A 144,179-nucleotide genomic window follows, 5' to 3' on the forward strand; every position below is an offset into this window, starting at 1 on the left:
GACAGAAACTGGAATTATGGCCTCGGTACCCGCAGCAATAACAAACAGCGCGAGCTGGGCGCCAAGTAGGGTAGTATGTCCGCTCCGCGACAGAATGGTACATTGCGGCGACATTAGCAGTGGTATGCGCCGGTGGTGTAGACGCTCCAAGTGCAGCTGGCAAGGACGTGACCTGGGCGTACGTTGGCACATGACAGGTGGTAGGAGCGACCGGTGTTGAGGGGATGAAGTAATTGAGGCCAGCTCTTCTTTGACAATGTTACGCAGGCCGGCACTTGAAGGATGTTGGTCAGATGCAGGGCGGCACAAATTACCTTGAGCCAGGAGCTCCTCACGAATTAATCCGCGAATAAGCGCACTGAGGTCAGAGTCGGCAGTGGAACAAAAAGTCAGGCTGCAGGCATATTGACTGTAGTTCGTCAAAGCGTTGACAGGTCGATATAATGGCGTCGATGGTGGTAGGATTCTACACGGCCAGGGCGTTAAAGGCGAGTGGCCCATACCTTTAAGGACGTGCCGAACCCGCTCGGCCTCTGGCATGATGTAATGTATGCGCCGGCAAAGTGCAAGAACGTCTTCTGCGTAAGAAGTATATGTGTCATTGGACCGCTGAAAACAGGCTTCTTGATTCAATTTGGCGGAGTCCGTGCGAACAGTAGGAGCGCAGAACATCTCGCATAACTTTTGTTTACAGTTCGCCCAGTCCGGAATCGTCGATTCATGGCTTAGGAAGGACGATTTGTCCACATCCGTCAAATAAAGGACACATTAATTCGATTTAGAGAATCGTCCCACCGGTTCAAAGCACTGACCCGGTCGTTGCAGCCAGACATGAGCGTCGTCACCGCGGAGGTCGGCGAACATCTGCGGGTCGCGCTGAAGGGTGCTTACAGGCCAAGTGGCAAGGGGAGCTGGGGTGGAATTGGAAGAACCCAGAACAGCAGAGTGGCCCTCTTGGGTCATGAAGATGGTGTTCAAGGTCAAATGGCGACCAGAACGGATCTCCAGATAGATGCAGGTAACGCAGCAGTGTGGTAATCAAGGCGCACCTACACCACATGTAAGGAAACGCGACGGTCGGGCTTGGCGAATCAGGTTTTATTGCAGACCTGATGCCCTGGTCGCACACTTTAGCGAACCACACTCTGCGATTACGATGCGTATCTACAACAGTCATAACAGTCATTCTTGTTCGAGAAATATGTACAAGAAAAGGTAGGGGTGCAAGAGCAAAAATAACTTTCTTTTCGACGTTTCGGTCGGGGCCCAACCTGTTTTAGCAATTCATTAGTCGAGTACAACGGCATATTTTCACGAATGCGGGGCCCCGGCCTAAACGTCAACAAAAAATTCTTATTTTGTTCGTGCGCCCCTACCGCTTCTTATATATTGTCACGTAGTAGTGACAAGGCCGTTGACAAAAAAAAAAGAAGACACAGGCTTGATGGTACTGAAATTAACTCTTTATTGGGCTGACTTGCGCCCGCAAAAGAGCTAAGCAACTCAGCGGCGGTGATAGCTCGTCGAACAAAGAATACCCGTCACACTCGTCAACACTCAATTTATAGGCTGCTCAGAACAATCTAGATAACGTCGTAAACTGCTACTAGTGCAATCTGGAACATTGTAGAAACATACGCAAGTGATCAGAATCTTCGATACAGACCTCGGCGCATAGTTCGCCACAAAGAAAATGATAACGCGTCGTATCGCGGCAAAGAGCATGAACAAACACAGGATATAAAACTGAAACGCGATCCGGAATCAGTGTTAAGGCCGCATGCCGGCGGCTGTTAAAAAACAACAAATACAGTTTTAAAGGTTTCGCGGCATTACTCCCCCGTTAAAAAAAAAACATCCGCCTCGATGTTCCAAAATAAAGCATCTTAAACCTAAACCCTACAAAGTTCAAACACCACAGCTTCTTTAACGCACGTAATATGGCTTCAGTCGTACCAAATGTACAATTTCTGGGCGTGCGCGTCGCCGTTGTGATGCTGACGTTCCGTCGGGAATGACTTCATAGTCCAGTGATCCGACGCGGCGAATGATTATGTACGGCCCAAAGGTTCGACGCAACAACATTTCACTTAGTCCGCGACGGTGAATTGGTGTCCAAGCCCACACTTGGTCTCATGGGTTGTACTCTGCGTGGCATCGTGTAAGTTGTATCGTCGGCTGTCGTTGCGCTGTTGTTCTTTATTACGCAACCATGCGAGTCATCGGGCTTCCTCTGCACGCTGCAGGTAGGCGGCGACGTCAAGGTTGTCCTCATTGGTTACGTGCGGCAGCATTGCGTCGATCGTCGTCGTGGGCTCCCTGCCGTACACAAGCTTGAACGGGGGCGCTCTGGTCGTCTCCTGGACTGCCGTGCTATACGCAAAGATCACGTAGGACAGGATGGCGTCCGAGGTCTTGTGTTCAGCGTCGACGTACATAGCGATCATGTCCGCGATCATTTTGTTCAGGCGCTCCATAAGGCCATTGTTCTGGGGATGGTACGCAGTTGTTCGTCGATGGATTGTATGACTGTATTCCAGGATGGCTTGCGTCAACTCTGCCGTAAACTCCGTTCCCCTGTCCGTGATGAGCCCTTCTGGGGCACCGTGTCACAAGAGAATTTGTTCGACAAAACATTTGGCGACTTCTGCCGCGGTACCATTGGGTAGTGCTTTTGCTTCGGCGTAACGGGTAAGGTATTAAGTGGTCACGATGATTCACTTGTTAACTATAGACGAAGATGGAAAGGGGCCGAGGAGGTCTGATCGGCGGCGTCTTGCGTGGTTGGCATTCAGGACACGTCTTCACGTAGTGAGTAACTTCGGCAGGCAATCGCGGCCAGTAGTACTACTGGATTCGACGCAGAGTGCGCGCAAATCCTAGATGGCCTGCTGTTGGTTCATCATGCAACGCCTGCAGAGATTCCTGCCGGAGGTTTTTCGGCACTGCAAGAAGTTGCGCGGTCCTGTTCAGTGCGAAGTTCTTCACGAGGAGGCCATTGTTAAACGCGAACGATGATATATGCTGCTTGAACACAGCTGGAGGGGAAGCGCTCTTTCCTTCTACGTAATTGGCTAGCACTTTTAGCTCAGGGTCTGATCGCTGTTCTGAGAAACTGCTGGCGCTTACCGGTCCCAAAAAGGCGTCGTCGTCCTTCGGGGGAGCGCAGACGGGAGCGCGGGATAAGCAGTCTGCGTTGGAATGCTTCCGGCCCGACTTATAAACTACAGTCAAGTCAAATTCTTGAAGTCGTAGGCTCCACCTGGCCAGGCGGCCGGAGGGATCTTTCAAATTAGCCAGCCAGCAGAGCGCGTGATGGTTTCTTACCACCTTGAATGGACGGCCGTATAGATATGGACGAAACTTAGAAGTGGCCCAGATGATCGCGAGGCACTCTTTCTCGGTCGTCGACTAATTGACTTCGGCCTTTGTTAGGGACCTGCTAGCGTAGGCGATTACCTTCTCCAGTCCGCCACTCTTCTGGACGAGAATGGCTCTCATGCCTAAACTGCTTGTGTCGGTGTGAATTTCGGTCTCGGCGTTTTCATCAAAGTGGCAAGGAAAGGAGGGGACTGCAGGCGGTGCTTACGTTCGTCGAAGACTGCTCCTTGTAGAGCTTCCCATTTAAAAGGTAAGTGAGCCTTTGTAAACGGTGTCAACTGTTCTGCGATGCGCGAAAAATGCCTGACACATCGTGGATAATAGGCGCAGAGCGCAAGGAATTTGAGCACGGCTTTTTTGTCAGCAGGCGGTGGAAATTGTGCAATTGCAGCGGTTTCCTCTGGGTCTAACGATGTGACCTAGGAACCGCAGTTCCTTGTAGGCGAAGTGGCACTTCTCTGGTATTAATGTCAGCCCCAATGATTTGATGGCTTCCAACACTGCCTGCAGCCGTTCCAGGCGGCCTTCAAATTTGACAAGAAGACCACGACATCATCCAAGTATACCAGGCAAATCTGCCGCTTCAAGCCCGCCAGCACAGTGTCCATTACTCGTTGAAATGTGGCTGGAGCGGAGCGAGGCCGAATGGCATTGCCTTGAACTCAAAAGGACCGTCCGGTGTAATGAATGCGGTCTTCTCGCAATCTCTTTCGTCGACCTCAATTTGCCAATATCCGCTCTTCAAGTCCATCGATGAGAAGTACGTTGAATTGCAGAGCCGGTCCAGTGTGTCGTCGATGCGGGGAAGTGGGCAGACATCCTTCTTAGTTATGCTATTCAAGCGGAGGTAATCCACGCAGAAGGGAAGTGTGCCGTCTTTCTTCACCAAAACGACTGGAGCCGCCCAGGGGCTGTTGGATGGCTGGATCACGTCATCACGCAGCATTTCCTCAACTTGATCGCGTATGGCCTGGCGTTCACGTGGCGATACACGGTAGGGGCTTTGACGTAGCGGTCGAGTGTTTTCGCATGTGATGATGCGATGCTTTGCCAACGGAGTTTGCCGCACCTTCAAAGCTGAGGAAGAGAACTCGCTGTAGTTTTCAAGAAAGTGCGAATCCGGTCTTGTCTGTCTCGGGGAAGCGCTGGGTTAATGTAGAAATTGGGCTGATTGGCTCGGTAGGGTGCGTAGTTTTCAAGTTGGCTGGGAAGGGCGAAGACTTCTCGGGTTTCCGCTAGCTCGTCAAGGAAATCAATCCTTATACCCTTGTTCAGGTGCAGGTATTCGTCGGTAAAGTTCATGACGAGCACATCAGCTTGTCTATGACGGAAACGGACGATGCCTCTTGCGATGCCAAGTCCTCTATCCAGAAACAACTGAGTGTTTCCTTCGACATTCCCGTTCGTGATTCGAACTTCTGTTGTAACCACAGGGACAATGACGCTTGATCGAGGCGGTACGGTCAACTGTCAGTCGAGGACACTGAGAGAGATGTGATGCGGCAAAGTTCTATTAGCAGGTATGGCTTTGTCGGTCGAGAGGTTGATTAATATAGATTGGAGGTCGATGATCGCTCGATGTTCGTTCAGAAAATCTATGCCCAGATTCACATCGCGGGAACAATGCTGTAGGGCGACGAAGCTGGTAGGGTAAATACGTCCATTTACTGTAACCTTTGCGGTGCATCGCCCCGACGGTGTAATGAGGTTACCACCAGCGGTGTGGATTGGCGGGCCGTCCCAAGTGGTCGTCACTTTCTTGAGCTGGGCGACAAAAGCTCCACTAATGACACAGTAGTCGGCACCAGTGTCAATTAGGGCGGTAACCTTGTTTCCGTCGACAGCAATTTCAAGGTCGCTTATTCGCGTCCTAGTATTGCACGTTGGCTTCGGTGTTCGATATCTGCTTCATCTTGTGCTGAGTTCGCGGACTGAGCACACTGTTGTATCGTCACTGGGGGGCGATGTCAACTTGAAGTCTGGTCGTGATCTCGTCGACGTTGTCGTCTTGTGGATCGGCGATTTATTGGCTGCGTCGTCGTCACTCGTCGTCGCCGACGGAGGATCTTCGTGTTTTTGCCGTGAAGCAACCTCGCCTCCAAAGGTTGCTCTGTTCAGTTTCCCCTGCGCGGGCTTGGGGATCTTCCGCGGACACTCTCATATTAGTTACGGCCTGGCGACGCAAAGCGGGCCCTGCATGGCGATGGAGACCTGAATTGACAGCTTGGTGGCGCAATATCACCACTACGCAGATAGTTGTCAATTTCTTGTGGTCGTTCACCTGGGCGGGGTCGTGGAGCGTCGACTGCAAATCCGCGGAGACCGATTCGTCGGTACGGGCAGTGGTGCAGAATGTGGCCGGCCTCAATGTAGTGGAAGCATAATGGCCGGTGGTTCGCTGTCCTCCGGGCGTCGCACTTCCTGGGGTTTGGGGGTCGTTGGTAAGCTTGGCGGGCGGGGGCCAAGGGGCGGCTTTCAGGAACAGGACGGTAGCGGTAATTGCTTGGAAAGTCATCCCGTCGGGACGACGGGCGAGGTAATGCAGCAGCGTAGTTCATCGCTGTTGCCTGTTGTGCTAGAGCTGTCGCAGCCGTCGCTTTAGGAACGCCCAGCGCCTGGTGGACTTCTTCACGGACGACGTCCGCGAGCTTCGCCACCTGGGGTTGTTGCGATGATGGCAGCAATCGGCGGAGCTCCTCTCGCACAATCGCCCGGATGAGGTCCCGAAGGTTCTCTCCGCTTGCAGATGCGCTGGGGTAGTGGCTTGAGTAGTCCGGTTGAAGTGGTCACTCGTAGTGACGCATCCGGATGTCCAACGTCTTCTCGTTGGTAGACGCTTCTGTTTTAAATTCCGCCATTGTTTTTGGTGGATTTCGGAGAAGACCTGCACAAAGCGATTCTTTAACGCCTCGCATTAAAAATTTGACTCTCTCACCTTCGGTCATGTAAGGGTCGGCGCGGCGAAAGAGGCGCTTCATCTCCTCAACGTACACCAGGACAGGCTCGTTAGGGAGCTGAAGTCTTGACTGAAGGAGGGCCTGGGCTCTTTCCTTTTGGACGACGCTTGAAAAGGCAGTCAGAAACGCTTCTTTCAAAATCTCCCAATCCTTCGTAGCTGCCTCATTATTTTCGAACCAAACTCGGGCATGTCCTTTAAGAACAAGTAGACTTGCCTGAGTTTCGCAGCGTTGTTCCAGCCGTTGAATTCTGCCACACGGTCGATAAGGTCCATGGAAGCAGAATGCTCACTGGGTCGGACGAAAACAATCGGTGCTGTAGGCTGGGCCATTGTCAGCGTCGATGCCTATCGAGGTAGAATGGGGTTTGGCAGCAGACCATGTTCAGGTTGGAGCCCTTGAAGCCGGCGACTAGTTCGGTGGCTTGTTGGCTGTTCCTCCAGGGTAACAGGAACAAGGTTGGGGTCTTTGCTTGAAGGATCAAAGGCAGGACCTCCACCATAAGTCACGTAGTGTTGACAAGGCCGTTGACACCAAAAAAAGACACAGGCTTGATGGGGTACTGAAATTAACTCTTTATTGGGCTGACTTGCGCCCGCAAAAGAACTAAGCAACTCATCGGCGGTGATAGCAACAAATGTTCTCGTCGATATTCGAACAAAGAATGCCCGTAGCACTCGTCAACGCTCATTTTAAAGGCTGCTTAGAACAATCTAGATAACGTCGTAAACAGCTACTTGTGCAACCTGGAACATTGTAGAAACATACGCACGTGATCGGAATCTTCAAAACAGATCTCGGCGCATCGATGCTCAAACACAGGATACAAAACTGATACGCGATACGGAATCAGAGTGGTAAGGCAGCACGCCGGCGGCTTTTAAGAAACAACAAATACAGTTTCGAAGGTTTCGCGGCAATATATATATATATATATATATATATATATATATATATATATATATATATATATATACATATATTGTCGTTTTCTAAAACGTCTTCTGTTTGCTCTTGCTTCTTTTCTCTTACAATACCCACTTGCAAAGACTCACTCTTGGCGATTAGGCGGAAGCCACTATTTCAGGATCATAGTATGATTTGAGGCAGTCAAAGGGGAGAACTTCTCGTCCTCGACGGTGGTGATCGGTTGAAGGCATGAGGTGCTCGATGAGGTAATTAACCGGGGAAGTTGGTAATAGCACACGATATGGTCCCTTGTATTGATTCAGATTCATAAGCTTGGGCGACTGACTAATATAGAAGAGGCCACCCATAGTCACAACAAAGAATCGAGACGGTGATCAGGCGGCAGACATGTGGAACCGGCGCGTTGTTTTTCTAGTGGTACTGGCTTTGAGTGGTGATTTGACGTGTACAGAACCATGACGGACAAATGACGGAATGATTGGTGGCTACTCCTAGCCATACAGAGCTGGGAATAGGGGGCCCCCGCGGGGGCTCGCCTGCCACCGATGATTGCACCTGTTGTGAGCCGTCATTGCACCCGCCGTCGATTTGATTGATTTATAGGAAGGGAAAGTCGCAGTAACTGTCTCATTTGTTTTCTGTGGACACCTAAACCACGCCGTAAGGGAAGGGAGGAAGGCGGGAGTGAAAGTGGAAAGAGAGAAAGAGGATCCGTAGTGAAGTTAATAACAATAATAGTTGGTTCACAGGAAGGGAAAGGCACAGTATCTGTCGCACTTGTTTCTGTGGACACCTGAACCGCACCGTAAGGGTAGGGAGGGAGGTGGCAGTGAAAGTGGAAAGAGAGAACGAGGAGCCGTAGTGGAGGGCTACGGAGTAATTTGGACCACCTGGGGATCTTTAACGTGCGCTCACATCGCACAGCACACGGACGCCACTTCGTTTCGCCTCCATTGAAACGCAGCCGCCGAGGTCGGGTTCGAAGCCGGGCACTTCGGACAGTAGTCGAGCGTCTTACCACTGCACCACCCCGGCGGGGCCGTAGTGAAGGGCTGCGGAGTAATGCGGAGTAATTTGGGCTGCGGAGTAATTTCGACCACCTGGGGATCTTTAACGTGCGCTGACATCGCACAGCACACGCCGTCGATTAGGTGGCACCCGATGGCTGTTGCGGCGAGAGTCTTTCTCTCTCCTTCTCTTTTATTTCTAATTTGTCCTCTGAACATCCAAGGCAGCGGATGTGGCTCAGGTGCATAGCCATTAGCAGGCACGCGAATTTTCTTTTCCTTCTTTTTACAGTCGCAACAAAAACAATCACAGAAAAATGAAGTAAAAATCTAGCCGTTAAATGCATTCGTGCTATAAAACAACTCTTCTGTTTAAATCCAGCATGTTCTATTGAAACAATTATCATTTAACATAAAAGGACAGATAAAGTCGCTATTTAGCATTGTCATCGCAATGGGGCAACTTGAAAGCGTCTGGTTTCAAATAAATAAGTGATGTAACTTATCTGAAACCGGCGGCATTTACGTGGAACGAAATTAGGTTTACAGAGAGGATCCCTGCAAGATTCTTCTAAAAGCACTGGTTTTAGCCTGCTCAATGGATTAATGAAGATCTGCTTAATCTTCCGGCTTCCCCTAGGAATAAAAATGTTTTCGACTCTAGATTTCTCTGCCCAGTAATATTGAATTACAGTCGTTAGACCAACAGATTTCTAAGTTATTTGAGATAGTATATTCTCTGTCGCCTAAATACCTGTCTGTAGAGATAAATACTTATTCTATTTGTGGGGCTGACCAATTTAACGTTTTTTTTTAAATGAAACTACTCTTTATGTCTCATCAAAGACGCCTGCCCGCCTCCCTCTATGCGATGACACAAGGTACTTCTGAATCCAGAATACAGTCCCTTTGTTGCTTTTTCCTGGTGTAATACGGTTTTCGCGGCTCTAATTCAATTGTTATGAGTCTAGCTGTCACACTCACGAAGCTCTGATCCGATGATTAAATTAACTTAAGCATCATTTTACTATCTCTATGTCTACATTCCTTTAATAAATTAGGCATGATGATGCATCGAGGGGAGGCAGTTTTTGTTAGGAGTCTTTTATTACTTCCAAAATCCTATAGCATTTAAAAGCTTATGTGGCGCCGACCAAATAGGCAATTGTAAAAAAACGACGTTTGGTCTTCCATACGGAAGCCTTATTCACTGGATGGAAAGTTCAAAGCACAAAGCACTTTCTTTGAGATGTTTACTCCCTAGTATCCACTTCGAACAGCCTGTTGTCAGCTTCGCAAATGAGCGAAATAAAAACTCCGTTAGTTGAAACCTCCAACAATGTCTGAGTTGTTTCGCTTAAATGTCTTTCATCATTTTAAATCTCGTATTTCTTTTCTTTCTTTCAGCAATTTAACCAATGAGCGCTTTAAGAATGTCGCCACGCCACAGAAAAAACAATTAGCACTCTTCCTATAAATTTCGGAGACGCTTACGCTACAATTTAAACTGCTTAATACTTAGCAATTCACTATGATAACTAGCGGCCTTTTTGCTCTCATTCTTGCTCCGTGTTTTTACAGTATTGAGTAAGTGCACTCTCTTCAATTCACGGAATATCAAGATGATTTTTTCAAACAGCATGTTTTGTGGGTAGTTGCAACATTTATTGAAAATACTTTTTTTTATTGGCATGAGTACAAGCTGCCTGAACGGGTGATTTTTGCTATTAGTAAGATAAAGAAGGCAGATCTATCAGCTGTTCAGCATGAAGAACACCTAATTAGGACATTTAATGTAGTCGTATCATAGGAGATGAAGACACGTTCAGAAGCGCAATGCAAAATATTATCATCATAGCATCTTAAGAACTCCGGAAATTATATGGTGCGTAATTTACCGGCTTATAGAACTTGTTAATGTGCAGTACAGTTCTCACTAGGGTCCTAGCGATAACAACTTCACCTAGCTAGGAGTATACTGGAGTGCCGAGACGCGTTTGAAGGTAACCTTGCAATTGTACCTGGATCTGAGAAAGGCTTTTGAAAATGTTTCCAACGAAATTCATTTCAGTTGTTTAAAGCTCAGTCATTTTAGGGTAGTTCAAATCGCCCATGCAAATTTGGTTTGGTTTGGCTTTGGGGTTTAACGTCCCAAAGCGACTCAGGCTTGAAAGACGCCGTAGTGGAGGACTCCGGAAATTTCGACCACCAGGGGTTCTTTAACGTTCACTAAGATCGCATAGCTTACAGGCGCCTAGCTTTTCGCCGCCATCGAAAAGCGGCCGCCGAGGCCGGGATTCGATCCCGCGTCCTTAGGCACAGTAGTCGGGCGCCCCAACCCCTGCGGCAACCCGGCGGGCCCCATGCAAATTGTATCCCTAGCATCATCATAAGTGATCAAGTCACAGAAGGCTTTCGCATAAGATCCTTATTCAACACATGTGTCCTCTTTTTCCTGCTTTATTCGGTATCCACTTGGAGCCATTTTTATAGTTGTTTCATATTTAAAACATCCCACGATATAAAGCTTTGGAAAGCGAAGAACACATGGTACTGATAGGAATAATTAGTCATATGCTGACAACATACCTGTTTACTGACATGTTACAGAAGGCGTTTCAGATATCATCGATGGCGTTATTCTATATTGAAACGGTTGATCAGCGAAATCAACTGACAGGAAGGTTGATGTTTCGCATGGAGTCAACTACTACACAGCGTTACTTCTTTAAAATATATTTTGGTCTCTTTTATTTGTATGGTGCCTCCTAATACCGTTTGAACAGTAGATGGAATGAAAGATCACGCAAATGTCGAACGCGAACATGTGCCGTAGAAAGAAATGAAGTGGGGTGGCCCTTATCATCAATTTTGTGCGTTAAACTGTGTGGAATTTTTTTGTCATTTGTAGAATTTGTTGCAGGCGTTATTAATAACATTCATGCCCAGTATCGATTTTTGTCCTGTGTTTGCAGTTGGAAAAATCAAATTTCTTTCACTGTATCCCAACTAGAGGACCTGACCTGACTCATTTATTTTTGATACACATAGTGTCAAGGTTTATCTTCCAGCGACCAAAGTAATAATTCATTGCATAATTTTTGCTTTAATTTTTGACTGCAACCCCCACCTCCCCCCCCCCCCCCCCCCCGTAATAACGTACCGAAATATTTCGGTCGTCGCTATAGCTGGGTGCTTTCTTGAGAGAAGCTGTGGCTTATTTAAACACGGTAAAAGTGTGATTCTAACAGGAATACCTACGGAAAGGAATAACTAGGGTGGTATCAATTTGCCACTGTGTATTTTTGTCGTCTTGCTGGAGATGAGAAAGATACGAATGCATTAAAAAAGCTAAAATAAGGTGATGTGATCGTTAGAAAAGGATCTTTGTTTTATGCACAGCGGTAAATTACCCGCTAAATTGTGGATAAGGGAAAAAGGCATCGTCGTCCTATGAGTATGGAAGTGCATGATTTACAATAATCTGAAAATCATATATAATATTTTTTGCATTACTGCGATGTGCAGCGCCTCTTTCGAACGTTTGCAGGGAACTTTAAATTATGATCTGGTATTTAAGCTATATTGTATACGGTGTTCGGGAAGGAACAGCAGTTTACATTAGGTAGCGAAATACTGGAAGTAGTAGGCGAATATGTCTACTTAGGACAGGTAGTAACCGCAGACCCGGACCATGAAAAGGAAATAACAAGAAGAATAAGATTGGGATGGAGCGCTTTTGGCAAGCACTCGCAGATTATGACTAGCAGCTTACCGGTATCGCTCAAGAGGAAAGTATACAACAGTTGCATCTTTCCTGTACTCACCTATGGGGCTGAAACGTGGAGGCTAACCAAGCAAGTTCTACTTAAGTTGAGGACAACCCAGAGGGCTATGGAACGAAAAATGGTAGAGGTAACATTAAGAGATAGAAAGCGTGCAGAGTGGGTCAGAGAAATAACTCAAGTTACCGACATTCTAGTGGAAATTAAGAAGAAGAAATGGACATGGGCAGGACATGTAGTGCGAAGAGAGGATAACCGATGGTCGCTGAGGGTAACAAACTGGATTCCAACGGAAGGAAAGCGTAGCAGGGGGCGGCAGAAAGTTAGGTGGGCGGATGAGATTAAGAAGCTCGCAGGGGTCAAGTGGATGCAGCTAGCACAGAACCGGGTTAAGTGGAGAATTATGGGAGAGGCCTTCGCCCTGTAGTGGGTATAATCAGGCTGATGATGATGATGATGATGTATACGGGTCGTGCCTGTCTACTATCTAGACGGTGCAGCATCCATCCTATTAATGTTGATTTCCTACTCTCTGTGGGAAAATGAGAACGGCGGTGATATATGCTTACTGCAGATGCTCTATCATCGAGGAAGTATTAAATTGAAAGTATGTGGTACCGAAAGCAGTGAACAATTATCTAAGGAGAAACGTGAGTGGGTGTCAATTATCGATCTGGCTAAATGAGTAGTGTTACCATACTAACTCTTATATAGCGCGAAACAGCTGCAGGAGAAATAAAAACACTAGTCATCCAGAAGTATTTTGTTTCACGAGCGCAGAAAGAAAGGGAGTGCCTGTTGGCATAGCAAAAACACGCTACAGACTGCACAGAGTGTCGGTTTAGCAAGTGAGAGTGACGAACTCTTTTGAACTGGAGTGAGAAACCAATAAGACAGCTTGCAATTAGCAAAGCGGAAGACAAGCACCAAATTAGATCTTAGGAACAAATTTCTCCTGCCACTTTAGGTAGGCAGACGCTTAAATTTTATGCCAGAAATGCCGATAATAATAGTTGACCAATGTGCCCAACTCCCACACAACAGGTATCCAAGGCCTGTATTAAAGGATACGAGTACAAGCTGTTAGGAGGTCCAGCTGATCACATATAAAGCCAAAGTGTAATATATTCCGTGCTAAGTTGATGTGTTATCTGACCTTTAGTTAACTGCCACACTGAGCTCGACAGCTTCACAGGAGGATTGAAACGTTCCACATACAATATTTGCTCATCCTGAGTTGTTCCTTCCAAAATGTTGTCCTTCCTAGCAATTTCCCCCTTATCACAATTCTGAACAGCCCTTTTCGCGCTCCCACACTGGTAGAAAAGAGCTGCCACTCCAGCTGCATATGCACAAAGTGACCACCATGTGCGACAAATCACGAAATTTATAGAGCCCACAAAGTACCAGGCGTAACTTCAGCCTCGTGGACGGTGGAATGCTATCGCGTCCGATTTTTCCTTGTCAGTTTGTTTTCACCGAAAACTACTGCGATGTTAGAAATACCCTGTAGAATAACATATATAGACACATTGTCCTTATTCACGGAAACACTTTATATCAAATCATGTGGCTATTATATGCGAGAATTTTTCTGAAATCATAAAGCAATACTGCAAGCCGCAAACCAACAGATACGATTTGCCGCAACTCCTGTCAACATTTCGCAAGAGACAAGGAGGAAAAAGAGTGCCGAACTAAAATGCGAAAAGAATACATGCAATTGTTCCCCTTAATTAAAACTAATACCACGGCATCACGGCAGTGATGGGTACTCTGTACCTAAACGGTATGTGTAGCAGTTGTTAGACAGGAGAATAGAAAGCAAAATTCAGCAGAAGTACTGCAGCGGCTGCAAGGACGAGCATACACTTTTACACCTCTACCACATGCTCTATTCTATACCTAGCAGACGTGTAATATTTGATAAGGCTTAATGGGTAAAATAAAGATCATTACTACCTTGTGGTCAAAGCATAAAGTTTATAACAAAAATCATTTCACATTTTAAACCGACATTTTCTACTATTTGAAAATTCAAAAGAACTCTGCAGCATCATTCTCAATTATTTGTTCTCAATATGCACAGAAGTGCATCATGGATAAATGCACAGCTGGCGAGAATTGGAAGATGTGACCCTTCTGCTTCGCTGGCCGCTGCATACGAGACATTTAACTGCCCGTTCTCGAAATGTTTGTTGGAGCAGACAGACGTATAACTATAGCAAACCATATCTACTTACTCCACTACGGCGTCTCTCATAGCCTGAGTTGCTTTGGGACGTTAAACCCCACAAACCAACCAACCATATCAACTTACTTGCCATCGACTTCTATAGTAACACGGAAATTTCCAGCGGTTAAGTTACATGTTTATATTACAAGCGTGCACCACATCCGGAATATTTATTATTAGTATAAAATCAGTTACTTCATATAGTTGTGTTCGACAAATGCATCGATCTTTATGATAGAGAGAAAGTTCTAGTTTAAATCATATTGCTGACAGCCAGGGGTGACGTTATGCCAGACATGAGATTTCTTACGGGGCGACACCAACTTGCGGGCATCGTATTGTTTTCATTTTTGCGTGCCTTTTAGCGCTTTGCCGATTACGTTTTATCACTGGTATATGTAATAATGAAGCTGACACACGTGAACTCGCCCCATACGGAAGGGCGTCACAAAAATTAATGCCACAGGGTGAGAGTACGAGGATGTGATTAGCAGCAAGGCGATGTGCTTCCAAGTAGCAACAGTAGAAACTACAGTCCACTTAGCGTTCGGCGCATCTGGGGAAAATTGTCGCAATAATGAAGCAGAGGAGCACAGTCCCAGAAAACGCGTGCCACGCCGGTTGTACTTGCAACCAGTGACTATAAGTAAGTGCAGCGAGTCTAGCGCTCTCTTGGCGACATCATAGGTACATCAATTGCGAACCTTGCCTTACAAATTTTGTTTCCATATTGGTAAATTTTGGATCACAATTTGAGTATTTGGGTATATGATGACACCCATGGTCATTAATGTAACAGTGCTCGTGCTAAAAAAATCAATATACTGATAAACACGCTATCGTTCAGTAGCAAAATCAGGTGCAGAAGGTGCAAAACCTGCAATGCACATTATCCAACCGATAAATTCAACTCCAACAAAAGCTCAAGAATAGATTGTGTTACAAGAGGGGACATTGGACGATAGCGTTCTCGATATCTTGTTGTTACACTCCTTAAACACCTGAAAAATGGCTATAAATCTAGTTGCTTCTTACAGTAGAGTTTTTCAACTCGCAACTAATAGCTGAACTCTCAAGTAAATAGAACTAGGGACAATATTTGAATATATAGCCGTTTTGTGTGCGTGATAGTCTCCTATAAAAAAAGAGGTACTCCATTCTCGGCCAGCGATACCTACTCGTGTTTGTCAGAGACGCTTTGCACTGGCGTATTGCGTGCCGTGCAAGATGATCCAACTTCTGGGCATGTGGGATTGGTTCAAAGCTTGAACCCTGCGCGCTCAAGAATTTACTGGCCATAAATATGTTCGAGGATTGACCAATAAGCTGCCAGTTGCAAACTCTATCAATGCAACAAATATCCCACCACTGCTCCATTTGACTTTCTACAAACTGTGACAGCCCCGACCTTCGTTCGATCAAGAAGACATTGACATTGACATGATCGTTTCTGAAGTCCATGGATGGAAAGCGCTGGAATGTAGTCTGCGCGGACTACTTAACACGATACTGTGAAACTATAGAATCTGCTACGACTCTCAAGTGTCACTTTTCCTGCTGGACTCAGTAATCTTACGACTCAGGCCGCCACGATATGTCATCAGAGCTCGGGGCCCTCAATTCAACGCAGGTGGCGTTGAACCGTTCATGAGTTTGTGCGCCGTAACTTCCCAGCAGTTGACGTCATACTATCCCCCATAGTAGGAAAGAGCCCGCTTGACCGCATTGTGTTATCGGTCTTCGAAAAACGGACTCTGACACATGGCCCGTTTGCTACCATGTCAGCCTCGCACGACTCATGAACACGACCAGAGGGCTTTGGCTGAGTGGAGGGAAAATGTAACGGCACTGACAAAAACTATGACATTGTGTGGCAGAAGAGAAGAAAGGGGTAGACGTGCCTGGAGCTAGTAGGCCTCACCTTGTCCCGCTTCCATAAGAACTGTAAACAAACATCATTTCGTTATTTCACAATAATATATATATATATATATATATATATATATATATATATATATATATATATATATATATATATATATATATTGTGAGCGCAACGCGTGAACTTTCACCTCTTTCATTTATATAGATCCATCATCATTATCATCATCATCATCATCGCTGACTGCTGCTCAGAGCGTCGCGTGCTGTGTGCCAGCTGGTTATCGATGAGAACACGTGCTGTGCATTGGCCGGTGGGTTTCATAAGAGTTCAGTTAGCTCCACGAAGTGGCGGACCGATGTATGGCGTTATAATTTTGCGCAGATGAGAACACAGAGAGGAAACATGACGGAATAAGCGGCGCCGGTGTCGATGAGGGCCTCAACGTACAATCCTTCAACAATCACTACTAACATATTCGATGGTCGCCCAGGAGGAATTTTAGATTTTGAACTCGAAGCAGCTTTCCCTCCAAAAACTGCTTCGGTTAGTTTTCCGTTATAGGTTGGAAGGGTTGCGAGGCAGGACGAAGCGGTGACGTGCGGCGAAAAGGCGAAGGGGATCGGCGTCGGGAAGGACGCGAGGGCCGTGAAACATTGGTGAAATTCGGAGGAGAGGAAGAACTCCGGTAAAAGTCTGAGTAGGGCAGTGCAGAATCATCAGGCTGGCGCACGCGGGCACGTTCAAAGGGAGCATAACCCCGTTGATCGTCTTGTTGGCGGCGGCGACAGACACGGGCAATGTGGCCACGTATCCCACAATAGTAGCACACAGGGCGGGAGGGGCGCCAGGCTGTAACAGGACGATGCACTGTAGGATATGGTGCCATGGCAGCGACGTGACCGCACACGGGTGCCGAACAAGTCGGGGAAGGCGGATTGGGTTGCCGTGAAGTAATCTCGGCATAGGTTGGCAAGGAATGTTGGGTTGCGTTGGGAAGCGGCGAAGGAGGTTGGGAGGCAATGGGAAGTGGGGCAGGTGCCACAGTGCAGTTGAAATTCGTCAGTTCATCTTTGATGATGCTGCACAAATTCACCGTTGCTGGCGGAAGAGTTGGAGATACTGCAGAGGGGTTGGTGAGGCCGTAGAGCTCTTCCCGGATCACGGTGCGGATTAGGGACCGCAAATTTCCATCTATGAGGGAGCCACCATCACTGGGGTCTTGCACGAGGCGGCAGGACTGTAGCTGTCCAGACGTTGACATGTGGATGTGATGTCAGATACGGACGACGGGTTTTTAAACACGAAGGCATTGATAGCAGCAGTGTTGATGCCCTTAATGAAGTGGCGAACACGCTCAGATTCAGGCATAGCAGCGTCGACACGGCGACAAAGGGCCAGAACGTCCTCGATATACGACGTATAGGACTCGCCGGGCTGCTGGAGACGAGCTTCAAGTTTTTTCTTTGCCTGCTCTGAGCGACCAGCCGGAGTGCCGAAAATTTTCTTTAGCTGGTCCGTGAATGTAGGCCAGTCAGCGATGTCATCCTCGTGATTGAGGAACCAGGTTTTGGCGACGTCAGCCAAGTAGAAGACGACGTTTAGCAGTTTATGAGGGTCATCCCAGCGGTTAAATGCACTGACCCTGCTGTAGTTGTCGAGCCAGTCGTCGACATCTTCACCTCGAAGGCCAGCAAAGATTTGAGGATCGCGCTGGCGGCTGGTGACAGTCCAGGAAGGGGCAGCCGCGGTAGGAGGAGGAGATGCCGGGGGTGAGCGAGCACCGTTGCCCTCATCCATAGCACAGGACCGTGGACGCAAGCGAAGGCCTGAACGGAGCTCCAGGGAGAACGGTAGGCGGGTCTAAAGCGAGAGGTGGGGAATACGAATCGCACCTCCGCCACTTGTGAGACAGCACTTGCACAAAACGTCTGTTCTATTCCAGAACCAGCTGGCACACAGCGCGCGACACTCCAAGCAGCAGTCAGCGATGATGATGATAATGATGATGGATCTATATAAATGAAAGAGGTGAAAGTTCACGCGTTGCGCTCACACAAATCCCCCGGCAAGGAAGTGGCCACCCTGGTCGCTGCCTAAATGGAAGCGGGTCGGCGGGTGTACGGCTTCGTGCGCGAAACATAAACAACTGAGCGCCGACGCCGATCGGCGATGGTATGCGAAGGGACAACGCGGTAGTTCACGGGAAAGGTTTGCTAGGGCACGGTGTAAGGACCAATATATCGATGGAGGAACTTCTCGCACAATCCAGGCGTGCGGATCGGCGTCCACGGTAGCACTTCATCACAGGTTAAGAAGGAGGCAGTGCGGTGATGCTGATCATAGCTGTGCTTCCGTTCTTGCTGGGCGGCTTCACTGTTGAGGCGAACAATTTGCCTGTAAGGGGCCATACGTGTAGAAAACTGGTCGGCCAACCACGCAGATGGGGAGGCAGGAGCAGAAAAGAAGGTGGTGTCGAATAGACTTGTTGGTTGACGGCGATAAACAAAGAAGAATTGGCTGTAGCCAGTAGTGCGTTGAACGGCGGAATTATAGGCATAGGCAACGAAAGGCAAAATGGTGTCCCAGTTCTTATGGTCAGGACTGACGTATATGGATATCATGTCAGACAAGGTGCGGTGAAAGCGTTAGATGAGGCCGTTGGTCTCAGGATGATAACTAGTAGGTGACTTGTGGACGGTGTTGGCAGCGTGGAGTACTATCGCCAGGACTTGGGAAAGAAATGTCTCCCCACGGTCGCTAATCAAGATACGAGGATCAGCATGACGCAAAACGATCACTCGCAGGAAAAACTCGGCAACTTCAGAAGCTGCACCGGAGCTAAGAGGGGCTGTTTCAGCGTAGCGCGTCAGATGGTCAATGACAGTTACAACCGATCGAAGACCGGCGGCCGTGAGAGGTAGGGGGCCGATAAGTCAATGGCGACAGAATGGCGACGGGTGGGCAAGGAAGGGGTTGCGATGGCCTGCAGGAAGAGATGTTGACTGCTTACAATGTTGGCAAGGCGCACATGATAATATATTTGGCGACGCTGGTAGAAAGCCCGGGCCAAAAGTAGCGGCTTTTTATACTGTAGTACGACTTGTGGTGTCCTTAATGACAGGCAGTGGCATCGTCATGGTAAGCCTCGAACACTCGATGATGGAGTGAGCGAGGAACAACGGGAACCAACCGATGGCCAGTCGTGTGGTATACAGAGCGGTAAAGCGTTTCCTGTTGAACCCGGAAAAGGCGAAGCTGACGACGCAAGCGACTGTTGAGTGCCGGTGATTGACCGCGGAGGCGAGCGATAATTGTGCTGCAATAAGGATAGACCTGCCGCAATGCAGGGAAGTTTCTTCTTAGGTCCAGCGGAGAGGCCATGATGGGTGCAACATCTAGACTATCACCGGAAGGCTGACGTGAGGGGCAGAGTGTAGTGGCCACATGGGAGTTGGTTGGAGTAGAAGACAGCGGGCAACGAGAGAGGGCGTCAGCATCTAGGTGTTTTCTGCCGGATTTGTAAGTGATGATAAAGGTATACTCTTGTAAAAATAGCACCCAGTGGCCGAGCCGTCCGAATAAGTTCTTTAACGACGACAGCCAACAGAACGCATGATGGTCGCTGACGATTGTAAAGTGGCGGGCGTAAAAATAAGGTCCAAATTTTAAACGGACTAAACAACGGCAAGCCATTCTTGTTCCGTAATGCTGTAGCTACGCTCGGCTGCTGTGAGAGAATGGCTAGCGTGTACCACAACCTGCTCTTCGCACGCAGCATCGCGTTGCAAAAGAACGGCGCCGATGCCTTGTCCACTGGTGTCAGTATGAAGAATGGTGGGAGCTGTCTCATCAAAATGTCGAAGTCAGTGCTTGCTTGAGGGTTTCGAAAGCCTGTTGACATTCATTGGACCTTAAGAAAAGCCCGTCAGAGTTCAGGAGGTTATGTAAATGGGCCGAAATAGAAACAAAGTTTCTGATGAAACGCCGGAAGTACGACGTCAACCCGAGTAAGCTGCGAATTTCTTTCTGGCGTTTGAGCTGAGAAAAATTATTTACAGCTACAATTTTGGCGGCACCGGGCTGTATGCCCGCCTTGCTAACGACATGGCCGAGGACTTTGATGGTTTTGCTGGCGAAGTGGCATTTTTTTAGTTCTGAGCTGGAGACCGGCTCGTGCTAGACATGTGAGAACTTCCGTGAGACGGTGCAAGTGCTCGGCGAAGTCTGATGAAACGATGATAATACGTCTACATAGCACAAGCACGTCTTTCATTTCAATACTCGAAGCAATGTGTCGATAATGCGCTCGAAGGTGGCAGGTGCATTATATAAACCGAAAGGCATCATATTGAATTCATAAAGACCATCGGTAGTAGCAAATGCAGTATTGTCCTTGTAGGATTCATGCATGGGAATCTGCCATTATCCCAAGCGCAAGTCGCGACTAGAGAAATACTCTGCTGTTGAAGGTAGTCCAGTGCGTCATAAATGCGTGGTAGCGGGTATACATCTTTGCGGGTTATCTATTTAATTGCCCGGTATTCCACGCAAAACTGCACAGAACGATCTTTTTTCCTGACGAGAACATCAGGAGAGGACCAGGGGCTACTAGATGGCCAGATGATGTTTCGCGCGAGCATGTCGGCAACTTGGTCCTCAATGATTTTGTGTTCTGTGGAGAAAGCGCGATATGGGCGGCGACGTACGATGGTTGATCCCTCAGTCCCTATGCAGTGGGGGGTTACATATGTGTGGCCTAAATTTGAAGTATACACATCAAAGGAGTCTTTGCGTTTCAAAAGGACTGTGAGCAATGTCGCCGACTGTTGAGAAGTTGGGTCAGTGCTGATGGTTGCCGCGAGTGCCGAGGAAGGTCGCTGAGGTAGAGGATCAGAAGTGGAGAAACACAGGAAAACATGGCGAGAGGAATAGGATCTCCTTCAAAAAAAAATCCAACAGTTCCTCCTTTCGGTAAAAATAAAGGGTACGATGTGTTCATCGCCTCGACAACCACGCAACCGCGGTTGAAACAGGTGAGGCAGGAGGCAAGCGCTATGCCGTCGGAGGTCCAATATGGTGCTGGCACCACTAAAGCATTGCTGTCAAGTGCATAATCCAGGTTAACAACGATGAGGTGTTCACGGCCGGGGCTCAAAACGTATGCATGGGCAGCCAGTACACGTAGTGGCTAGGAGGCAGATTCTGGTTCGAACTCAGGGTCCGCTATCTGAATGAGGCGGTCAAGGCAGGAGATAAAGGCAGACGCCGACGATAAAAAGTCCCAGTCTAAAATTTGTTCCTGAACGCATGACGGAATCACCACAAAATCAATATAATGCCTCTCGTCATCAAAGAGAACGCGCGCTGTGCATTGCCCTGTAGGTGTGATGGTAGTACCGTTGGCTCCGCGGAGAGGTGGACCGATGTGCAGAGTTTTACTTTGCGGAGCCGATAACACAAGTTGCTAATAACGACGGAATAAGCGGCACCCGTATGGATGAGGGCTTCAATGTATACTCCTTCGATCAGTACTTTCAGCATGTTAGACGGGTATTTGAGAGGAATTCTAGAGTTTGTGAAGCAGCTTTGCCTCCAAAAACTGCTTCTGTTAGTTTTCCGCGCTAGGAAGGAACGATTGGGAGAACTGTCGAAGTGGGGACGGGTGGAGAAAAGGCGACGCTGAGCGGCGTTGGGTGAAAATAGAGGCTCGGGAATTATCCTAGGAATCCTGCGGCGAAGGAGAACGACGGAAGGAATCGGTGTATTAGATCGTAGAAGCTTCAAGCTGGCGCAGGCGGGCATTCTCAAATGGAGCATACCTATGCTGTTCGTCTTGCTGGCGCCGGCGACAGACGCGGGAGATGTGGCCGCTGATTCCGCCGTAATAGCTGACGGGGCGGGGAGGACGCCGGGATTGTCGATAACGGGACGGTTGAGAGGATGGGACTACTGGAGCCACATGACCACACAGAGGAGCAGGACAAGAAGAATAGACTGGGGCAAGTGGCTTTGAAGCCATTTCAGCGTACGTGGGGAAGCGGCAGGTGGTAGTTGACGTGGCTGGTGTCCCGGCGCAGGTGAAGGCGACGCTTTGCAAATGTTCTTGACGACGCTGCGCAAATCTGAAGTGGCTGGCGGGAGGTTTGAGCTTCCAGGAAATAAGCTTGCTTGATTGGCGAACTCCTCTCGTATAGTGGCACGGATAATGGTGCGCAGGTTGCCATCAACAAAAACGCCGTCATTGATGTTGTCTTGCTGCAGGCGGCGCGACTGAAGTTCGTCCAGGCGTTGGCAGTAGTAGTAGTAGTACTACTAGTAGTAGTAGTAGTAGTAGTAGTAGTAGTAGTAGTAAAAGACTATTGAGGCGCAACACTTAGACGCCTAATACATCGATGGCCTGCTGTACGAGCAGGTGCTGTTCTTCTTCACCCTCAGCACCAAGCCAGTCCACCAAGGTCCAAATACTATGGGAGGAAGTGGGAAAGAATTTCGATTGCAATGCAATCGGACATGAAAATAGGCGGTGTGAAAAGTTGGCCTAAGGGGAAAGGCAGTTGAGGCATGATGGATCACGACAGAATTTGTAGAGATATAGCTGTGCAGGGGTTATGAGTGTGTTCCACTGTATTTACCGAAGGATATGAGCCTCCCGAACGGAAAGAGTAGGATGAGGATCGGAGTAGAGCTTGCGGTCTAAGCGAGCAGCATTGTAATATTCGCTTATGGTGGCACGAAGAGACAGTCTCGACCCGCCCTCCAAGGATCTTGGCCAGGGGATGAACGGTGCCGGGTTACGAGTTTCACGGGCGAGCTGGTTCGCCAGCTCATTGCCGTCAATCCCCGAGTGTCTGGGGATCCATCGGAGGAAGACGGGGCCGGGCTGTAGGGCAACAAGTGCAACCTCGAGCTCCGTGGACAGATGACGCATTAGACTTTTAGATTGACTGGCACGGATAGCAGCCTGGGAGTCGGTGTATATAATATACTGAGGCACAGGTGGGAGAGAATGGAAACTTTGAATGGCATGAATGATGGAGAGGACCTCAAGCGAAATAATATCCGTAGGGTGGAGAAATGAGCCGCTAGTGTGTGTGACAGGGGTCGATGGACGAGGATGAAAGAGGACCTGGCTTCCGGACCCGCGAGGCGCCGCATAAGAATCATCCGCGTAAGCGACTCCATGGGTATTGAAGGGCGGACTATGAGAGGCAGCAGCATGTCGGCGGCCAGCATGCAGGACCGCGACATATTGGCAGGAAGAGAAAGTATACGGAGGTTTGTGGCCTCTGGAGGGGAAGGAGTTGGCAGAGGGACTGACTGGATGGGGGAAATGTTAGCCTGGCTTAGAACAGCGCCCATAACCTGTGCCGAAGAAGCAAGCTATCTGTCGGCCACGGTGAAGGGAAAGGAGACTGCGAAGAGGATGAAAACGTCCGGTGGCACTAAGATTATCGGTGGAAGTGGTTATGGGAAGACAAAGAGCAGCTTTATAAAGGCCGTGAAGAGCTGTTGCAAGTGTATCCAGCTGGCCCTGGGAGAATGAAAGATATGGTATACAGTAAAGGAATTTGTTAAAAATCAGCGTCTGAGCCAGTCGACAGGCGTGAGCTTCCCTCAGGCCAGAGGACCGTCTCACAACTCAGCGAAGTAAATGGGTGACGGACTGACAGGTAGCAACGGCCGCATGTAGAGCCCAGACATTTTTGGCGGCATGCACAGGCATGCCAAGAACGCGGCATTGAGAAACTTTCGGGATTGGGGAGCCACCCAAGATAAGGGATATCAGTGAGCTGTGAGCTCGTTGATAAGCACAGTGAGTCAAAAGTAGAAGTTCTTACTTCTCGGGCGCGGGAGACAGGCCTGCATGTTCAAGAAAGCAAGAAATGATATTCAATCCCTGCTGAATGGTGTCTTGAACGTGACCAGGAGATCCGCGCGAGCACCAAAGAGTGATGTCGTCGGCGTAAAATAAAGTGCTGAAGATCGGGAATAGACAACAACTGTACCGCGAGGGGAGCATTGACGATAATTAAAAGGATGGCTGAAAGAACGGCACCCTGCGGGGTACCACGGGTGAGACGGTGAGGTGTAGAAGTGAGGTTCAGTGCTCGGAAACGGGCCTCGCGATTAGAAAGAAAAGCTCAAATGTAGTTATATATGCGGGAGCAGCAGCCGGTGCTGGAAAAGTAGGTAAGACTATGGTCGTGGGATACGCAATCGAATGCCTTGCGGACATTGACTCTGACTAGGGCGTGAAGCTGAGAGCTACCACAGGCTAAGAAAGTATGCTGAAGTATAAGGAAAAGGTCCTGTGCAGATACGCGGGAACAAAAACCAATGAGGGTATGAGGGAGGGAGTTTGAAACCTCCAAATGCCTATTAAGCCTAGTGTGCACCATTCTTTCCATCGTCTTGCCGACACAGGATGTCAGAGAAATAGGCTGAAGATTTGAAAGGGCTGGAGGCTTACCAGGTTTAGGAGTGAAAAAAATAAGCGAGGAAGTCCAGGACGATGGCAGAGAGCCTTCTTCCCGGGCGCTGTTATAGAGATTGAGAAGGTGCTCTTTTGCGTTATCGGGAAGATTGTGAAGAGCAGAGTGATTCCATCTTCACCGGGAGCCGACCGAGCGGCGTTACAAGAAGTGCAGCTTCAAGCTCGTGGAGTGTAAAACGGGTATCGAGGTCATTGCTTGCACAGCCTGTGTATTCAGGGTTACAGGGGGACAAAGGGGGTGGGATATAAAGATCTTCAAGGGTTTCGAAAACCTCATCGGGAGACTTTGTGGCTAGAGCATTAGCAAGAGTCGGGGCAGAGGCAGGGGTGGCACCAAAAAGGGTTTGAAAAAGAGTTCAGGTTGACGTTTTATGGAGCGCCGTGTCAAGCTTGTTGCATAGGGTATTCCAACTAGAATCTTCAAGCGTAGCACAATATGTCACGATATCGTCTCGTAACTTTGAAAGCATGGTCTGCAGTTGGATGTTGCGGGGTTGTAGTCTGGCTGTTCGGGGAAGCTTTTGGCGATGCTTCCATAGCCTGATGAAATGGAGGTCGGGGTGAGAAGTGGGATATGCAGCGGTCTCGGTGAGAGTAGAGGATGAAGCCGCTTGGAGAAGGGCATTTGTCCATACCTCATAGGACGTGAAGGACGTAGAAGAGAGGACACAGCGAAATGCCTGCCAGTCAGTATGTCGAATACACTGCTTGCGGGTGGGTGTCCGAAGAGGGACGGAGATGAAAATATAGTGATCACTAAGAAGGGCATCGGAGAGTGGCTGACCATTGAGGTCATATGTGTTGAGGAGAGTGAGGTGAGCTTGCTTGGCCATGGAGTGGAGTAGGCACCCGCACAAAAGGTCTGCGGATAACCCCATAGTGTATGCGGGGCATTAAAATTACCGCAGAGAAGTATAGCTGTATGAGAGTGCAATGTGTTAAGAAATCTGTTCCGTGAAATCTGTGGCGTGAGTGGGGGGGTTAAAGAAGGACACAAGTGCCAGGCTGAGGTGAGCCTGAGGAAGATTGTAAAGGGTACCCACTATGGGATTGGAGCGATGAAGGAATTTCAAGGGCTGCTACTGAGATGTCACGGCGAACGTAGATAGAAGAGAGAGTGTTAGTAGGTATAGAGTGAAATTCCCGGCAGCCAGGGACGTTAGTGGAGCATTAAGTTTCCTGGAAGAGAAGGAAGTGGGACAAAGAGGGGAGAGTAAGAAGATACTGGTGTAATGGAGTGCGGTTAGTATTGATATTGCGATAGTTCCACTGAATTATATTCAAGTCCTCCATGTTGACGTCTAATTTGACTGCGCTGTGGCGTGCCATAGCGCTTCTTTGGGGGAGGTGGAAGAGAATCCGTGAAGGTTTGCAGTGAAGTCTGAAAGGTGGAGGTCAAATTAAGGATGCGTTCGAACTGAACATTGACGTGAGTATTGAGGCTATTGAATTTGGAATCAATTTGGGTGATAGCTTCCACATGCTGTTGTAGGTGGCGCTCAAGGTCAGACTGCTATTTGAGGCAGACAGCGACGGCATTATCTGTTTGAGAATTTGGAATATATTGTGGTGGGCAGCTCATCCATGCGAGCCTCAAGAGCATCTAGTCGGCAATCGATGCTGTTGAGATCTTGTTTGAGGGGGCGAATGTACACTTCCAAACTAGCCACACGGAGCTCGAGGGTATGAAACGCGTTCTTCAATAAAGGACGGAGGAGGGGGCGAGTAGGAAACGAGTGAGTGTGAAGATGATTGGAGAGAGTACCGAGGCTTGGGAATCGGAAGCGTCGGATATTGACGAGATGAAGAGTACCCGAGCTGAAGCTGGAAAGGTGCCTGTGTTATTGCTGTGTAGGAACCTGGAGGGGAATAAATGCATGCTCTGGAAGAGGAGGATAGCCATAGTTTATAGGGGGCTGCGGAGGAGCCGGCAGAGTGGCCTGGTGAAGTTTGACCTGCTGTTGGTAGGCTTCCTTGGCACACTCCTTTTTTATCTGCTTATAGTAGGGGCACGTAGGGGCGACATCTCAAGGCAGGTGGCGGTTATGTCCGACACAGTGGAGGGGTTCTGAACCAGAAAGGCATCCCTTACGGAAATCCCATATCTGCTCCAGATATGGAAAATATGCGGCCAGATACGAATATATAAGGCAGCAAATACGACCTTATCTGCGCAAAATGTTGCCCTTATGTGGCTCAGATTTGGCCATATCATGCAACATATAATCCATATCTGAATGGGTGACGGCACCTTATATGGCTTGATCAGGGGCATATATGGTATACTCGCGACCTTATGTGGCCTGATAAAAAGCATATATGGTATCATCATGACCTTATATAGACAGACCAGGGCCATATGCCTGGCATCAACAGGACTTTATATAACCTCATCGGGGCCTTAATTATGTACGCGCCATAGTGATTGTATATTAGCAATATATGGCTTTCGTCTACCTTCTCCAAATATTAAATATTGGCATCATGTGGCCGGGTTTAATTTTTTAACAGTCAGCATGGCCTGCATGTTTAGTGTTAATTGTATACAATTTAGAAAATAGCTACGACTCCTAATATTTCAAATATTCTGCAGATTTCGCTGCACTATAATTATTACACCATGTGTTCCTTAATCCAGGAGGACGCTGGGTTATGGCTACATGCTCCTCTTTCTGTCTACTAACTAGCATTTTCATTTAAAATGCGGCGGCAGTCCGGTGCACAAGCGCATGGTCGGTTAAGTTGAGCGATTCAAAATATCAAGAAAATGATGGCAGTTCAGTATACGGCCCCCTCCAAGCTGTCTAGACGGTGACTCACCCTGAGAGACAGCTGGCGGTGGCTGCGTGGAGGGCCGCACTGGCTAGACAGTGACTCCTCCTCTCCCGCGCTCCCCTCTTCCCTCCTAAACAGCGGCGGCCACTGCGTCGCTGGCTCGCATTTCATCTCTCCTCCTCGCTGCCACGCTCTATACCGCGTAGGCCGCGAGCTCTCCGTTTTGTGTGTGCTTGCTTCTTTCCCCTCCCCCTTTCAACTCCGGCGCTAAGCACTTGTCTCGTTCCTTTCGCGGTGGCAAACATCGGAGTTCGGTGCGGCTGGCGAGCCTGCTGCATGTTGTGTATGCTGGTGTGTGTGTGCCTGTTCGCTATTAGCTGTGTGCATGTAACAGAAATGCGACAGCAAACCTACAAAAGCTTCAGTCTGACTGTCGGCGCAGAGGAAATTATTGTGTCCCACTGCGGGTGGAAGCTGCCTCCCCAGCCTTGGCAGCGAACCTGATGGCCGATTGAGCTTTTCGAGGCTTCTGTCCTGGGTGGCCCAGCCAAATCTTCACCATTGCGTCGGATCGCATGCTCATGTGCCACCTCATCTTCACGCCCGATCACCAAACCGTGAGCGTGAGACTTCTTTTCGGGAACTAGCACTTGCCAGCCTCAGGATATTGTTCACTTTATTATTTTGATGGAAAAATTTTCCAATCAGTAAATTGGATGGTAATTACCAGTATGTGATATTTTTCCATACATTTCGTTGCTAATTTGTCTTTCGCTCCGGCAATTTTAACAAATTTCATTGGGTGGATAGGGTCCTTCGTTGTTTATTATTATTATTATTTGCTCTACCTAAGTAGCTTTTATGCTTGATTTGGTTTAGGGGCAGAGCTGTCGCTGTCATGACAAATGCCATCGTACATGCTTTTTTCTTTGTTTTCTCTCTTAATTTCAAAAGCTACCACGAGTTAGGCGCGTTCGTTCATTTTGCACTGCAGTCTCTGCTTAAGGTAACACCAGTACTTCCTGACAGCCTATATGTACTTTGCAAAGGTTTAGGTATTATCAGCAGTCCCAGCAGTGTGTGTTTTATCGCCCTGTGGTTTAGCGGTACCTTTTCCGGTTATCGACAAACCTTTAAATTCCCTTTCAATAGTCTAGTTCTATTATTAGTCGTTTATTTTATTTAACTTTGCAAGTGAACCAGCTCAAACTAAAAGCATTTACTGGGTAAAGCTCTGTGTGTAAGAGTAGAATAAAAATGTAATATCTAATTTAATAGGTCTTTCACTTTAGCTTCTCGTGTAAAATTATTCTGTTCAGATATCCCATTAGTTTGTTATAATATCGCGCCTAAATGAGCAGAATCTCAATATTTACTAACGGATGAGCATGTCTTTGACCCTCCGTATACACACGTAATTCTGGCCTGTCTTTGAGCGATTCCATAGGCAGGGAAAAAAGAAAACCTGTGGTTTCAAAGCTATTTTACTGTAAGGTTTGAAATAAAAGGGGAAATTCAGGTTTCCCTTGGCAAACTTGATTGAGCGTGCATTTAGCTGGAATACTGAAATTGTCTTGTGTGTGTTGTATAAAGTGTTATGTTGATATATAGATATATAGACCTATAGTTCAAAACCTACATGCAACGCGGGCTAGATCTTTAAATCAGGAATTGGGTTGTTAAGGCATATCTGACCAGATATGCCTTATCTGGTACTCGATATCAGGAATTGGGCAGATCAGGCAAATACAACCAGATATGCCTTATCTGGTTCTCGAAATCAGGAATTGGGCAGATATGCCTTATCTGGCCTAGATCTGTCCTAATATACCATATCTGCCTAATTCCTGATATACCTGATCTGGATTTTTTTTATAAGTTCAGATATGGCATTTCCTTAAGGGTTGAAACGCTGGTGAGTTCCCAGCTGCGGCATCACCACAGTATGGCCCTCTTATATATTCTTATATATATATATATATTCTTACGCCACGTAGCGGCGCACTGAGAAGCAGAAGAGGCAGAGGAAGCGAGGCGCGCGCAGTCTGATCCGGGTTTTCTGAGCCGTATGCGTCCGTATATCATACGAAGTTCTCCCGTGTTAAAACTATTTCATCCGTTACATTTAGTGCTAGGAGCTGGGTAAAAATGTTCTGGAAACGCCAGTACCTCGTCGCAGCTGTCGTGTATCAGATTTGCCACATTTACCTCCTCAACAGTACCTTTCAATATCTACCAACCGCACGACGTTGACTCATGAACAGCGACCTGAAGAGACGATGACCTTTCCCCACAAACGAGAGCCGCGTACGTTCCACGGTGAGCCCGAAGAAGACGTTTAGAAAAGGCACCAACATTACGAAACATGCAGCAAGTACAACCACTGGAACTCAATCGCACGTCTGTACAATGCTGTTTTCTTCCTGGCTTGTACGGCTCTGACTTGGTTTGATAATCCCAAAGAAATTCTGAAGACCTGGGACCGATTTGTTGAAGAAATTACGAAGTCCTTTGGGAATACCCTTGCGAAGGAGGAACGCGCTGAGCATCAGCTTTCCCAGAGAGCCCAGCTTCCCTGTGAGACATCACACGTTACATCGAGGAAATATTGAAACTGTCGCATTGTAAACCGGCAGATGTCAGAAGAAGACAAGGTAGGGCACCTTCTCAAGGGAATTGCTGAGGATGTGTACAATATCCTTATTTCGCGGGACATCCTTGCCACAGTAGCAGATGTCATCAAGAAGTGCCGGACAATTGAGGTGTTAAGGCACGTCCGTTAGCGCCCAAATTTGGCCGTCTTTCTAATATGACAACTGTTGCCGGTATCGACATTCCGGAGGTGCAGACATCGCTTCTATGGTCAGGAGGATTATACGCGAGGAGCTGAATATTCAGCGGCAACCTGTAAATTTCGATGTACCTTACCACCCGACATCGTGGTCCGTATCACCATGGAGACAGCGCACGCCTTGGGATGCACAAAATAACAGCGAACCATCTTACAACGGCGTGGAGCGGACCCTGCAACCAACATCGCACCCTTATTTTCGGCAGCGTCCAGCCCATCAGGATGAAATGCCTCGTAGAGCTCCTCGTCGCGGTTCTGTCGCCCCATCTCGGCCTCCAAGGGATCCTGAAGTGAACTACCAGTGCCGCCAGCCACCCGTATGTTACGGCTGTGGGGGCAGCGGACATATCTTCCGCTTTTTTGCCCGCGTCTTCGTCGTAAAATTACCCGAACCCCTGTGCAACGAGCACTGCGGCTCACGAATGGTGCCCAGTGGGAGCAGCAGCCACCCGCTACATTCTATCAGCATTCTTCCCCTCAACGCCACGCACGAAATGACTGCCCTGTGTCCGATCGCAGCGTCACTCCTCCGCCGCAGCGATAACCCCGTTCGCCATTCCCACGTCGCCGCTTTGTTTCTCCACCGCTGATAAACTAGGTGGTGCGACCGATGGAGGTAAGGTCGTCGGATGATCAATTTCGCGCCTACCTCCACCTATCGGCATGCTAAAGACCAAAGACCAAGATCCTTCATGGGTAAACATGCAATAGTTATCGAGCCAGATGTCTCGAGTGGAGCGACTAACAATATTTTGGTGCCACGCTCCGGGGGGAGGGGGGGGGGGTCGTGGAGGCGAATGATGGTCGCGCATACCTCGGGGCTGTGAACGTGTCAGAAGAGCCTGTTCGTCTTCCTTCTGGTTTGACACTCGCGAGATTTGAAAATTATGTGACTCATACCGATGGAATTATTTCCGATTTCAGAGGAACCGCGAAAGACAAGTCTGCATATTGTGCTGAGTTTGAGGGCATGGCCAACAAATCGCTCCAATCTAGTGAACGTCGTGTTCTGCTGACATTTTGACAGCTCATGCCCAAATGTTCGACTTTGCCTCAAACGCATCGGGTAGCCATTTCCCAGCTTCTCGACTACAGCACAAAATTAACACAGGAAGCGCACCCCTATGCGCCAAAACCTTTAAAGTCTCCAGGCAGAGCGCAAGATAATTCAAGAACAGGTGGACAAAAGGCTGCAGAAAGGAATCATCCAAGAAACGTCCAGTTCGTGGGCCGCACCTGTGATCCTGGTGCGAAAAAAAGACGAATCTTGGCGATTTTGTGTAGACTACCGTCGTTTGAATGCGGTAACAAAGAAAGACGTATACCCGTTACCTCGCATTGATGACGCTGTCGGCTGTCTACATTCGGCGTCATATTTCTCCGCTGTTGATTTGCGATCTGTCTATTGGCAAATTTTTCTAAATCCATCCGACCGTAAGAAGACTGCTTTTGTAACACCAGATGGTTTATACAAATTTAATCTAATGCCCTCTGTAATATGCAACGCTCCCGCGACGTTCGAGCGTATGGACACTACCTTAGTGGCCTGAAATGGGAAATATGCATGTGTTACCTCGATCATTTTTTGAATGTGTTACCTTGATGCATGCATACCTTGCATTTGTTACCTTGATGTGTTACCTTGATCATTTTTGGAAAGCCCTTCCAAGAGCACAATGAGAAGCTCCATAAAGTTTTTGAATGCAGTGGCAAAATGGGCCTCATTTTGAATTCGAAGACGTGCCATTTTGGAGAGCGACAAACTTTAGTTCTCGAGTTCCTCGTCAAACGAGGATGGTATCAGGCCGGATCCGCAGACGATTGCTGCAGGACGCGACTTCGAAACTCCACGCACCCTGAAAAGTCTTCGGAGCTTTGTTGGCCTCTCCTCTTATTTTCGTCGCTTCATTGCTGGTTTTGCGTACCTTTCCCACTCCCTTACGTCTCTACTGCACAAGGAGTCTCAATTTACGTGGACCCCAGAGTGACAATCCTCTTTCAATCTGCTCAAGTCTTCGCTAACTTCAGCACCACTGCTGCGCCACGTCGATCCTTATGCTGTGACGGAGGTTCACACTGACCGACAGTGGCGTCGGTCCTGGGGCGATACTTATGCAGCTGCATAGTGGGGCTGATCACGTTGTTGCATATGCCAGCCGCACATTGACAAAATGTGAACGGAACTACACAGCTACCGAATTGGGGTGCCTCGCAGTTGTGTTCGCTGTGCACAAGTTCCGACCCTACCTATATGGACTCTGCTTCACCATATTTAATGACCAACATTCGCTATGCTGGCTCACCGGACTTCGCGATCCATCTGGTCGTCTGACGCGCTGGGCATTACGCCTACAAGAATACAACTTTAGTGTCGCGTACAAGAGTGGGCGACATCACAGTGATGCAGACTGCTTGTAACGGCGCCCATTGCCGATTTCCGTTAACGATGAATACGGCTTCAACGGCTGTTTAGCCTCAATCGCGTCAACGTTTCCTAGTATGGCAACCTTTAGGCGAGAACAGCGCAACGACCGGTCACTACAGCCTTCTATACAAAAAGCAGAAGGAAGAGCAGAATCAAAGCAGTTTACTATCGAAGACGGTGTTTTGTTCAAGAAGAGCTACTCAGTTGACGGTGCTGCTCTTCTTTTGGTCGTCCTAAAAATTCTCGTTGCACAAGTTTTGCTTGCCATGCACGATAATAGTACCTCTGGACATCTAGGGTTTTGTCGTACCCTGCATCGAGTTCGACAGCGTTTTTATTGGCCACAAATGTATAAGACAACCAAGAAATACGTTGTGACATGTGAACAATGCCAACAAATTAAGGCACGCACCACCACGCTGGCCGGACCTGTACAACCCGCCGAGCCACTTACCTCACCTTTTGAAAAGATGGGAATTGACCTGCTTGGTCCTTTTCCAAAGACTGTGCTGGGCTGCCGCTGGGTTATGGTCTGCGTTGACTATCTTACCAGATAAGCAGAGACACTGCTCTCGCTACCGCAAAGGCTGTTGATGCTTCGTCATTTCGTTTGCATTCCGTTATTCTTCGCCATGGCGCACCCCATGTGATCGTGGTCGGCAATTCACTGCTGATGTCGTGGAAGAAATGCTCCGACTTTGTGGTTCACAATACCGACACTCCATACCGTATCATCCGCAGACCAACGGTCTCACCAAGCGCACCAACCGCACCTTGACAATCATGCTGTCCATGTACGTCTCGTGTGACCATCGCAACTGGGATGCAGTGCTACCGTATGTGACGTACGCTTATAACACTGCAAATCATAAAGTTACCGGCTATTCGCCTTTCACTTTGCTCTATGCAAGACCTCCCCACGTTTTCTTAGACACCATCTTCCCATTTTCCCCCAACGATAATGCGTCTGTTAGATACAATGCCATGCCGAAGAATTAGGCCCGTCGTATAGCCCGCTTACGTACACTGGCTTCTCAAAGCCACTCGAAGGCACACTACGATCTGTATCATCCTGCAGTTCCGTACTCCCCTGGAGACTACGTCTGGCTTTGGACGCTTATTCGCAAACGAGGATTATATGAGAAATGTCTCTGCAAGTACGATGGCCCCTTCGTCATGTTGGACCAACGGAATGACGTGAATTACGTCATCGCCAAAGTCGCAACGGATAACCGCCGATCCCGCAAGACACAAGTTGTTCACGTGGCTCGCCTGAAGCGCTGCCATCTTTGATCTGCCTAATTTTCTCGAGGAGGAGAATCGTTTTCCCGGGGGGAATTGCTAAGCCGCGTAGCGGCGCACTGAGAAGCAGGAGGAGCAGAAGAAGAAGCAGAGGAAGCGAGGCGCGCGTAGGTTGATCCGGGTTTTCTGAGCCGTGTGCGTCCGTCCTTCATACGAAGTTCGCCTGTGTTCAAGCCATTTCATCCGTTACAATATATATTGTAGTGTTACACCAACGCTCGGTGACTGCCGACGGTTACAAAGACGAAGAGCGTATGTCAAAAAGGCGCGTGCTACGAAGAATACGGGAGGCAAAGAAGAAGCAACAGACTGACGCGCTAAATAAACGTTCGACCAGAACACCGACCTCATACTGAACGTACTCTTACACTTGGTGGAGGCTGCTCTTCATTCCCTCCTCTCACGCTGGAGCTTCACAGCCGCACACTCGCTCCGCCATTCGCTATGCCTGAGGCAACAAGCCAGACCGCCACTCCATGCTCGACTGCTCCCACCGCTCCCCCTACCATCCCGTGCTCTGGTCGGCTTCGCCAGCGTGACCCCAGCTTCTTCAGAGGCGCAGATGACCAGGATGTGGATGATTGGCTATCCTCCTACGAACGAGTAAGCGCCTACATGAAGTGTGACAATACCACCAAGTTGGCCAACGTCCTCTTTTACCTCACCGATGTAGCCAATCTATGGTTCCGAAACCACGAACCCGACCTGCCCACCTGGTCGGCCTTCGAAACGAGCTTTTCCGAGGTGTTCGGCCACCCCGCTGTGCGCAAACTGCGTGCCGAACAACGCCTCGAAGCCCGCGCTCAGCATCCTGAGGAAACATTCACCAGTTACTTAGAGGACATTGTGGATCTTTGCAAACGAGTTGATCCTTCAATGTCCGAAACTGACAAGATCACCAAAATCTTGAAGGGAATCACCGACGATGTTTTTCATATGTTGACGGCCAGAAACCCGACAACCATCGTCGAAGTGGTTCGGCCCTGTCACAGTTACGACGTCCTCAAGAGGCAACGAGCTTCTACTTGGCGTTCTGTCGTGAACGATAGATTATTCGCGCATTCGACAGTATGCGGTCGCACTTGTGAACCACTTTCCCTCCTTTCCAAGATCAAGGCCTTTATACGGGAGGAAGTGACTTGCCAACTGTCGCTCCTCCCTACTTCTGCCGCTACCACCAATAGCTAGATCCTGAACTTCGACGCACCATCCAGGAGCAAGTTGCAGAAGTTTTACCGCCAAGCTCTCAAATTACACCTGTGACAGCTCCGCTAACGTACGCCGCTGTCGCCGCGAGACCACTACCATGCCCTGTCGCGTATGCTGCGCCGTTACCACCGCCACCATCTCCACACCGCCCTTATCTGCCTCCTCGACGTCGGGTCAACAATCCATGGCGGACCTCTGACAACCGCCCAACCTGTTATTCATGTGGCTTTCCTGGCCACATCGCTCGGTTTTGTTGCCAGCGTGCGCAGTCGTACCGCAATGGCCCCCACCTGTACAGTTCCAATTACAGTTCAAGCTATGAACCTTCCCCATCCCCTGTCGCTGTTGGTACCTCTACGGACTTATTTTATCCTGACCGCACCTCCCACTCCTCTCGTCGATCGCCGTCTCACCGCCGTCGTTCTCTCTCGCCGCTGCACCGTCGCTCTCCTGCTTGTCCGGAGGAAAACTAACAGTCACAGTTCCGGAGGCAATAACTGCGTCTTCTTCCACTTGTGCAAGTCCTCTGTCTTCCCCGGCCAACGTTATCGAAGTGTTTGTTGACGGCGTCGCAGTTCTCGTGCTTATGGACACTGGCGCCGCTGTGTCTGTTATAAGTGCCAACCTTTGCCGCCGACTTCGTAAAGTTACGACGCCTGTTTCCAAATTTTTTCACCAAATTGCCAGCTGGCATCGTATTCAACTTCTTGCTTAGCGCAAAGCTCGAATTGTTATTCAGGGTGTTTTTTACGTCGCCGAATTTCTTGTGCTGTCTCACTGCTCTCCCGAACTGCTTCTGGTTTGCGACTTTCTCACCTGTCATCATGCGATTATTGATTGTGCCCGAGCCAGGATCGAATTGTCTCCGCTTTTACCTGCCGCCTCGCCCAACACACCGCTCCACGTCGATAAGGTAACCGTGGCCGAAGATATTGACATCCCCGCCTGCTCCACCGTCCTCGTGTCCGTTTCCTGCGCCTGCTTTTCTGATTCCACTGTTCTTTTCACTCCGACTCAAGCCGCTAATCGTCGCCATTGCTTAGTCTTGCCTTTCGCCCTTCTGACCTTCTGTGGTGGCTGCAGCGCCATGTACGTCTCTAACCCGTTGCCTTGTCCGTCAACGTTTCTTCGCGGAGAACATCTTGGTCATGTCGAGTCCTTTGATGACGCTATGACATATCCCGTGTCAGAAGACCCATCCCCACTTCAGCTCGATACTATTGACTTGCTTGCTTCTGTACACAACGACAACTCCACTGCAGTTTTTTCTGGTTGTCTTGATGGCAGCCTTCCAGCAGATAAATGTGTCCAGTTTGTCAGATTACTTCGGCGCTCCCGTTCCTCATTCGACTTTCCTCAGATATCTTTGGGGCGTACATCCCTTGTCACTCATTGCATCGACACCGGTACGCACGCACCGGTACGCCAGCGCCTTTATCAAGTATCGGCTGCAGAACGTCAAGTTATCACTGAGAACGTTATAGACAGTCTTCCACGTGGCGTCATCCAGCCTTCGAACAGCCCTTGGGCTTCTCCAGTTGTTCTCGTGAGGAAAACGGATGGCTTTATCCGGTTCTGCGTTGATTACAGGCGATTGAACAAGATAACGCGGAAAGACGTGTAGCCCCTTCCACGTATTGATGACGCTCTCGATTGCCTTCAAGATGCCGAGTTCTTTTCATCTCTGGACCTGCGTTCGGGCTACTGGCAGGTACCCATGGCAGCTGTCATTCGACCAAAAACCGATTTTGTGAAACCTCACGGTCTCTATGAATTTAACGTCATGCCGTTTGGATTCTGCAACGCGCCGGCCACTTTCGAGCACATGATGGACACAATTCTGTGCGGACTAAAGTGGCATGACTGCCTTTGTTACCTGGACGATGTTGTGTTTACAAAAGATTTTACGTCACATTTGGACCGTCTCGAGCGTGTGCTGAAGTGTTTGACTGATGCCGGCCTGCAACTAAATTTGAAAAAGTGCTGCTTCGGGGCTCGGCAGCTTCCTCTATTGGGACACGTTGTTTCGAAAGACAGTGTTCGTCGAGATCCTGCTAAACTCCGTGCAGTAGCTGAGTTTCCACGCCCAACTTCCTTAAAGAAGCTGCATAGTTTTATCGGGCTGTGCTCGTATCTTTGTCTCTTCATCCACAATTTCGCTTTGATCATCTCTGCGCTGACTGAGCTCCTTGCCGGTGACGCCATTCTTTCGTCTTGGATGTCCGACTGTGATGTGGCCTTTTCGACGCTTTGGCGCCCTCTAGTATCACCTCCGATTCTCCGCATTTTGACTCTGCAGCGCCTACCGAAGTTCACACTGATGCCAGCGGTGTAGGTCTCGGTGCTGTCCTTGCACAAATAAAGCCCGGCTACCCAGAGTACGTTGCTGCTTATGCCAGCCACACCTTAACAAAGGCCAAAAAAAAGTTTTTCTGTAACCGAAAAGGAGTGCTTGGCTATCATTTGGGCGATTGTAAAGTTCCGCCGATATCTCTACGGTCGTCCCTTTTCGGTTGCTACGGACCATCACCCACTTTGCTGGTTCTCCACCCTTAAGGACCCATCCGGCCGTCTTGCTCGTAGGGCCCTCCGCTTACAATAGTACGACATTTAGGTCACCTACCGGTCTGGCCGTAAGCATTCTGATGCCGACGCCCAGTCTAGGTCACATCTTCAAAGCGGCTCTATTCCCTTGTTGACTCATCTTCACTAGAAATTGCCGATATGCTCAATGAACAAAAGCAAGACTCTTGTATCGCTTCTCTTCTCACGCTTCTATCTACACCTTCTCTGCGCCCAGCCTCTCGAAGCTTCGCCGCCAAGATCGTCATTTTGCCATCCGCGACGGCATGCTTGCTTTACCGCCGAAATTACATTTCCGACGGACGCAAGTGGCTTCTTGCCATTCCTCGGCACCTCCGTTCGGAAGTATGCGCCGCTTTTCGCACCGATCCTCAGTGTGCCCACGCCGGAGTGTTGAAAACTTACACTCGTCTTCGCCTCCGCTGTTACTAGCAGGGTATGTACCGCTTCGTGCGTCATTACGTCCGCGCATGCCAGGAATGCCAACACCGCAAAAACCCTCCACATCACTCCACCATTCCGGCGCAGCCCTTGCCCTGCCCCAGCCGGCCATTCGATCGTGTGGGTATTAATCTTTACGGGCCCCTACCAGTCACTCCAGGTGGTAACCGTTGGGTCATAGTGGCTGTTGACCACCTTACCCGCTACGCAGAAACATCTTCTTTACCTTCTGCGTCAGCCCCAGACGTTGTGTCTTTCGTCCTGCACCATCTCGTTCTTCGCCACGGTTATCCTAAAAAATGGCTCAGTGACCGTGGCCGTGTTTTTCGTTCCGAGACCTTTGAAGCCCTTCTTCAGCGTTGCCGCATGGTTCACCATTCTACCTCGGCCTACCATCCGCAGACAAATGGCATGACGGAACGTTTTAACCGCACCTTGAGTGACATGCTGGGCATGTATATCGCGTCACACCACTCAAACTGACACCGGATTCTCCCTTTCGTCACGTACGCTTATAATCCTGCCATACAAAGCACGACCGGCTTCTCTGTCTTTTTCCTTCTATACGGCTTTGAACTCACCTCAACTATGGACACGGTACTGCCTTAATGCCTTGACACCTCTGAATCGATCACCGTCTTTCAAGCGGCAGCATATGCAGAAGAATGTCGCCAGTTGGCCCGATCATTTACAACCCGGAACCAAGGTCACCAGTAGTTCCTTCGCGCACCGTCTTGTCCAGCTCCTTCATACAGCACAGACTCCCTCGTGTGGCTTTGGGTTCCTGCCGCCCCCTCCGGCCTCTCTGACAAACTTGCTTCCAAATATCATATTTCCCAGACCTCGTCGGTGAACAATGTTATAGAACCACTTGCACCGATACCGGATATGCGTCGCCGCGGGCGTGAAACAGTGCACGTTGACCGCCTCAAACCCTGTTATGACCCGTTTGTTGTGTCGAAGCCATGAGTCGGCAGGATGCTTCCTTTTTCTCCCTGGGATAATTGTAGTGTCCCATCAATGCTCGGTGACTGTCGACGGTGACAAAGACGACGAGCATATGTCGAAAAGGCGCGTGCTACGAAGACGGCAGACAAAGAAGACGCAAAAGAAGAGGCTGACGCGCTAATTCAACGTTCGACCAGAACACCGACCTCAGACTGAACGTACTCTTACAATATATATATATATATATATATATATATATATATATATATATATATATATATATTGGCAGAAGTACGCACCAGCAAATTCATCTTTCTATTTCAGATAAGCCGAAGCAGCAGCTACCGACTAGTCACATCAACACTTCGTCCCGAGACTCGATGCCCGGTGCTGATTAAGCTCTGATGAAGATGACGTTCACTCAGAATGCTTACAACATTCCCCCTTTCGGACGAAAGCGACCATCTTGGACGCAAAGTATATCTCAAGATCGGCGGTTAAAGTGTTTCAATCGCGACACATGCACAATCTCGGTGCCGTGACACCGACGATCACAAACAGGCGATGCAAATACGATGAGATAGTTTACAGCGAAAGTTTGTTCTAAAACAGTGTACGGGCCAATACAACGTTTTAGAAACGCTTTGCGGGCCGGGAATACGCATAGGTGTCCAGAGTGGCACTTCGTGTCCAGGTGGGAAAGACACTGAGCCATGGGTGGTATTATACACTTTTTGCCTGGAAGCTTAAGTGGCTTCTGTTTGAAGGCTGGCACGATCATGGCAGTGGGCGACACGAGACATGAACTGTGCGTGGGAAGGTGTGGCAGAAGGAGTGGAAGTTGAGAAGAAAGATGGCTCGAATGAGAAGGTAGGGTGGCGGCCATAAACAAGTTCGTTGCCGGGTAGTGTTGTAGGTGAAGGACACAAAGGGGAGTAAAGAGTCACAATTGTTGTGCAGAGGGTGGATGAACGTGGATCGCATAATAGAAAGGGTGCGATGAAAGTGTTCTGTGAGGCCATTCACCTGAGGGTGGTAAGGAGATGTACTTTTGTGCACCGTGCCTGAAACATGAAGCACTGCGGCGAGAGAGGTGGAGAGGAAGGACTTGCCACGATCGCTAAGGAGGAGGCAAGGGGTGCCATGGCGAAGAAGTATGGTGTGGAGGAAGCAGTTGGAGATTTCTGAGCGGAGCAGGAAGTCCTGCAGTTTCAGCGCATCGATTGAGGTGGTCAACGGCAGTAACGACCCAGCGGTTGCCAGCTGGAGTCAAGGGCAGGGCTCCATACATATCTATTCCGACAACTTCGAAAGGCGTGAAAGAACATTGGAGAGGTTGCAAGAGGCCAGCAAGAGGCGACATAGACCGCTTGTGTCGTTGATAAGGTATGAAATATGCTACATATTTCAATACTGAGTTTGAAAGGCCAGGCCAGAAGAAACGACTTCTGATGCGATCGTAGGTTTTAGTATACAAGGTGACCTGCGGTGGGGTCGTCGTGAAAGACTTGTAGAATTTGAGGACACAGGAAAAATGGAATTACGGGAATCTAGGTGTGGCCTAATGGGCTTTAGTTGGCCAAAATAATGTGCCATCCTGTTTTTGAAATTGTTAAGCCCACGACGGAGACGGGCATTTGGAGGTCTAATAGCACCTGTGAGACTATCAATCTGCTTTTGATAGTAAGAGTCAGCACTGGGTGAGGTCAGCAAGGGTAGTGAGGAAGATTACAGTCTTTTTCTGGCGTGGAAGCAATAGAGGCGGCGCTCAAATACTGGATAACTTTAGGGTTTAAATGGCGTGAGTCCGTTGGGACAGGTGAGGAATTCGAGGACATGTGTTACGATGGCGAAGCAATAGGACAACGAGAGAGAGCATCCGTGTCCTTTAGCTTCCTGCCCGATTTGTAAGTGACAATGAAGTCGTACTATTGAAGGCGGAGGATCTTCCGCCCGAGACGACCAGACAAATTTTTCAAAGAGGATAGCCAGCATAGGGCGTGGTGGTCAGTGACGACCGTGAAGTGATGGCTGTACAGGTAAGGACGAAACTTCTGAACAGCCCAGACGACGGCGAAGAGGAGTGACAGGCTGGGTGGGAGCAACTGATGTAACAGTAGAGCCGCGGCGCGGAAGAATGGGCTCAGACATGTGGTGTTGAAGGCGGCGAGGCCAGAAGAACCACTGGAGAAGCCGAGAAGGAGCACGATGGTAATATGTCTTCACAGGAGATGAGGTGTGCGTGTAATAAGGACGTCGCCATCAGTGATGGCGTCTGAAGTGACAGAAAAAAATATCTTCGTTGCCCGTATAGAGGATGGGATCAGCAACCATGACTGATCGGGAGGAAGGTGGCTCTCTATTGGCAACAATGTTGCATTCAGTGACCTCAAGAATGGCAGGGGAACACGCAATGAGTGCTGAGGTGTTTTAGAGGAAATCCCAGCCGACGATGAGTTGATGGACACAGGAGGATAGGATAGCAAACTCAATGAATGGCAAGATGCCATCAATGGCGACTCGGGTTGTACACACTCCACAAGGGTTAATATTCTCTCCATTTGCAATCCTAAAGCTGGACAGGTGTAAGGAGTGTGCATTTTTCGGAGTTTCAAACACAAGGTAAGCTGCATATTGGAAATAGTGATGCCGGTATCAATTAAAGTTTTAATACATTTCCTTCAACGAATACAGTCAACATGTTGAATGGAAGCAGAGGAGGAATTGGAGCAATGGCAGGCGGCGCAGTTTTACCTACAGAAACTGCTCAGGTTATTTTTCCCTGTGGTTGGCAAAAGCTGATGATGGAGGGCTAAGTAGCGACAAATCCGGAGAAAGGGAGATGGGCAGTGGCGACGCGATAGCCGTGCTGTTATAGACAGATCAGGGGATGTCGACGGAGAGACGGATGTCATTGTTGGTGTCATTCTGGCGAGGAGGAAGCTTGTACCCGTCGTGATGGAGATTGTACCGATATCTCGCACGCTCATCTCGCAGTCGTCGGCGACAGACGCGTGTAAAATGGGAAATATAAAAATTGTTGCGAGGTTGAACAAGGTTCAACACAGGATGTTCAGGTGGGGTCGTCAATGCAGAGTTACCTCTAGGCGCAGCATTGGATAGTTCTTCGAACAAGAACCGGAGGAACGGGGTACGATGAAAGGTGAGGTTAGGGCCAGCGGGAAGACAGGCTTGGGAAGGTGGCAAGTGGCTAGAGGTGCGCGGGGCCACGAAATTGTTCCCGGGAGGGGGTGTCACGAAGAGAGCTTGTATGAGGGCCATAATCGTCTCTGCGATGATGGTAGTAGCGAGCTCGACGTGGCGGTACCCAACGGCTGCGGCAATAGCGAGATTCATTACCGCCACGGGGGCAGATAAAACAAATACAGCGGAAGTCTATGTGCGCCATTCTGTTCGCTGGCGGTAGCGGTCGTCGTGTTAGCCCAGGAAGGGGGGGCGCAGCCAACCCGCGCCGGAACGCTGCCCGAGAAAGCAGTCCAGACACCGCGCTCCCAAGCGACAAAAAATGACCCCCGTTTATTATCGCACTCCGCTTTTATACACTTGCGCCACAGATCCACTATCGCAGTCGCAGCTGCCAGCCAAGCCAAGCCAAGCCGAAACAAATGATAACAGCACATTCCCCTTTTGAAGCACTATTAACTTTACATGCATACACTTCAAAATAACATTGGAACACACCCAAGAAAACAAGACAGAACACAGTCACTCCAAGCATCAGTCGTCCACGCCCAGCCTTATGGGTTTTGCGAACAACTCTGCCAAATCTGGTCGTAGTTACAATCCTAGCTTGAGAATTGCCACCGTCAGTCTCCGTCTGAGTTAGAGGCACCAAAGCTTCCGGAGCTTCGTCAAATTGGTTGTCTACTCCAGTTACCAATCCGGCCCTGCTGGGCTGTTCCTGACTATCCGGAAACTCGTAGTTCCCGCTATCTACCCGGTCTTTTGGGAGACGGTTAAGCATTCTCCTGTTTCGACGGACTTCAACCCCGCTTTTCGTTTGAACGCGGTATGAATGCGGCTGTGGTGCTGCTCCGAGCACTGTACCTTTGGTACGGAGATCAGTCACCCGCACCATATCACCTGCTTCCAGCTTAGGAGATTTTTAGACCGGTGACGTCGGTGGAAGTGGCGGCTTTGCTCCTTTCTGACTTTACGGTCCTTGGATGCCGCTTCTTGCAGACAGCATGGTCCCGAATTGCGGTGCGAAGGCAGCATTGGGACTCTCGTCCTAAGCCTCCCACCTATCAGTATCTCCGCTGGGCTAACGTTCAAAACACCAGGCGTGGCCCTATAAGCCAGGAAGGCTAAGTAAGGGTCGTCCGATTTTAGAATGAGATTCTTAACCGTCTTTACCAAATGTTCGACTTCCCCGTTTTCTTGGGGGTGCCTCGGACTCGAGGTGACATGACGGAAGCCATACAGTTTTGCAAATTTCTCGAACTCGGCACTGACAAATTCGGGACCATTGTCGGTCACGACACACTCGGGAATGCCATGTCTCGCAAAAATGCTTTTCATTCGGCTTATCACAGTAGCAGACTTTGTTGACGGAAGAATGGCGATCTCTGGGTATCGCGAAAGATAGTCTACTACGACAAGATATTGCCGTCCCTGAATTTGAAACAGAGCGACCCCTATTCTCTCCCAAGGAAAAGAGAGCGTTGGCGATGCAATCATCGGTTCGATCTGTTGTGGCGCACTGTTTCATGAATGACGCTATCTCAGTGCTAAGTCCCAGCCACCAGACAGAACCTTTAGCCACACTGCGGCATCGCGAGATGCCTTGGTGACCGTCATGCAGTTTGCTTAGCGCTTCCTTGAGAACGGTCTGAGGAATAAGCCTCATACCTTTGAGCAGAAACCCGTTCACCAATGTAATGCATGCACGTTCCTGCCAGTATGGCAGAAGATAACATACAACATTTTGTTTCCTGGGCCACCCTTTTTTGCACACTGTGCGCAAGCTTCGACACACTTCGTCTTTTGCTTGACCTTCTTTCTCTTTCCAAGAAATCGTCGCCTGTTTCTAAACCCAGTAAACAAGCTTTCGAGTAAGCGGTTACCTCTGAGACAAACATCTTTACACTTTTGTACGAGCTAACGGCGAACGTGAAAGAGTGTCAGCAGTGGTTAGCAATTTGCCTGGTACATATAATACAGAAAAACTGTATCGCATCAGGCGCTGACGAAAACATTGAATTCTTGGCGGCATAGCGTCGATTGCCATGTGACCCAACAGCGACCAATGGCTTGTGGTCAGTTTCAAAAAGAACTTCCAGACCACGTATATACTCATCAAACCTTTCCGCTGCCCACGTCAACGCCAGCGCTTCCTTTTCGATCTGGGAGTACCGTTGCTAGGTTTTAGTGAGCGAACGAGAAGCGAATGCAACTGGTCTACGCTGCCCGTCTTTTTGCTTTTGAAACAAAACTGCTCCCAGACCGGAAGACGATGCATCAGCTGAAAGAGTGTTTGTAGCGAAGCGTCGTACAAAGCAATGCATTGCGCTGAACAAATGAGCTCTTTGAGTTCTTGGAACACTTTTTCCTGATTTCTGTCCCAGACCCAGTCCCTATCCTTGTGCAAAAGAACACGCATGGGAGCAGTCACTTGGGCTAAATGTGGCAGGAAGCGGCCCAAATGATTCGCAATGCCCAAAATGCTTCTAAGCTCAGTAACGTTTCTGGGTGCTCTCAAATCCTTTATAGCACTGACTTTCGCTGGATATAAATGAATACCTTCTTCATTCAGAATGTGACCCAAAAACGCACTTGCCTAACCCCGAATATGCATTTCTCTTTGTTTAATGTCACATTTGCCCTTGCTAGGCGTGTGATCACGTTTCTTAAACGCTCATCGTGTTGAGCTTTGCTTTCGCCAAACGCTAGGACATCGTCTATGAGATTAACGACCCCCGGCAGGCCACCTAGTGTCTCAGACATTCTCTTTTGGAAGTACTCCGAAGCGGAGGTAATTCCAAAGGGTAGTGCGTGAAACAGTATCTACTGAAGGGTGTTAAGAACGTGGTTAGCTCTTCCGAGTCTTTACTGAGTCGCACCTGGTGGAAGCCTGAGTTGGCATCGAGCTTTGAAAACCATTTCGCTCCCGACAGTCACCCTAGAGCTTGATCCACAGTTGGTAGCGTAAATCGCTCTCGAACTACGCATTTGTTCAATTTAGTGAGGTCTACGCAAACTCTCAGATCTCCTGAGGGCTTCACTACCGGAACTATTCCGGCGCACCATTCGGTGGGTTCATCCACTTTTCTGATTATGCCTAAACGCTCCATTTTATCTATTTCGCGCTTCAGGGACTCCCTCAGGGGAATTGGTACCCTGCGTGGAGCGCTTATGGCATGCGGGATAGCGCCAGCTTGTAGCCTGATGGTGTACTGCCCTGGCATCGTACCTAGACCGCGGAACATTTCTGGAAAACGCGTCTCATATTGCAGGTTTCCCGACTCGACCGCGTCTGCAAATTTCACGATACCTAAGACCTCAAGTGCAGGTAATCCTAGAAGGACGTCGCGTAACGGACTGACAAGGTAGCATGTTTGATACACTGTTTTCTCTTTCCACGCGATCTCTGCTACAAATTTGCCTAGTACGTTAAGCTTACTGCCTCCTGCACCTTGCAAGATTTCATCGGTCTTTACCAGTCGGGACGGTAATCCCGGAAACTTTGATGGTAATACTGACACTTCAGCACCTGAGTCAACCTTTGCAAAAATGGGCACAGAATTTATGCGCACCTGAACAAATCGCGCTTTTCTGCATCCATCTATTGATCCCACGAAAGTCTCTCCAGTTTCCTGGTTGACCGCTGAGACGCGTAGCTCTCCAGTTTCCTGGTTGACCGCTGACACACGTACCTTTCATTGAGCGGAACCCGTTGCTTTCTTCAAGCAGGCCTTTGAGAAATGTCCCTTATTGCCACAGTGCAGACACTTGGCAGCTCAGGCTGGGCGCATTGTCTTGGGGTGGGCGTCGCCACTGCAGAAAGGACACCGCACCTCCGGCGTTCGTTGCCCATGCTGCCGGACCTCCGGCGTTCGTTGCCCATACTGCCGCACCTCCGGCGTTCGTTGCCCATGCAGACGTCCCTTGTGCCTCTGTTGAACCACCGTGTCCACATTGGGATCCTGGTCACGAATTTCCGATGACTGATGGCTGTGTTGTCCTCGTAGAGTACTTTGCTGCTGTTGGACGCTTTCCTTTAAGCGAGCCATCGACAGCGCCGAAGCCAGCGTGAGCTGATAATCCATTTGCAAAGCTTCCGAGAGCTTTGCGTCGCGGAGTCCGACAACCAGTCTGTCTCGGATCATCCGTTCTTTTAGTTCACTAGAGTTGCAACGTTCCGCCAAGCCATGTAGCGCAGTGACGAACTGGTCTACCGACTCTCCTGGCATTTGTACGCGTCTGTGAAAACATGCGCTTTAGTACACGATGTTCCTCTCTTTTACAAAGTGCCCGTCGAACTTTTTCTTTACGGTTTCATAGTTCTTGGCGTCTTCGTCAGATAGTGAAAACGTCCTGAATATGTCACGAGCTTGCCTCCCCATTGTGTACAACAGCGTTCGTACCTGAGCCTCCCCGGAGCATTCGTTGAGTTTCGTCGCATATCGGAAGTCGTCGAAATGTTCGATCCACGCCGGCCACTCTGACGTGCGGTCAAAGTCCAGCGGTGGCGGTTGCTGCAGTCCATGCAGCCGTAATGAAGGCGTCTTCGACATCGTGGATGGAAGGTGCCTGGCTCAGTGGGAAGATTCTTGACCATCTGACCTCATGTCGTAGACGGCCACTTCTGACACCATATCGTGTTAGCCCAGGCAGGGGGGGGGGCGCAGCCACACCCGCGCCGGAACGCTGCCCGAGAAAGCAGTCCAGACACCGCGCTCCCAAGCGACGAAAAATGACCCCCGTTTATTATCGCACTCCGCTTTTATACACTTGCGCCACAGATCCACTATCGCAGTCGCAGCTGCCAGCCAAGCCAAGCCAAGCCAAAACAGATGATAACAGCACAGCGGTAACTGGTCGAGGTTGAAGCTGGGAAAGCCGCTCTATTAGGCGCACGTATATGACTAGACCTGTGCGGAATCCCGCCTGTGTTGAAGCCTACGATCGCATTGGTGCCCAAAGTTCCGAACTCGGAGAACGACGGCTTTGATTAGGGCTATATTTGCATCTGCCAGCTGAGGAGAGAACACAACGGTCGTCATAGATTCTGGCTCTCGGTGAGCCTCTACCCCCGTCTCACGATGCGCCGCCGACCACCACGAATGAGACGCTACCGTTTCGCGAGCCTCGTTCCTTTGCCGGCCAAGCAGGGGAAGATGTTGATGACTGGCTCACTCATTATGAACGTGTGAGCCGCTATTGCCGCTGGGATTCCGTGGCTAAACTAGCCAATGTAGTCTTTTTTTTTACGCAAACCGCCTTGATGTGGTATGAGAACCACGAGGACTCCCTGACAACTTGGGAAAGTGTGTCGAAGCTATCAAGGAATGTTTCGGTCACCTAGCTGCAAAGAAGAAACAGGCAGAGCAGACACTTGCTCAGAGGGCGCAGGCAGCCGGAGAAACTTGCACCACCTACATAGAGGCCATACTCAAGTTGTGCAACACCGTCTACAGCAGGATGACTGAATATTGCCGCAATGTTCTCTTACTGGCGCCGCCATGTGGTGAGCTCGGGAGACTGGCGCGCGCTCGTCTTCTTCGCTCTCGGTGCTCGCCCGCCAGTCGGTTCCGTGCCTGATCTTGCCGGTGCTTTTACTAAATCCTAAGTAAACCTGCTGAACCAGTTTCACTGGCTACTGATAATTTTTTGGTGGAGGTGCTGGGTAGAGCCCATGTACGAAGAGCCTCTGGCTGCCCCCTACGCCCATCTACACACCGTGGACACGACACCTGTGCACAAGGCGAGCCGTCGCTTGAGAGGCTTAGCACCCGAGTGTGGTCCTCTTGTTTCCCCACCGCGAACCACGATGACTACAGCGGCAATTCAGACCACCATTCAGTTTCCCGTGAGTGCCCAGCAGCTGATCTACAATACTCCACGTATGCCCACGCCGTTTCATGGCGACAAATTCGAAGACGTTGAGGACTGGCTGACCAGCTACGACCGGGTCGCTGTGTTTAATGCGTGGGACGAGGAGCGAAAATTGCAGAATGTTTATTTCGCACTAGAAGACGCCGCCAAGATGTGGTTCGAAAACCATGAGGCTACCATTTCCACCTGGCAGGATTTCCGGCGGCAGCTGCTCGCAACATTCAGCAACGATACAAGAAAAGAGATGGCCGAACTCGCTCTACAGTCCCGAGCACAGCGGCCTAATGAAAGCGTCGCAATGTTTGTGGAAGAAATGACTCGGCTTTTCAACCGGGCGGACCCGTCCATGTCGGAAGTAAAGAAGGTGCGCTACCTTATGCAAGCCATCAAGGAGCAGCTGTTCGTTGACCTTGTACGTGATCCTCCACGTACTGTTGCTGATTTTACGAGAGAAGCAACAAGCATCGAGCGTGCCTTGAATCAGCGATTTGTACATTTCGATCGCTCTGCGAACATTGCTGCTGTAGACTTCCGCTTGCCAATGGCCGGAAACGACAGGGAAGCCCTTCGCGAGCTTATCCGAAGCATTGTGCGCGAAGAGCTGCAAAAGCTGCCCTCTCTCGAACAACATCCACGTGTTGGGGGCATCTCGGATATTGTGCGCGAGGAGCTCCGCCAAGCAGTGCCATCAGTACCATCACACCAGCCACCTGCGCCACAGATCATGACGTACAGTGACGTGTTGCGTACACCTGCGCCTGAACAATTGGCACCCAGCAACCCCGCTCCTCCCGCACGTCCTCCACCGCAATATCCAGTTTCGACTGGTGTGCCTGAACCTCGACCACCCGTTCGCAAAGCACATGCGTGGCGCACGCCGAACAATCTGCCTTTGTGCTTCCACTGCGGCGAAGCCGGTCACGTTCTGCGCCACTGCCCGTACCGTCGGATGGGCTTGCGCGGATTTTCCCCGGATGCCCCTCGGCTGCGCTATGGCGAACGACCTCGCGATATCGACCAATACCTCAGCGACCACGTCCCACCTGCGTCCCTCCACCGACGCCAGTCCAGGTCACCACCGCCGAGACAGTTTTCCACCAGCCGCCGTTCTTTCCTCAGGCAGTCCCCAAGTCCACACCGGGAAAACTGAAGACGGCGACCCTCGGGGGTAGGGCTGCCGTCGATGAACACTATGACCAACTTCCTCCGCTCATCGATTCGATCAGACAGACCGACCTCCGACCCTTCGCTCCGACCAACAGTCCGACCACTTTTCGACGATCGCCGAAGTTTTCCTCCGACGCCCCCAATCGACGCACCGCACGACCAACGAGTCCGACGACCTCCCGACGATCACAGAAGCTTACATTCGACGCCGTAATTCGACGCAACGAACGACCCGTCAGCCCGACGATCCCTGAAACGCCGCACTTTGTCGACGGTGAGCTACATTCCGCCGAAATACCGATCGTCGTTGATAACCACAACACGACTGCCCTTGTAGATAGCGGCGCTGATTTTTGCGTTATGAGTCATGGCCTTGCTACCATTCTGCGAAAAGTCCTGACTCCTTGGCACGGAGCCCCGATAAAGACAGCCGGACGGCACGTGGTAACGCCGCTCGGAGTGTGCACCGCTCGCGTCGAGATTCACCACGTAACTTTCTCGTGCTGCTTTGTTGTGCTAGCAGAGTGCTCCAAGGACCTGATTCTCGGCCTTGATTTTCTTAGAGAAACCGAAGCAATCATCGACCTCCGGGATTTCATGGTGGCGTTTTATACTCACCGCGCAATTTCCGACGAGTACAGACAGCACAACGACGACTACACAGACAGGCCAGTTTTTCGAGTGTGCGACGACCATGTCACTCTACCTCCACGCACCAGCTTGTTTGTTACAGTGCAGTGCGACAACCCTCCCGCCTTGCAAGGCCTCGCGGAAACGAACGTGAATTTATTGTTGAGCCTACAAGTCTGCATCGCTCGGGGGATCTTTGCCTTGAGAAATAAACGAACTGAACTGCTTTTAACGAACTTTAGTGCCGAATACCGCCATTTACCGCAAGGTACAGCTATCGCTTATTTTGACGAAGTCAGTGCGCCATCCGCCCATTGCGCCCTTTCGCTGGCCAACGAGAACTCTCCCGAGAGCACTGGACATACTGTTCAAACTGACGTGAACCCAGCTTTGTCTCTTACCCAGAAACGCCGCCTTCAAGCAATTCTGCACACTTACCGTGACTGCTTTGCCGTCATTTCCAAAGTGAAGCAGACGTCAGTAACCAAACATAGAATTATAGTTGATCCCACCGAGCGCCCTATCCGCCAACACCCCTACCGAGTATCGCCGAAAGAACGAGAGGCTATTCGGGCGCAAGTTGATGAAATGCTCCGCGATGGTGTCATCCAGCTGTCCACAAGTCCATGGGCCTCACCAGTTGTGCTGGTCGCTAAAAAGGACGGAGCACTCATATTATGCATCGACTATAGGAGGCTTAACAAAATTACGAAAAAGGACGTCTACCCACTGCCTCGAATCGATGACTCGCTCGACCGACTTCGCCACGCCCGATACTTTTCATCGCTCGATCTACGCAGCGGGTACTGGCAGATCGAAGTCGATGAACGTGATCGAGAGAAAACCGCATTCATTACTCCTGACGGACTGTACGAATTTAAGGTGCTTCCATTCGGTTTGTGTTCCGCTCCCGCAACCTTTCAAAGAATGATGGACACTGTCCTAGCCGGCCTGAAATGACAGACGTGCCTCGTGTACCTTGACGACGTTGTCATTTTCTCTGCGACTTACGAAGAGCACCTCAAACGATTGACGGCCGTGCTAAATGCCATCCGCGGGGCCGGACTCTCACTAAAACCAGAAAAATGCCACTTTGCATTCCAACAGCTCAAGTTCCTGGGTCACGTCGTGAGTGCTGAGGGAATTAGCCCTGATCCAGAGAAGACGGCTGCCGTAGCTGCTTTCCCGACCCCCACTGATAAAAGTTCCGTGCGACGGTTTTTGGGCCTCTGTGCATATTACAGGAGATTTGTGCACGACTTCTCCCGAATAGCGGAACCATTGACTCGTCTAACAAAGGACGACCAGCCTTTCATCTGGGCCGACGAGCAGCAAAGGGCCTTCGAGGAGCTTCGCAAGCGCCTTCAAACAACGCCCGTACTTGGCCACTTCGACGAGGAGGCCGACACAGAATTGCATACCGACGCCAGTAACGTTGGCCTCGGTGCAGTTCTCGTTCAGTGGCAAGAAGGCGTTGAGCGGGTGATTGCTTACGCTAGCCGCACCCTGTCTCGTTCCGAAGCGAATTATTCTACTACCGAAAAGGAGTGCCTTGCAGTTGTGTGGGCGGTAACGAAATTTCGGCCGTATTTGTATGGTCGGCCGTTTAGAGTGGTCAGCGACCACCACTCACTCTGTTGGTTAGCGAACCTTAAAGATCCTTCAGGCAGGTTAGCCCGCTGGAGTCTCCGCTTACAGGAGTTCGACGTCACTATTGTGTACAAGTCCGGCAAGAAACACAGTGACGCTGACTGCCTATCACAAAACCCTATCCCGTGCTCTTCAAGTGAAACAGATGACTCCGTCTTTCTCGGCGCTCTCTCGACGCAAGATCTCGCTCAACAGCAGCGAGACGACACCGAACTGCGGCCCCTCATCGATTACCTCGAAGGAACCGCCTCATCGCCTCCTCGCCTTTTCACGCGTGGCCTGTCGTCATTCTGCTTGCGTGACGGCGTCCTCTACAAGAAAAACTATGCTTCCACAGACATTCAGTATCTGCTGGTTGTCCTAACGCCGCTCCGTACGGACGTTTTGCAGGCATGCCACGACGAGCTTTCTGCTGGACATCTCGGTTTTTCGCGCACCTTGGCACGAGTACGACAAAAGTACTACTGGCCCAAGCTTGCCGCTATGGTTCAGTGCTATGTTAGGACGTGCCATGATTGCCAACGTCGGAAGATACCACCTGTCAAGCCGGCCGGCATGCTGCAGCCTATTGTTCCTCCGCGAGTACCTTTTCACCAAGTCGGTATGGACTTGCTCGGGCCATTTCCTACGTCATCATTGGGCAACAGGTACATTATAGTCGCCACAGATTATCTAACCCGCTATTGTGAGACGAAAGCTCTTCCCAGCGGCACGTCTACTGATATTGCGAACTTTTTCATCTTTAATCTGGTCCTTCGTCACGGTGCCCCTGCGATCGTTTTAACTGACAGAGGCACGGCATTTACTTCAGCTCTAACCCAGGAAGTGATTCGGCTCAGTGGCACTTGTCATCGCAGAACAACAGCTTACCACCCTCAGACAAATGGCCTTACTGAGCGACTCAATAAGACCATCGCCGATATGCTTTATATGTACGTCAACGAAGATCATAAGAACTGGGACCAAATACTACCGTATGCAACATTTGTTTATAACACCGCCGTCCAGGAAACGACCCGCTTTACACCGTTTCGTTTGGTGTACGGTCGCGAAGCTGTTACCATGCTGGATGCAATGCCGCTGCCAGATGTTGCCCAACCATCGATTGCCGGTGCCGACCAATTCGTCCAGCATGCCGAGGCCGCTCGCCAGCTGGCTAGACTGAGAGTCCGGACACAGCAAGGTAAAGATGCTCGACGGTACAACCTTCGTCACAGGGAGGTAATTTACAACCCCCTGGCGATCAGGTTTGGGTGTGTACACCTGTTCGCCAGCGGGGTCGCTCCGAGAAGCTTCTGCGCCGCTACTTCGGCCCGTACGAAGTACAACGCAAACTCAGCGACGTCACCTACGAAGTGACCCCGCAAGGAACTGTTCGCTCATCCCGACGGCAAGCACAATCGGAAGTCGTACATGTCGCCAGGATGAAGCCCTTCTACTCCCGCTAGGTCAAGCTACATGTGTTTTTTTTCTTTGCTTCCTTTAACTACTTGATGTGAACGCGCATCCTCGCCGACTACGGTTATCCTCGACCTCGCCACTCGGCATCGGGACGATGCCTTTTCCACCGGGAGGGGCAATGCCGCAGTGTTCTCTTACTGGCGCCGCCATGTGGTGAGCTCGGGAGACTGGCACGCGCTCGTCTTCTTCGCTCTCGGTGCTCGCCCGCCAGTCGGTTCCGTGCCTGATCTTGCCGGTGCTTTTACTTAATCCTAAGTAAACCTGCTGAACCAGTTTCACTGGCTTCTGTGACAATATGATAGGGTAAGCCATCTGCTCAAAGGCATTGCAGAAGATGTCTACCGCGTCCTCATTGCCAAGGAAAACTTGAGTTCGGTCTCTGACGTTATCGGGCACTGCTGAACATTCGGGGCCCTAAAGACTCGCCGCTTTACACCGAAATTTGGACGGCTCGCAAATGTGACTACAGTGGCTAGCATTGAAGAATCGCCATCTCAAAGTCTCCTGTGCGCCATCCGTGAAATTGTTCCAGATGAGATGTCAAGACGTGAGCTGCTTGTCCGGCCCAATGGCTTCGCAGGGGACGTATATGCTCGTCCAACTTATGGGGGTGCGTGCCTGCCGATGTCCGCGAATGTCACCGACTTTGTCTGCCGCGAAGACCTATACACTCCGCGACCAAGACCTGAAGAGAATTTCCAACAATTCTCTTGCCATCAGCGTAGAGTTCCTCGCTCTTACTCCAGTCGTACATCGCGCCGACCGCCGAACAACTACATCGTCCCGGAACCACGATCCGGATATTCGTCACGGCCTACCATGCAGAAACCAGCTGACACGCCACTTTTTGAGAGACCTCTTCCGGTGTGCTACCGGTGTGGTGCCGCGGGTCACATTTCTCGCTACTGCAATCGGCGCACATCGTTCCGGAATCCCCCGACGGCACCGAACCGACGCATCGTCCAGCCCTAAATCGACAACTATCGGCCAGAACATCCTACCCGGAGGGGCCGTTTTCAAAACGAAGGGCACCCCATCGCCAGCGTCTGACCGTAGTGTGACACCACCTCCGGCATTTCGTGTGCGCCGCTCCCCGTCTCCATGGCGCCGATCTCCACCACCAACGCAGGAAAACTAGCCAGCACGGCCAATGGAGGTGAGGTCGCTGGAAAATGTGTGCTGCTACCTATTATTCCTCCGTCTGTGTTCATGTTAAGAACAAGGTCAATGTCATCCTTGATGGTTTGCCAACGATGGCGTTGGTAGACATTGGTGCTACAGTTTCAGTAATGAGTTTAAAATTTAAGAACCTTTTGAAGAACAAAGTTATGTTTGTCTAGGACAAAACTACAAATTTTTATGGAGTAAGTGGAGAGTTATTGTATCCGGTTGGGGTATGCAGCGTTAAAGTTTCCTTGGGGGCACAGTATTTCCGGCGGAGTTTGCAGTACTGCCTCGATCTACACACGACGTAATCTTGGGCATTGACTTCCTGCATATGTGCTGCGCTACAGTTTACTGTCGAACGGGAGAGCTAAGTGTTAGTGATTCTCTTCCTCGTGTACTTTTGGAAGAGACATCAAAATATGAAGACGTTTTGTGTGTGTGTGATGAAGTCGTCATACCGCCACATTCAGCAGTATGTGTCCAGGTGTCCTGCTCCCGTGCTATTAACGGCTCTTTTGAGGCTACTGTGGCGCCTCTTAATTTGCAGTGCGTAAAAAAATGCGTTACTGCAAAATTGTTTGGTTCGCGTGAAAGAGAGCCGTACCGGACTGTGGACTATAAATTGCTCATCGGAACCAGTTGTTTTTCCAGCGGGTTCCAAACTAGCTTCATGTAGCGCAACTCTCCCGAATTGTGTAGCTGTCCTTACTCCTTCCCTAGACAACCCCGCTACTAGCTCACCTGCTGACGAAAAGCTTCTTCCGATGATCAGCGCATCGTTGAACACCTCACAACGACAGATATTGAAGAACCTCTTGTCCCAGCACCTATCCGTCTCTGATTTCAGGCAGTCCGACTGCTCTCAACGTTTTCCGCTGTCGCGCGCACGCCAAAGGATTGACACGGGATCTGCCCATCCGATCCGTTAAAAGCCGTACCGTGTGTCACCATCAGAGCGTAACATCATCACCGAGCAAGTCCAAGACATGTTGAACAGGGGCGTAATACAGGAATCCTCCAGTCCTTGGGCTGCTCCCGTGATATTGGTGAAGAAAAAAGACGGAACATGGAGTTTCTGCATTGACTATCATCGCCTCAACTCCACCACTAAAAAGGATGTGTATCCTCTCCCACGCATCGACGATGCCATAAATTGCCTTTTCTCCGTGTCTTATTTCTCTTCAGTTGATTTGCGATCGGGTTATTGGCAAATTCTGATGGACCCTGCTGACAAGGAAAAAAACTGCATTTGTTACGCCGGACGGCCTATTTGAATTTAACGTGATTCCCTTCAGCCTAAGTAATGCGCCGGCCATATTTGAAAGATTTATGGACACAATACTTCGTGGCCTCAAGTGGGAAATCTGCATGTGCTATTTAGACGATGTTGTTATTTTTGGCCGGACTTTTACTGAACATAACACGCGACTCGATGTTGTTTTAGATTACCTACAGAAGGCTGGCCTTGTCCTGGATTACAAAAGTGCCGTTTTGGTGAACGTCAAGCGCTGGTACTCAGGCATCTCGTCGACCGCGATGGAGTTCGGCCAGATCCACAGACGACTGCAGCAGTTGCAGCATTCCAACGACCACAGGCTCAAAAGGAGCTCCGAAGTTTTCTGGGCCTGTGTTCCTACTTTCGAAGATTCATCCCAAGGTTTGCCGACGTCGCCTACCCTCTGACATCCCTTCTACAAAAGGACGTCCCTTTCGACTGGACCTCAGATTGCGACGCGTCTTTCCGCCAACTAAAGTTTCTGCTTACGTCACATCCCATACTACGGCACTTAAACCCCTCCGCTCCGACTGAAGTCCACACTGGTGCAAGTGGGATTTGTGTTGGCGCTGTGCTTGTGCAACGTTCGACAACAGGCGAGCACGTAATTGCGTATGCAAGCCGTTCCCTCAGCAAACCTGAGCGTAACTACACTGTTACGGAGCAGGAGTGTCTCGGTGTAGTTTTCGCTGTTCAGCGGTTTTGGTGCTACCTATATGGACGCCATTTCATGGTTGTGACGGACCATCATGCCCTGTGTTGGCTTGTCAACCATCGTGATCCATCTGGTCGTCTGGCACGCTGGGCCCTTCGTCTGCAAGAGTACGACTTCACTGTTTCGTACAAAAGTGGCCGCAAACACGCCGATGCAGACTGTCTTTCACGTCTTCCTTTTCCTACGACTGAATGTCACTCTGGTGATTTCGATCATTACATCGCCTCCGTCGTGCCCGAGTTTCCCGACGCCTAGGCTTTGAGGACTGCGCAAGAGACCGATATAACACTCGAGCCTCTGCTTGCGGAGGCGCGGGATTCCACTGCCTCCAGCTCATTTTGTCTCCGTGATGGCCTTTTGTACAAAAAGGCTTACTCAAGCACCGGTACGAATTTTCTGCTTGTGGTTCCCGAGATCTACCGCTCGTGCATATTACGCGCCATGCACGACGACCCCACTTCCGGTCATCTGGGCTCAGCAAGAACGCTCCATCGTGCCCGCGAGCGGTTTTATTGGCAAAAAATGCGCCAGACGACTGAGCGATATGTGGCGAGCTGCACTGAGTGCCAACGACACAAACGCCCTACGTCCACGCCACAGGGCCTGCTGTATCCTGTGACTCCACCACGTGGCGCATTTGAGAAAATCGGAATCGACCTTATGGGTCCCTTCCCGAAGTCATCCGACGGAAATCGTTGGATCGTGGTTTGTGCCGACTACCTCACTCGCTATTGCGAAACGGCAGCTCTTCCTTCAGCTACCGCTCACCACGTCTCCCTGTTCTTGCTCCATTCTGTGATCCTCCGCCATGGACCTCCGCGAGTGATCATTAGTGACCGAGGTCTCCAGTTTATGGCAGATGTTGTGGAAGAACTTCTTTGGTTGTGTGCGTCGCATTTTAGGCATTCCACACCATATCACCTTCAAACTAACGGCTAGACGGAGCGCACAAACCGCACACTCACAAACATGCTATCTATGTACATATCACATCTGACCAGAAGAATTGGCATACTATACTGCCCTTTATAACGTTTGCATTCAACACTGCTACCCATGAGACTACTGGCTACAGCCCGTTCTTCCTGCTATATGCCCGTCCTCCTCGGTATTTTGTAGATACCATTCTTCCTTACTCCGTCCATGATGAACTGTGCATCGCGGAAACTCTTTGTCGAGCCGAAGAAGCTCGCCGTCTCGCCCGTTTGCAAATTCTCGCTTCGCAAGAGCTTTCAAAAGCCGGCATAACCATGTGTCTTACGCCCCTGGAGATTTAGTGTGGCTTTGGCGACCTCACCGAAAGCGTGGTTTAGCGCAGAAAATGTTGGCGCATTACGCTGGCCCTTACGTTGTGCTTGAACGCGTCAGTGAAGTGAACTACCAAATAGCACGTATGACAGCAAGTGGTCGTCGTTCAGTCAGAACTGAAGTTGGCCATGTCGCCCGGATGAAGCCGTGTCACTCTCGTGGAAACGAATAACTACCTCGCCCGGGGGGCTTCGTCTGCCCAGGGGGAAAATGTAACAGGACAGAAGAAGATGAAGTTTAGAACACAAGTGAAGGAGAAAGACGTTGGAAAAAGACTCTCGTGTCGGACGCGCTGCCGTTGACCAGCTGACCTCCCTACCCTATCGTCTTGTTGTTCAGCGCTCCGACGTCTTACCCCCTTCGTAACAATATAATCGCATGAGGACCTAGCAGCTGTGTTTGGCAAGGGGTGGAAGTAGGAGCATTACGACGGTATTTTGCTTGCTCAAATTGTCGGTAATCTAAGGAATGAGTAGACCGTCGTACAGTCTTTAAAAAGAGGAGGTTAAAAGCATCGTCATCAATTACCTTTAAGGTGGCCCTTCTCGTCGCCCTCGGGCAGGGTGTTGTTCACCTTCATGAATACGTGATGAATGTAATTCGGTCGAGTACTGGGCTCGGAATGCGAGTTCTCGTTCAGCGCCGAGCTTGCGTTCGACCGGCTCGCCAAATAGATGTCGGAGCTTCTCATGCACATATCCCAGGATGTGTGGCAGGGTACATGAGTCTCAAACCAGGAGCGCGGCGTACCCGCCAGAGAGAAAATGACGTTCGCAAGCATAAGGGTCGCGTTCCAATGGTTGTGTGTGCTGACGCGCTCGTACATTGTGAGCCAGTCTTCTGCGTCGATGTGGTTGCTTCCGCACAACATGTTCGGATCACGAGGCTGCTTCATAACTGCCGTGGGAGTTGGATGTGCCGCTTTAGATGTTGCATCGGATGTCACAGTGCTGATACCAGGCTGGCGGCCACTACGGAGATCGAGGTTTGTATATAAAGTACTTCCAGCAATCTTCCACCAAATGGCAGAGGATAGCACATCGGTAACTGCAACAATTCACTGTCAGGGGCACACCACCGGAACGAACCTAGCTTAGCTTCAGTGTCGTCTTGCTCACCACACCAGCACGTTATCGTCGTCTCGTACGGTATACCTTAACTGTATATATATATATATATATATATATATATATATATATATATATATATATATATATATATATATATATATATATATATATATATATATATATATATATCATCATCAGCCTGATTATACCCACTGCAGGGCGAAGGCCTCTCCCATATTTCTCCACTTAACCCGGTTCTGTGCTAGCTGCATCCACTTGACCCCTGCGAACTTCTTAATCTCATCCGCCCACCTAACTTTCTGCCGCCCCCTGCTACGCTTTCCTTCCCTTGGAATCCAGTTTGTTACCCTCAGCGACCATCGGTTATCCTCTCTTCGCACTACATGTCCTGCCCATGTCCATTTCTTCTTCTTAATTTCCACTAGAATGTCGGTAACTTGAGTTATTTCTCTGACCCACTCTGCACGCTTTCTATCTCTTAATGTTACCCCTACTATTTTTCGTTCCATAGCCCTCTGGGTTGTCCTCAACTTAAGTAGAACTCTCTTGGTTAGCCTCCACGTTTCAGCCCCATAGGTGAGTACAGGCAAGATGCAACTGTTGTATACTTTCTTCTTGAGCGATACCGGCAAGCTGCTATTCATTATCTGCGAGTGCTTGCCAAATGCGCTCCATCCCAATCTTATTCTTCTTGTTATTTCCTTGTCATGGTCCAGATCTGCGGTTACTACCTGTCCTAAGTAGGAAGGTAGGCTTGAAAATCAATATGCAGAAGACTAAGGTAATGTTCAACAGCTTCGGGAAGGAACAGCAGTTTACATTAGGTAGCGAAATACTGGAAGTAGTAGGCGAATATATATATATATATATATATATATATATATATATATATATATATATATATATATATATATATATATATATATATATATATATATATATATATATATATATATATATATATATATATATATATATATATATATATATATATATATATATATATATATATATATATATAAAGGCCCCCGGCATCAGCAGAATAGTAATCAGAAATTTTTTGCTTTGCTCCTATTCAGGCAGCTTTTGAGAATTTATTAGGGAAATGAGAGTACATTTATATCGCATCTACACCTAAATTCTGTTTTCTGTATTGTTCCTCTCATTTTCTTTTTTCGAGTGGTTTCTATCGGGCTGAACAATTTTCGTATTCCGCGCTTTGACCACTCCATTTAAGATTTTAAAATATTTTCATACATTATTTCTCCCAAAGAAATCATAATGTTAGTCACAAAATCCTTCGCCAAATTACCTTCCTCGAAATAAACGTTGAACACAAAAGAAAGCACGCAAAACTTTATTATGCAACAAAACAGACATGACGTCAACCAGGCTTATAACATAATGCGTTGAGTGCCGCCAAAAGCTCACTGTTTGCAGGAGAGCATACGTACGGACAAAAAATATTTATACTCTGAAACGCTATTACCTCGCTAAATTACAATTTTTCTAAACGCAATCAGTTGCCGTCCCAAGCGACCACAGCATTTCATGATGCAAAGCTTTCTATAGTCATGTACTGTCAAGAGTGTACGAAGTAAGTGAGGCGAGTGCTTCCAAGCATGGAAACCAGAAAGCGTCACTCTCTACGTGCACTTTCAATTCCACCATTGCGCACAATGTAAGATACGTGCTCAAGAACAATTCTTCAATAATGAGAAGCGTGGTCACAAGTATAATAACATGGGAGCTTTTCTTTTTGTAGATGTCATCCTGGAGGAGAGAAAAACGCGTTCTTCTCAGAGCGGAGTTTGTTTGACGATGGGCAAGGCTTTTGCTTGGGCGGAACGGTAAGAAAAGTACACCTGAATCTGAAAAGATTACAAGCCACTTTGCTGTATCGCATTCGCACCGGCTCCACTCGCACCCCTGCGTGCAAGTATAAGACGGGTCTGGAAATGCCTCCGCTGTGTTCCACATGTGCTGTATGCAGAGAAATTGAACGCTACATTGAGTGCGGTCCAGGACACAGAGCAGAAAGGAGTAATATGTTCGCATCCCTTAAGAAAATCGCAGTCCCCCACAGTTAGGTTCTGAACATTGCCTACCCGGGCGGAAACCGGTCTTCTAGAAAGGAAGTTTTACGCCTTCTTTTAACTTTCTTGCAGGACTCGGATCTGAAATCGAGATGGTGACAGAAGGGTGACTATTATCTATTACGATTAACTATGCCTGACTGGCTTGTGAACACCATTTATGATTTAAGTGGTGCTACGGTGGCACTATTGCCGTCAGAATCCGCAAGGATAATTCAGCATGCAGTCAGCAATAACATTTTTTTCAAACTCAACCTCTCTTCGGAAGAAAGCATTTCTTCTATTTTGGCCATCCGTTAAGGCTTCTGTCCGCATAATTGGCGCCCTTTAGAGTAATTGGTTAATTAATTTTTGCTTCTCGATTTAGTAATAAAAAAATTGAGTTCAATTTAAAATATTCTAAAAATTGCAAGTGTTTACACCGCCATTTTCTTATGAAAATACGGCGCTAGTTCATTTTAGAAAGAAAAGATAGTTGTTTTCTACTTCTGAGTATACTGCTTAATATTACATCGTAATGATGCTTAAATGCCTGACTTACATTCCACTGGTCCTGCTTTTTTCCCTTCATAATAAAATAAAAGACCTTCTGTGTGCACTGCACGTGCCTGGGATTTTTCGATTATATTTATGGACGTAAATGTACGAAGGATTGAACAATAACTAGCATGTACCCAAGCAGTGCCATGCGGCTACAAAGGATTGTATAGAGATTTGGTACATAGCTCCGCGTTACTTCAGATTTCGAGAGTTAGTGTTATCCGGATGTTCGCTTAACAGGACTAATTTTCCTACACCCTAAAAGTTTTACGGTTATAGAAAAATTCTAGAGGCAGCGATTTTGACTATATAGATGCATGTGGTGTAAGTGGATTAGTAATGTATTCGATAAGCCAAAAATACTCCGCCCGTAGTTACTGTGTGAAACACATTGAAATATAATCTACTGTAAGTCCAAATACTTCATTTTTATATTAATCTCTGATGTGAGTTTTGAAGAAAACGCTGCACGACACCATTTCAATCCTGGCAGCATGTCTGGCCCCGCAACATCGGTTTTAATACAGAAAACTAGAGCTTTTGGTACATCCAACACGAATCTGTTAGCTCGAAGCTCAGGAGCTTTACAGACGAGCCCTTGTTTCATTTCAAACACAACGTACACGCATAAGTATTCACTTGGGTTTGCCTTCGATGTTAAGATTCTCATGTTAAACACGCTGCAGAAAAGCATTGGAGAAATGAACTATTGAGAGCCTCAGTGACAGCTAACTATATGTCGGAGCCGCTTAACCCACAAGATCATCAACATTCTACAGAAAAGTGCTTTTCATGCTCTTCGTCTGGTTAGACGCTGCAGAAGATGCCGACATTGTGATCATTGCGTATTGGTGAATTCAGTTACCAGACAAGCAGCTTTGGCAGCACAACCATGATATAAAACCCTTGTAGACATTGTCGGGAGGAAAAAGAAACCTTCACTTTGGAGAATTAGCACTGCATGACTTCAAAACGGTGAAATACTTTCGCGAGCTAACTTTGCAGATGTGGAATGTGATAATCAGAATGTGCTATCAATAATTAATTTGGGGCATATTTCTGCCATTTGTTAAAGAAAATTAGGAGCTTTAGTTTGTTGCTTATAGGTTGCCCAGAATATTTGAAGACTGGTGTTTTTCTATAAATGATTGCGTTTATGACAAAGACTACTTATATTCACCCCATACCTAGTCGCATGTACACATTCATTGTAGCCATCTGGTTGCAAACCTTTTTGTTTGTTGTCTGTTATGGCGGCATCGTCTGTACTACCCCTAAAGTTAGCAATTTCACACAAGCCTTTAACAATATGGCCGGTTAAATGTCTAGCGTTTTTAATTTCTAAACTTATTAGCTAGTTAAGTAACTTTTATTCAAAATCAAGAATGTTTCTCGAAATCATGTAATGAATAGGAAGAATGAAGCAAGAAATGAACTTAATCTCTTCGAATGCACAGTTTGCTTCCACCATGTAGGAGCAACTTCACGTGACATTTTTTGGAACTGTGTGCACATGATGCGTTTATTGTGTTTTACGGCAGGTCATGAAATTTATGTCATTGCTTAATTGCAGGTTACGAGAACGTCAATAGTGGAATAGTTAGTAAAGAGCTTAGGTATCTCTAATAAGCTGTAATTTGATCCGTCACTTGGGCAACCCGACCAGTCAGTCTGATTTAAAGCTCAGGAGCGAGAGTATTTCCCGGGTCAAGGAACTTGTCTTCAGCTTCGCTGGCTGCCCCGTTTATGATAGCCGTTTTTTTTGTCAGCATTGTGACTACGCACGTCGCTATTATCCCGCTCATGATGATTTCAGTCATCCCTATGGATACGAAACTGTAGTCGAAGGGTGTGTGTTCTCAAGGTTGGAACTCGGCGACGCTCAGAATACTGTTACTAGTACTTATCCGACCTACTTCAGTAACTACAGTAATAATGGCAGGGAAGATATTTTCAGTAAAGGATGTTTCCCGTTCAAAAGGCAGATGAATTCCATTACGAAGCCGGAGTTTCACTTAAAGTTTTCCTTTCAACGCAACCATCGTTAGCATCTCATACGCCGTGGTATGAAAGCAAGAGCTCGTAACAAAAAAATATTGCTTTCTTCAAGCATGAAAGACCTTAAATACTAAATAGCTATTGTATTATATTTAAATAGGAATAGTCTACCAACTACTAAATCGTATTACTTTTATATGCATTTGAATTAGCCTCAGCCCAACCGCAGAAACAACAATTTATTATGTTACGCACTGACACAATATTAATTTCGTTTTATTTTTTATGCAGTGCAGCGGTGACCCTCCCTGCCCGTATCCCTGCGTGTGTGCAAACACGTCCAATGGGGAAACATTATGCGTAAATCTGCACGGAAGGAAATGAGTAGAGCAGAAATAAAAACAAGTGCTTGATATTAAAACCAGACTCTAGTGTCCCTTCCACCAATGCACAACACATACACAATGTTGTTTTACACGGGGCAGGCGCTTAATGCTCATCTACTTTAGTACAAGCGCAAGTTTTTCTGCGTCCACATTCAATTAGAAAGCGTTGAGAACTCCCATATAAATAAATATATATATTGCCCCGCTTCTTTTCCAATCTCAACGTCGTACTTAAACCTACAGTCGGTAGAGGCGCCGTTTGATGTCCTCACCTCATTCTGGAGCTTCGGACTCGCAACTACCAGAAACTCCAATGACCGACGACAGAAATCCACCGGCCGCTCCGATGATCGGTACTTCCTTCCGGCTCCCCACATCACTGAGACCCCGCGCTCTTCACTGGGACTGACGGAACTGACTGTGGCGACTGGCTCCCTACGTCAGCGAGACCCCGCGCTCATCAACAAAATGTTATTGAACGCAGGGATGACTGTAGATATAAAATCTGCCTCGAAGCAAGGAAGGTCATGGTTCAATTCGCGATGCTGCGCATGTTTCTGCAGGGCAATAAAGAGTACTTACTGCTCGCAGATGGAATTGCACAAAATACGTGTGAAGAGTGGCCTTATCTAGGGGACCCCTGCCTGCAACGAATTCCCCCACAATTAAAGATTTTGGTCACTTTTGTGCGTTAACGAACTACCCTGACTTGTATTAATATACCAGTTAGGCTCCGAACTTGAATTTAAAGCGGCTCAAAAGCAATTGACCACGGAAATGGTTAGATCTATGCCACAGCGAATGGTGCTAAGATTCTCTGGCTTCGGACAGTCTGCCCTTGGAAACTACATACTTCAAAATTTCATACTAGAACTTTGTTTGGTTAAGACTAGCCAGCAGGGCTAATCCAGAAAAAGGCGGGCTCTAAGCGCAATATCATAAGGCTTACTGCGGCCAGAAAGACAAATGAAGCATATTTATACTATAGGGCAGGCATATAAATTTGCATCTGGCTGGATATATCCAGGAATTTAGTTCTAAAGAGAAGGTGAAATCTTTGGTTATCATTGTTCAGAAGCAGTGTATATAGAAGGTTTCGCAGCCCTACGTGCATGCACGTAATAATAATGACCACGTTTCAAAGCTAGCGTTGTCTTGAAAGAAAATGCGCGCCCTGCGTTTGCTAAAGCAAGCCCAGTTCCGTACGCTGTACGCGAACAAGTCGAGCATGAATTGGCGAATTTAGAAACATCTGGTGTCATCTATCGGGTCGCGCATAGTAGCTGGACAACGGACCTGGTCATAGTTCGTAAAAATAACAGTAAAGAACTGCGTCTTTGTGGTGATTGCCGGGTCACCGTATATCCAGAAATTGAGGCTGAGCATTGCTGCCCGAAGACATGTCTGCAGCCATGAAAGGCGGAACACTGTTTTCCGTTCTTGACCTCTCGAAGGCGTACATGCAACTCGAGCTAAATGAGCAAGTTCAAGAACTTCTGACTATTAACACCCACGGGGGCCTTTTTAGGTTTCGTCGCTTCCAGCTGCCATGGATCAAATATTTCATGGTATGCCAGGGACGGCCTGCTACTTGGATGCCATAATCATCACAGGCGAGAACTATAGGCAGGCTTACGAACGAGTGGAACAAGCCCTGCAGCGTGTGAGTGAACACGGTGTACGTGTGAATGAGAAAAAGTGTGCTTTGTTTCAGCAACTCATAACATACTTGGGACATGAAATTGATAAGGATGGCCTGCATCCGACGCTGAAAAAGGGGGTCGCCATAATAAAGCACCCCTTTCGATCAACGTGACCCAGTTGAAAGCTTTTTTGTGCATGAAAAATTTTTTATGCCCAAAAAAGAAAAAAAATCTACGTGTCGATGGAATTGCATAAACAGGTTTGGGGTGCGACCTGATGCCGGTGAACACCTCCGGCAACGCACTCCCTCACCAGAACAGGAGTTGGCCACCCTGGTGCACTAATGGGCCGCAACCTCTCATGATAAGCTTCATAAAACCCCGGCCCTCAGTCACCAGCGGCTGCGGAACAACTGACCTCGGCGGCGGTCAGATTTGTGACGCAGCAGGGGGTGCTAAGAATGTCTGGCTCCACTGGACAGGCCGCCATTGGAAACTGACCCTGGCAACGTTTAACGTCAGAAACCTAGCTAGTGAAGCTAGTTTAGCTGTGCTGTTAGAGGAACTAGAGGGTATGAAATGGGATTTCATAGGGCTTAGTGAGGTTAGGAGGCCGAATGAGGCATATACTGTACTGAAGGATGGGCAGTTACTGTGTTATCGAGGCTTACCAGAGAGGCGACAACTAGGAGTAGGTTTCTTTGTCAGTAAGTATATAGCAAGTGATATAGATGAATTCAATAGCAATAATGAGAGGGTGGCAGTCATCGTAATTAGGCTTAATAAACGGTATAAACTGAAGGTTGTACAAGCCTATGCACCTACATGTAGTTATGATGACCAGGCAGTTGAAAGCTTCATCAAAGATGTAGAATCGGCAATGCGAAAAGTAAAGACGCAGTATATTGTACTAATAGGCGACTTCAGTGCCAAGGTAGGGAAAAAGCAGGCAGGAGACCAGGCAGTAGGTGACTACGGCATTGGTTCTAGGAATTGCAAGGGGTATTTACTAGTGGAGTTTGCAGAGCGCAATACCTTAAGAATCATGAATACATTCTTCAGCAAACGGAAGAACCGGAAATGGTCATGGCAAAGCCCTAACGGGGAGACTAAAATGAAATTGACTTCATAATGTGTTCAACCCCCGCCATTGTGCAAGATGTAGAGGCAATCGGGAAAGTGCGATGCAGTGCCCACAGGATGGTGAGGTCCCGAATTAGCTAAATCTGAAGAAGGAACGCAACAGATTAGTAAGAAAGAAACTCATCAACGAATTAGCGGTGAGGAGGAGGGCAGAAGAATTCAGGATCTCGCTACAGAATAGATATTCAGCTCTAACCGAGGACGAGGACATTACCCTAGAAGCAATGAACAATAATTTCAGAGATATTATTACCGAGTGCACTGTAGAAGTAGGCGGTAGGATAGTTAGAGAGGATACCGGTAAGCTGTCTAAGGAGACGAAAGACTTGATTAAGAAACGCCAGAGTATTAAAGCTTCCACTCCAACAGATCAGATCGAATTGGCTGAGATATCAAAGCTAATCAATAAGCGCAAGGTGGCCGATATAAGGAAGTAAAACATAGAGAAAATTGAGCATGCTGTAAAGAACGGGGGTAGCCTTAAAGCGGTGAAGAAGAAATTGGGCATAGGCAAAAACCAGATGTATGGGATAAGGGACAAGGTGGACAACGTCATCACGAATATGGACAAGATAGTCAAAGTAGCCGAGGAGTTTTATACAGATCTCTACAGTAGCCAAAGTAGTCAGCACAGTAACGAGATTAGCGGCAGGGAAAAACAGTCAGACATTCCACCAGTGACGAAGGACGAGGTCAAGAAAGCATTATAAAATGTGAAAAGGGGGAAGTCAGCTGGAGAGGATCAGATATCTGCAGATTTGCTAAAGGACGGGGAGGATATAGTGCTAGAAAAACTGGCCACACTGTATACGCAGTGCCTGGTGTCATCGACTGTACCGGAACCATGGAAGAATGCAAACATTATCCTCATTGATAAGAAAGGGGACTCTGAGGACCTTAAAAATTACAGACCAATCAGCTTACTGTCTGTTACGTATAAGGTATTTACTAAGGTAATCGCTAATAAAATCAGGGCAACATTAGACTGCAATCAAAGGATCAAGCAGCTTTTCGGAAACGGTACTCTACAATCGATCATATCCATAGCATCAATCAGGTAATAACAAAATGCTCGGATTATAAACAGCCCTTATACATAGCATTCATTCATTACGAAAAAGCATTTGTGTCCTTTGAAACATCGGCGGTGATGCAGGCATTGCGAAATTAACAGGTAGACGAGCCGTACGTGAAAGTGATGGAAGATGTATGCAGTGGCCGCACAGCAACCATAGTTCTGCATAAAGAAAGTAACAAAATTCCCATAAAGAAAGGTGTTAGGCAAGGAGACACAATCTCCCCAGCACTATTCACAGCTTGCTTAGATGAAGTATTCAGAGACTTGGAATGGGAGCAGTTAGGGATAAGGGTAGATGGAGAATACCTCAGTAATCTGTGATTTGCTGATTACATTGCCTTGCTAAGCAACTCAGCGGATGAACTGCAAATAATGATTGAGGAAAAGTAGAAAGGTAGGCTTGAAAATCAATATGCAAAAGACTAAGGTAATGTTCAACAGCCTCGGGAAGGATCAGCAGTTAACATTAGGTAGCGAAGTACTTGAAGTAGTAGGCGAATATTCCTACTTAGGATAGGTAGTAACCGCAGATCCGGACCATGAAAAGGAAATAACAAGAAGAATAAGGTTGGGATGGAGCGCATATGGCAAGCACTCGCAGATTATGACTAGCAGTTTACCGGTACCGCTCAAGAGGAACGTTTACAACAGTTGCATCTTACCTGTACTCACCTATGGGGCTGAAACGTGGAGGCTAACCAACAGAGTTCTTCAGTTGAGGACGAACCATAGGGCTATGGAACGAAAAATAGTAGGGGTAACATTAAGAGATAGGAAGCGTGCAGAGTGGGTTAGAGAAATAACTTCAGTTACCGACATTCTAGTGGAAATTAAGTAGAAGAAATAAGCATGAGCAGGACATGTAGGGCGAAGAGAGGATAACCGATTTTCGCTTAGGGTAACCAACTGGATTCCAAGGGAAGGAAAGCGTAGCAGGGGGCGGCAGAAAGTTAGAAAGCGGATGAGGTTAAGAAGTTCGCAGGGGTGAAGTGGACGCCGCTAGCACAGAACCGGGTTAAGTGGAGAAATATGGGATAGGCCTTCACCCTGCAGTGGGTATAGTCAGGCTGATGATGATGATGAAACTTTTAAGCCAAATGTTTGCCAAATTTGGAGACGGTTCTTGAATCATTTCACGACTTGCTCCACAAAGAAAGCAAATGGCACTGGTCGCGTCAGTGTGGCGAGGCTTTCACATTAGCAAAAAATTTCTTCTCTGATAAAAGTGTTTTGACGCTCTATAATGTGAAAAAAGAAATTCAGATCACATTTGATGCATCCGAGTACGGACTCGGCGCAGTATAGTCGCACGTCGAAAACGGCAATAAAAAATCCATAGCGTTTGTGTCTCGGTCATTGTCGTCTTCCGAAAGGAAGTACGGACAAATAGAAAGAGAAGCCCTAAAAGTTTCCCGAGTGCTTGTACGGAATTAACATTTTGACGGCCCTCAGTGACTCACTATTCTGTTTGATCGGAAACGGCCGGGCAGCGCGGTAGCCACGGCAAGAGTGCATCGGTGGCTCGCATGTTTGGCTAACTATCGCTACCAAAATAAGCATATACCCGCCGGGGTGGCGCAGTGGTTACGGCGCTCGACTACTGTTCCCAAGGACGCGGGATCGAATCCCGGCCTCGACGGCAGCTTTTCGTTGGAGACAAAAGCAAGGCGCCCGTGTGCTGTGCGTTGTCAGTGGACGTTAAAAAACCCCAGGTGGTCGAACTTTCCGGAGTCCTCCACTACGGCGTCTCTCATAGCCTGAGTTGCTTCGGGACGTTAAACACCACAAACCAAACCAAAATAAGCAATAGGCCGAGATCTGCTATACGTCATGCGGCTGCATTGCCTCGTTTGCCACTACCCGACTTGGGTGACCAGTGTGAGGAAATCTTATTTTTCGTCTCTGAATGAGTTGCCTGAAACAGCAAAAGATGTGGAACGTGAAACTGGGCGAGAATAATTGCTGAGTGCAGTTCGGGACATGATATGACATGGCTGTTCTAGAGCTGTGTCCGATCAATTATAACCATTTTTCATTCGCCGATTTTAGCTCAGCATAGACAATGAATGCCTGGTATGGACCAACAGAGTAGTCAGTCTCGAGTCGCTCCGGAAGCAGGTGTTGGTTGTATTGCATGAACATCATCTGGGCATAGCCTGTATGAAAGCTGTAACAAGATCCATGGTGTGGTGATCTGGCATTGATCATGCTCTCGAGCAATGTGTGCGGAATTGTCAAATATGCCAGTCTGTTCTCCCCTCCTCTCAGCTCGTACCTTTGGCTTCTTGGCAATTGTGACAAAACCCATGGGAGCATGTACATTTTGATTTAGCGGAAGAAAAAGGGAAATTGCTCCTTGTCGCAATTGCTGCATACTCCAGATGGTTAGAAATCAAAGCTATGGCAGTGACAACTGCCAAAAAGGTGAAGTGTGTTCGTTCCTGGTTTGTTTCGCATTGGTTGCCGGTAGAAGTAGTAACCGATATCGATCCGCAGTTTCGAACAGCTGAATTCCAAGAATTTCTCAAAACAAGCAGCGTTAAGCATACGCTCACCCTACCCTACCACCCACAATCTAAAGGAGCGGCAGAGCGAGCAGTGCAAACAGTCAAGAAGGCAGTGCTTAAGCAGCTGCTGGATGATGAAGAAAGAGGCCCTTCTAGGTCGCTGCAGCACAGAATTGATAACTTCGTTTTCTCTTATAGAAGTGCACCGCATACTTTCAAGGGAAGAACACTTACCGAATTATTTCTGCGAAGGAAACTGCGTACGCGCTGGTCGTTACTAAAACTGAGGACTATACATAGAATGAATACAAATGCTGACAAAGTAAAAGCGTCTGCTGCTAAAAGCAGAGGTGTGCAGAGGTTGTTTGCTGTTGGTGATTGTGTGGGTTCGCTCGGTGCGTGATGACGTGGTGGAATGCGCGCCCGGACGAATTACGCGAGTGAAATCGCCGACAACATATTTGGTGTGTGTGAGAAACAAAGCGGTTTGTGCACGCTGACCACTTGCGACGTCCTGCATCCTGTTGAGTGAAAGATCAATTCCAGAGATGGAACTGCCACATGCATCAGACGTAGGGCTTCATTCATCCGCTGAATCAACCCCGTCACCATTGCCAGCCCAGCAAACAAGCGCTGGCCAACCGATGCCACTGCGAAGGAGCACGAGACAGCGACGGCCGTCGCATCGTTTATAATTGTAAAAGAAAGGAAGTGTTATAGCGTTGTGTTGTATCGCGAGTAGGACGCTCGCTACATATTGTGTTGGTTGATCGCGTACGTCATGTCTTCACATGCGCTGGCAGCTCACGCAGGTATAATACCGCGCTCGTTCTCTATGTACAGGGATGTTCGTTTTAGGCTGCGAGCTTGCACCTCAAAATAAAGCCTCCTGTTCCTGTTGGCCTGGCGTCTGGATACAACGTAACCTTGGTGTAAATTTTCTCTTGGAGTATGCAGCCAATATTGATCTCCGAAAGCATACCGTGACATCTTAGACCGAGAAAGCTGACGACACTGACACCGCGGACCGCCAGCGCCGCGTCCCTCTTCGAATATCTGCCGAGAGCGTTTCTATTCCGCCACGTTCCAGTATTTTTGTGACTTAACTGCGATGAACTACGTGACGAGACGGCCGTCGCTGAAGGCAACCAGTCCCTTTTGCTCATCCACGGCATCACCTCGCGGAGCCTCATCCACCTCCATAACGGCCGATCGGAGCTCCTGGTGAATAACTTCACGAGCGAGCCCCGTCATCTTTTCCGCGCTACTGTAATTTTATTCGCCGAGTCCTTTCCGGATGTTTCTGAATGTTTTACGTTCGGAGCAGTTGGAAAATATGCACTAATCCCTTGATCATCTTGATATTGTACAGATCTCTCGGAAACACCGCAGTGCGAACTGCGTTCTCTCCTCCTTGAATACAGCGCTTGTTTCGCGACCTCGTCGAAAATTCGGCAAAGCCTCTTGAGAAGTACCGCATAATTACGCCCAACGATGCCCGCCCTATACTCCAGCAGCCATACCGCATCTCAACAACGGAACGCGAAGCGAATCAGACACAGGTTCAGGAGATGTTTCTTGATGGTGTCACCCAACCCTCCAGTAGTCTGTGGCCGTCCCCTGTCACGCTGGTAAAGAAAAAGGATGGCACCCTTCGACTATCTGTTAATTATTGAAAGTTGAACGACATCCCTAAAAAAAGACGTCTACCTACTAGCCCGTATTGATGCTTTCCTCGAGAAGCTTTGTCGCGCTCAGTACTTCTCCGCCATTGACTTGAAGAGCGGGTACTGGCAGATTGAGGTCGATGAGCGGGACCACGAAAAAACGGCTTTTGTCATTCCAGATGGACTGTACGAGTTTAAAGTGCTGCCTTTCGGCCTATGTTCAGCGCATGATGGATACCGTTTTCGCCAGCCTTAAATATGGCAAATCTGTTTAGTTTATCTCGAAGACATTGTCGTGTTCTCTGAAATCTTTGCAAAACACCTCTAACACATGCGCGCAGTATTAGATGCCCTCCGGTCAGCTGACTTGACGCTCAAGCCCGAGAGGTGCCACTTTGGCTACAAAGAGTTGCAGTTTCTCGGTCATCTTGTGAGTGCTCCAGGCGTTAGGCCAGACCACGATAAAACGGCCGCTGTCGCCAACTTTCCCGTTCCTGCCGCGAAAGTGTTTGAAACGTTTCCTGGGTCTGTGTATGTACTACCGCCGCTTCATCTCTGGCTTTTTCAAGTTAACCTCGCTCCTGACCCGCCTCATGCGGGATGATACACAGTTCGTGTGGGCCGCCGAACAACAGGAGGCTCTTGCAGAGCTGCGCAGACGACTGCAAACTACCCTGTTCTTGCGCACTTTGATGAAGACGCTGCCAACAAAGTCCACACCGACGCCAGCAACATCGGCCTTGGCACTGTACTCATTCAACACCAAGCTGGCGTAGAAAGAGTCATTGCGTATGCCGGCCACACGCTCTCCCGCGCTGCAACAAATCATTCCACTACGGAAAAGGAATCCTCGCGGTTGTGTGGGCAACTATGAAATTTAATCCTTACCTCTATGGCCGCGCGTTTAAAGTTGTTACTGACCACGATTCTTTCTGCTGGCTGGTCAATCTTAGCGACCCATCGGCGCGCCTAGCACAATGGAGCATTCGCCTCCAAGAATTTGATTACACCATTGCGTACAAATTGTGGTCAGAAGCACGAAGATGCTAACGCGCTCTCGCGGGCACCCGTCGGATTACTCGATAACGTCACTGATGACGACAAAGGACATAATGACCCGACAGCAAGCTGACCCATACCTTCGTCCCGTCAATGACCACCTGAAGCTTCGCCTGCTGACGTCCCCCGCCACTTTGGAAGGAACATGTCTGCATTCTGTCTTCAGAATGACATTTTATTCAAGAAAATCTCCAGCACTGTTGATCGAGCGCACCTCCTCGTCATGCCGGCCGACTTTCGCGCCGATATCCTTTTTGCTTGCCATGATGGCCCACCTCCGGCCGCTTGGGAGCTTTGCACTCACAATCGCTCGAGTTCGTCAAGCCTATTTTTGGAATAAACTTTCTTGACGCCGTCAATCGCTACGTCAGAGGATGCCGCGGGTGTCAACGTCGATAGGTGCCGCCTCTTAAGCCCGCGGGTTTGCTCCAAGCTACTCATCCACCTCGGACGCAGTTTGACCAAGTCGGAATCGACCTTCTGGGTCCATTTACGCTGTCATCGGCAGGTAACAAATTGATTATAGTCGCGACCGAATACCTCACACGCTATGCGGAAGCCAAGAAGGTGCAGCGTGGCACGTCATTTGAGATCGCGCAGTTCTTTATGCAGCAAATCGTGTTGCGTCATGGCGGACCGTCCCTAGCCGTCACCGATCGAGGCACCGCGTTTACGGCACAGGTCATGCACGGCGTGTTTCAGCTTAGTCATACTAGCCACCGAAAAACCAGTGCATACCATCCGCAGACAAACGGCTTCACAGAGAGACTTAACAAAGCAATCGCAACATTATCGTAATGCACACAGACTCAGCACAAAACCTGGGATGGGATTCTCCCCTACATCACATATGCCTACAACAAGGCCACCCAAGAGACGACGCGTTTTACACCATTTCGCCTAGTCTACGGACGTGACGTTCAGACAATGTTGGATACCATGCTTTTGAACTGCACAGATGATCATCCACTCACGCCAGACGCCGAGCAGTTTGCTCTATGCGCTGAGGAAGCACGTCAACTTGCCCGCATTCGTATACAGCAACAGCAAGGCACGGATGCACGCTGCTGCAGCCTCCGTCATCGACACGTCACTTACCATCCTAGAGAGAAAGTTTGGGTGTAGAACCCGGAACGTCGGCCCGGCTTGTGTGACCCAAAACTGCTTTCCGTTTAGTTATGTAGGCAAGTTAGCGGGCGTTCATTTCTTTCTGTGTGCTCACTTTTCTAATGGCCATTCCTCTTATTTTACGTCCTTCTTTGTGTGAGAGTCCGTACGCATGAGGGGCCCGACGCAGTGTTGCCAATTCCGAGGAAGCGACCTTGGCTCGGACGCAGGACGACTCCCACCCCGACGTTTCTCGGAAGAGGACATTTGCACGTGTGCGTCCCTTCTCTCTGTTTCTGTGTTTTCGGGGAGCGTTTGTATTTCTTTCAACTTTTAAGTGCGAGACTGTCAATTTTGACGAAAACCAGAACACCCTCTTTGTGCGGAGAGAGGAGTGCGGGAAAACGGGCGAAACGGGCGAAGCGAGGAGTTTGTATCCGAGCGTGTCACAAGCGGTTCTTTGTGTGAAATCGTGCCCAGTTGTACATTGTGTGTATTTATATATTAAACTTCATTACCTGCAACTTGTAGTCCGTCTTTCTATCCTTTCGTACATTCCTTTCCGCGTTAGCAACTCTAAAAGCTAACACTTAGGACCTTACAAAGTTGTACAACGTGTCACGGAAGCGACACACGAAGTTCTTCCAGCGGGTACTGTGCAGCCCTCGCGTCGGCAACCACGCTCCGAGGTCGTGCACGCTGTCCGCATGGAACCCTATTTCACGCGGTAGTGCGCTATGCGCTTGTTTCGTTGTCGCGTACGACACATTACCTCGCCTCTGTTATCTATTCTGCCCATGTGCTGATCTTTGTTTTCGCTTGCATTGCCCATCGCTCGCGCTCTGTCCCTTATATCTTGTTTTTTAAGAGGGGGAGTAATGCCACCTGGTATTCCTATGTTCTTAATGCGCCTGGAAGAAGAGGGCACTGAAGTCGGATCGCGCGCTGTGTTCGGAACTCTGCTTGCTCCTACAATAAGAACTGGTGGGCGAGTTGGTCTGATATACCTAGTGAAGCAGCGCAACGGCACAAGGCCAGAGGAAGAAAGGGACAAAACACAGCGCTGACAACACCAGCACTTCAGGCGGAAGATTCCGCTTTCGAATGCAAAAACCAAGCATTCGCGATTTGCATGAAGCATTAGCAATGGCTGGGATGAAACATGACAGTTGAGCAACAGAAGGCGAATAAATAGAGCCCCTTGTAGAAGAAATAAAGTTGTACAATAAGAACTTGTACAACTTTATTTCTCGTGCAAGGGGCTCTATTTATTCGTCCTACCGGCGCGGGCTTTGCGGAGGCCAGTTCGCTTCAGGATATCCCGCGTGCGGCCATCGTGGGTTGTGTCTGGCATTTTTGAGGTTGACCAAGTTCCATTAATTATCAAGTGTGAAACATTGAGCACTATATTTTACCTTGCATTCAACACTCAGTAACGTAAGACATTTTTCCCAACACTATAATAATGTCGGCTGGCCCACATCTCCCCAAAATGTTAGTCTGAATATTTAATTCGGTGCTGTGTGTTGAACAATAATGGCGCAGGAAAAACTTGAAGGTACTTCAGTACGTGCTTGTAAAGCGGAACAGTTACTGCTGCATGTTTTTCTGCTAATACTGCATAATTACTTAGTTTTCAGAGAAAAATAGATAGTATTTATTCATGCCAAGGACATGCTTAGGACAGTTATGCAATACCTCCAGAAGAGGCAATTAGCGGCCGCTATAACATAAATACATAAATAAAATGGTACCTTAAATATAGGGTGGAGACGTTACAGAGCGGTAAACCCGCCTACGGCACATTTGGGGCCCACTGCGGCATTTCATGTGCAGCCTCATTTGGGTTGATCTTCTTTACGCATGGTATACGAACATATGTTGCATTTGCCCGCAAGCACCGCAAGAAATTCCCGTATGGGCAGTGTGGGGGCATGCTCGCTTTTCAGGCCGGTCGTAAACCATGCGGGACATATTCGACTTTTGGGTGGGTAGCCCCATTCGGGCTAGCGCGTTTTCTATTTGCGTTAGGCCCACATTTGCATCGGGTCTTCCCTAAAGTGCCCTGCAAGAGAGCGATGCGGTCAGAAGCGGGAAGGAGCACTCCCGCCCCGCTACAGGCTATGCGGAAGTGGTCTAGGTGTTTGGTGGGCAGCTCCATTTGTGGAAGCGGTAGAATTTTCTGCATGAAGCACACATTTCCGCCTGACCTTCCCTCAAGTACCCCTCAAGGGTCCCAGGTAGGCAATCTGTGGGCATGCCCGTATTTAGCCCTGCCGCGGCCCATGCGGCACCTATTGGGCTTTTGAGTTTGTAGCCCCAATTAGATAAGCCCAGGCGTTTTCTACACAAAGCCCACATTTTCTTTGCATTGGTCCTAAAATTCCCCAAGTGGAACCCTTGAGGGCCAGATGTGGGAATATGCACTCAGTTAGCCCTTTCCACGCCTATATGATGCCCCAATAGAAAAAGCAGGGGCAAGCCCAATTTGGGCTTGCCCGCTTGATACCTAAAGAGGGCCCTCATGGGTGTTATTGCGGTTGCCCAAGCCCAACTTGCCCATACGGGCCCCAGATGGGCTACGTAATATGTGCTACTTGGGTTGTTTCTGGCAAGATTTATTGAAAATACATTGTGTTATTATGGCGTGTTTGGAGACTTCTGAACAGCTAGTATTCATTATGCCCAGCTGGTAATTATTCAACTGGGGCTTATTTATGTCACTTTTTTAGTTGCTAGATTAATCGTTTTCGCACAGAATGATTCTGTGCAAACAGTGCTGCATTACGCGTGTGAATCCATGCATGCTGCTGTTTTTTGGCCAGTGTGACTGCCCTGTAGGAAATAAAGGTATTCCGTTGTGCTTTTTATGTAGATTGATTACGAAAGACCGTTGAAGGCTACTAAAGAAAATCCATTGTTGGCAGCCAGCCTGAGAAACGTTTTGGCCAACTGGGGTCTCACGAGTTTCGGTGGGTGGCATTGCCTATATTTGAAGCTAGTGGCAACATGGGTCCATTTAAGGTCCTGATTTCCCAATACTTTACCATCTCTTTCCTAGTACTGGGCCTTTCATTTGTGCTGCCTGGGTTAGTACTGCCTAGTGAGTGCTATGTACGCATAGACCACGTACTTTGCGGAATGCTGCGGCATGATCACGTACATGCTGCGGAAAGAATTTTTGTAGGACGGCAGCCTATATATACGCACGAGTCTGAAATCTAATGCGCCACGGGCCTTTATATATGTCGGCTTTACATTTTGGCGATACGCGTCATAAAAGTACTCCAAATAAAATCAGGCGCTGTTCATTATTCCCTGCAGAAATCATTATCTTCAAGATAACAAGAATGCGAGAACAAGACCAGGCATTCAGAAGCTTATTAATCATTTTATTCAAGAACAATATGCATAGCACATATTTATTGCTTTTCAAATTTCTGCGTTCAGCGCCAGCCGCTCATGTTAATGCACCTAAATGCTCCTCCGCTCCTCACGCATGTGCACAAGGGACCGCAAAATGGGTCGTCTTCACGGGCGCACTGGAAATAATCGTAAAATGAATGTTAGTTTGGATTAATAATCAAAGCAATATGTACACAATGTATTGATCTGTTACTGACTCTGAAGTTCCTAGACAATTTCATCCTAGGTGTATCAATTTATTTTCATGTGGATGTGGAGAAGAGTCTATAACCCTCCTCTAAAGTATAATCCCAACAGAGCTTGTTATTCGCCTTCATGTGGAAATAGTTTCAAAAAGATACAAATGCAAGACAAAAGTGCCCCGCCGGGGTGGTGCAGTGGTAAGACGCCCGACTACTGTGCCGGAGTTCCCGGGTTCGAACCCGACCGCGGCGGCTGCGTTTCGATGGAGGCGAAACGATGAGGCGTCGTGTGCTGTGCGATGTCAGCGCACGTTAAAGATCCCCAGGTGGTCGAAATTACTCCGTAGCCCTCCACTACGGATCCTCTTTCTCTCTTTCCACTTTCATTCCCACCTTCCTCCCTTCCTTACGGCGCGGTGCGGGTGTCCACAGAGCAAGTGTGACAGTTACTGCGCCTTTCCCTTCCTGTGAACCAATTTAATTTAATTTAAGACAAAAGCTGTGCATGACAGTTGATGAGACAGCAAATTTTTGGACTCCGATCATTTCCACAATAACTTTTTTTTGTATATTGTGTAAACTTTTTTTAGAATATAATGTGTGCGAACCCAAAGATCTAATGAAGGGCAGCACAAGGGAAACATAATAGCCATGCTATTTCCTTCCGTTGAAGAGCGTTTCTGCTATAGTATGATATGACATGTTTTCAGCCACAGCTATCATTTCAATCTTCAGTTACTCTTAGTGTACATGTCAGGGGTATATATTTGTTGCGCATACAATTTACAATGCTTGCCCGTGCACATGCAGCAGCTCATTTTCATTTTAACAATACCCTCCGCATAAACGTAAGCATCATTAATTCTTCAAGGTAAATTTATAGCGATTTTGTGACATGAAAGAAAATTACTGGCAGCTGCCAACATGAACCTCTAACGCCATGCACCTTCTTTTCTCATGAGGCGCATAATCAGAAAGTGTCCAACGTAGATGCAGTTCAGGAATCTTTAACCCGGAGATCGAACCACTATTCCTCAGATCCTCAACCGAGCGCCCGATTGACTTCTCCGCGCTGGCCGTTAGAGAAACAGATAATCATTACCCATGTCTAGCGAATCACCCATCTCCAAGCGAATTCAGCAGTCCCTACTGTGTCTCGGTGAAGGAGATAGGAGGGAGAGCGACATGGTAGCCAGTGGGCTCGTGGCAACGACGCGGGAAGAAACGTGTCCGGCCGCAGCACCTCAACAACAGCCGCCGCTCTATCTACCAGCAGTATCGATGACCAAGCTTGTGCAACGAGGGGGCGCCATTGCTGCTTAGTTGAGATGCTGACTCAAAATCCAACAGTGCCATTTGGAGGGGGGGGGGGGTCGCATCGGGCCGATCAGGTGCCATTGCCACGAACGGAGCTCCTCGTGACCGTGGCCGCCTTATTTGCGCGTTGCGGCGTTAGTCGTACTAGGACATTCACCCCAACTCTGAATAAACACAAGAGAAACAGAGGCGCCTTGCGAAAGCCGTCAGATGGGTAATGATACATTGATGGGTTATGTGGGACCTTCGAGGCTGCACTTACGGGCGCCAAAACCGCTTTCTGTCTGACAATGGCAAGATGAGTAATTTTTCTCAAAGCGTGTTAAACAATCAGTTTAGTCAAACAAAATAGTATAACTTGTCCCAAACGCAGGTAGCACAAACAGCGGTCCAGTAGTGTAAATTCACCGACAACGGTGATTCTACAGAAAGCCCAGCATTGCCGGCGTGCTCATAACATACATAAATCAGTGAGCAATACATCAAATAATCGACCAATGTTGAGATGTTCCCCAAAATTTTGGCGCAACGGTTCTAAAATACCGGCAGTAGTGAACCAGTTTATACGGTATTCTTACAGTATTGCACTGGTTGTGTGAAGAAACTAGCTGCATTGAATCAATTTGTCAAGTTTGCCTTGTATCGCACGCGCCGTTTAAAAACTGTCAAAATGTGACCAACTAGTTTTTTGCTCGCCTATAATCTGTCATGCCGCTTTGCCAAACCTGCCTCGATTCGTGCGGTTTATTAATAATAATAATAACAATAATAATAATAACAAAATGTTTATTGCCACTTTGTAGATGATACAATATGGTTCAGGCCCTTCAAAGCCAACAAGAGGCTCGAGGGACTGGGCTTAGCAGTTACGGCCAAGATTACAAAAAAAAGACAAATATGTCAACAAACAACACTTCCCGCTACACCCAAGCGAGAGCAAAAAAAATGGAAAACACAAGTTAATAGCATGACTATTAAGAACTGGGTCTACTCTAGACCCAGAGTAGACGTAAATAAAATGAATTAACCATTATTTTTAAGCATAACTTCACTCCTAACCAAAGAATACAAACATGAACAGAGGGCTTTCAAGTGCATCTTTAGGTCAAGCATAGAAGTTATAGCAAAAATTTATTCCGGTAAGCCATGAAAGATTTCAGGTACATATGCACAGTGCCTTGCTCTTTTGTATCTAGTTACACTCCGTGGTACATTATAACGAAATGGTTTCCTTAACTTCCGTTAAAAAGTCTGAATTCCAAAATGGGCGGTTCACAACTGACTGCACAAAAAGGGAATTAAATGACGGAAGACCTAGGAACTGAAAGACGATCGTGCTGGATGCTTTGTGACAATTGTACGCAATGCTCTTCAACAAGTTTTTTAATATACTATCAATAAGGCAATAATTATAGTTTTTTTCACTGACATCGGCGCCAACGACTTCATTATGAAGAGTAACCATGTAACCTTCCGTAGCTTAGCACACAGATATGCCAAGTGGTCATGCCAAGATAACCTGCTGTCAAAAACACCCATATATTTGATCAAGTTACACATTCTATTGGCTTGCAACACCAGGGAGGGAATCATGATCATGCAATAATACTTCTGAAGAATTCTGAGAAGAAGAATTCTGTTGATTCTCTTATTCCTGCATCCGTTGATAAGGTATTCCTTCCCTGCCGATGGTTATGTAGTCAATTCTTGCTTTCTGCGTAATGCATTGCCATACTGCTGGGCTATTTGAACTGGCATACATTTTTGCGATTTTGTGATGTAATTTGACTTATGAAAACGCTACTTATTCGATACAAGCATCAGAAGCAGCAGTTATCTGTTATAATTCTGATAATTTTTGTTCGTTTTAGAATATTTATGCGTGACACTGCACTACGTTTGGAATAGTGCCTGGTAGAGCACATCATCCTATTTTGAGGCAGCTCAGTCATACGTGGACGGGCAACTAGCCACAGGTTCGGCCAACATGACAAATGTTCTGCATAGAAAAGTATTTTTTTAGAACAATGAACGGATTGATTGTAGATTTGGGATGAATGTGTGCCTCTCTAGCATAGCGAAAAGCCTTTATTTACATAATATTTTCGTTATTGTTTTATATCTGTTGTTGTCTCGGAGTAGCCTCTTTAGTCAACCAGGATCCATCAAGCCGCGGCGCGCGGCCGCATATTTAATCGAGTGTTAGGATCTATTTTGGAGTAAATTTGACTGAGCATCGCGATTTCACTACGAAGTAGCAGAAAGAGGTTGTCTAATTATTAAAAACCGAAGAGGAAGCGGAAAAAAGGGTGTTCTAGCGGTTCTATCGATTTATGCTTGGAGGTGATAGGCAACGACGAGTTAATGAAATCACTGCAGTGAACTGAATAATTTATAAATTAAACAAATGAAAAAATTACAAAATCAAAAAGGTTTTCAAAGGTGTCAGAATGCCCACAATGGAAAGGAAATGTTTGAGGACAATAAATTAAGAACGTTTGGGCTGTGAAATTGACCAATTAAAAATGAAACAATGGAAACAATAGAAATTAGAAAAAGAATACTTCAAAGGTGTCGGAATTCTCAGAATACATATGTCAATGCATGATCGTTATTTTTAAGAAATTTACAACTTGCAGCTGTTTAATTGTAAATGAAATCATTGAAAAATAAAACATTAGAGAAGGATTGCTTCAGATGAATAATAACGTTCACAACGAAAAAGCCGATGCTGAATGATGCCAATCAAGAAAAAGTATGGTGTGTAATTTATCAAATATTACTTGAAATGTATTAAGTATTAAACATTCTAAAAAAGCGGTTTCAAGGAGTCAGATGTTCTGAATGCAAAAAATATGTTTGAAGATGCTAAAAAGAAATTTTAAATGTAACTGAACAATTCCAAAATTTTAATAACTGCAAGAAATAAAAAAAAAACGGCAAGAAGGTTGTTTGTTTACAAAGAAGAGTCTGGCTATGAGAGATGATGTAGTCAAGGGCTACAGAGATATTGACCACCTGGGATTCTTAACATGTACTGTCATGGCAAAACACACGGACGCCTTCCTTGTCGCCTCCATCGAAAAGCTGCTGCCGCGACCAGGATTGGATCGGGCATGAAAATTGCAACAAGGGAGTTCAAAGGCGTTAAAATGCCCAGAACAAAAAGAAAGAAAATATTTGGTGATGCTAACTAAAACGGGAATGTGTATTTGAGCATTTAAGTGCTTGAAATAATAATGAAATAAAAATACATTCAAATGTCTCACTGCACAGAATGGAAGGAAGTGCCTGCTGATGCTAAGTATCGGTGTGTAAAAAAGTTTAATTTTCAAATTTCAAAAGCGAAAAACATCGTCATATGCGTGAAAAGGTATCGCATCATTCTCTTAACGGCGGAGCTTATGTCCTCTTAAGTTCGTCATGAATTTCGAAATTTTGTGAGGAAGAACGGTGTATTTGACAATCGTCATTTGGCCATTTAGCCGTTCATGTGTCGTTTAGTTTCGTTCGCCAGCTTGTAATTATTAGGGTTTTGTAAACTAAACAGCCATGTTTTCAATTTCGTATCTTTCTGTTATTCGAATTATTTAACTAATATTTACGCACTATAAATATTCTAAACTAACATCATTAGAGATTGCTTTTTATTGTGAGCATTTTGATATCATTGAATACCCTTTTAAAATTGTATCAATTTCCATTTTGTAAATAAAATGATATTTTCAATTCTTTCATAAAATTTTATTGCATATCAGCCACATATCAACATTCAATCACTAGAACGAGAAATTACAATGGTTCAGTTTTCCAACTGGTACAACTTATTTCTGAGACTCGGTTCCTACTACTGCTACTACTATTTCTACCACCAATACTACTACCAGATTACAACTAGGCCGACTGTTTTTCACCCCACGCGCTATATAATCAATCCCTTAAAACGGACAACACGCCAATTTTATGAGCAGTTTTCATATTCACCTGCGGAATGCGATCCCAGTGAAGAATTCATGCTGATTTTCCATCCCTATGTACGTATGATGCAGATTTGCGTGCTACATCATGCGTTTTGAAGCCGGTGAGTTTACAAAGACACTATTTTTTGCAGAAACCTTCACAGAACTGCAAGAAAAATGGCCTTCAATATCGTCGCGTGCGGCAGCCTGGCGCATTTTTTACTCACCACAAGGTGGCTTCATGTGGGATCACATAAACCGCGCCATCTCCATTGAAGCAATTTTTTGTATACTCCTTGGTCTAGCTGCAGACTAAGCCTCCCGCAAAAAATCATTTCCTGAACTTTTCTTCATACGAAATGAAAAACTCACTTATTTACTCCCATTTGGTACTAGTGACATACATCTCCAATTGAATGTCATATTTATTGCATATTCCTTCCACGCATTACTTTATATTGACTTAGTGTGCCGATTGAAAATCTCGCGCGAGGTTATATAGTATTGCAGTCATGACACTGCCGATGTAGTCATGAATAATTGCTTGCAGCCAGCAACGCTCCAACGATGGCCTGTTTTCTACCAGACGTGGGTCTTAACTGTCGGTTGTTTTTTCTCCACTGATCACATTTTGCTGCACAGTACACATGTATGTTCGTCATGCATCATATATGACTCACGCATGCTCTTCCGTCAATATAATAATCCTTTCTGCGTTTACCTGATGTTCAAGCACCCCGCAATTACCACATTTTTTCTGCTTACAGCTTTGTGCTAACGTGTAGCTATTTTTTTGTTATTTGCACCTGCCCAGTCGATTTCCTCCCTTCTGTGCCCACCTGAATTATTTACCTCCATTTGTGGTAGCATGAGTGAAGGCGACGACGGCTTCAATTTTAAAGTATGTAGGCTGCTCCACCCCTTCGTGGATCACTGCCTTGTCGTGGCGGAGGGAACTGCGAAGCTCGATGAAGTCGTGAGCTCTGCTGTGTAAGACCACACAGGATAAACAGGTCACGGCAGAGAGTTCTGACAAAATGTGTTTCACTGGAGAAGGTAATGGCAACCCACTCCAGTATTTCCTGCCAAGAAATCCCTATGGCCAGTCACAATAGCATTAATAATAAGGCGCCGAAAGGTGAGCCCCCCTGATTGGAAGGCATCCCACATGTTACTGGGGCTGAACAAAGGACAATTCCTAGTAGCTCCAGGACGAATGAAGCGGCTGGGCTAAAGCCAAAAAGACGCTCAGTTGTGGATGTGTCGGGAAGCGATCGGAAAGTCCGATGTTGCCAGGAGATATATCACATAGCAACATGGAATGTAATATCTATGATGCAAGGCAAACTGGATGTTGTCAGCGAGAAATGGACAGATTGAACATTGATATCTTGGGTATCAGCAAGTTCAAATGGAGTGGAATGGGAGAATTTAATTCCGGCGACGATTATGTCTTCTATTGTGGGCACGAATCCAGGAGAAGGAATGGGGTCGCTCTCATAGTATGCAGAAGAATGGACAAAACAGTGCTAGGGTACAACCCCGAAAACGACTAAGTGATTTCACTTCGGATCCAAGGTCACCCTTTCAACATAACAGTTATCCAAGTCTATGCACCAACCACTACTGCTGAAGAAGCTGACGTTGAGAGATTCTATACTAACCTGCAATGCCTTTTGGACCGCACTCCATCATCAGACATTCTGATTCTCATAGGATACTGGAATGCTAAGGTCGGGAGGGAAGAAATATCCGGAATTACAGGCAAGTTCGGTCTTGGAGAGCCAAATGAAGCTGGGCAGAGGCTAGTAGATTTTTGTCAAGAAAACAACCTGACCATAGCGAATACTCATTTTCAACAGCACAAGAGGCGCCTGTACACATGGACTTCACCGGAAGGTCTGTACAGGAATCAGATTGATTATATTATTTGCCGGCAGAGATGGATAAGCGCTATACAAGCAGTAAAAACAAGGCCTGGCGCCGATTGTGGCACTGATCATCAGCTTCTTGTTGCCAAATTTAAGCTTCGATTTAGGAAAATGCAGGAAACTAGAAGGCCTTTCAGGTATGATGTGGATCAAATTCCATCAGAATATGCTGTGGAAGTGAGGAATCGATTTCAAGAATTAGATCTAGAAGACAGAGAGTCTGAAGAGATGTGGACTGATGTTCGTGATATAATACAAGAAGTTGCTACTAAGGTAGCTCCAAAGCTAAAGAAATGCAAGAAAGCAAACTGGTTGTCTGAAGAGGCATTGCAAATAGCTGAGGAAAGGAGGACGGCAAAAGTTATGGGGGAAAGAGAAAGATAGAAGGTTCTCAATTCGGATTTTCAGAAAATAGCCAGGAGAGATGAGAATACCTTCCTGAACATACAGTGCCAAGCAGTTGAGGACAACAGCCAATTGAGGAAGACAAGAGCTGTATAAGAAAAATAAGGATATCAAAGGAAGCTTCTGTGCTAAGTTGGGCGTGATAAAGGACAAACAAGGCAGGGACCTCACTGAAGCCTCAGAGATAAAGAAGAGGTGGCAGGAATACACAGAACTGTAAAAAAAGGACACGGATGTGCAAACCCAAAATAAGGCGGTGATGATTACTGATCTCGAGCCGGGCATCCTGAAGAGTGAAGTTGAATGGGCCTTAGCCAACCTTGCTAGGAACAAAGCTAGCGGAATTGATGGCATTCCAGCTGAGTTGCTTCAAAACCTCAACTATGTCGCTGTTAACGCTCTGTATACATTATGTCAGCAAATTGGGACAACCCTGCAATGGCCACAGGTTTGGAGGAGGTCAGTTTACATCCCCATTCCAAAGAAAGGCAGTGCCAAAGATTGTTTCAACTACCGCACGATAGCGCTTATTTCGCATGCTAGCAAGGTGATGTTGAAAATCCTCCAAGGTAGGCTGCAGCAGTATGTGGATCTGGAGCTTCCGGACATGCAAGCTGGATTTCGCAAGGGCAGAGGAACTAGAAACCAAATTGGCAACATTCGCTGGATCATGGAAAAAGCAAGAGAGTTCCAGAAACCCATCTACTTCTGCTTTATTGATTATGCGAAAGCGTTTGACTGCGTTTATTGCAGCAGATTGTGGCAAGCTATCCAAGAAATGGGAGTGCCAATTAACCTCATCTGTCTACTCGGGAACCTGTATGAAGGGCAAGAGGCCACAGTCAGAACTAGGCATGGTCTTACTGATTTGTTTCCGATTGAGAAAGGAGTGAGACAAGGCTGCATACTGTCGCCCTGCCTACGTATGTATGTATGTATGTATGTATGTATGTATGTATGTATGTATGTATGTATGTATGTATGTATGTATGTATGTATGTATGTATGTATGTATGTATGTATGTATGTATGTATGTATGTATGTATGTATGTATGTATGTATGTATGTATGTATGTATGTATGTATGTATGTATGTATGTATGTATGTATGTATGTATGTATGTATGTATGTATAACTTTATTAGGGAGCCGGCAAACAACGGGTTAAACCTTCGTGACGCTGGCTAAGCGTCTACCCGGGGTTAAGCCCAACTCTGCACTGCCTCCTTTGGCCCGTTTGTGGTGGGTTGTGAGGCTCGTGCTTTTCGAGCGCACCCCGGGCCTGCTGGACGGCCCATAGTTGCATGTCCTTGTCTGTATTATGCACAGCACTTTGAAGTTCCGGCGGGTATGTCCTGGATGCAGCTTCGGTCGGGAAGCTGGCACAGTCCCACATGATGTGCCATTGGTCCCCCGGACCCACTTGACATACACTGCACCTATCACTCGTGTAGATGTCTGGGTGGAGGACGTGTAGCACTGCCGGGGCTAGGAGTGACCCGGTTTGCATTTGCCTAAGGATGACCGCCTCCTCCCGACTAAGTGCCGGGTGAGGCGGCGGCATTGTCCGTCGAGCTAGGCGATAAAATTTAGTCACATCCTCGTAACTGGCCATTCGGTCTTTTGTTTCGGACCACCATTCGGAACGGTCCCTTTCGGGGGCGCGGAAGGTAAGCGCTCGCGCCGCCGAATGGGCCGTCTCGTTGTGATTCGGTGAGGATGCACAATCTCCCGCGTGCGCCGGGAACCACTTGATACGGATAGTGTTGCCGCGGTCTTGAAGCTGGAGCTTACTGATGATGGCGGCCGCCGGCGCGCACACTCGCCCCTTGGAAAAGTTGCGCACAGCGTTCCTCGAGTCGCTGAGCACGGAGCGACACTCGGCCTCCGAGATCACCAGAGTGATGGCAACCTCCTCGGCGTCGGTGGCATCCGTGCACCGCACGCTCGCTGCCGTTGTTTTGATGCCGGTAGCCGCCGCAACGGCCACTGCCACGAATCCTTCTCGCTTGTATTCCGCAGCATCCACGAAACGGGCGTGAGGGTCCTGGGCGTGTTGCTCGACGAGGGCATTGGCCCGCGCCTGCCGCCGTTCTTGGTTGTACTCGGGGTGCATGTTTTTCGGGATGGGGTCCGCGTGGATGTGGGCCCACGCCTTATCGCTCATCTCGCACGATTGCCGACTGGGAGCTCGGGGATTGTAACCCAGGGACGTCAGTATACTGCGGCCTGTCTTGGTGGTAGAGAGACGCTCCATTTGGCAGTGAGGTGCGCCTCGGCTATTTCTTCTAAGGTGTTATGGACGCCGAGCTGCAGGAGCCGAGCCGTACTCGTGGTCCCCACTAATCCCAGCGCCGTCTTTTAAACCCTTCTAATCAGCGTGTTTATCTTTGTCCGGTCAGTGGCCTGCCAGTTGATGTAGGCCGCAACGTAGGCGATGTGACTGATCACGAACGACTGGACGAGGCGCAGAAGACGGTCTTCACGCATGCCTGCCCGTCGTGTCGAGACTCGGTGTATGAGCCGGATAGCGTCCATTGCCTTGGTGGTAATCTTGTGGATGGTCTCGTCGCTGCGGCCGTTCTTGTTTAGTAGCAGGCCCAGGACCCTTATCTTGGGAACTTCGGGGATGCGCTGCCCCGATGCAGCTACGATCTTTATGTGATCGCACTCCCCAGGGGGAGCGCGTTTCCGTCCCCGTTGTAATTGTGTGAGGAGGAACAGCTCGGATTTGGCGGGCTAGCACAGTAGGCATGTGCCGTTAAGGTGTTGCTCGGTGGCAGTAACAGCCTCTTGGAGCTGCTGCTCAATGCTGGCGTCGGTGCCGCCTGCCGCCCACAGAGTAATGTCGTCGGCGTAGATCGTATGCCGGACGCCAGTCCCTTTTACTTCCCTCGCTACCCCAGATCATGACAAGGTTGAAGAGCAACGGCGAGTTGACTGAACCGTCAGGGGTACCCGTGCTTCCGAGCTTGTGTTCGGGGAACTTAAGGTCTCCGGCGTGCCGTTCCACCGTGCGGTTGGTAAAGAAGTCTTGGATGTAATGGTAGCTCGCTACCTCCATGTTGAGTCTCGATACGTGTGCTAATATGGCTGAGTGTTTGACTTTGTCGAATGCGCTTTGTAAATCAAGTCCAAGAATTACTTTGCTGTCTTGTGTCTTGTTGTCGATTATTTCTTGTTTGAGTTGTAGCATGGCGTCTTGTGTGCTGAGTCTGCGCCTGAAGCCGATCATCGTATCCGGATATAAGTCTTCCTTTTCCAGGTACTCTTGCCACCGGCTGGAGAGCACGTGCTCTAGCACCTTGCCCACGCAAGACGTGAGCGAGATGGGACGCAAGTTGCCGATGTCCGATGGCTTGCCCGGTTTCGGGATTATGATTGTTGATGCCGTTTTCCACTATCGGGGGAGCTTGCCCGAACGCCAGCATTCGTGGTAGTAGCGGGTTAGGGCCTCGATCGATGCATAGTCGAGGTTGCGTAGCATCTTGTTGGTAATAAGATCGGGGCGGGCTGCTGAGCGGGTGTTGAGCTCGTGCAGCGCTACCCGTACCTCGAACATGGTAATGTCTCGGTCGAGCCACGCGTTCGGAAGCCCCCCGTATGGCGGGTGGGTTTCCGTTGGCGTGTGTGGCAGATACTTGGCTTCCAGGGCCTTGATAACGACGTCTTTTCCTTGTTGTTGTGTGGCGGTGTGTATGAGGCAGGCCAGGCGATCGCGCTGGTGCGACTTGGTCTTAGTTTCGTTTAGGAGTTGCCGAAATAGATTCTATGTGCAACCACGATGTAGTTGTCCGGCAGCTCGGTTGCAGACTTCATTCCACTGCTGACGGAACAGCACCTTGCAGTGATGTTGAATGGCCCTGTTTAAGTCGGCCCCTCACAAGCGTCCTTCGGAAGACAATCAATCGAATTCGTCCTCGGCAAGTGGTGGCTATCAAGGAAAGCGCTCCTGTTTAACTATCGAAAACCAGGTTGCACCTACACAGCGATCGTCATCTTATAAAGTGGCGAATAAATCTCTAGCCAACAAAAGCCTCACCGATATACCAAACAGGATCATCCAGGCAAACTTGGACGCGTGTCTCGGAACCAGAGGTTTTCGGGGCTTCACAGCACGAAAATAGCCACACTCTTCCGTAAGGCGCATGTAGCCGCTCATAATGGAATGTTGCTGACTGTTGGAGACTTTAACGCACCCCATGCAGAATGGGGCTACTCAGTTAACAGTAGAAAGGGAACTAAATTATGGGAGACAGCCCAGGCGCTAGGGCATACCTTACTCGTCGACCCTGATAAACCTACGCGCATTGGTAACAGTGTAACCAGGGATACGTGCCCTGACCTTACCTTTGCCAGAAATATCCCCGATGCGAGATGGGAAAACCTAAATACAAACATAGGAAGCGACCACTATGTACTATGTACCACTTTCCGAGCTACGCATTGCAAAATGCGTCGCCAGGAAGTGAAGCACACGAACTGGGACGCCTTTAGATATGTCCGCTCGCAAAGGCCAGCGGAAAGTATAGTAGATTTAAGACAATGGACGGAGCGTCTGTTGCAAGACGCCGCAAACACTTCAAAAACTGTTGCCCTTGAGGAAAGCAGCCCCAGTCCGGACGCTAAGCTAGTGCACATGATTGAAGCACAAGGAAGTATCCATGCTCGATGGCGTAAAAATAAGCATAACCGACGTTTAAAAATTCGGCTAACCCGGCTTGAAAAGGAAATCGAGGCTTACTCGTGGGAACTTAGCCGAGAACAGTGGCATCAGACTTGCGACCGCCTTAATGGGCAACTGGGCAACAAGAACACGTGGTTTTTACTTAGACATTTACTGGACCCTACGAGAACTAAGGCAGATTCCCACAAGAACCTACATAGGATCTCGCAATCTTTCCAAGGCACCGACGAAGAGCTCATGACCACTTTAAAAGATAAATACATTAACACCTCCCAGGATATACCCACGCCAGATGGGTACTCAGGATTGGATAATCCTCGCATGGATAGCGTCTTTACCGTAGCAGAGATTAGGGCTGCTCTTAACAAAATTAACACCACCTCGGCACCGGGGGAAGATTGCATCACCAATAAGATGTTGCGCAATTTAGAAGACCAGTCAGTAGAGGCTCTTACGGACCTCTTCAACAGGTACTGGACAGAGGGCAGCGTCCCTGAGGAATGGAAGCACGCTAAAATTATTTTCATACCTAAACCGGGCAAAAGACTCGAGATGGGGAACCTCCGCCCAATCTCGCTAACGTCATGTCTCGGGAAGGTAATGGAACACGTTGTCTTAAACAGGTTCCTTATGCACACCGATGCGGAAGGCACGTTTCCCCCGTCCATGATTGGGTTTCGAGCAGGTCTTTCGACTCAGGACATTATGTGGCAAATTCAACAAGACATTCTAGATACAAATCGCATAAGAGCCACGCGAACCATCCTGGGACTCGATGTGAGTAAGGCCTTCGACAATGTGTCACACGCTTCCATCCTCAATCACCTCTCACAGTTACACGTAGGCAAACGGACATACGACTACATCGCTGCCTTTCTGAATGCGCGTACGGCTACGCTCCATTTCGTTGACAAAGTTAGCGACAAAATTACACTAGGGACGAGAGGAACACCGCAAGGCGCCGTACTTTCACCTTTTCTCTTCAACATCGTTATGAGCGGCCTCCCGCGTCTGTTAGATGATATCCCACACATACATCATTCCATATACGCCGACGACATCACCATATGGACCAATTCTGGCTCCGATGGAGATATTACAGATTCATTACAACGAGCTATCGACACGGTACAGTCTTATGTGCAGGAAAACGGCCTTACCTGTTCACCGGCTAAATCAGAACTATTAGTTATAAGGAACAAACAAGCTTCACAGGTAAAGCCAGATTCTCGAGAACCTATCCAGTTACACATTGACAACCATCCGATACCCCCGGTAGCCACGATCAGAGTTCTCGGAATGTTGATTCAGAATAATACGCAGAACACAGAAGCTATACGCCGGCTACGCGTCACGGCGCACCAGATAGGGGGGCTGGTGAGACGCATTGCCACACGTCGCAGGGGTATGAGAGAAGCCGACCTGTGCAGGATTATCCAAGCCTTTATGATAAGCAGAATCATGTACGCTTGCCCGTACTATCATCTGCGTCGTAGGGACGAACATGCACTTAATAGCATAATTAGAACAGCATACAAAGCGGCCCTTAGCTTACCAGTATACGCTAACTCAGATCGACTACTGCAGTTAGGAATTTTTAACACACTATCTGAACTAATTGAAGCCCATAAGTCAGCACAAGTGACCCGCCTGTCACGCAGCCTTGCGGGACGCGTAATTCTCGACAAGCTCCACATCCACCCCACTGAGGAGGTGTGCGCAACATCCCATTTATCGGCTGACATAACTAGTAGACTAGTTGTTAAACCAATAGCCAAAAACATGCTACCAGGTAGACATGATGCCCGCAGGAAGACAAGGGCACAGACCCTTGAGAAACAGTACGAGGACGATCCACAAGCAGTGTACGTGGATGCAGCTCAGCACATCAAAAACGGAGCATACGTGGCATGTATGGCCACTCCAAAGTCAACCTTCATTAACGCTATAACATTTCATGCTAGCTCCATATGCGAGGCAGAGGAAGTAGCTATCGCACTGGCCATCGCGGATCCCCACACCAAAACTATTCTAAGCGACTCAAAAAGCGCCGTTCAAAATTTCGCCAAAAATTCTGTAAGCGCACTCGCGGCGCGAATTCTGCGCAACCGATCTCTCAATCACAACATCAATCTCGTATGGGTTCCGGCTCACGCGGGTAACTCCGGAAACGAAGGGGTCGACCGTCTAGCCCGAGGCTTAACCAACCGGGAGACGGGAGATCTATCGGGAACGGACGCGCCTGTGGAGGCACCGCGCACATACGCGGAGGTAACAAACTTTTATCGCGAGCTAAGATGCACGTACCCCGCCCCTCACCCCGACCTCGACCGGGCGCAAGCCACGACACTCAGACGCCTACAAACAAAGGCCATTCTTAGCCCCTACCGACTATCGTTAATTACAAACGGAGAATTCAACCCTGCATGCCGGCACTGCGGTGACGGGACGCAGGCCACTCAAGACCATATACTGTGGGAATGCGCCAGCAATCCCCCTCCAAAGACACTCTTGCCAGCTCCCTCAGCGGAGGAATGGGACAAGCTGTTGGCCAGCCCAAGGAAAACTACGCAACTGGCCCTCGTCAAGCGAGCTCAAGAGGTCGCTCCCGACTGGAGGCCACCCTAGACTCGCCCCAGCCCGAAATAATTCCTTTCATTTCGTGGCAATAAAAGTTGTTACCACCACCACAGCAAGGAAGAAGTCAAACACTATAGCTGTGTGGCTCCCGACACTTACTGCGGTGGAACGTGTCGAAACGCTTAGTTATATATCAGTCACAAGTGAGATCTCGGTGCCTGTGCTAGTGTATCTAGTTGAAGGCTCCGACTTGCAGCGTTGCGTCGTTTACAACAACGATATAAACGATTATCAAACCACCCTTCAACGTGAGTTGTACTGCACAACGCACCGAGTCATACAGGCCCGACACATAGGAAAGGGGCGTTCCTGCATGATCACCTTGCAAAGCCCTCCGACACTCCCAGCCTGTCTGTACTACTACGGCTGCACATTAAGGCCACAGCCGTATGAACCGAGTGTGGTTTACTGTTATAACTGTTTTCGGGCAGGACACATGCGCAAACCTTGCCCCTTTGCTACTGCCGATGAAGGTGCGTCTGAAGGAAAAGTTACGTACCGATGCGGCCTCAGCAAATCGGACGACCACGAGATAACATCTCCAAGTTATCCGACAAATGAAAAGGCAACGCAGAAGGCTCGTCTTCGGAACACTAAGCGTTGGCCAATAGAGGACATGACACCGGTGAAGACATCCAATCGCTTTGCAGCTCTCCAGTGGGATGATGACGAGTGGCCAGAGCTTCCTGAGCCCGCTTCGAATGCACCTCCAGCTAAGACAAAGTCTAATGATACGGTGCTCAAGAAACGCCGTCGACAACAGCCAATACAGCAGCGTACCAGACGACGATATGGCTGTAGTGGATGAGCAAATCAATCGTCTCTTAGCCGAGGTCTCTAAGCTCCGACAACACCGCGAAATGCTTGCTCGACGTCGGCGAGCTGCAGAAGTAACCGCCAAATCTAGTAATTACCCAACACTGCCGCCTTCATCCCGCGCAACAGGGCCATTTGCTGCCTCTTCCCAGAGTACCACAACGCCCAATGATAGCACTGCAACATCGCTGCTCCGCTATATGGTCAACCAGTTGTCCAACCTGACATCTGTGATACTACAGCGCTTGGACTAGCACACAAAAATGGCGAAATCCAGTCGTCCTGGTGTACTACAGTGGAACTGTAGAGGCATTTCTACGAAGGTGGCCGAGCTCAAGACCCGACTGCGATTTAACAAGCTTCGGGTGTGGGCTATGTTACTTCAGGAAACGAACGCCTTGCCATCTATTCCGGGCTTCAGCGGCTACGTGTCTCCTTCAATGACCGGCCTTCGCGTGCAGACTGCTTCTCCCACGGGAAAGGCGGCGATATATGTTGAAACGCGTATTCCTCATGTACGCCTTTCTCTTGAAAACTGGTGCACATCATACCAAGAGGTAGTAGCAGTTGCTGCGAAATTTCTGAAAGGAACGGTGGTTCTTTTTTCTTATTACATTCGACCAGCTGGAGGCGCCTCTTCCCGTATTAATCTTGGCTGGTTATTAGATGTTCGTCGGCAATACCCCGGGTGTCCAATTTTAGTCGGAGGCGATTTTAACGCCCCTCACCCAGATTGGGGGTATCCGACTGCAAGCCATCGTGGTAGGCGTGTGCAGGACGCCTTCACTGATCGCCTGTTTGTTCTGCTTAATCACCCTGGGCCAGCAACACGGCCTGTGCGTCACATACGTAGTGCTGCCTATGCTCCAGACTTGATGTGGGGGTTGGGCGCAGGAACTTCCTCATGGCACATGGAGCCGGACTGGTGCGGAAGTGATCACCACCCTATCTTCATCGGTCTCCATCCCTCCCGTCCCCGCCCTTTACGCCGAAAATGTTCTGTGATAAACTGGGACAGCTTTCGCTCATGTCTCGACAGTATGTCTTCAGATTCGCCGTCATTCCTTGTTGACCGTATACAGAGAGCACTAAACAGCGCTGCGACAACTACCTGGATTGATGTAAGTCGACCGGCACCAGATCTCGGCCTGCTTAACTTGTGGGCAGCCCGCCGTCAAGCTGAGCTGGCTGCTACGCGAGACCCTACTTCGGGACAGGCACGTACACGACTGAATTATCTTACCGCGAAGGCTCGGAGATATGAACGCGATCTCTCGCGACGCCAGTGGCATGCATGGTGTGAACAATTTTCTGATAAATCATCCAATGCCTCACTCTGACGAACGTTTCGTGCAATGGAACACGGTCGTCGTTCTACTGACGCAGAAGCAACAGCATGCTTTGCGGCTAATCTGTCGCCTGGCGATTTCGCCAAAAAAGCTGCTCAAAAATTTTTCCCAAAATACGATATACTGCCTCCTTCAGCCGTACATCTTAATTTGGCAGGCATCCCTGCAGACGCATGGAAACTACCATCTGCTACCGACGCAGATGGAATTGCGAGCCCCTTTTCGATGTGCGAGCTGCTGGCTGCAATTGACGATGCGAAACGGAAAACAGCGCCCGGCCTGGACAAAATTCAGTATGAGGTTTACAAGAACCTCAGTACTGCTGCACTTCCTGAACTACTAGACACCATAAACAAAGAAAGTGTGGCTTGATGGTTTCGTACCCGAGAGCTGGAAAACCGCTGTCGTGATCCCTATTCCCAAACCTGGGAAGCCTCCAACGGACCTCGCCAACTTACGACCAATCTCCTTAACATCAACGCTTTGCAAGCTCGCAGAGAAAATGCTAGCCACACGACTCTCTTGGTGGCTTGAACAGCACAGTTTTTATCACCCTGCTCAAATTGGATTTCGTCCATACATAGGTACAGAGGACGGGTTGGCTGTCTTGGCATCAGCAGTTCTATCATCTACCCGCAGCCGCAATGTACGTACCATATTAGCAATGGACGTTGAAAAGGCATATGACAACATCAGTCATGCTGCAATCCTGAATGCCATTGACATGCTTCATCTCCCTCCGAGAGTACGCACTTTTTTCTCATCATTTTTGAATGGAAGAAAATTTGCAATACGCTGCAGCGGTGACACTGTTGGCTCATTCGTTTCACTACGTGGCGTATCAGTACTGTCGCCGACGTTGTTTAATATTACTTTCATCCCGTTGGCGTGGCGCTTACATGATATCCCTGAAATCAAGTTTTTGCAGTACGCAGATGATATCACGGTATGGAGCACTCACCATGATCTTCTCACTCAAGAGGCCGCCCTTCAGTCAGCATTAGACGTAACCTCTGATTACGCATCCTCCATTGGCCTTCAACTTTCTGTGTGTAAAACTTCATACACGTCAATCGCCAACCGCTGGGGACGCCGTAAACTTGCCTCAAATCCAATTCATCTCTCTCTATCAGGCACCCCAATAAAGAAAGTTCGAGCCTGAAAATTCTTTGCTTAACAATTCACCAATCAGGATCAGCGACTGCTTGGCTCTCTCAGGCAAAAAAGCAAGCACTTCAAACTATAAGTTTAATAAGGAGAATTGCACCTAAAACGGGTGGCGCTGGCTCGTGTGTTGCACGCCAGTTAGTGAGGGCGGTTCTGCAGCCCCGTATTGTTTATCAGGCCCAGTTCCAGCATCTTACAAGGACACAATGGGATCGCCTTGAAACCGTAAATCGAGAAGCTATGAGGACCATAACATGCCTCCCACGAATCACATCGGTCGTAGCGTTACAGGAGAATGCGCAGCTCAACACCATCGATGAACTGGTGCAGCAGTGTCGTGATGCTCGCAGACTCAAGGCCACTTTTTCACATTCCACGCAAGCACTGAGGGCGTATGCAACGTCACACATTATTCTTCAGCCACCTGCGCCAGTTCTCCCTCCCTGGAAATTTATACAGTTAGGAGAAAACAAGCCAACTGACATCCGCAGACCGACGTCTGCCAACTCTGCATCGTTGCTACGCCAGAGATTTGAAGAGCAAGATACTAACCTGCCTCAAGATTCCATAGTAGTGTACGAAGATGGAAGCCTGCAAGGCTGTGCAGCCAAAATGGCAATCTACTGTCCACGGAGACCTAGCCTGAATCAGACAACTACGTTTCAGCTTTCGGAACAACTTGCATCTTTCTGCGCAGAGCTTGTGGCAGTTCAGGAGGCACCCTGCTCCGTGACGTCTATGAACATGCTCCCTACAGCCCACGTTGTCATCCGCACTGACGCTCTTCAAGCAGTACGTCTGCTCCGACGTGTCAGCCGCTGCCCTAAAATTTGCCAGGACATCCACCAGCTTGTGGCGCGCATCCCACAAACACTACGCATTGAGTGGGTCCCACGGGATCTGCTGCCTTCCCAAAGTCAAGCTGATTTTGCAACCCGCCTCGTGAACCAAGACGCATCAATCCCACGGCTTCTCGAAGTCGACGACGGTACCCTCCTTTTGTCAAGAAAGGAGCATCTCCGGCGCCGCACACGTGCGCTTATCCATCCGTGTGCGATATCCCTTCCCCGTGGTCTCACCCGTGCAGAGGAGGTTGCGCTTAGGAGGATCCGGGTCGCCGCTGCCCTTACACCAGCTCTAACTAGGACGTGGTCATACTTCCAACACTTATATCCTCGCCCAGGATGCCCGATATGTAACAACGAAGATATCGAGGCCGACATCCACCACTTGCTGTGGGACTGCCCAGCACTCAAGCCAACACGAATCCGGCACCTGAGCACCACATTCTTTCTCAATTTGCGATTCAGCCGTTGCCGCTTCCAGCGCGCCTGTATCGAACGTTTGGCCTCGATGAGATGGGCCAGACGACTGTCCATAGCTATGATGTCCTCGTCCATTTCAATGGTCTTGGTGGCCGAGTGCTCTGCATCGCGGAGCTCTGCCGACCAGGTTTCAATGCCTGTGATGTCTTGCGGTGTGGTTGGTCGTCCCTTACGAAAACCGTTCCAGTCCGTCCATTTCTGTGTAATGGTGTTTCCCCGGAATTGATTCGGAATCGTAATTTCGAGGATGCAGTGGTCACGGCCCAGGTCAACGCCGGTGTTGCGCCATGTTACTTTGCCGGTGTGGTCGTTCTTGATGAATGTAAGGTCTGGTGTAGTTTCTCGTGCTACGGAATTGCCGATTCGGGTAGGATGATTGGGATCCGTGATCAGGGTACACTCGTGGTCCAGGGTATCCTGTATTAGGCCCCGTCCCTTTGCCGTGTCTTTTACGTAACCCCACGCTCGATGGGAGGCGTTGAAGTCTTCTCCAATCAGCAAAGTGTTGCCTTTGGCTTCGGTGCTGGCTGTGTGTAGCAGGGTCTTGAATTTCCGTGTTTGGTGCTTGGTGTTACTGTATATATTAGCTAGGAACAGGCTGTATTTCCGTTGTTTGCTTGGAATGATTTCGCTGAAGGTGTATTCCACCCTGCTTCGGCCGTGTCGGAGCTGATGTTCAATGAACGTGAGCCCTTTGCGGACGAATGTGCAGACGCCTCGTCCCTCCGCTGGGCTAACGTGATCGCGATACCCAGCGAGGGTTGGGTTCGCCGTCACCGTTTCTTGCAGCAGAATGATGTTAGGTTTCTTGGTTACCGTGGTGATGTGTTGTTGTAGCACTGCTCTCTTCTTGTTGTAACTGTGGCAGTTCCACTGCCAGACAGTAAGGCCCGGTAGCGATTTTATTGTGGCTTGGGGCTGGGCCATGGTTGTGATCGAGTTGAGGCTTGCGTCTGTTTTTGGAGATATGGGTGGTTTGCGAATTGCGCAGCAAAGATGGGGCTGCATACTATGGGCTTGAGGGTTTGTTCAATGAAGTCGAAGCGCTCCTGTATGGTTTCGTAGGACGTGGTGATTAGTTCCTCCAGCCGCCCCAGGCGTTGGTCAGTGACGGCAGCCGTGTCGGCATAGGTATTGGTGAGCGCTTCAATTTTGGTTTCGAGCTGAGTTACCAATTGGGTTAGGTCCTTATGATGTCGTGATGAGGTGCGCGCTCGTTTCTTGGGGGTTGGGTCAGTGGGTTTCTCCTCTTCGGGCTCGTCTTGTGATATGTCCATTGATTGTGTACCTTGATGTGATGGCGTGTCGGCGTTCTCGGGGATAACGGAGGGTGTAAGTGTCTCGGGTGACTGAGCTGGGCCAATGGTTGGCTGAGATCGCCGTGCATGCAGTTCTTTCTTGACGTCGGCTAGCTCTTGGGTAAGCCGGCGCGTGGTTTCCAACAGAGTCGCGTTGGCGACACGGCGTTGTTCGAGTTCCTTGTAGTAGGGGCTGGTAGTCCATCCTGCCAGCTGCTCTGTGTGATTCGGCCAGTAGTGGCACTGTTAGAGCTTGCGTTGCTGCTTTTAACTTCGCCTTCGCTGCGTCCGCCCAACTGATTCTCTCACGGGAGCACGAACGCTTAGCGTCGCGTCTGTTCCTGTGAACAGAACCGGGTTAAGTGGAGAAATATGGGAGAGGCCTTCGCCCTGCAGTGGGTATAATCAGGCTGATGATGATAATGATGTTCCTGTGAGATGAGTCACGGCCACGCGACGCGCTGCTCGACGCTCTTCGGGATCCGGTACGGGAAGCGCTGCGCGAGTGAGAGCGTCCGAGACGTGGAAACGAGCTTGAGTCGAGTGCTTGCTTGTGATGTTCGGCGTTACTGCGTTCGACTGCTTCCTTTTGCTGTTCTTCGGCGTTACGGCGTTCCCATCGCCGTCGCCGCACGTCGTAAGGAACTTTGTATTTGGCTTTGCAGACGCGGTCCCCGGTGGGGTGTTGCTCGCCACAGAGCTTGCATTTGGGGACACATGTATGGCCCTCTCTTGGATTAGAAGCGCCGCATGCAAGGCACACATGTGCGTTTGGTGTAGGACATACGTCGCGCGAGTGGTCGAGCCGATCTTGCCGCATACCTTGCAAACTTCTATTTGCTTCTTGTAGAGACTACATGGGTACAGCGTGGATCCGTATCGCACATACTTAGGAACCTTGATACCGTTGAACACTACGATTACTGTCGTCGTATTTCCGATATGCTTCGCACCCGCGGCGAGGGGGTTGTAATTGGTTACGACCTGCTGCATTATTTCAGCTTCGCTGTCTTTGAGCGATATGCCCCTGATCACGCCCTTGACTGTGTCGTGGGCGGCCGTTCCATAAGCACTCACTTGGTACGTGTTGCCTTGGACATTAATAGCTTGAATTCGAGCGTACCTTTCCGCTCGCTCCTCGCTCGGAGTGCTGACCACCATAATGTTCTGCTGTGCATTGGGACACGCCTTATCCTCAGCTCGATCTGGCACCTCAACTCCTGCTGCCATCATGATGGCAGTAGTGACGCATGCAGCTCTTGCCTTGTAAATCGAGCCCTCCGCGGAGATGCACGACGATCTTAATTTCTTCTGCTGGTATGGCGGGCATGCTAGCCGGACGAATAACTGCTGCCCTAACACTCTAGATGAATTTAGGGTCTTTCTGGGAGCTCGGTGTATCAGGTTGAGAAGTAGACTCAACCGGCGTTCCTTGCAGGCGTGGTCCGCTCTTGTGCCCACCGATGTGTAGCCATCCGGGCGAGCGTTGAAATTCCTCGGGCGTATTTTCTTCTCCTGCTACATGTACGCTCATCGGGGAAACCTGGATGTTATGCACCGAAGTGGCGGCGGAATCCTCCATGTCGTGGCTGAAGTACGGCCGGCTAGGCCTAGCGAGCCCTGGGTTCGCTTCGGCCGAGCGTCATTTCTTGGCGGTGAATCAGCAAGTGTGTTAATTCGAAAATGACGCACCTTTGATAAAAGTCAGGTATCGGATGATGGCGGATACCTTCGCGAACACGGTGGTATAAAAACTTCTCGATCCAAACTAATTAGCACTGCAAAAGCGGGAATTAGCGACGGAGCCAATATGAGTACGTATGTCCTCCATGACGATCGCAGCGCCCCTCCCCTTCGCCCTGCCTATTTAACCTATATGCTCAGTGCATCATCAGCAAGGCCGGTCTGGACGAGTTTTCAGCTGCAGTGAAGATTTGTGGAAAACTTTTCAACATCCTTAGGTATGCGGATACCAGTTTAATGGCAGAGAGTGAAGGGGAACTCAAGAGACTTCTGATGCGCGTATAAAAAGAGAGTGAGAAGTTCGGGCTTAAACTGAACATTAGAAAGACAAACATCATGGCGTCTTGCCCTATTAAGTCCTGGAGCAACAAAGGAGAAGTCGAAGCTGCGACAGATTTTCTCTTCTTGGGCTCCAAGATTACCCCGGAAGGAGGCTAATCAGGAGACGCCTGCTTCTGGGAAAGAGAGCCATGGCTAGCCTCGACCGCCTAGTAAAGAGCAGAGACATTAGTCTGCCAACCAAGATCTGTATAACTCGTGCTATGGTCTTTCCAGTTGTGATGTATGAATGCGAGGGTTGGACTGTGAAGAAGGCTGACCACCAAAAAATTGACGCGTTTGAATGTGGTGCTGGCGGAGATTCTTGAGAGTTCCTTGGATTGCCAGAAGATAAATCAGTCGATATTGTCTACCATAAACCCTGACTGCTCATTGGAGGGTCAAATTCTAAAGTTAAAGCTCAGCTACTTTGGTCATCTGATGAGAAGAGATGGAGTCGGTGGAGAAAGATTTGATGTTGGGAAAGGTTTAGGGTCATCGGAGAAGGGGTAGGCAGCGAAGGCGATGGTTAGATGGCATCCTCGAGGCGCTGCAGATGAAGTTATGTGATGTTAGGAAGATAGCGAGAAACCAGAAAGTGTGGCGTGATATGGTCCATAGGGTCACGAATAGTCGGGCACGACTGAACGACTGAACTGAACTGAGGCTGTTCCAAGAGTAACGTAGGACTTTGCGTTTGTTTTTTATTGGAAAGATTGATTTTACCACGATCCGAGGTTCACTGCCGTGATCCGCCAACGTGCGTTCCACTGCGCCAGCTCAGATGCCCTTGACGGAGAACCAAAAACGCAGAATATTAGAGAGATGTGAGCTCGGTCTCTTTCTCAGCCGGATTCTGAGAGCAAAATATTGTACGAGGAACGCCCCATGAAAATGGACGGCAGTAGGTGGGCAGGTAAAGTATTTAAATACTTCTGCCAAAAGGGCATTTGACTCCCAATGGCACAAAAAAACGAGAAACTAACCAGTAAATACGTAGAAAGGCAGGACGAAGCAATAATAACAATAAATGACAGATAAAGAACAAAGGGGCTAAAACTGGAATTATTCAATGAAAAAGAAGATGACCTTAGGCCTATATAGAAAATGGAAAAGTCGGATTAAGAAAGAAATCTATGACAACTCTAGAGGCTGTGGCCTCCTCTTTGAAGCTACATCAGGCTGGGTGAACCCGAAGCTACAGAAAGAAGTTTAACCAAAAAGATTAAACTTGTGTTATATACTGCAGATGCTTACAAAAATTGAACATTTAACAGGAGTGTGACAGTATCCATCCACCCTGGCGTTTAGAGGTGACGAAGGAAGCGTGAATGAATCGGCGATAGAGGTTAGCAAGAGACATTTGGAAGATTGGTGGGCAAATAGCACGTACAGGACTCATGAAAGCTGTATCAAAATTGAACAAGTGTATTTAAACGAAACCCGTATCTAAAAGTAAAGTCGTTAATGCGCAAGAGTTATCTAAGTTAAGCGACATAAAAAGAAAGGTGGAGTATGGTGATGGTTATAACCACCTCGTTTCAGAGGGGACGCTCTTAACACCGATCCATCTATCCGTCACTAGACCTGTCGCATACGGGCCAATCAGCGCACGCGTACCACCCGTGCGGGGTAGATGGTCACTTTGGCTGTTCGCGGATCACAGATCACGATGTAATAAATCTCTCTGTTGTGACGATTTTGCTTTCATTGCAGCCGTTTCTTCTTTTTTAGGTTTGAGTATTCGTCGGAGTTGTATAAGACTTCGTACATGTTCTGCCTGCCTTTCCAGTTTTTCTTACAGCGTAGAAACGTTTAATACCAGTAGAGCATGCGAATTGAAGCACATATTTGAAATTAGGCAGTGTGTCTATTAGCTGGATATGGAGTCCCGAAAATCTCACCACCATCACCTCCTCTGCAAGCGTAACGATCGAATATGATTTCTCTTTTACATGTAGCAACATAAAATTCATCGAAGGCAAACTTTTTGTTGTATTTAAGTTCGTGCATAAATTTTACAAAAACAGAATAAACAAAATTTTGTTGCTGAAATCGCATGTAATGAAGAACGTGTTCGTTGAAAGGCAATTTATATTTTATGACGCACAATGTTACCGGCTATTTCCCGCCCCGTTGCTCGTTAGACTGTTCAAACTGTAGCTGTCTTTCTGGTCATTGCTGAGGTATCAGCAGTAGGAGGGCCGTAGGAACGCGTTCTTTCCCCAACTAAAGCGCTTGACACCTGAGGAGCCCATCTGCTTTACCTATAAACACGACATCCAATGCTCCCCCCCCCTTCCTTCATACCCCCAGCGCCAGCGCATTCTGCCTCAAAACACCTGCTCAGGTTCTCTTGCTGATTGAAGCGCCACAGTGTTTGCCCGCCATTTGTTCGGCGCAATTATCTTTAATGCTGTGAAGCCATTTCTCAGTGTCATGTTCGCTTAAATAGAAATATAGTGCCTAGAAATATACTGGCTAGTGTGGCAAGGGCGGGCCAGGAGAGGGTCCCAATGAAGATAATTTCCTTCGGCGCCCGCTTGGGGCGATGTTTTGTCGGTGGGTGCATCTGCGTTCAATTCGCTACGTGATACGCGCGCTCGGAGCAGCGAGAAGTAAACAACTACGTTGTATTTGGTGCGCGCCTCTTACAAAAATGTTTCAGCGAGCTCGTTCACAGTGCACGCATATTGCGGTATGTATGTATGTATGTATGTATGTATGTATGTATGTATGTATGTATGTATGTATGTATGTATGTATGTATGTATGTATGTATGTATGTATGTATGTATGTATGTATGTATGTATGTATGTATGTATGTATGTATGTATGTATGTATGTATGTATGTATGTATGTATGTATGTATGTATGTATGTATGTATGTATGTATGTATGTATGTGCGTGTGTATGTATGCATGTATGTATGTATGTATGTATGACTTTATTAAGGAGCCGGCAAACGACGGGTTAAAGCGTCGTGAGTCTGGCCAACCGTCAACCCGGAGTCATGCCCTACTCTGCACTACCTCATTTGGCCCGTTTGTGGTGGGTTGTGAGGCTTGTCCTTTTCGAGCGCGCCCCGGGCCTGCTGGACGGCGCATAGTTGAATGTCCTTCTGTGTATTTTGCACAGCACTTTGAAGTTCCGGCGGTTATGTCCTGGATGTAGCTTCGGTCGACAACCTCGCACAGTCCCACATGATGTGCCATTGGTCCGCCGGACCCACTTGACATACACTGCACATATCACTTGTGTAGATGTCTGGGTGGAGGACGTGTAGAACTGCCGGGGTTAGGAGTGACTCGGTTTGCATTTGCCTTAGGATCATATGGAGATCGATTTGTATGCGTATTCTAGAAGTTTGCTATCATCGGCAAAAAACTTTACAGTAATCATCCAACAAATTTTTTTTTCAGTGACTGAGCTCTCGAGTGCAAAAATATTTCACAAAGTTCAAGCCCCTTACCACATAGCCTTCATTCGACCATACTTGAAGTGAAAAAAAAAGAATGACAAAAAGGTCATTCTTTTGTTACTAATGCAACCTACGAGATGCCTCGTTTCAATAGGAATCAAAAACATTGAAATCTAAGAACTTTATTGCAGTGAAATTTAAAATAGCCCCGTGATAAAATTTAAATGATTATTGCCATTCGAAAACGAATTTACATTCTTTGGATATTTGGAATCTGTTGTGTAAATGACGGCGAAGATAGCGTTTTTTTTTTGCAATACCGCTCCTGCTGCTGTAACCAAGCGAAGTCAAGACCCAGTCAGAAGGTCAAGCACCTCCTTTTGACTTGCCTCGTGGGCAATACTTGTATGCTGCCCAATGTGCAAATAAACAAACCCAGAATGTTACAACCTCGACTTATTATTACTCCATTAATATCAGCAACTACCTTACAATTCTACTAGCCCACTTACCAGATAGCTAGATTTTGAGAACAGAAGCTCAATGGCGCATGTACAGGAAGGCATGGCCAAAGCATGCCAATAATGTAACCTGTTTCTCATCTGCATCCAGAATAAACAAGCTTCTAAAAAGCAATATTTTACAGCAGCTTTTAAGCTTATCTTTCGTAATGAGTCAAACTAATGGCAATTACGTGCATGACATCTACGGATATCTGAAAACACAAAAATACGAAACCAAAATTCTCGTCGTCTGCATTTACTGCAGAAAAAGAAGCGTAAAGTACATAATCTATTCACAAAAAACTGTACAGTGTTATAAAACAAATCAGCTGCTACAGAAAAGGGACAAAATACTTATTCACACTTTATGCTACTGGCAGCGGCGCAACTTGAGGAGTTTTTGTCACTGCCTTTGACCTTCTCTTTCATTGTTCAGGCCCTTAACAAAAAACCTTAACCTTATCAAGACATAAAACTTCACCACTTCAGCATCGGGCTACAGGAGTGGCTTCTCACGGGCGAGTTCGTTCACGACGCCGTTCACTGTAATCTGAAAACATTTTTCGATGCATTCGGCCTCGAAATGTTTTTCACACACAACAGCCTTCGGTGCCAGCCTTCTGTCTGCCCTCTTGATTCGATTTTCCCATTCAGCGAGCTGTGCTGGGTCCGGCGGTACAGTGAACAAAGACACCTTTTCTTCGTTGGACCGATAACCGCTTCGACACAATGGCACGAGACATGTCCGCTCTTTGCAGTGTCGCTTAGTCTTTAACATCGCATCGCAGGATGTTTCTGCCCATGTTTAGCGTCTTCCAGCTTCACAATCCAAGAGATGATGCATGTCAAACGTTGATTTCACACGTCCTAAGCAATCGCGTGATGCTGCGTGGCGACGGCGCGCACACGACAGGAGTTCGCGAGCTCTAGCCACGCTTTCACGCACCCACTCGACCAACAGCGCCCCTTGCGGCCTCTCTGCGCAATCATCGCGGCGAGAACCTCCCCCTCACGGACGAAACGCGCTCGCTGCGCACACTAGCCAGTATATTTCTAGGCACTATAATAGAAGACACGCTGCTAATATACATAATCATGCCATTCTGTAGCCTTGTCCGGCATCATTTTGCCACTAAACACAAATGCAGCCGCACTGCTTCTTACCCGATGCATTTAGAAGCCCGTTACAATTTGTAAAATGTGATAAGAAAAGAAATGAAAAATTGTTCTAAGACAGAGTAGAATATGCGGCGCGGGAGCTCGCTGCGATGGCTCACTAATGAAAGTCACCAGGAAACAATACGTTTCACCCAAGAGCAAGCACGAATTCTACTTCCGGCTATGAGAGGTATTGGTACACCGTGGGCTCAATTACAGAGCGACAAATATTGAATATATTGAATTATGTGCTCTGTCAACTGAAGTTTGCCCCTAACTTCAACCTTAATTTACTGTTGATACAAACTAATTCTTCCATCGCTTAGAAGAATAAAAAAAACTCATTGCTTTATTCTTCTTGGTTTTTGATGAAGGCTAGGGAGAGACAATGCCCTTCCGGAAGCACAGAGAGTAAAAATTCTCTATTTGAATCTGACAAAGCCAATCCACACAGGCATGCATTTTTCATAAATCCACAAAAACCAGATGACACGTGGTTGCGATTTTAGCTAGCCACATTACGATGGGGGTTACAATAGGGTAAGTGATGCTAATAGCTTCCAAGGAACGCTCTGTGTTAGGCCACTGCTTAGCCAAGTGCTATTGCGTATGCGCATGTGTGTCTTTATGTGAACCCTATGTATTCGATCTCCACCATTCTAAACTGCTATGCGTCAGGCTCTATATCAGCCAGCAGAAACCAGAATTGTCTCTTCTTGCTTCCACATCAATCAGTAAGTGAGAGGGAGAGGAAGTAACTACCATATCGACAGATCCACCTTGAACAATGCGAAAACGAGGACGAGTGCGACGACCATCGACGAGCAGATAAAGTTTGCAAGTACGGGGCACGGGAGAGGACACCAAAGAGTATTCGGCTTCGACATGAACAGGAAGTCTCGCCGTAGAAGCAATTAGAAAGCAGTTGAACGCCGTCTGCGCCAAAGTCGATGACTACCGAGACCCGTACGAGGCCTTACTTTCAATTCGGGTAAGTGATTCAACACTCTGCGTCGACCCCTACTCCAACTGATAATGGCCTCCTACGCCATAGGAATTAGAAGCCCCGATTCACCCGATTGTGCGCCTGCCTCGAGAAGAAGAAATGAAATCAACAACTGGTGGGAAAGCCCCAGTGCCACCAATGACCCCTCTACTGAATTTGTAAACAAAGCGCGTTCTCAAGTTTTCATCCCAGCTCTCATTTATTTTCGCTCTATGTCCCACATATGCACCTGTGGTCAAGTTTAAGGATTCCAGAATCGGTGAAAATGAAAACGAAGAGTTTACGTGTGCCACTTCACTCTCACAAAGGAGGAATGTGACACAGTGGCTAACGAATCCCGAGATAATGTATTGAGGGCAAATGTTCTGGCTCGGTGAAGCGTGAGAGGTATAGTTCAGGGATTTACTAGGAAGCTTAATGGGACTGGTATGGAGCATTTGCAAAAAAGGTTGGAAGAGGTTGGGAAGACTCTGGCTGCAAAATGGAGCAATTCATGTCCACCAATCATAGCATCCGAAACAACACAAAAAATTGGCGCATCGTTTGCGTGAAGTGAAGTAAGCTGCACTAGCTTCATGAGGCTTCGAATGTTGCGCAGTGGAAAAGATCGCACAAGCTCGCTACCCGAATATACAATTCACACTTTCTCAGGCATCCACAACTTGAGATAGGCCCATCGTGGTGTCTGTAAAAGATGTCTGAGCACAGTGTGCCAACATTCGCCTTTTTCATCTGTAAAGACCCATCATCATCATTATCCTCGCTCGCCACAGCTCCGAGCATCTGACGCTTTGCGCCAAATGATCCTGAAAGAACAGAGATTCGTCGAAGCCTTACATGTGCTAGAAGTGCGGTTCGTATCTCCTGCATCTCGCATTAGTCCCATCTTTCTCCCTGGAGCTCCGTTTTGGCCTTAGTTTGCGTCAACATCCCTCCGCAATGGATGAGGGCAACGGTGGTCGCTCGCCCCCGGCGTCTCCAACTGATGCTACGGCACCCTCTGCTTGAACCATCACCGTCTGCCAAAGAAATCCCCACATCTTGACGGCCTTCGCGGTGACTATGTCGACAACTACAACAGGATTAGTAGGCTTAAGCGCTTGAATGACCCTCACAAACGCCTGAACACAGTCCTTTATTTGGTCGATCGACGTCATGAAAATCTAGTTCCTCAATCGTTAGCAAGACATCGGTGGCTGGCGCACGTTCACGGATCAGCTCAAGAATATTTTTGGCACTCCTGCTGGTCGCTCAGAACGTGCCATGAAAATCTCGTCGCTCGTCTTCAGCAGCCAAGCAAGTCATAGATATCCTACATTGAGGAAGGTCTGGCCCTTTGATGCTTTGTCAATGCTGCTACGTGTGAGACAGCATATTCGTCACATACTTAAGGGCACCATAAGTGTCGCTTTCCAAGCCTTTCCAAACCCTCGTCTGTGTCTGAAAGTGCATCGACCTGTAAACATCTGGACGAGCCTTAGTCGTGCCGCCGCGCGCAAGACCCCAGTGTTGGCAGCGCCCTCATAGATGGGAACTTGCGTTCCCCCATTCGTACTATGATACGAGAGGAGCTCTACCGCCATTCAACCCTAGCCCCTGGATCCCCGTCGCTTCCGCCAGCTAGAGTAACATCATGAAAAATGAACTGGCCACTTTCAACTACGCTGTCGCACCGGCTACACTACCAACTGCCTCTCGATCGCCCACCTATGCAGATATTGCTTCTGCCAACCCGCCCTGATATCTCTGACTTCTCCAGCCTCCGAGTGCGGTCACTTCGCTGCCATGGCACTGTATCCTGCAGTGCTCTGTTGTGTGACAACCTGGAGCCCATTTCGCCCTTTGTGCTACTACTGTAGGATACGTGGCCACATCTCCCGTGCCAGTTGCCGCTATTAGCATGATTAACAACGGTGTATGCCCTCTTAGAACGTGCCCCGTACGCCAGACTGATGATTTTGCTGTGCGTTCTTCGCTCCTCCGAACTCTCCAGAGGTTTCTCGGCCTTCGCGCTGTACTAGGCGATCCCTTTCGACATTTCGCCACACGTCGCTGCTTCGTCCTGCCTTGCAACCTTTAGCACATTGAACGGAAAACTAATGGAAGCATTTTATGTAGGCAAAGCTGCTTCGAGTACGAACTCTGAAATTCCTCCCGGGCGAGGTCGAATATGCTAAAAGTAACTATTGAAGGACTGTGCGTTGAGGCCTTCATCGAAACGCGCGTCGTTTATTCTATCACACATTTTACCCTCTGTTCTCAATTACGCAAAGTCATTACTCTGTATATCGATCTGCAACTTTGTGTAGTTAATGGCACTCTCATCAAACTCACCGGCCTATGCACAGCACGCGTCCTCATCTTACAGAAGAACGAAATGAAAACACAGTAACGAGGAATGTGGTATCTGTTTGCAGTGTACAAGGGAATGACAAAATATTGAGGTAAGAGCGCGTCTGGAAATCGTTGAGAATTTTCAGTGGTAGCTCCACATGAAATTAAAAACAACTTTAGCAACTCACCCCGACGATAGTCATGACACAGTTGAGGGCAGTATTTTCATATTGCGAAGGATTGTCGAAAGCAGGCGCGTAAAATGGGGAAACGAAATGCGATTGCCTAAACATATTTCAGTGTTAAGACGCCCGACTACTGTCCGGAGTTCCCGGGTTCGACCCGACCACGGCGGCTGCGTTTCGATGGAGGCGAAACGAAGTGGCGTCCGTGTGCTGTACGGTGTCAGCGCATGTTAAAGATCCCCAGGTGGTAGAAATTACTCCGTAGCCCTCCACTACGGCTCCCCTTTCTCTCTATTCACTTTCACTCCCACCTTCATCCCTTCCCTTACGGCGTGGTTCAGGTGTCCACAGAGCAAGTGTGACACATACTGCGCCTTTCCCTTCCTGTGAACCAACCTAAACATATTTCATGTTTCTGAGCCGGCACGCGATAATAATAATAATAATAATAATAATATTATTAATATTTGGTTCACAGGAAGGGAAAGGAGCAGTATGTGTCACACTTGTTTCTGTGGACACCTGAACCGCGCCGTAAGGGAAAGAATGAAGCTGGGAGTGAAAGTGGAAAGAGAGAAAGGGGAGCCGTAGTGGAGGGCTACGGGGTAATGCCGACCACCTGGGGATCTTTAACGTGCGGTGATATCGCACAGCACACGGACCGCACACACAGCCGCCTTGGTCGTGTTCGAACCCGGGAACTTCGGCACAGTAGTCGGGCGTCTTACCACTGCACCACCCCGGCGGGGCGATTCTTGACCTCTCGGCAGCTGAGGAAAATGACGATAGTGCACAGAAAATGTCGTGGTGAACATTTGTGGCTGCACAAACCCGAATATAGGCCGCTGCCTAAACGTGACCGTGTGAACCTGCCTCGTTAATATTGGCTCAAAGGTTTTCCTTTTGAAGCAGTATTGGAGGAGGCTTTCCCAATGTGGAGAAAAGAGATTCGGAATAAATAAGAAAACCGTCTCGTCTAGCATGCGGAGAACGTTCTTCAAATGGTCACTTGATACGAGAAAAAAACGTAGGTGAGCTGCCAGTGTACAGACAGTGCTGTCTTGCCGGTGCTGGACTGATAGAACAAGGCGCATTGCTAAAAATGTAGTATCTTTCGATGCATTTAATGAATCTGGTGAGCTAATGGATCTATCGCTTAATAGGCAGATCTTGCTGTTTAATCGAGTAAATATTTAACTTGACCTGAGGATCAGGTTAAAGAGAAGCATCCTTTAGGTGAAGTTAAGTATACAAATACTTCTCGTGCGCGTTTAAGAAACAAATTTGGATAGCTTACTGAGTGCATCCCGAGAGGGTAAGTAAAGTGCAAACAAGTGAAAAGACAGCTGGATATAGAAACCCCCAAATCAGGCGTGGCTGTATTTGAGACGAAGCGTCCGACGGCGGCCATGTGCCTGTGTGGATAGTATAGACCATTTTAGTTTCGATGCCTGGGCGCCACCATTTTCGTTAAAAGGCAGCTGCCCGCATGATCCAAATAGGAAAGTCCGCACCGGCTACATTCGCCGCCACATTGGACTGTGTGTGCGCCGTTGTGGGGCAGTAGGGGCAGTATACAACGCCTACTGCATGTGCTCGTGAAAACTATCCAGCATAGGGATACCATTTTGTGTTTAGTTGTAGCATTCATACCATCCGTTAGCCTGCAAACCATACCATCAACGAGCAGCACAGGCTTTGCTAGACATAAAGCGTGCGAACTCACGGCCCACTTGAGACTGGCAGCAGTGGCTCGGGGCAATAAATGTGGTAAGGAAATATTTTCCTCCTCTCCTGCTTGCTTTCGGTAAATCGGCCTATACAATGCGCTTCAAGAAATCAGTTGTCATTAAAGCATGGCTTTTTAGGAAAGTCTGTTTTCTCTATTTGGATTACATTATCATCGGAACTACAACATTTCGGAATCACCCGAGTGACCAAAGCTATGAGCTTTATAGAATGATTCAAATGACAGGATTTAAATAAAGTAGTCTAAGTACAAAGTTGGTTTGCCGAAGCGAAATATGTAACACACAGTGATTCACCAAAAGGCACACGTCCAGATTCGTCAAAGGTGCAGCCCTATCAGAAGTTCGATGAAGCGGGAGGCAGCACAAAATTCACGATGTTCAGCGCTTCTATGTTATATAACACGGCACAGCCTTTTCTGCACACCCAGTGAGATCATTAACGCAGTTAACTATGATAGAGTAGTTCAGAGGAAGTAGAGGGTGAAGCCACTCTCATAAACATTTAACGTAGTCTCATTCAAAGATACCTGCATATTTTCACCCATTTTGTCAAGTCGTTAAAGATGGCGGCAGTGGATTCCAAGGCGAATTACACCAGTGTTGACCCGGAAGATACGCTAGCCGGGAGCTAAGCTCCGCTGAAAAGAAATATGGACCTTCGGATCAGCAGTGCATCATGGTACGTAGTTCGGCCTTTTCGCCACTTCTGACATTTCTTTTTCGTACGCCACTTCCGCATTCAAGCAGACTGCCAGCACCTCAGGTGGCTCATCAATAACTGTGGTGCGAACTTGAAACTGGAGAATTTGAACTTTGTTTAGCAAGAGGTTGTTCGAGATTGTTCATAGGGCAGGGGCAATGAAGACCAAAAAAATTCAGACGCGTTGAGCAAGGTGACGGCGCGCCAAACTAAAAGCACCAAGACGATGCAAAATTCCAGATCATAATCCCATCTCTAGAAACCAGGCGCTCTACTAGGATGCTCTGCAACGCCAATGGCAGTGGTATCAGATATAAAGAGCAAATGTATGGCTTCACTAGACGTTTAGAGGTACCACAGGCTCTACAAAGGGTGAACTCCTAAGTCGTATCTTAGCGCTTCATCCGCATGCCATCAAGTACCACGCAGCACACGCCAGAGGCTAAGCAAAGATTACTTGCCAGGAATGACAGTTCATGTGCTCAATTACTACCTCCTGCGCGGCTCTTGCCAACATGAAAGCTCTATCTTTTGCGGGTTTTCGAGGACCTCTCAAAGACATTTCAAATCACAGCAGTTTAACAGTAGGCCCCTCTATGAACTGCTACTTCTGGCCGCAAATACAGAATAGTGTCTATTGACAATTTAAGTCGTTACGCAAAGGCTCTCCCGTTAGCGGCCAGGAAAGCAGAAACCAATGCCCCAATTTCCATAGAGATCGTGGTGATGAGACAAGGATACCTGAACAACTTTTGACCGACAAGGTCACATGGTCCCTATCTCGAGTCATGAGCATTATACGAATTATTAGGCATAAAAACGTTTACAATGCAGTATTGCGCCGAAGTTAAGGGCATATGATAGAGTTTGAACGAAACATTGGTGTTCATGTTGTCTCATTATGTTCCCCAGAACTAGCGTGGCTGGGACTTGTGGCTTGATTGCAATACTTTATTTCAGGAACGAACCAATGAAGCCTCCTTCTTTCTCTCCCATGGGTCTAACACAATAATCATCAGCGTGGTTAGCGACATTACAAAAACCTCATTAATGGACTCTTGAAGACTACGGTGTAGATCAAGACCTGCCATTTTTTATTCACGAGGTCTTATCAGAAGTAGTCAAATGAACTGCAAATAAGCTCAAAACCTCTTTCGGCAAAAAACATCACTACACTACAATCAGCGTAGGTGACATGACTTGTTACGGGACTGTGGAACCGCAAAAGCCCGGTGGAGCGAGAAAACTCGAGCCCAAGTGAAAAGGTTTTGTTTTTTTTCATTTTGTTAAAAACTTGCAAGCATGACTGACACGCTAAGCGGAATCAATTTTAGGAGCAAATTAATACTTAGGTTGCACGAAGCCTTCCATAAGCGGAGAATGCTTATGCATGCTGAATCCAGGGCGCCTCAACAAAATTCGAAGGTCTTCAATGGATTAACCTGGCTCAAATTAGGACACTAGTTTTGGTCTCACTAGGACGATCTCACATTTTACGATCCAGAAGGCAAATATGTAGGGCGTGTCTAGCCTAAATTTAGATATCGATAGGAATTGGCGATACGTGCTTAAATTTGGCCGCCAATTTACTTCAAATTTACTTCAAGGTCAAAGTTTAGGGGTCAAGAAGGCGAATTTCGGTATATCGGGCCTATGCTTTCAGTGCGCACATTCCGGGGCACTTTTACTCGCAATTCCGTGGCATGGGTATAATATTGTTTCCGTACTAAAAACTGTGCATGAAAAGAAAAAAAAGGGCGAAGGTTGGTAAAAACCATAACTTGCTTGATGCGAGAATAAATGATTGTAGGGTAGTAATACACATTTGAATCCTTTAGGAACTGTTCCCCTGGGACGACCTCACTATGGGGAGCATTGTACGGAAATACTGCGCACAACTTTGTAATATTCTGTTTGTTATACCACGCACCGCAACTATCTCTACAACCTAGCCATACGTCATTTACAAAATCAAGGCAAATGTTTTTGGTAAAAAGTCTATGTTTTTTTTAAGCGACGCTGTTTGTTATGTTGCGGATATCTACTTTATTTGATTTTCATGAAACAAATCCTCAATGGCTCCAGGTACTTATGTGATGTACAGTCGTGGGCAAAAGTGGTGTACAACCCTTAGCCGGTGGCGGAGCTCGGGATAACTACATCTAAATGCCATCTAGTGACAATGACAGAGACAGGGACAACCGCACATGCATGTCGATGAAATGGAGCACCGTCACAGTTGTCTTGATCACAGACAGCTGTTGCTAGATGGCGTTGAAATGCAGTTTTTCTGAGCTCTGCTACAAACTGCGTGTCGTGTACTACATTTGCTCACGACTGTATATCTAATGCTGAAAGGCCAGCGCCAGTTAATTTTTCAATTTTTCTAAATTATTGGCAATACTGATATCGGACGGTAGTTGCTTAGGCAAGTTCTACGTATCCTTTATCATATCAATTACACTCACTCGAGCCACTGTTATAGCGTGCGAAAGATGCCTGTGGTCAACAATCATTTTCGTATATATGTTCTATGGGACTGCACATTATATGAGTAGCTGCCTTTATTAAAATAGTTTGAATACAGTCGTCGCCACGAGGACATCGATTCGGCAAATCGTTGAATATAGATAATCTTTTCACACAACAACTGGCGATGAAAACGTAGAGTTCATAGCATTTCAATTCACATAGAGCTGTGGTGGTTTAAAATTATGGGTGACTGAATTATCACGGAAGCGCTGGCATTTAGGAAGAAGAAATTAATTTCCCAGAGATATATGTTAGATATGGGTGTTATTTTAATTTAGGTGATTAAACCGTATTATTTCTTGCAATCATATTTTTGGATTAAGCACTATTACGAAAACTGGACTTTGATACTCCAAACATTTAGTTTGGTTTGTTTACTTCGCTATTCATGAAATTGTGGTGTGATCGGGGTCTGTAGTTTTCACACAGGCGGCAAAAAGTAAATATTGTTTTGCAAACCATTTAAAGTTTATGCGGCGCAAAAGGGAGTGCATCACTAAACAGCTCTATAGAATTTCGTGTTTGGATGCAGTCACTACTCTCCATATTGCATGCGCTAAAATATTTGCAGCTGCCGTATTCAGTCCATCTTTATAGCATTGATATGATACACACACTAGTAGCAATGAATAATCGCTAATCAGCTGTACTGACCAGCTGTTTTGGGCACCAGTGTTGTCCGTCGTTAAAAAATCTTGCTGCTGGTGCAGAATCGTTGGTCATTGGACGGGCTCTGCAGCACAGAAAGTGTTACACTTACAAACTTCTGAAATTATCCATCATAATTATGGACAAATCAGAGATAAAAGCTCTGACGCCCCCGAAATGCTTAATTATAGCTGCTATTTGTGTGCGTAAATAAAGGTATTGCGTTTTGAAAATAGCAGTACTGACTTAACGCCTACATAATATACACAATAAGGTGGGCGTACACCGTACGTTTGTGTATGTATTGCTCAGTACGCTGCGTGAGCTCTAAACAACGCGAACTCTACACATTTGTTCGACCGTTTCGCAACGTCTGTTAACTGCAGTGTGCACAGTGGCGCCATCGACTGACAATAAGTTAAAGTACGAGAAAAAACGGATACGCAATTCTTAACTTGCATTGTGGCTGTGTACGTAACATTCCTGCTTAAGCCCAGCGGAGGGGCTATTACTTTCTTCAATCTTATTCCAAATTTTCACTAAGCATGAGAATGGCCGTTAGGCATGACCTCGAAGCTGCAAATTCTCCTCGTAGAAAATAATTTTTGCACGGAATTCTGCCTCCAAGGAAAGAAATATGGCAGCTGGAAAAGCAAAGCGTTTGCTCTGTTATTGATGAACACCGATAGGCGGCAATTGTATGGTGAGGCGCTGTAACTGTGAACGGCAAATTACCCAGAGTGTGGAAAATAGTGTTATGAAGTGACACTCGCACGCATATTGTGGGGCTGCTGTCGCAAACTCGTTGGAGTTTGAAAAGTGTTGGAGCCGGCATAGCAGATGACATTTCGGTTCATCCTGTTGCAATGTGACATGATCAACCAATAAATATCCCATTGCTTTGTGTGCCACGAAGGATTTCGCTATGCTGTAAAGACAAAACATCTTAACTCACTGAGAAAATGTAGAATCGTCTCTTCATTTTGCAACGTGAATACTGTTTTTTGAAAATTTCATACCTATTCTCACCATTTAATTCGTCAATGATTAAAAGCGTGACATAAGCGTTGTTTGTTCGCTGAACAGGCTGCATTGTAAACCATTTTGGCTGTCCGACAGACAAGCGCCGCGCTGTTGGGAGGAATTGAATAATTTAAACTGGCAGGCATACAACTACTAGTGGCATGTATTTCGGCCTCATCGTGCCACCTGTTACCCACGTCCTCGACACGGTGTGGCACGCTGGCGTAAGCGCACGTTTTAGAAGCCGAGCACAATTCCAGTTCCGCCACCGGCTCCCAGAGCTATGGCAGCAGTCAACAGACAGTCCCTGCAATTCTACCCTCTCCCGAGTCTGAAGGGCACCTCCACTACTTCCAACTGTCCACAAGGTGTATCCGACACATTCATGCCTAAGAACAATTCCTCCAGATAAGAGGGGTAAGCGGGTAAAACAAATGCTGCTGTTTGTTTTTATCAGAACTTTTGGCGCTTGTAAGAAATTCATGTTGGTTGCAGGAGCATCTAAAAGTAGCTTCGATCACGGAAAGGTTAGTACTCAGCCTCTAAAATGTCTCACAATAAAGAGATGCAAATTTAACGCCTCGCGCGTGGCGGGTAATAAAATGCCTACAAGCAATATTCTCTGTGATTTATGGTACAGGTATGTCGCAGAACGTTGACCTCATTTTATGGCCGCAAGGAGCAATAAACCTCGCAAAAAAAATTAATATTGCACTGAAAGCGATGATCATAAAAAATATCAGCAGTCCTCTTAAGCAAGGTGGCAATTTCATTTTCGAAATAAAAACACCAACCTCAGGCTGGTTGATGCTATATTGAGAATAGCGGACAAACTTTAATTAATCTTTAAACCTTTGACATTAGTTATTCCTTAAACATAAATGGGCGAATACCGTGCCATTATTGCTTTCAGAAGCGAGCTTTTCAATAATATTGGAAAATCTAGGCAATTGTGTAGGCAATAACAAAACATCAAGGATTTTCACACATGGCCCATTTAAGCTCTCTCGTAAACTCAGCGTTGTTCACTAACATTCTTTTCGAATCTATTTTCGAAAAAAAAACACCTTCCAAAGCTTCCTTAAGTGGATCTGGCACCTACGAGATAAGAAAAAGCCACTTAAAACCGCACTTCTAATTCGAGCAATAAGCCACACACGATGTCCATCATTATTTCATGCCTTTGAAATGAGATACTTCACTGCAGAAGTAAAATGTGCCACCAATATTTCAGAAACAGATCTCAAAGATTTTGGAAACGAATCCCGCATCTCTGTCTTCAGGAAACGCGTCTAGACGTATTGTTTAATGGGTCGAAAAGAATGTGCGCAGTAGCCGGCATGTTGCCACGAATGACTTTAGTTGGCCTACAAGAATATCTTAAAAATCACTTACTGTGTTTCGGCCACGCAGAACAGCACTAAGGCTAGCAGAAAAATACCGAATGACTCCATTTCTTGCAAGATTTTTTATATTTTGTGCCTGAGTTCCTGTCGGCGTTTTGCCTTTATAGTGATGCCCCGTGTTCGCTGTCATTCTACGATATTGGCAAACAAAAATGGTGCCAACAATATTTCCATTTTCTTATCCTTTTGAAAGACAGTAGCAATGTTTCGAGCGCCAGATGCACATTTTATATGCTGTGGAGTAACCTTCTCAGAGAAGCCAATACAGCTTTGTCACGATCAACATAAAGCCAGTCAGGAAACGACTTGGAAGCAAAAGTTCAGCCCATAACAAGAATTATGATGCCATATAAATGTGAGTTTATTCTTTATTTAACTTTGTATGCCTGCACAAATATAAAACCGAAACCTTTAATATTAGTGTGTCTCAGTGCATGGGTTCAGTGCAAAAAATTTAAAATTAATATTCTTCTTTGCTTCGACGATGACAAGACAACAAGTAGCGTTTCTGGAAGCAGAGGCTGACTGTTAAATAATTCCCGCCTCGAAAAATGGTATGAATGCACAAAACTGCAATCCTTTGATAATGAACATATCATGGCAGTCATTTTAAGTTAACAACTATTCTTAATTATTTATGTTACACCAACAAATATGCTGCAAAAGCCCCTAAATATGGAGTAAATTGTTGAAAACAGACTAAAAACAGGGCCATAAGTGGCAAATACCAGTGTTAAGTTCAGCAATTAAAAATTAACCTCAATAAAAAAGACAAAAGTAAGGCACAGCGCTTTCAAAAGTACAGGTGCTGAATGGTTGCCATGGTGACATCAAATGTGCAAAAAAATGTTTGATAAAAATACAATGAGAAGCGCACGTAAAATCTTCACGAGTTTCTAACTATGGCTGCATAATTACGCAGAGTAAAACCTAGCATGTCACCTTTGTGTGTCTTCCTGTTAAGGGATACGGATACAATACCACGGAGCTTCTTCTGACCTTTAGGTTCTCAGCTACGTAGAGAAACTCTATATTTGTTTAATTCTAGCCAAACAACACTATCGCAAAAAAACACAACGACCACGGAGAAAATGGAGTAAATCACCATGCCCTTCGTTTTGTGGTTTAACGTTGTTTTTGCAATGATTTGTTAATACAATCAACCAGTTTCAAACGGGCTCCAGATATTTTTTCAATATTGAAATCAAGAAATGCATTCCTTTGACTTGAATGGTGTAGGGTAGAAAAGGATCACTTGCGAGGGCAGGATGTTATATTGTATTGTAGCCAATTGAAAAGGGTCGGCAAGGACGTCGGAGATTTAATGCAGTTAAAAAGAAGAAGCAAATGGAGCGGTTATAAAACTGAAAAAGGCGTTGAATTAGTTTCAAGCTCTGCTTCTCAGCATCTTACACAAAATAGTTTGCTGCATTCAAGATGTTCGACCGAAAAAGAGAAAGTATTTAGCGCTATAGCGGTGTCTAGTTTGTGCGCAGAAAAGCCGCTTTCAGCGTTTCCCTCCGTATTAATAGGAAAGTCTGCGAGTAAGCAAAGGAGTAAAATTGAGCAGGGCATAAGGGGAATTGAAATACTTCCCTTCTAATTGCGAAAAGAGCACCCAGCCGTTGGAGAATAAAAAAATATTTCTCTTTATTGCCTATTTCAACATTAAGGCAAATAGGTTAAATAAGATATATCAGCTATACTTCGGCCAACACGCTTTTAAAGAAGATGCAACAAGAACAACATTGCAACATTCCAGTAAGCGCGCATCAGGTGTAAGCTTTTCTAGATGACTGTATGCTAACAAACACCTGGGTCAATACAAAAATATTTATTATCAACTAAAAATTAGCAGTGGCTTAGCTTCGTTATGACAGGATACACGTAGCGAGAGGTAGTTCGTTCCCCTGGCAGAGCTTGGTGGGGTCACTGTATGTTTGACAATAAGAGACAATGGGTATACACATATTTTCATTTCGCTTCACAGAGAGTCTCCCTGATGATCTATGAAGTAGTATGCCACGCAAAGATTTGATCAAGAAACGCCAGAGTATGAAAGCTTTCAATCCAACAGACCAGAGAGTATTGGCAGAGATATCAAAGCTAATAAATAAGCGCAAACTGGCCGATATAAGGAAGTATAGCATGGAGAAAATTGAGCATGCTGTAAAGAACGGGGGAAGCCTTAAAGCGGTGAAGAAGAAATTAGGCATAGGCAAAAATTAGATGTATGCGCTAATTGACAAGGCGGGCAACGTCATCACGAATTTGGACAAGATAGTCAAAGTCACCGAGAAGTTCTATATAGATCTCTACAGTAGGCAAAGTAGTCAGGACCGTAATCAGACTGGCGATAGGGAAAAACAGTCAGACCTTCCACCAATGAAGGAGGACGAGGTTAAGAAAGCGTTAGAAACTATTTAAAAGTGGAACTAAGCTGGAAAGGATCAGATAAATACAGATTTGTTGAAGGACGTGGAGGAGTATCGTGCTAGCAAAACTGGCCACCCTGTATACGCAATGCCTGGTGTCATCGACGGTACTGGAACCATGGAACAATGCAAACATTATCCTCATTCATAAGAAAGGGGACTCTAAGTCCCTTAACAATTACAGACCAATCAGCTTACTGTCGGTTACGTATAAGGTATTTACTAAGGTAATCGCTAATAGAACCAGGACAACCTTAGACTGCAATCAAGCCAAGGATAAAGCAGGTTTGCGGAAACGGTACTTTACTCTCGATCATATCTATACCATCAGCCAGGTGATACAAAAATGCTCGTAATATAACCAGCCCTTATACATAGCATTCAATGATTACGAAAAGCATTTCAGTATATAGACCGTTTAACCAAGAGCAAGCGGGAGAGCAGGAAAATACTCTCTAACCAGACTCATTACGCCGGCCCATTGTTGCCAGTACCGAGTGGGCTGTGCATTCGCACGCTTCGTGCATAGCAGAGCGGCCTTGCACCTAGGTATATTGTCGTTTCAGAGACTCAAATACCTTTTCTTAGCTCCCCTTTTAGTGGTAATGTCACCGGGACAACAATGCGTATTCGTGGACTGCACAATCAACTAAATTGCAAAATAATTGCCGAGAGCGTATGCGGGAAGCATGCAACGACAGTCCGAATGCGGCTGTGATATGTTTCTGCTTCCCCGCTTTCCTATCCATCCTGATTTAATTCGCCTATGAACGTTTTATGTAAGCCAGACAGACTTAGTACCAATGACGGACTCACAAATCTGATGCTTATTAGACCGTGCCTCTCGCAATCCCCCCGCTCCAACGATACGGTGGATCTCTTCCGCCAGCGCCAGAAGAGCGTGCTGAAATCTGTTCTTCACTTAAACAATAAGCCGATACAAGTATATATATATATATAACATAGCCAGCTGCCGCTCGTGCGGCGCGCGACTCATCGTCTGCTCGCTGGCTCCGCTGCTAAGGCGTCACCGAAATTTACATCTTTATTTTACTGATACTATGGTATCGGCATTAAGGCACTTTCACGAGCGACCAATGACTGTAACGCTGAGCAATTACAAAGCGCCTTCGGACTGTACACTGTAGTCGGATATCCCTTCGATGTGAAACAATTTTGGCCTAGCGCACGTGTAGGGAGCAGCCCTCGGCGAGAGTGCCGTCGTCCGTTACTGTATGTGCTGCGAATTTGTCGTCTTCGTTCATGGTGCAGCTGAGAGCGCACGTTTTTTGTCGTTTTGCTGAACAATACGTCGTGCAAACGATTCTGCTACGACGGGACGGGGATACGATGGTGCTGCGCCGGACGTACACCAAGGCTGCATAAAAGCGTGGGCGGATGGTACTTTGGACACTACTACTTCTTTTATGTGCTGTTCTTGAACCGTGGTTTAACTTGAATGTATACATTGTTGAAGCATCGTATGCTTTTTTGCACTCGGTCGCCGACGCACAGACACGCAGCGGTTAGCGGCCTAACCGCGGTGAACGCTGCCCGTGCCTTTAATGCGAAACGAAAGCAGCACAACATCGAATATAAATATGCACTGTCGAGAGGAAATACACCACATGAAATAAGTCGCGTTTCACGTTAAATCAATGCGGCGATGACTGGAAAGCATCTTGCGTATTATCTGTATATTTCTCGTTCGGTAGCTGCCCTTACGTTTCATTCGCCGTGTGTTTGTGTGCACAGTTACCATTACGATTATAAAATATAATTGCAAAAACATGTACCGTGAAAGATACAACAGATACACCCTCACAGTTAAGTCTGACGAGTTCGGCCTGCGAATGTCGAGCGCAGTCCTTCGAAATTGCCCTGGCTGCTAGTGCTGTTTCCAACAGTTGCCGCCATGCCAAACGGATGGTATACGCTTGGCTGGCGCACTCAAACAAAACACAAAATAGCACCAAGGTGTCGGATAGTTTTCACGAGCACCTCGCAACAGCACTTTTACGCTGCCGCATCGCAGCATCAACACGCACAGCACAACCCAAGATGGCGTCAAGGGGAGCCAGAGCGGACTTTCCCAGTTTGATTCATATAGGGCGCCAACATCAAACTAAGATGGCTGCGCCCAGGCATCGAAACTAATATGGTCTACAGAAACCTCGGCGGCGATGCCGGCATTGGCAAATCAGGGGGTAGACGAGCCGTACGAGAAAGTGATGGAAGATATATATAGTGGCTGTACAGCAACCATAGTTCTGCATAAAGAAAGTAGCAAAATTCCCATAAAAAAGGTGCTAGGCAAGGAGACACGATCTCCCCACTACTATTCACAGCTTGCTTAGATGAGGTAATCAGACTCGGAATGGGAGCAGTTAGGGATAAAGGTAGATGAAGAACACCTCAGTGATCTGCGATTTGCTGATGACATTGCCTTGCTAAGTAACTCAGGAGATGAACTTCAGAGATTGATTAGTGACATAGACAGGAAAATTAGAAAGGTAGTCTTGAAAATCAATATGCCGAAGACTAAGGTAATGTTGAACAGCCTAGGGAAGAAGCAGCAGTTTACGTCAAGTAGCAAAGCACTGGAAGTAGCAGGCAAATATGTCTAGCTAGGACAGGTAGTAAACGCAGATCGGGACGATGAAAAGGAAATAACTTGAACAATAAAACTGGGATGGAGCGCATTTGTCGAGCACTCGCGAAATATGACTAGCAGCTTACCGCTATCACTCAAGAGGAAAGTATACAACAGTTGCATCTTACCTGGCCTCGTCTATGGGGCTGAAACATGAAGGCTAGCCAAGAGGGTTCTACTTAAGTTTAAGACAACGCAGAGGACTATGGAACGAAAAATCGTAGGCGTAACATTACGATACGAGACAAGAAGCGTGCAGAGTGGGCCAGAGAAATAATTCAAGTTACTGACATTCTTGCGGAAATCAAGAAGATATGGGCATGGCCAGGACATGTAGTGCGAAGAGAGGATAACCGATGGTCCCTTAGGGTAATAAAGTGGATTCCAAGGGAAGGAACGCGTAGCAGGGGGCGGCAGGAAGTTAGGTGGGCGGATGAGGTTAAGAAGTTCGCAGGGGTCAAGTGGATACAGCTCGCACAAAACCGATTTAATTGGAGAAATATGGGAGAGGCCTTCGTCCTGCTGTGGGTATAGTCAGGCTGATGATGATGACGATGCCGAAGTATTAATTTTGTCTATACAATATTTCGATTTGGTAGAGTCTCTTTGGTGTGCAACCCGTTGACTGACATCTTCCATAGGCTCCATCTTGCCGGCAATGCGCCGTCTATTACGCTCGGACGTTTCGCCACTCATTCGAAAAGTCGTTCGTCTCTCTGTTCAGGCATCTCCGTTGCCCTCTTCGTGTTCTTACGATCATTCTTTGTTTGTTTGTACACAGCCATTTAGCAATGCCTTTGCTCCCCGTGTCTGCATCCTTGTAAAACGTTGTGTTACAGCCCCCTATTTCATCTCCGCATTTTATACGCAAAGCTTCTTATGCAACGCGCTGTTCGGGTGATATAGTGACGTTCGGCGAAGCGCACGCAGCACCTGTCGGACCCCATCCGGTAGCCATGGTAACGGCGCATGCGCACAACTGGCCTCTACCAGCTACTCCAAGATTTTCGACTGGTAGCCCAGTGTAGCTCTCGCTATAAAAGTAGGAAAGTGACGAAACACATTTTCATTAGTTTCGCGCTTTTGTTTGCATGCCATTTTAGTTCCAGCATGCGGCATCTATAGGAAGCCTGCGGTCGTAATGTCTCGGGATCGTACTGCACTGTCATAAGCAGTTTGAAATGTACGGTGTTTTAGAATAATTAGATGGGGAGCGGACGCATTTCGTGACCACGTATGCAATGGATGCGCTGCCGTCTTCCAGTGCGGGATATTCGTATGAGTCATCGTCGTCTTCCACGAGTGGGGATGGCGCACTATGCTTGCACCTGCTTGGTCGCCTTAGGCCTCATTATCCCAGCCGGTGCTACTCTCCGTTGCGGCGGCAAAGGCGAGGGGCACCGCACAACCTATACAGCGGCGCGATGTTCAAACAGAAAGGTGCGCCGGACGCCGCCAAACCACTTCGGGCGGAGTAACACTTCTCCTACGTGACTCCTGCAAGAAATAAAAAGCACCGGTTGCGGCTGTCTGTAAGAAAAAAAAAAAACGAACCATGCTGTCTCAAGTACTGTAACAGCAGTTTGGAGCTAGAACTCGTTTTCATCTCAGCTTCAGAAACGGTACAAACACAGCGCGTACTGCGCCAAAACAAATGAGTGTAATTATAACAACCACTTTAAACCGCAGCAGAAATAATGCTCACTCTAATAACATTATTCTTCGCAATCAGCGCAATCAACTAAAAGATAATGAACTATTTATCAATAATAGAATTTTTTGCGACATGGCAAGGTGCTTTTGATACAAGGATTAAAAATCAAGTTAAAAGCTACCAACTGAAACAATATTTTACTCCAATTTGTCGGAAGTCGATGTTAGCTGTGACGCCCTGCATATTGCAAAATTAAATAAAATCGGCATTTTCTGTCAGTCTATTGTGCTTTGGGGCTGGAACGGGTTGCCATCAGAGCTTCAGTAGCTGTATGCAACTGCACAGTTTACTGCAAAGCAGCATGCGTACAGCGCGGAAGCAAATCGGTGCGAATATAAGAAGCGAGTATTAAAGCGTAGTGTAAATGCACGCTCTAGTTACATTACTCTTAGTAAGCAGTTTCGTCACATGTTCATATAAAGGGTTCTCTGTCTGGCGGCTATACTGCGGCCTTTTTTTGAATGTCTTTGCGCCACTGATATACTTTTACTTTATTTCCTTCCTTAGACCTCCTCTCCTTGACGACCTTTTCTGCCGCGAGATTCATCCGCTGTTTATTTTTTGTCTCTTTTCTTTGATTAGATTTCTTCTCGGCTCCTTTCCTCAACTCGCCCATTCCTCTTCCTTTCCCTTCTTCAACTGAGTGGTAGTTGTTTTGATTTCTTAGCCCGCCTAGCCAACTGGTTTTCCGCTCATTCAAATTTTTACACGTCCCGAACTTTGTTTGCCCCGCCGTACTTGTTTTTGGATTTAGTTATGCATACATAATCGTTCTTAGCTCAACTTGTGAACCGTTTGCTTTACATGGTTTAATTTGCCAAGGACCTGGTCGTCCGGATCGGCTTACGTTTGCGAGAAAAACTACCAGCTAACTATTTGCAGCGAGGTACCGTTAGCGTAGCTCTGAGTTCAAAGGGTGTGAAATTTCAAACCTACTACTTAAGAATAGTTCTACTTCATCACCCCAGAGAAAACAAAATTCCCCGTCTTTTATACTCCGCATTCAGTATCACGACTTCTCGCAGCTGTTTAGAGTTGGAACGCCTTCTTATCTCAGCCCCAGTATAAACACCGCGCGTACTACGAAAGAACAATGAGGTACAAATATATATCAAGCCAGTGTCCAAGCTCTGCATAAATGCGCACTTGTATAATATTATTCATGGCAGTCAGCGAAATTGAAGAAATCTATAGGAGCATATTGGTGGTTTGGCTGAAGCCCTATCATGATCGTGCATGCCTGAACTTTTCGTCAACGCCGCTGGGTCCTTGTGACACTTTTGTGCACCCTTTCGCTAACTTCTTCCTAGTAGCTCCGCGTCGCATCGAGTCGATGCTACAGAGGAGGGGGGCAGTGATACAAGCTATAGTAGACGACGAAGCGGAGACAATCAGTGGCTAGTTGACGTAGACGATGAAGTGGTTGCTAGTTGGCGTAGTTGCTGGAACCGCGCTCAGACCGCTGCTCGCACCGCTCTGGGACTTCGGCAGTCTTCTAGGCTCAGGGCGTTGCCTGGACGTTTGGCGCAATACCCGTTACAATATACAATTAACTATGTCATCAATAAAAGCATGGGTCGCCAGAACTTAGAAGATTTCTTTTGATACACGCATTCAAACATACTACACCCGACGTCCGGTGCATTGAAAAATGAAAAAAAAAAAACGGCATCTGCTGTTTCTTGGCAGCGCGTGCTTTTCGGGGCACCAGACAGGAGCGCAACTTGTGCTTTTTTTCTCTCTCTCTCTCTCTCTCTCTGCTTGCGCACCGCCGTCTGCAAGCGAGCCCGCGACGGCCGCTCCGACGGCGCTCGTTCGGTGGCGACACGCAAGCCGTGCCGTAGAGTCACGTGAGAGAAGCGAGCGGGCTCTACGGCCCGTCTTTCGAGGGGCGGAATCCGTCGTTTTCCGGACCGGAGGCACCGTGGAGCAAAACCTCACGGCGCCCCCCCCCCCCCCCCCCCCCCCGCCGGGGTGGCGCAGTGGTTACGGCGCTCAACTACTGTTCCGGAGGAAGCGGGACCGAATCCCAGCCTCGGCGGCCGCTTTTCTGTCCGGGCATAAAGCAAGGCGCCTGTGTGCTGTGCAATGTCAATGCACGTTAAAGAACTCCAGGTGGTCGAAATTGCTGGAGTTCTCCACTATGGCGTCTCTCACAGCCTGAGTCGCTTTGGGACGTTAAACCCAACAAACCAACCAACCTCACGGCGCCGGCCACCCGATTTCGGGGAGTACTGGCACCATTACCGCCCCTCCTCCGTCAACCGCCGGCGCGACGGAGGCGGCGGAAAAAGGAAAAACCGGCTGTATGAATGAGGCCTTAGGCGGCATGAAAATGCTGGGATGCTAGCACGAGAGGCGATGGCAATGCGACAGAAGCGGGCCGGAGACGCGGATCATTCCAAAAAGCGCTTTCTGCTGAACGCGCACTAGGGTGCATCAAGTTTGAAGAAGTGGCGCCTGAGTTTAGCGTGTCGTAATCGCCTGGCAGGCAACACCAAAACAAAATAGAGAGTATATAATTTTTAAAATGAAAAAATATTGCACGCGTGTCTATGTGAAAAGCTATTGCATCATAGCCTAATGACGGAGCTTTAGTGTCTACTCAAATTTTTCTTGTATTCATTTTAACTTACAAGAGTGCTCAATTCGGCATAGCTGTCATGTGCTCCTGAATAGAGCTGAGACCTGTTGTCTTGTGTACTGCGTATCTATATTTAAAAGTCACATTTTCTTTTAATACATTCATCGTTTCTATTTACTGAAAAACTTGAAGGTCAGCTAGGTACAAGTTTGTGTTAGAAAAGGCCTCTTTCTTGGCCGCTGAAAAGCGAAACATTTTATGTTGAACTTAGGCAAAGGGCACCATAACGGTTTACGAAGTGGGCAGTGGAATTCAGTCTTCATTATAAGGGTTATTAAAGTTTTCAACCCCCGCCACCTGAGCAGACAGCCGGCTGTGCTACGCCCATCCCAGTTTTTGGAATGGTGTGAGATACCACTAAAATAATACGGAGTAATACTAAGACACGCTGAGGCTGCACATAGCTTGGAGATGCTGGCATGAGGAGGGGAGGAGGAGGCTTTGGATGTGGTTATTTCTTTGACGCTAGGTAAATATAATCGAGAAGTATGACCTTGCAAGGACAAGAGGACTAGAATCTAATTGAGCAAGGATGCATAGCAACTTTCACCAGCCTTCTGAACACTTGATGGGCATGCAGATAGCTCATAGAAGCTGCTGGGTTAATTAGTATTCTTGATTCAAGTTCGTATTTTCAGCACTACGGCACACGGGAAATGAAAAGAAGAGGAAGAGAAGGATGAACACTGCGCTCGGTTAATCCTCTTTCTTCGTTTATTTGTCTGTGCGCCGCGGCGCTGAATACTATGCTCTTAAGAGAACTTTCCTAAATCGGCAGAGTTAGCATAAACACCTGAACACATATATGTTGATTTTAACAGTATGTTTCACTCAGCTAACATGGCGTATTTTGGTTTCCGGCAATACAGGTTTACGCAAGCGTATAGAGCTTGTTCGATTGAGCAGCCGCAGCTATCGCCTCATTATCATAATTTCCTATGAAAAACCTCATAGGCATGAACAAAGCATTAAGAAGCGATGCCATTGCAGCACTTTACCTTTGAAATGAAAGCTTATTGTAAGCGCTATGGTGTGAAAATAAAGTTCCATTTTGAACTACGGTACTCAAGCAAGAGTACTTCAAATTTGTTTTTTTTTCAGCATAATTGCTTGAATTTCCTCTGCTAAATCAATTCACGGAATTTATTTAGAGCAGTTACAAAAGTTTCTACGAAGAGTTTATAATATTTTGGGGGCATTCTCTAAAGAAAGGGCGCCTAGCTTAGACTTTTTGAAAGGTCAGCCTCATAAAATTTGTTCTGCACTGAAAAAGTAAGAACGTTCCTCTTACAAAGAAATGCCGCCAAATAGCAGCAACAACCATTAAAAACGCACAAAAGCCCATAAGAAAGAAGCATTTTAATTGTTATTTCCTTGACCTCGTTTTAAAAAAGATCACATTTTTGCCAGGTGATCTTCAATTTTACTGACCTTATACAAGAATGGCGATTTCAAAAATGCCAGTTTTTTAAAGTCTTGTCGGAAGAAGTACAATAAGGTGCATGCAAAGTAAGAAGCCAGGGAGGTATCAAAGAAATATTATAAAAACACATCATAGACACATTGATATCAGACATATTGTTCATAATTATAGTCACTACCATGCGTACTTGTGCAAACATAAAACTTTTTTATAAATTAGTGTTCTTTCCACAGGCGGTAGAAACGTCAACCTGCATGATGGAAGAAATTAAAGCCTAAATGGGCTGAAGTTCGTCCATTTGAAAGGCAGCGACGCGCGATAAATTCACGATAAAATGAAAGCTGTCTATGTGGATGATTGCCCATCGTATGACATGGTTGTGAGATGGAAGAGCAAATTTCACTGTGTTCACGTATCCCTGACAGACGAGTCACGTAAGTGTAGACCCTCAGTCTAGGATGCATGATCTTACCAAGGTCAACAAATTATAGGCCGTTATCCGAAACAGCAAAAGCTCGACCATGGAAAGAGGGCTAGTGGAACCTAAACTATGCTACAGGACTGCGTGGAAGGTTATTCTTGAGGGACTGCTCATGAATAAGGTGCTTGCACACTGGACACCTCGCTTATTGATAGTTGTTCAAATGTTAACTCTCCGAAGTTTTCTAGAAAAATTTGGCTGTTTTCGAGCGTAATAAAGGCATTTTCATGCTCGTTGAATAAACAAACAAGGAGTGGGAAAGTTAATTCTATTCCACTCCTAAAAAGGTAAAGATCCATAAATCAACCTGGCAAATATCTTTCTGCACATTTTTTTATTATAGCCGCGGGGTATTAAGCGATTAATTTCGGTCGCCTTACATGTCACGAAGTCACCGGTTTCAAGATCAGAAATTCATTCTGTGGAAAACATTCTTTCACTGATTGCACTGCTTCATTCTCTTCTCCCCCCCCCCCCCCCACCACCCACCCTGGCGTTCCTTCTCCTAAAGCAAAACGTATTTAAGCAACCAACTCTTGTGGAAATGTTGCCTCAGCTTGCAAAATGAGGCTCCCCATCAACTCTTGTTCAGTGCTTTTTCATTCTATGTAGACATGTTTCTCTCGTACTAACTTGACATTCAACAGGCGTTACACTCACATTATATGTACAATAATCTCAGGGAAAATCAGCTCTTTTCTGCCTTCCACATAGCTGGAACCATGTCAAATTTTCGTAGTGATAATTCAGTATCCTCCTCAATATCTGTTGAAAAAAGCTCCACCGCGTGGTTCCTTCATAAGAGGTTGAAGAGAGCTCAGTGAAAACTATGCACAACTATGCCTGGTGTGCACATAGTGAAGCCAGTACAGTATTACATCTGAGATGTGGTGCCTTTCGGACCTTATAGCTATCTGGTAGAGTGGCTCAAGTTCAGTATACTTTGTCTTTCAGATTTCTACGAGATGCCTTACAAGACGTTTTGCAGCCTAAAAGTTGATGCATTAGCGGAGTTACAAGATTGCTACAAGACATGTCAAGACATCTAGCAATGTCTTGCATATCTTGTCACCATAATATAAACATCTAGTAGCCATCTCAGGGGCCAGCTCAGAGGTATGTAAGGCCTCTTCCTAGGCTTGGGAAGATGAATTATAGCCGTTTCGTTTTATGAAAACACCTTTGTTTCCATATGACTTCGAAGCTCCATCCAAGTTAAAAAAAAAGAATAACCATAGTTGTGACGGCCATTTTTTACATTGTATATGTTTTGATATCGTATGTTTGTTTAACTTTCCCAATTTATTTCGGAAGCATCGAGGCGATGCCTTTTTATGAAGGAGTAATGTGGAAACCATTCAAGCCTTGGTCTGTTGTTTTTCAATTGTCGCCGGCATGAAGCCTTGTCACTGTGATTGAGGTGCAGGGACTCATTTTATGATCATTGATCAGACTCGATGTCATGGAACGCGCCTGCATCACTGTGTTTGCAGCGCGAAATGCATCAAGAGCAGGCTGGAATAACCGCAAGCAAACGCACGTGTTTTCTTACTGTTCTGGAGTTTTCATTGTCTCTATACTGGTTTATCCAGAAGGTTCTCGGGAGAATTTAAATTGAAAAGTGCCAATCTCAACGGGCATTGGTAGATCGCCGACCGCAGAGCACGCTTGTTGCTTCAACCACCGCCGATTGCTTAGTTTTGTTTTTTATTGCGGGCGTAAACCAGCCCAACAACGAGTTTATTCTAGCGAATTGAAAACCTCCTAATGTGTCGGCAACGCCATTATCACATGTCAATATGGAGCAATAAGGCTTCCTTTCAAAGATGCATCCATAAAGGCCCATTCCTATTAAAATCTGGAGCTCTAAGCGTTTTGAGCGGCAAAATCATTGCATGACGCTGGGAGGACTAGCTGACGGGCAATATAGGCTTGATAATTGGTCAGCAAGTTGTGTGATGTCACAAGACCACATGGCATATCAGGAGCTGCCAACGTCTGCCTCTTGGCAAAAATAGAAGATCGAGGTGGGAATCAAATGCATCAAACCCCACAGATCTTGAGTAAGATACACTTTTTCGTGGCCATGCAGGCATGTTCTTACAGCTTTGTTTAAGAGGGGCTTTAGATTTGCGTCGGGTGATTTATACACACTCTTAAGGGAGTCGGACGTAGGCCACTACTACAATTTGACTCCCTTCTGCCACTTTGTGACTCACTTTTGTATAAAAGCAGTCATACAGGGAATCAGTGCTGCAACCCCCTTCGCTGCGCCCATCTGTCCCCTCATGTGTCGCGAACGAACTCACGGCAAAAAATGGCGTGGAGGACTTGATACTGCAGCTAAAACAAAAACGAAAATAAGCTTTTCGAAGCATTGTATAAAACGGAAAGGAAAAAAATAAGTTCATATATGTCACACTTCTAGCAACACAACGTATTGTCTCATTCGTAGGCTTATTCATGAAGGTGTACTGCTCAAACTTCGATTACGCCTGTTACAGTTCAATACTAACGAAAATCACATAATAACGGCCGCTCGTTAGATATGGGGAACGTTGAAATCAAGCAATGACAATAATTCCTGTACGTACCCGTATATACGTTGCATGATTTGATGTTTTAAGTAATTGAAACCGAAGTCAAGACTAAGCGCAGGAAAAAAGTAAAGTTATTCATTATTTCCGCTTTTTCGCGCGATCGACGTGGATGCTGATGTACTGTATAATGTCCTGGGCGCTATTACACGAACAGAAAAGAAGAAACATTTGTTGAATAGTTATTCAACATGCGCTAATGACGCACAGCACATGACCTGTCTGCATTTTGACTTGGCTAAATATGGCCACTGCTGCTGTGGTCGAACCCGTAGCTCGCGTGTGCTCACGGCATGTCCGGACACGAGTAGGCGGGAGGGGGGGGGGGGGAGCGCTGAAAAATAGTGCGCACAAAAAGTAATAAAAAATAAGAGCAGGGTACTAACCCACGCGGTGAACAAGAACCGGGCGAGGTTGGTTAAGAATGGGAGAGTTCTTATTTTCCACTGTGCTCCAGGGCTGCGGTGTATCTACGCTGAGACAGAAGGATGAACGGCATTGCTAGCCCTTTCTGTCTCGCGAAATGCCCGGATGTGTTTCATTGACATAGTGTTACTAGTTTGGAATATATCGCGGAGCTATCTCGGCGAACTGTCTCTCGCAGTGGAGCCGTCGTTCCCAACGTCTACGCACTGCGAGCGGCAGTCTTGGCCGTATCGCCTGTTTCGCCGCCCGGTTATCGTGCAAGCTTCTCAGGCCGGACTATCTTGCGTCTACGGCTCAGATGTGCCATTCTACCCTTGTGTTCACACAATTCATGGCGGTTCTGACAGAAGCTTTCTTATGCTCGCCTTTATTTTTGCGCTCCTGGATTTCAATGGAGTCTACAAGCAGAACTTTGTTCATTGCCTGATCTCGTTCTTCGCAAGGCTATACCGCTGCAAAAAACAGACGGATGTAGCCCCACGGACATAGATCTGCGCTCTGGATTGGGACAGCTGCATGGCGTGAAGCAAGGTTTCGTGCATAGTTGTTTGCCTAGTGTCTTTCGATGAGTCAAGAAATTATTCAAATTTTAAAGCACACAGAAGCGTGAGAGCAAGCCTTCTAATCGGCGAATTTGCTCACTTGGGTTTCAAAGACCACATGCTGTTGGAAATGAGTGTTCGCTTTACTTGTACTGGTTTATCTTGGTTTGTTACAGCATGAGCAAATACGGTCAGCACATAAAGTCTTGAGCATAATTCCACACATGTAGAAAGCTCTGGACAGGTGCTCTGCGGAAGAAAGAGAAAATCACATCTAGTGATGCATTTTCGCTTTTAAATCTTGAGCACATGCGGGAGACATATTCAGCCATGAGCATGCTTGGCCCCTGCTGCGTTTAATAAATTTAAGTAGAAATAATTCGAGGATATGTTTTTCTGCAATTATAAAAGAACATCTGTTACTAGAGAAAAGTTTGTTGCCACAGGGACTCATGGTCAAAAACACCCAAATATTAGGTAGCGAGAACAGGGAAGTTTCTTTGTTTTTTCTTGTGTGGACGAATGTAAAGGGGAATGTTGAGAGAAAGGCTTGCTTCACATTAGTGCTTAACTACAGAGAAAATACGCGCCTTTCCTTACTGGTAGCGCTTCCTGATCTGGTGTCATTGCTTCTGTAGTAACTTGCTTGAGCACACCCACAAGAGAACTCTTCTTGTAAGTTTGGCTAAAGTTTATAAAATCGGAACTGTTTACTTGAACCTTGTTTTGATGTTCCCAGCTACTGAAATGATCTTGTTTTGCTGTCATGTTTCAGGTCTCTCAACAGGATGCTGCGAGTGCCGCCGCAGGAAATGAATTAGACGAGATAACTGCAGAGAAAATTTGTTTCGATACACATTGTCATAAACAACATTACATGTGGCAGTTTTTTGAAAGGTGAGAAAAGATGGTGCCATGCCTCAAACTGACAAGCTACTTGTCTTGTTTGTCTACGACGTCATGACATCACACCTCAAGTAAGTTGTGAGTCTGCGCTGTCCTGGTTAAAGGTTAAGCTTCCAGGGAATCAGAAGAAATCAGAGTTTTTTGCTTTAACATACTTTCGGAGTTCCCAGTTAGTGCTGGCACCTTATTTTCCTGTCATCTTTCACAAGGTTCAGGTCTGTGAGAAGTTCCCCAATATCGCAGGCAAGAAATTAGTCAAGTGAGTACAAAACATTTGGTTCCATTGATGTTGCCACAGGCATATTTACTCATGGCTCTAAAAGAGGGCAGTTGTCTCGCTTTTCTTCGACGTGGCATCACATCTCAAGAAAGCAGTGAATTCTTGCTTACCCGATTTTAAATTTAGCTTCCCTCGGACCCCCATGTTAACAAACCAGATGATTGGGTCTCGTTTTGCATTACATATTCAGCTCAACTTTATTTCCTCCTCATCACGTATATAAGCTGAAGTGCTTTTGAACAGAAAGGGAGGGGGAGAGGGAATAAATTGCTTGAACCAGACATTTTTTAAGTGTTTTGCTACACAGATAATGTTAGTGTATGCTTTGATAAGGGTCAATTGACTACTGTGCATTTCGGATATTTTTTACATTTGGCACACTTGGTTTATTCAACAAATGTCAAACTTAGTGTCACCATTAAAGCGAAAATAAGTTATTCAGAGATTAAGAATTTAAAACTTTGGCAATATGAAATATTGCAGTAAATAGTAAGGAATAATTAAAGCAATATCCATGCCTTAAGCTTTCAATTGTAAGCAGATTTATTATGACGTGTGTCAACTACACCAAACAACTGCCTTAAATTCTACCACCACTTGTGCCATATGTGGATGTTATATTTAAAATGGGAGTGTCTGTCTGTTGAACTTTGAGTAGGCTCCTTCGTATTTCTCTAAGGAACAGTATTAGAAACTTTAGAAAAAGAATGCCCCTTAGTGCACAGATGTTCAAGCACAATAGAAAAATATCAAATAGGGACGCCAACAACAAACAATGTGAAAACGCAATTTACAGAGCAGTAATCCAATGTGCAATCTTTTGGATGGTGGAATGAGTTCTGCTCGTCCATTACTCCATAACCAAAATTTCTTGTCTTACTTCCAACCTACCTTAGTCAAAAATGGTTTCAGTGCACCTGACTTGTTGCATACAGCATCAGCTTTCATGCAGACACTGGCATCCTGCAGTTCTTGTTACGTCATTAAAACTGTTCTGAGATGCATGAAATTATTTTCATTCTTGGAAACTTTAGTCGACCTCGATATGCAGAATTCCGTTGAAGTACTGCTCAATTGTTATGAGTTTCTAACATTGGAGAGAACACAAAGCATATGCAATGTGTTATGTCATGGTTCATTTGCTTCCAGGCGGAGGCAGCAAGCGCATTTGAAATGGATTCTATTTTTGTTACTGAAACAATCGACTTCACAAAAAAGTTCTCAGGAAAGCTGTCCTTTATAGAAAATCATTAAGGACCCGAGATATAAAAACTGACATCATAGACAGGAGAGTACCGGCAAACAAAATGTGCTAAAAATTGAGAAACATTTGTAAGATTTTTCAGAACTGTAACTCACTTTGTCGGCAAATAGGCGAGCCCTCCAAACCTGAAGTTGTATAAATTTTCTGTTCCTGCAAAATGTACAGTATTTATTGTGTTTGGTTCATTTTATGGGAAAAATTGTATACGTTCAGAGAACTTGTGCATTCCTGCTTTCCTGGGCGTTTTATATTTTATTCTATTGGATGTTGAAGAAATCTTCAATTGGTAACACTGTTTAATAAAGCTGTCACAATTCTACACCCTGCTCTTTCCAGATTGATGTCTAAGATTATGTTGCATGACACAAACCTCCTGAAGCTGTAATACACCTCTAAAAGGTGGCCTAGCTGAGTGGATAGTAGGGTCATTCCTTCAAGGAAAATCCTAGATATCAGAAGGTTCGCAGAGTGCACCCAAAAAGGAATCACGTGATAGGAATCATGAGAATCGTCCGGCGATCAAAAATTGCAATGTAACTTCCAAATTGAGAGTAAGTTCTCTGTAACAGTGATCGTCCTGCTTAACTCCCGAAAATGTGTCAACTGACCACCCTGAAGAAGCAATGCGGCAATTTTCTAACGGGTCAGTGTGATTCAAAAAGGAGAGAATTTTAAATCTAACAATGGCAGTCATGTTGAACCCCTGAAGCAATGCCATCTCACCACCATGAAGGAGGCAAGGCGGCAATTTTCTAAGGTGTCGCACTGACGCCTTTGCTGCCAGTGGAGGGTCGTTGGGGTATTGGCTCAAAAAAAAGTCACCGGATTCCGGAGAACAGCGTCACATATGTTGCAGATTTTTACCTCCCCAAATGGTGTTCCCTGGTAACCTCTTTTGTGTTCGGGTGTATAATAGCCCAGCATGCATATGTTACAGGGAGTCGCAGATCTGGCTGTTATTAGGCCAGTAGCAAGGAGCTTGTACACGAATGAGAGTCTATCGTGCATGGCATATTATATTGCAGCGTCTGTCAGAGAGCATCACATTGCTCTGAAGTGAATGTAGCCACATATGATGGAGATAATCACATGTTCCACAGACACGTATCTTATGCTATTTGTAAGACCTTTTAATTCACAGCGGCTGAGAATGGTGGTCGGTGTGATCTTCAATGACTGCAGCACATTTGTGCTCCCCGCCCTCTGTTCAGTGGAGTTCATCGAATAAAATTTTGCTTTGAAAGACTTCCTCTGCTTCTTGCTTCCCGCCTAGTATATGAATTGTGCATATCGAGCTACGTGCTCGCGCGTTATGTCCTGCACACAAGTGAGGCACATGCATTTGTATACAGCAGCTGCGTAATCTATTGTATTATTCCTGCAGTACTGTTGGGTTCACAAAGTAAATGCGAAGCTATTATGAGCGTTGGAGAACGGAATAAACTACGTCACACAATTTTCAGCAAAGTTTCTATCCTCACTGAGAACAGAATGTCTTCTAGCTCTCATATGTTATATTGGTCAAAAACATCTCGAGCTGCCAAAAACGTCTGCAAGACGCTATTAGATACTTATCTAAGTTACAACTTTGGGAAGGGGTCTGGAAGCTGTTTTCTAAATTATATTTATGCCTTTAGCTGCAAACGACCGTTCCAAGCTGGCTTACTCAAGATGTTAAGATGCACTTTGACGTTTTTTCAGCATGCAGGCTTGATTGTTTCCAGCATGCATGACCAATATGTCACGCCACAGTGCCGTTTAAAAAATGTGTGCTTGTGCAGAATGTACAGAAGCAGCTGACAGCTTGCTTTCTGCAACGGTTGGTGTAGTGTTGGCCCTGGCTGGGCAGTCCGGTGGGTAGGAAAACTTCATCTGCTAACCACGAAAAGTCAGCTAGCGATATAATTATGTGGGATGAAAATCAGAAAAAGTAGGAAAACTTCATTTGCTTACCACGAAACGTCAGCTAGCGATGTAATCATGGAGGATGAAAATCAGGAAAACTACAACAGAGTTCTCACAGAGTAACGATTTTCTACGCCAATGCTGATATGGAACGCCTGAAATGTACACTGCGGCATTTCGAACTTCGTACGGCGCGGCCTTTTTGCACTTCTCTTTATTAAAGCAAGAAAAAATAGTTCTTCGCAATGATTGCGCAGGAAGCAAGATATACTTACTTTTTTGAAATAAACACGTCGTAACAGTTGCATTCTAAGTGTGCACAGGTTGTTTTAATAAATTACGCCTAAGATTTGTGTATTATTTTCAATTTACTCTGACATAGCGCTGTCGATGACGCCAAACTTAATTTGATTTTTTAACCTGCTGTATGCCTGTTGTTTGCTAACAGTTTTGAAAACGTATTACTCATGATGTTTTTTACTTCTGGCTCCAAGAAAAGCTTCCCTGGGTGAGTAAAAAATTTGTTCTAAATGTGTCACTTAATGGATCTCTAAAATGAAATAGTGTGTTTTGACACAAAAGCTGCAAGGTCCGCTCTTTGCTTCCATAGGCGCAGGCTGCATGGGCGAGAAAGTTAGTGCCCGCAAACGGTTTTAGAGCCCTCTATAGTTTTATGCTTAATATTTGATGTTATGATTCATGGACTGCCATTGTGGCGGCCGGCCTCGCGATGTAATTTTTAATAATGAACTCGGCAATCTGTCGTATTTCGTTGACTGGCACTAGCCTAACACTTCTGCAGGAAACACATTGACACTAAAATTTTATTACTGTGGCCTTCATTCTGCAGCATGATCACAGAGAATAAGCACTCTCGAGTTGAAGTTGTGCTTACTGTTCATGGCAGCCTGCACAACATACGCGCTAAGTTGTGCCACAACTGCAATTTCCGACTTCATGCCCCACTGTCCTACTCAGGTCGAATAGATTTTCTTCCCCGGTGACTGTGAGACTTCGCCCCCAGAACGCAAGGCCGCAAATGTTTTTGAAAAGAGAAACAAATAACGGAGTTACAGCCACTGCAATCACCCGATTGCGTCGTGTTTCTCTCCTCCCGTTGCCTCGCAAAGATTTTTCACTCTCCTGCCCGGTCGTCTAGCCCCCACAAGACAAATTCCCCTTCCTCCTCCGCGTTTGGTGGGAGGTGGGGCTTGGCACTCCACGTGCGCGAAAAAGAACTGACGGGGGAGCGCGCGCCGCTGGATTCACTCCGGCCCGTGGCGAGGGAAAAGCGCGCAGCGTGCGGTAGACACCCATCCTTCACCCTCAGACAGCGAGACGGACCAATAGATGTCGTTTTCGATTACGACGTCATCCTTGCAGCTCGTGGAGAACGGGGAAGCTGGTTTCTCGACGGGAAGGTTGAGAGAGCTTTGATTTGTAATTTTTCTGCTTTGCAGCGCGCGTATCATTGTAGCATTTTGCACAGACTATCTCCGGTACCTGATTGAAACACTGGGCTGCTTTGATTAAAAGGTCCTTCCCTGGACAGTGGCCCTTTAAGACAGAAGCATACAATTAAAACAACAATTATCACAAGTCAGCAGAACCAGTCAGAGGTTTGGGTCAGGTGCACTCGGGCCACAGTGACGCTCCTAGCTGCTAGAAAAATACTCTCGGCTAGATCACAGGCACTAGTTGAAAAACGTGGACAGTGTTCAAACATTCAGCAGTGTATTTATTTACATTGTACATAAAATGTTTACAGCCATGCATTACGATGCCACAATACCTAATCCATAGTTAAACAGTGATAAGATTGCTTTACGTTTTCATGTAATCGGGAAGCACAATTTATTTTGTATACTTTCTGAACAGCATGCAGTGAGTCATTACTGAGTGATGTGCTGAAGCTATATTTGCTTTGTTTCATTTTTATTGATAGAAGTGATCACAAAATATCAGTGTCAGTATAATTTTACAGAAACAGTTTCCAAAGGAAAGTTTTCAAGGGGACCTCCTTTAACAAAATGGCTACTGTAAATGCACTAAATATATAAATTTTATCCAATTTCTTACTTCTGGACTAATAGACTCTTCCTGTTCACCCTTGGGAAAATTCAGTGTACTGAACCTTGATTGCCCTTTTAGACATATAGAAAGTGCCCTTCTTGCAGGACGGCTTCGGCGTATGCCTTCTGGTCACCTTCAACAATATAGCGATGAGTGCACAGAAATCTATTGGTAGCTTATACATTCGTCACAAATTTATGGCGCTTGGCGGCAAACGTGATTTCATTATTTAATGCTAATGCCCCTTTCCACTATGTGCTATCGTGCCCATGACTGGGGCTCTTATTTTCTTTTTTTATGCAAGTTCTCACGTAAACAAAACAGTGAACCAACAACCCAAGGAGTGAGATATATATAATTCGGCTCTATTTTGAACGTACAATCTTTACTTTCATTTTATCATAGAAAACCTAGCGATGCATACACTAACATGGAATAATTCCCTTTCTACGTATGTTTTTATATGTGCTAAATAATGTTTACAAACTCAGAGACAGAAGCCTTATTCAACATAGAAAGTGAGTGAATAATGTGTAAAATAGGAATATGGCGGTTATCGTTATGTCTGTCATTCGGTGAGGACAGCAGGCAAATGTTTTAGCCTTGGAAGTCATCAAATGGTTTGATCTACATATTATAGTCAACACTCTACTTGTGTTTTAGTGCATTCTTGGTTAAAATATTGTTACGATGAAATAGCAAAGGTGTGTTTATTTACAGTGATATGGCAGTGGGATAGGGTGAAGCCTACTAGCCCCCAGACACCAACGCTTTCTCCTCTTCTTCTCCCAGACCATCACAGTCCTGCGTCGTCGTCAGTGGCGTGACATTTCTCCCCTACGCAGCCTAAGCCCTCTGGGCGTTCGTGAGTCGTGCGAGGCTGACACGGCTTCAAGCGGGCAACATGACATAGTTCGGTTTTGGCAGACCGACGACACGACGCTGTCAGGCGGGCTATTGCATAAGTCACTGATGCGTTTCACAACCACATATGGTCCGTCATAGCGGGCCAAGAGTTTTTGATGTAGGCCACGGCGCCGAATTGGACGCCACAGCCAGACTAAATCACCTACAGAGTACGTGACCCGCCGGTGACTGGCATCATATCGCACTTTAGAACGTTCTTGTGAAGCCCCAGACCGTAATCGGGCGATTGTCCGAGCTTCTTCGGCGAGACAGAGGGTATCAGCCAGGCAGGGGTCTTCACGGCTTATGAAGGGCAGCATAGTATCCAGGGGGTAGCGTGGCGGTCTGGCATAGAGCAGGAAAATTGGACTGTAGCCAGTCGTCTCATGCGTGGCGGTATTGAACGCATACGTGATGAAGGGTAGTATGGTGTCCCAGTTCTTATGCCCTGCGTCCACATACATGGCTAGCATGTTGATAAGCGCTCTGTTGATGCGCTCAGTCAAGCCATTTGTCTGGGGATCGTTTGGAGTCGAGTGTCGGAAAGTTACGGAGCATAAACGCATGAGCTCTTCAATAACATCAGCAGTGAATTGTCGGCCCTGATCTGTGATGACAATTCGTGGCGGCCCGTGTCGTAAGATGACTGAGTGCAGCAAGAAAAGCGACACCTGATGTGCCGTAGCAGATGTAAGAGCGGCGGTTTCACAGTAACGTGTGAGATAGTACACGCAGATTACAATCCAGCGATTTCCATCCACGGACTTCGGAAACGGACCTACGAGGTCAATACCTACTTGATCAAACGGAGCTGTCGGGGTCTTAACAGGGTGAAGCAAGCCAGATGGAGTTGCAGTTGGATGTTTGTGGCGTTGACATTGCTTGCAACTGGCAACGTATTGTTCAATTGTCGAGCGCATTGTGGGCCAGTATATTCTTTCTTGAGCACGGTGGAGTGTTCGAACCGATCCCAAATGCCCAGAAGTTGGATCATCATGCATAACACGCAATACGTCCGTGCACAGCGTCTTGGGAACTACCAGTAGGTATCGCTGGCCGACAGGCGAATAGCTCTTTTTCCATAGGAGGACATCACGCACACAAAAACGGCTTGTAGGTAAGCTGGCGTGGGCGGCGGCAAAGAGAGACTGTAGACTGCTATCATTTTGCTGTTCCGTTTTGAAAACATTCGTGTCGGGTCGATATATAATTGTCAAAATCGTCACTGTCAGGTCCAGTCGTGGCCATTGGCATCCTAGAAAGACAATCTGCGTCTGCATGACGCCTCCCGCTTTTGTACACCACGGCAAAATCATATTCCTGTAACCGGGAGGCCCAGCGTGCGAGGCGACCACATGGGTCTCGAAAGTTCCGCAGCCAACAGAGTGAATGATGGTCAGTTACGATAGTAAACGACCGTCTGTACAAATATGAACAAAAACGCTGCACAGCGAAAACTACAGCCAGGCATTCCTGTTCGGTGACTGTGCAGTTTCGCTCCGTCTTGCTCAGGGTACGGCTTGCGTAAGCGATAACATGCTCTCGTTCATCGTGCCATTGGACAAGGACTGCCCCGAGACCGATTCCACTAGCGTCCGTGTGAACTGTCACAGCAACAGGATCAAAGTGACGTAGGATTGGTTTCGATATAAAAGAAACTTGAGTTGACGAAATGACGCGTCGCAGTCTGGTGTCCAGTCAAAAGTGGAGTTTTTGTTCAGAAGGCACGTCAATGGGTAAGAAACGTCAGCAAAGCAAACTATAAAGCGTCTAAAATAGGAACACAACCCTAGAAAACTGCGCAACTCCTTCACTGTCTGCGAGGGTTTAAAAGACAACAGCGGCAGGTTTCTGGGGACCCGGCATTACACCATCACCATTGACAAGGTGTCCTAGCCCCAGCGCTTGGTGCTCTCCAAAGCGGCACTTTTTCGAGTTTAGTCGTAGGGCGGCGTTGTGCAGACAGTTCAAGACGCGTACTAGACGGTCATTGAGTTCTTGGAAGGATTTCCCAAATATGAAGACATCGTCCAAGAACAAATTTCCCATTTTAAGCCGCGCAAAACTGTGTCCATAAAGCGTTCAAATGTGGCTGGCGTATTACACAGCCCGAATGGCATAAGATTAAACTCATAAAGGCCATGTGGCGTTACGAAGGCTGTTTTTTTCTTATCCGCAGGGTCCATTAGAATTTGCCAGTAGCCAGATCTGAGATCAAGACAAGAAAAATAGGACGCACCAGAGAGGCAGTCGAGGGCATCGTCTATGCGAAGAAAAGGATAGACGCCCTTTTTCGTAACAGAATTTAGACGCCGATAATCGACGCAGAATCGCCAGGAACCGTCTTTCTTGCGTACAAGAATAACAGGGGCAGCCCAGGGGCTAGATGACTCCTGTATCACCTTCTTCCGTAGCATGTCCTCCACTTGCTCAGAATGACTTTGCGCTCAGATGGGGACACGCGATTTGGCGTTTGACGAATGGGGCGAGCCGAACCAGTGTCGATATTATGATGGGTCTGATGTGCAGGGCGAGAGGTCGGTCCATCTGTTTGAGAAAAGTCAAACATAGGCGAAAAGGGTAGAACAATATCCACAAGAGTACGGCGTTGAGGTGAGCTGAGATCGGCGCTGATCATGCGGAAGATCAAAGTTTCATCAGCAGGCAGAGGTACGGTGGCACTCGCAGCATCTGTGACCAAAGCAACGAAGTGGGGCGCATCGGGTCCACAGGAGGCAAGCTTCAGTCCCGTTGGTAAAACTGCAGGCTCAGACGATGGATTGATTGTCCATAACGAGGCACTACCGTGATGCACGGAGACCATACAGTGAGGGATAATAACATTTTTCTTCAGGCATGCTGAGTGAACAGGGTGCACCACAGCCTGAAATGAAACCTGGTCAAGAAGTGGAGCGGACACGGGGACGAACGTGGCAGACAAAGGTGGAACTACTGTGTCTTCGGTAATACTAAAAACTGTTTCTTCATTGCGGCCACTTTCAAAAAGAGTAGGCAGATGCGAGCCGTCAAAACGAACCTCTTGACTTCGGCAGTCCACGGTAGCGCCACAAAACTTCAAGAAGTCTATTCCTAAAATGACGTCATGCGTAGAGTGGAGTAAGACTACGAATTCGGCTTGAAAAATTGCACCACCCACAGACATTTGCGCACTACACACACCCAGTGGTCGCAACGCCTCTCCACTCACACCACAAAACGTTGAAGCACGGTCATATTCAAACATCACTTTGCGTCCCAACAAGCGCCGAAACGGATTACTCATCACAGACACAGTCGCACCCGTATCCACCAAAGCTCATGTACACACACCATCAATGAACACACGAATTTTGTTTTTGAGCATTATAGTTGGAGGGATGTTGGCACACAGCACATTTCCAGCGGCGTCACCCCCATTGGTAGCGCTGGTTAGTTTTCCTGCTGAGGATGCTGAGGCAACATGGAGCGCCGTCGCGGTGATGGAGAACGACGCGCACGGAAGGCGGGTGGTGGAATAACACTTCTATCAGATGCAAGGGAGTGGTCGCGGAGATTCTGGTTATGGATGTTGCGGTAATACCCATGCTGAATATTTGATTGCTGAAAAACGGGACTGTATTGCCGATTGTTGGGTACTGTTAGAAGTGCCGGACGGTTATAGCGAGGTGGGAACCTACTGCGGCAGTATCTGGCGATGTGACCTTCGACGCCGCAGCGGTAGCATATCGGCGGGGAAGGTAGAAAATGCTGTCGTGGATAAGAGCAGGGACAGCTGGGCGCGTCGTGGGTCTGGCTGAATGCTCATACTGCTCAGGAATCCTGGTAGATCGAATGGAAGATCTATGTGCACTTGAGGCGACATCATACCTTGGGGCGTCAGGCATCGACGCATTCCGGTTGGCGAAATGCATAGGATAGTCAATAGAAGCTGCAACTTCAGGAGCTTGTGGAAAAAGCTGCACTGTAATCGCTTGTGGTCGTGAAGCCCGCCGTCTAGATACCCTCTGGACAGAGACCGCAGCAGATTCGTGCAGGGGAAGTGGGTTGAGCCGAAGGAGTTCTTCCCGCACGATTTACCGGATCGGTGCCTCATCAGTTATTACTACTGACCTCGGTACAAATTTACGGCCGAGCAGGCTCTCTTCAGTCTTACCCGCACAAGTCATCGTAGGATTACTGTTTACCATCCGCAAACAAACGGACTGACTGAACACCTCAATAGAACACTTGCAGACATTATTTCCATTTATGTCGACGTTGAACATCGCACGTGTGATGCGTCCTTCCGTATGCAACGTTTACATGAAATACGGCTGAACAGGAGACGACCAGTCTCGCGCCATTCCAGCTAGTCTACGGTCGTCACGTCACCCCAATACTGGATGCTATGCTACCCATAAGTCATGGCGACGATGCCACCAACGCCTATGCGGACGTTGACATGTTTCTGCAGCGGGCCGAAGAAGCGCGCCAGCTCGCAGGGTGCCGTATTCAACATCAACAACACCGCGATGCCAGTCGGTGCAACCTCCGGCACCGCGACGTTCACTAGCAGCCTGGCAATCTTGTATGGGTGTGGACACCAGTGCGCCGTCGAGGACTCTCCGAGAAGGTACTTCGCCGTTACTTTGGGCCATACGAGGTCATCTGATGTCTTAGTAACGTGACCTACGAAGTTGTTCCTCGGGGTCAACAACCCTCAATACAGCGGCGCTCAAGT

At 47.4% G+C, this 144,179-nt stretch overlaps 2 long non-coding RNA genes and 2 pseudogenes across 2 annotated transcripts; 1 reads left to right on the plus strand and 3 right to left on the minus strand.

Moving 5' to 3' along the window:
• Positions 1 to 9,706: 9,706 nt before the first annotated feature.
• LOC146195969 (uncharacterized) lies at positions 9,707 to 63,807 on the plus strand. The gene is made up of 3 exons (XR_014705616.1): positions 9,707 to 9,862; positions 60,518 to 60,602; positions 63,678 to 63,807. It is a non-coding gene; the product is annotated as an uncharacterized LOC146195969 (long non-coding RNA).
• Positions 22,555 to 25,553, minus strand: LOC146195970 (uncharacterized; annotated as a pseudogene).
• LOC146195971 (uncharacterized) lies at positions 25,846 to 47,036 on the minus strand (annotated as a pseudogene).
• Positions 63,808 to 77,347: 13,540 nt separating the features above from the next.
• On the minus strand, positions 77,348 to 117,405 carry LOC146195972 (uncharacterized). Its single transcript, XR_014705617.1, has 3 exons — positions 117,200 to 117,405; positions 114,788 to 114,866; positions 77,348 to 77,518 (listed from the first exon to the last, which is right to left on the minus strand). It is a non-coding gene; the product is annotated as an uncharacterized LOC146195972 (long non-coding RNA).
• Positions 117,406 to 144,179: the final 26,774 nt, after the last annotated feature.

Source organism: Amblyomma maculatum, chromosome 3 (genome assembly GCF_055883805.1).
Source record: "Amblyomma maculatum isolate TAMU_Amacu chromosome 3, ASM5588380v1, whole genome shotgun sequence".
NCBI classification, from domain to species: Eukaryota; Metazoa; Arthropoda; class Arachnida; order Ixodida; family Ixodidae; genus Amblyomma; species Amblyomma maculatum.